Genomic DNA, 144,179 nt, shown 5'->3' on the forward strand with positions numbered 1-144,179 from the left:
AAACAAACAAACACATCAGTGCCATAATGATGGCTAAAGACCACGAGAGGGATGAAGATGGAGAGGTTTATCCTATAGGAAGCAAACTCAGTGTTGTCTGATTGTAAGATAGTCTGAAAATTTTAATTTTAGTGTGGAGATTTTAAAATGTATGCAGTCAATTCAAATTTTCTAAACAACATTGGATGGGTCCTTATAAAGACCCTCTAGTTTCTGACTGCTCACTTACATAAAATTAGTGAATAAATGGACTGGGGACAAGCGAGCTTGGGCTTTCTGATCAGAGGCTTCCCTTCTCCCTGTACGTACTCCTTGAACCTGCATTCTTGCTCTTTTGGGACATTCTGTTCCAATTTAGAAAATGTGCATTGAGTATATCACTATGTCATAACAGTTTGCTATGGCATGAAAAATTTTTTAACTACTAGCTCTCACTCCTACATTTGGAGACCAGATAGAGTAGGTTCAGCTATCAGGTCCTATGATAGTGCTTCCCAGTCAGACCGTAGATTAGAATCTGTGAGGTCATATTTTTAAAAAAGGTCTATCTATCTATCTATCTATCTATCTATCTATCATCTATCTATCTATCGAAAATGAGCAGCAGGGACAGAAAGAATTCCAGGCAGACTCTGTGGAGCCTGAAGTGGAGCTCAATCTCATGACCTCCAGATACTGGCCTGAGCTGAAACCAAGAGTCTGAAGCACCACCAATTGCATCATCCAGGCACCCCTATGGATCACATTCTAGATCCAAAAGTGTCAAAATCATCCTTGAAGAGCTCTCTAGGCATGCTCCATTATGGATGCCAATAGACTATCTCTTACCGTGCCAGTTTTCCTTCCAATATCGGGATAGATTCATTGCTCCTTGGACTGGGCACAACTGAAGCAAATGCTTGGCTTTTAGGGTTAAGCAGTTTGAAAATATGTACTCTAGCTTTTAATGCTAGATTCACATCTGGAAAGGGAAATGTTCACACTTTGAGAAACCCCTTCTTACCCCAGAAACTGACACCTTGACAAGGAAGAGAAGATTTATGTTCCTCATCTCAAAATGCTACCTGAGTGGAATGACCACTATTTCATTTTTGCTCTTTTCATTTTTTAGTCATACGATTTAATTCATATAAGTTAAAAATGAGGTATGAGGCATGAGGTATTAGACAACTCCGTCATAAATAATGTGCCTCCATGCACTATTATTTTTTTTGTTGGCGAAATGCTTTTATTTAGGTCAGTGGTTTTCAAAATACAGCCAGGGACTCTTGGAGGTCCCTGAGACATTTTGAAGGTTCATGAAGTCACAAATATTCTTATAGTAATACTTTATTTTTAATATTTTAATATTAAATAGTTAGATGTAATTTTAATTAATAGTTAGATGTAATTTTCTCTTTTTGCCCTCATTCTCACACATGTGTGATTGATGGTATTTAAATTTTTTTTTAGATTTTTAAAAAATGTATTTATTCATGACACACACACACACACACACACACACAGAAGCAGAGACACAGGCAGAAGGAAAAGCAGGCTCCATGCAGGGAACCCGATGTGGGACTCGATCCCGGGTCTCCAGGATCACGCCCTGGGCCAGAGGCAGGCGCTAAACCGCTGCGCCACCCAGGGATCCCCTAAATTTTTTTTTTTTGAGTAGAGTTGACACACAATGTCAAATTAGTGGGATCCCTGGGTGGCGCAGCGGTTTAGCTCCTGCCTTTGGCCCAGGGCGTGATCCTGGAGACCCAGGATCGAGTCCCACATCGGGATCCCAGTGCATGGAGCCTGCTTCTCCCTCTGCTTGTGTCTCTGCCTCTCTCTCTCTCTCTCTCTCTATGTGACTATCATAAATAAATAAAATTAAAAAAAACAATGTCAAATTAGTTTCAGATGTACAACATAGTGATTTGACAAGTTTATACATTATGCTATGTTCACCACAAGTATAGATATCATCTGTCACCATACAAGTTTATTAAAATATCAATGACTATATTCCTATGTTGTGCCTCTTATTCCCATGATTTATGCATTCAGAATCTAAAGGATGAGTTTTCCGGAGTTGTCTTTTTAATCTGATTCGATTTAAATGCGACAATGCCTCTATTTTCAGTGATAAGGTCGGCACTAGTAGTCCACAGCATGATTTGGTAAGAGACATGCAAAATATGGCCATTGGATATTCCTAATCAATATTAATAGAAGGCAAGATTCTAGTTGACCATATATTTGCTACTTTAGATAATTTTAGTTAAACAAGGGAATATAATGAAATGGGCTATTTGTTCCTAACTACACTTCATTAGTAGGAAAAAAAAAGGATGAACCCAAGGTTACAAATTCTTGGGTTGCACTCCAAATGAATGATCTGAAAGCTTCTGTATATATCCTGAAAGAAACCCTAATCTTCTGTAGTCATGGGCCAATATTTCTGATAAGCATACCTAGAGTCTCACCCTGGGAGTGACTGGATTACAACACAAAAGTGATGGTGTTGATTGGAAAGAAACTGGATCCTGAAAACTGACAAGAGGAATCTGAGTAAATCTTGACAGAACAAGGGGTTATCCAACCCTTAAATTCTGCTGAGTCATCTTTGCCAGTGGAAGCAGCTTTCTGTCTCTGCCTGAAGAACTTAGTCCTCCTTTGCCTGAAGAACTTGTAATGGCCTCCCCTGAGGCACTTGCTTGAAAGACTATGATGATTCTTTTCTGGACTTGCCTCCACCACTCATAGCTTCTGGACCTGTAACTAAAGTCAAGCAGGCCCTGAAAGGTGAAATACAAAGTATAATCCATGGGGAGGTGTACTATACTCCAGAAGAACTGCATGATTTAAAAAATTCATACAGGCAGAAATCTGCAGAATTTCTGTGGAAATGGATATTAAGGGTGTGAGAGCATGGTGTAAGGAATATAGCATTAGATCAGGTGAAATCTATTGAGATGGGCCCACTAAACAGAAATTCCAGATTTGGTGTTCAGCTCCAGGGGTTACAAAGGACTCTAACGGTACGACTTGTGGTCTGAAACCAAAGGTGGTCTACATGAAAGAAGTTGAGAAGGCAACACTACCTTGGTATACGGTAGAGGAAAGTATCCAAAGGCTTAGAGAGATTGGAATGTTGAAGTGGATTTATCATGTAAGGCCTGATCACTCATTTTAGGAAGATCCAAAGACATACCTCTTACTTCATCTGTGAGAAAGAAATTTGTGAAAGGGAGCTCTGGCATCCTTGAAGAGCTCTATGGTTGCTTTTCTATGAAGGTCAGAATTCACAATGGGAACTGCTAACCATTGAATTGGGGTCCTTAAATGTTAATGGGAATAATGGGACTGTAGGAAGGGGTTGAGTGGCTGCACTTAACTGCCACAGACAAGGTGAGTATGATGACTGTAATGGAGAGCAGAGTGAGAGTAGTAACCAGAATAGTTTGACTCCAAGAAACTTCTGGCATTGACCAGTTGATCAAAAGAAATAGACGGGCTGTGTACTATATTCTCACATATATAAATGGAAAACTTCTAGGTTTAGTCAACAGAAGTCTATTTTGAATCACAACACAGATAGTCTTGGTCCTTCAATCAATTTCCAAACTTGAAATAGTTTACAGACCCAGGACCACTTAAAAGAAGGGGAAGCTGGGTCCCCTTGAGACTTCCTCAAGTATTATACTGTTAATCTTTTGGTCTTCCACCAAAAGACTTAAGGCCATTTATCAGAGTGACTGTGCATTGAAGAAAGGGAAATAATCAGACTTTCAGGGAATACTGGAGGCTATTTCTGCACTGACACTGACTTCTAAAGACCCAAAATATCACTTCGGTTTATCAGTAAAAATAGGAGCATATGGAGGTCAGGCGAATGATGGAGTTTTAGCTCGGGTCCATTGAGTGGTGAGCCCAATAAATTCTCAAATCCATCCTGTGGCTATTTCCCCAGTTCTGCAATGCATAATCGCAATAGACATACTCAGCAACTGGCAGGATCCTCATGTTGGATCCCTACCCTGTGGAGTGAGAGATTTTTGGATGAGAGATCAGGAGAGGGATGTGGGGTATTGGAGGGGATGTTGAGGGGAATGTGTGGAGGGGGAACTGGGATGTGATCAAAGACCTCAGAGAAGAAGAAACTGCAGGAACTGGAAAAAGATGAGAAAGGCTTTGTTGGAAGGTGATGGGACTTAAAGTTGGAGTGCTTCAAGAACTAGCCTAAGATATTTGGACTTTACTTTGTGACCATTAGGGTCACATTGCTGACCTTGAATAACAGTGTGGAGTGAAGTAAAATTCTGTGCAGGTGAAGGAGTGGATAATGGGCAGGGAGTTACAGATGAATGAAAAGATTTCTGATAGTAAGCAGTTTACAGTGATTTTTGTCAAAAAATGTAATATTTTAGACTCATACATTATATACATAGAAGAGAATCATGTGATCTACCGTTCAAACCAGGATATTTTCGACAGTGAAAGGAAGCATTATTGAAATAGGCAGTAGGAGAAAAGGTGAAAAACAGGATTGTCCTGAACAACGTCATTATTGAGCACTTTACCATCAGCTAAATTTGTAAAATATAATCTCAAAATCCCAATAACCATCTCACCAAGTGGGTTATTATCCCAGTTAACAGAGATGATCAGTGTAGTGAATTAAATTGCAGCCTTCCAAAAGCCATACCCAAATCCTAACCTGTGAATGTGACTTTATTTGGAAAAAAGGTCTTTACAGATTTAGGATAGTTAAGTGAAGGATTTTGAGATGAGATCACCCCGATGAGTGTGGGTCCTCAGTCTGGGATGACGAGTGTCTTTATCAGAGGAGAGAAGAGAAGAAGAGACGGAGGAAGGCTGAGACAATGAGTGGAGTGATGCTGCCACCAGCCAGCGGATGCTGGGAGCCACTGGGAGCCACTAGGAGTAAGAGGAAGCAAGGAGAGCTTGTTCCCTGCCCTGGCCCCCTCCTGGAGCTTTTGGAAGGAGCTTGGCCCTGCAGACACCTCAACTTCAGACTTCTGGCTGCAAGAATTGAGAAAATAAATATTTGTTGTTTTAAGTCACTAAGTCTGTGGTCATTTGTAAGGCAGTCCTAGGAAGCTAGCGGAGTAAGTGAAGGGAATCTTAACTGCATGAAAGGAAACCTAAGGATCCTACTTGGGTTTAATTGAAAGAACCTCAAGGGCTGCAGGAGGGGGAGAGGTGATGTGAGTGCAGGGAACATTGGGATCACCCACCCTTTCACTCCTTCCCTCCCTCACCCTCATCATCTGCAAAGGTGCACCTATCTTGGCTCTTCTGCATTTTAGGCAAGAAAAAGAGGGAGAGCTTTTGCACTTGCACCAACTCGCCTTCTGATCTCTGTGCAGAGCTTTGTTGTTAACAAAGGAGTTTCAGACTCACACCACATCTGACTGCAAAAGGAATCCATTTTACTGATGAGAAAGCTCAGACTTTTAGTTTTCCATGCTGCAGTGAACCTAAGACCACAAATTCCTGGTTATTACCATTCTACCTTTCTAGTGTGGAACAATAATTCTTCCACAATAGTGAAAAAAAAAAAAAAACCAGCAAACCAAAACCAGTTCATGGAGTTCGGTCATGAGCATCAGAAATTACTAGGGATTGTGGGCACCCAGCACCTGTGTCTGGCTGGGTAGAAAAAACCATCCTTATAACTGAGTGGCCTGCACTGGGTGTCTGTTGGGTAAACTTTGGTACAATCATTTAGCTTTCCTCAGTCACCTTCCTTTGAGGAAAGATAAGGACAGTAAGAATTTTGTCCGAAGTGTTAAATGATTCAATATAATCTTTGAGGTTTTATGCTGAATGTGTTTGTTTTCAGCAAGGACTTTGGACAGATTTTGGCAATTGCGTCCTCCTTCTTTTTGTAAACTGGCAGAGAGAGGCACAGAGCAACCAAAGCCCTGAAACGTCTTCATCCCATGACTTGGTTCTTATGACCAAGTCATAATTATTTTCTTTCCTGGCGGCTGCGGAGGTTTGTGATACACACCTGGCAAGAGTGTGCGGAGCACAAACATTTACATTCTTTGCCCTGGGGCTTCTCTCCTCCTTCCTGCGCCCCATTTCCTCCACACCCTGGGCATGGGCAGCTTTCTACGTAGTGTTTGCTCTCAACACTGCTTCAATTCATTCTGCTGGCCCTCCCAGTTTTTCCAGCTTGAAATAGCACCCGAAGGAGAGCCGCGTGTGTGAGATTTTGCTCTCATTCTGTAATGGGTTTGGAAGCTCTGGGCAGCCTGTTTCCAGCTCCTAGGGTCCCGACATCCCTTCTTAGGTTCATTCTAGGACAGAGCAGGTCTCCCAGAGACACGAACTGCAGCGAAGCAAATAGCCAGAGAGGGTTTTGCCCTTCATCTTCTAGGAAGAGCTGGCAAGGCTGCAGGGCCGGGGGTGGGGCGGGGCGGGGCGCGGGGTGCCCGGCGGGTGCGGGGAGCGGTGCTGCACGCCCGGGAGGAGCGCGGCGCCGGTGGAGCCTGGAGCCCGCCCGGCATCTCCCGGCAGCTTCTGTGCGCGCAGGGTGTTGGGTGGACGGCAGGGCGACCGTGGCTGGAATCTTTCCCCAGGACGAGAGCGGGTCGCAGCCGGAGGACTCCGGTGCAGGTGCGGTAGGCGCTGGAGCCCCTGGAGACCGCCCGAGCCGACCGCGTGAGGGGAGGCGTGGGGGACCCGGGAGCGGCGCCGACGGCAGCTCGGCCTTTCCCTCTGCCTGAAAGCCCCTCTGAAGAGGCTGCTTGGCAGCCCCACAAACGCGACCTTCTCAAACGTCCCGGATGCGTCAACAGTTCGCTTTGGGGGTGCGAACATTTTGCAGAAAGCGCTGCTTCCCGCAGGACCTCGGTTGGGCGAGCTGGGGAGGCGGGGCCCGGGGAGGCAGGGCCGGCGCGGCCGGGGCGCGGGCAGGGCGCATCCAGCCTGCGCGCCCCGGGTTGGGTGGCGGGGGACGGGGGGCAAGGGCCAGCGCAGGAAGCAGCGCGGAGACTGGGCGCCGGGTCCGCCCGCGGCGGGTGTGCGGTGTGCGGGGCGGTGAGTCAGCCGTTGGGTCGTCGCGGTCGCCACCCAGAGGAAGTCAGGCACCGGGGTGGGGCGCGTCCCCGGCCGCGGTGTCACCCCAGCTGCGGGCGCGCCTAGGTCTGCGCCCGCTGCGGGGTTTGGCGAGGCTTGGGCTCCGGCGGCGAAGGAGTTAACCGGCCGGGCCGGGAGGAGCCCGAAGGGGAGGGAAGGAAGGAAATTGCCACCGTCCCGAAAGCTTTTTCCTCCCTCCCTTCTTTCCCTGCAGAGGCGAGTGGCCGGCGGCGGCGGCGCGGACTCCCCGGAGCCCGGCTCCGCGCCTCTGCTCCGGAGCTGCTGCCCGACCGGCTGCGGGGGCAGGGACAGCTGTCGCGCCCGGACCCCGCCCGCGGACCCCCCCACCCCCACCCCCACCCCACCCACCCAGAGGCTGCGCCCAGCCATGGAGGGCGCGGAGCTGGCCGGGAAGATCCTTTCCACCTGGCTGACGCTGGTGCTCGGCCTCATCCTCCTGCCCTCGGCCTTCGGGGTGTCTTTGGGCATCTCCGAGATCTACATGAAGATCTTGGTGAAAACTTTAGAGGTGAGTGCCCGGTGGGATGCGGCGCCCCAGCACCTTTGAGGGCTTTAGGGAGAGAGAACCCAGCGCGGTGGTGGGTGGTGGCGGCGAGTGGAACTGTTGAGAGCCGAGTGGAGGCGAGGGGACCAGCTTGGAAGGTCAGCGCTCTCCAAGGGGGTGCGTTTCAGTTCATCCCCCGCTGCGGCGCGGAGACTGCCTCTTGGCTACTCCCGCAGGTGGAGAGATCCGGGCTGAGACCGAGGGACCTTGTGGTTCCTCTACTTGAATGCAGAGCCACCCCCACCCACAGCTTTATTATTATTATTATTATTATTATTATTATTATTATTAATCATCATCATTATTATTACTGATTAGAACAACACATACGTCTTTTATATTATAGATTTCTTTTTTTATTTTTTATTATTTTTTTATATAGATTTCTTTATATCCATCATGTAGTGCAGCTGTCCCTTCACTCTCCTTAGTTTTTTTATAGCCGCAGGTTTCAGAGGTCCTTTCGTGTACTAAGGCATGCTGTCCAGAAAGGCATCATGTTCTACTTTATGCTCAAGATAAGAAACCCAATTGCTGGGCGGTAGACAGAAATCCGATTATATTTTAATGGAGTCATGGAAATTTTATCTAGTCCAAAGCACTTGAAATGTCATTGAAATGTATATTCTTTGACCTCTGTTCTCCCTACACTCCTGCTTCCAAATTCTACAAAGAAAGGCGTTAGATGGAAGTGAGCCTGGTGGGGCACAACAGCAGCTCACTCTTCTGCAAAGCCTAATTAAATTACAGAGGGCTTTCCCTTTTGCTCCTTCAGCAGATGCTCCCTCCCCAAAGCCTGAGAAGGTAAGGGAGGGCCAGCCTTATCCTCGTGTGCCAGGCAAGGATACAGAGACTTGGAGAAGATCAGTGGTTTGCGGTTTGCTTGAGTTAAATGGAGACAGGAGTCTTACTTGAGGAGAGGACTAGGGCTAAGACTAGGAGTACAGAGTCTGGATACAGATGTGCTTCGATTTGGTTCTGAAATCAGCTCTGCTTCTCACTGTGTGAGCTTAGGGAAGTCACCTACTTCTTCTTCTTCTTCTTTTTTTTTTTTTTTTTTTAAGTCTCCTACTTCTTATGCTTCATTTTCCTCACTTTATAAAATAGGAATAACAATATAACACCAGTTCCCATAGGGTTGTTTACATGAGTTAACATCTCAAGCATTTTAAAAGGGTGCCTGTAGGTGGTAGGTGCTATATCAGTGTTTGCGGCTATTAATTAAATGAATAATATTATTATTACTTAGACTCTAGCACCCAGGTTTCTCTAACTTCGTATAGGATCTTCTAGTATGGGTTCACATTTTTCTGCCCTTATCTTTGGTCTACCCCTGGGACTTGGATTTCTTCTCCCTCAGGGAGGGGGGTGGCTCCCAGATACACATCTCAAACTCCTAATCTTCCACGTGGAGATTACCTGCTAATCTCTCACCTACTGACCTCTTGCAACTCTCTTCTATTTGCTAATCTCCTGTTTTGCCCCAGATTTTTGTTGCACTTTCTTTTTGTGGCTATTTTTCTGTCTAGTTTTTGAAGTTATATTTGTTTCTTCATCTTCAGCTGTCATGTTTTCAAAGTTATGTTGTTTCTGCCCGGAGATACTGTACAGTTTTGAACTTTTTGGGTTGACTTCACACGGTGAACTTGGCCATTCCGTGCTGTGGATATTTTAGGCTGCTTCTTACGGCTAGGTCTTCTTCAAATACTCTCCCCATAGCAGATGATCCTCTTTGGCTGGGGTTCAGAACTCTTTCTCAGAATTCTGAAACGATTGAGTTGTTCTCCTGGACGGCTGTGTCTTTTGGAATTTATACCCTATGTGAGATTGGAGTGAAGGTAGTTTGTACACACTGACTTCCAGTGGCTGGCTCTCGTCTTGCTTCAATAATTCAAGGTGCAACCAAAGAGATGTTAAGGAGAGAGACCAGCTTGTTGCGGTCAGCCTGGCAAATAATCACCATACTTGGAAGGTATATATCCAGTTCAGGATCTGGTCTTCAATTAGATAGGGCCTGAAGTATTCATTTTTGTCCCGCTAGCGTTGCAGAGACTTTCAGAGATGCGCTGCCTGTTAGTGGGAGACAGGCCTCTTAGCCTGGCAACCCGGTAGATGGCAGCCTGAGTAAGGAACTACCCTCTTAGCTTAGAGTAAGTAATGGGGTCAGAGTGATGCTTGGCATATATGCAATTAAAATTGGGATTCATTTTGTGGGCTAACTCTTACTTGTAGTTTGGGAGCAGCTGGGCTCTTCAGGAGGGAGCTGTGATCCCATAGTGATGTCTGCTTTAGGCACAGGAGAGGGAAATGATGACCTTGGGTTTCTTATCCTTCAGCTAGAAGAGCTTTAGATGTTTCACAGATATTTCTGTTAGGCGGTGGGTAGTAGAGTGGATTGCTTTTTCTGACTATAGGGACAATTCCCTTAAAAATCGTGCTGTTTGTTTAGTGTTAGGACATCTTTAGTTCTGGACAAATATCCTGCCTTTTTGTCGATTCTATGCAAGGCCCAGTTCTTCTGTTACTCATCATTCTTTCGCACTTAGTTCTCAATGGATTTGGTTGTTTCTTTCTCTAAACTGGTGATTTTCCAGGGGGTATCATCATTTCTGAGGAGTATATACAGCATTATTACAACTTTATATTGGGAAAGTTTTAGGAATTCAAAGTATGAAAAGTAACTAACACTCTGGGGTGGGGATAAGTAGAGGATACTGTGTTTGGGTATTGGAGTATATGTATCGGAATCTCTGGGAGGGGGTGTGTACATTTGAATTTTTCATGTTAATCAAATAGGAGCATGGATTTAAGATTTTAAAATGCCGTTTTCAACCGCGCAGAAGTTGATGGGGGTGAGGGTGGTGAAGGATTGCTATGTGTTGGCCTAAGGCTCATGATTAGAGACAAGGAGATGAAGAATGGGAAGAGAATATAGGGTTGGTGGAGAAGGTATGGCAGTGGTACGTAAATTATCTAACCTAACCAGATAATAAAGGCAATGGACAGATCATGAATGTTAATGGACTAATTTTTCCCTTAGCTCTCGAGAAATAAGCTGGGAGCATGAACAGTTTCCTCTGAATTTCTAGCCCTGTGACCTTGGGCAGGTCACTTAAGTTTTGACATGGGTATAGAGGAGTATGCCTCAGAGACTTATTGCACAGGTCAATGAGAAGTCAATGAAAGCACTAATACATAGGAGGTGCTCCTGTCTCAGTGGAGCTCGAATTGGAACACTCTTTGGTCTTGTTTTTTGTTGTTTTGCTTTTGCTCCTATGTGGCTATGATTTAACCTACCTTCAGATCTTTAATGAGTTAGCCATACATACACACATACTCAGAGCAGACAGTTCTTGTCTTTAATTTAATTTATTAAAGATTTTTATTTATTTATTTGAGAGAGAGAGGGAGAGTGCAAGCATGGGGAGGGCAGAGGAAGAGAAGCAGGCTCCCCACTGAGCAGGGAGCCTGACTTGGGGACGTGATCCCAGGACCCCGGATCACGACCTGAGCTGAAGGCAGATGCTTAACAGACTGAACCACCCAGGCACCCGATCTTGTCTTTTATTTCAACTATTATTATTTCCCTTTGCACTTTTCTCCATCCACCAATTAGTTTTTCATCTTTTTTAAAAGGCACATCACTAAGTGTCATATTATAACCAGTGGTTATAACATCTCTGTTAAGATAGTCTTCAGGTATTATTTCTGGTATTGGAAATACAATAAACGTGCTAGAAGGCCATGGCTGTTTATAACAGAAAGTAATAATAAAGAGAAGCTACCCAGGGAGAGTGCTTAATTGCACAACTCTCTGACAGAGGCTATCTATTCCCACTGGTGGGTTGGGGAATGGAGATTGAGAGAGGTAATCTGCCTAGATAGTGACTTACAGCTGTTAGTGGTAAAATTGGGATTTTTAATTTGAATCTAGAACCTGAGGACTTCTTATTCTGCCAACATGACAGGTCTGTCAAGAAACTGTTTTATTATGCTACTGATGGTGGCCTGCTTTTATTTGGATGAATCTAATATTTGAATTTTTATATAATTTTATACTTTTTCATCCTTTCCTTTTCTCTTTTTAGTTAATTTTTAAATGTCTTTTTAGCATAAAACTGAATGTTGTAATTGTCTAGGTGACCGTGTCAATTTTTGTAAGCTTTTGATCTAAACTTTAAAACTCAGACTGAGGGACACCTAGGTGGCTCAGTTAGTTAATAAGCCTTTGAATCTTGATCCCAGCTCAGGTCTTGATCTCAGCTCGGGTCTTGATCTCAGGGTCATGATTTCAAGCCACGATTTGGGCTCCACACTGGGTGTGCAGCCCATTTAAAGAATAAATAAATGAATAAAAGGAAGATACTTGAAACTCAGACTTAACCCCTTTTTTTGTGAATTAGAAACAGCTGCTTTTTGCTTCTCAAGAGGATTTTTAAAATAGAGTGAGAACCTGATGGGAAGTATCTTTCAACTTTTCTTTGTAGGGGAAGTGAGATGAGAGTAACAATGGGGATTGTTAGAAGCCACTGTCCTACTTCAAGATCATCTTGTGGACAGAACTGCATTTTTTGTGGTTCCTGGAGGCAGATGTTTTCTGAGATAACCTCTAGAAGAGGTTTAGAACTTCTGAAGAGATATTCCCCATCTCTGTCTTGGGGGTTCCCTAATCCGCTGGTGTGGTAGAAGAGAAATAGCTATGTATTGGAAGTTTCACTGGTGGCCTGGAAAAAAGTGATCATTTTGGAAGCTAAATAAATAGTGGGGTGTGAGGGAGGAGGAAGCCAATATTTTCTACTTTGTAACCTATTGTGTGGCAGTCATTGGATAGATTATCTTCTTTAATCTTTTATCTTGGTATTGTCCTTGGTTTAGCGATGATGAAACTCTGATCCCAAGGGGTGAAGCATCCTTTGTCTCAGATGAGCTCAGCCAGAAGTGAGGAGCTGCAATTCATATGCATATGAATCAGGCTTCAAAGCACAGGTGCTTTTCACTTTCCCTGGAAAGAAGAAACCACAGAAGAAAATGGTTTCCTAGTTCAAATTTCCTTTGGCAGGCATTAAATGACTTCTCCTCCAACCTGAAACTTTGCTAGTCTTGAGCACTGTCACTGTATTTTGTAGGACAGATCTCTGGAGTTACCATTTCAGGAGGTTATGCATTCTGACACTCGTCTGGTGACAGAACATGGAGCTCTTTGTAGCATATCGTGCCATATGAGCATGCCCTTGTGTTAGCTTGGTAGGGCTGCCATAACAAAATGCCACAGACTGGGTGGCTTAGACAACAGAAATTTATTTTCTCACAGCTCTGGAGGTGAGAAGTCTCAAATGAAAAATGTTGGCAGGTTTGGTTTCTTCTGAGGCCTCTCTCCTTGGCTTGCAGATGGCTGCTTCCTTGTCGTGTCCTCATCTGGTTTTTCCTCTTTGTGCAAATACCTGGTGTTTCTGTGTGTTAAATTTCCTCTTCTTAGAAGTCATATTGGATTAGAGCCCACTCTAAAAGCCTCATTTTAACTTTGTCACCCTTTAAAAAAAGGCCCTATCTCCAAATACGGTCATATTATGAAATACTGGGGAGCTAGAGCTTCAACATATGAATTTTGGGGGAAACCCAATTCAGCCCATAGCAGCCTCAAAATATCAGTATTTTCCATCGTATGAGCATGGGATAATTGTCCTAATCTCAGGTAATTGCCATTTATATAAAATATAAGGTCACATGGCCACAAGAAAAGAAGTGAACTCTAAGATAGCAAATGTTCAGTTATTTACAAAATTTTATCTTAATTATATCTTTGGTCTAATGATAATAGGTACTAATGCTTTAAAGAGAAAAACTATGTAAATAAGCCTTGACTTCTATTGAGAAGAGATGAGAGGTATGTCTAGAGTTTGAGAATTCCTGCATTAAATCAGTAAGGAAGGAAAAAGCCTCAATCAGATTAAGATTGAATCTTATTATCATTTGTGACTTGCCTCTTGGAGCCAGGAAGATTAAGTCTCTATTTATAGGCTGTTCTCTAAGCACAAACAGCATGTTCCTACTTGGCTCTTTGGGATGTTGTGCAGGGATCCTGATGTAGTCAGATCATGTCCTGATCCTTGACCTTCAGGTATAGGATCATTTATCCTTCATTGTCTTACTTATTTGAATTTTTAAAAATTGTTTTAATTCCTTGTGAGCCTAGCAATACCTGTTTTTGGCCACTACATTTTCGATAAATTTTTTTGTTTCTTCAAGGGTGCTTAAATCATAATTATAATAATCACAATGCCTTTTTCCTCTAGTATCTCACTTCTCCAATCAGTTTATTTTATTTTATTTTTTTTAAGATTTTATTTATTTATTCATGAGAGACACAGAGAGAGAGAGGCAGAGACACAGGCAGAGGGAGAAGCAGGCTCCATGCAGGGAGCCTGATGTGGGACTCGATCCTGGGACTTGAGGATCACGCCCTGGGCCGAAGACAGGCACTAAACCCCTGAGCCACCCAAGGATCCCCAATCAGTCAGTTTAGACAATGTTAGCTTCTGGGATTGTAATCATATAAATAATATTTTCATTTTTCCTTTTCTAAACTGGAAAAATAGTCATTGGGATTTTTCCGGGGTGCTGTCAACAAAGTTCACTTGTGGTTTTTTGAACTCCGATTTTTAATGGTAAATAATTTTGGAAATGCATGAAGAAAACATAAAGAAGAAAATAACAAATTACATCTTGGTATATTTCTTTATGCTCCTATGTCCTTTATAAACAAGAATGGGAATTGATTTTTCCTGTTCTTAAATTCTCGCAAACCTGTGGTTTCTCATAATCATAGTATTTTCCCTCTGCATCTCAATAGAGGCAAGTGACCAGGTGGCCAGTGGTTTCCTTAGGTAGCGATTTCAACAGTGTAGACTGCCTCCTTCTGCAAGCCTATTTCTGATGCAGGCAATTAGGTCTTCTTGAGTGTATCTGGCCCCTGAATGCCTAATCTGTTATGAAAACAATAGTTATTCTTCGGGTTCTGTGTTTAGGTCTTTATATATGTTGATCTCATTTAATCCTCATAGTGACCCTAGGGGACAGGAACTATTATCCTCATTTTACAGATAAGGAAACTGAGGCCTGGAAGGGTTAAGTAAGTGACTCAGTCTTGATGTCATAACCTGTGCTTTTGCGTGACCTGCTTCATGACCTTTTCAAGGAGTCTTTTATGGGGCTACCAGGTGAACATGAGGGGTTTAAAAAAGGTGAATGCTCTCTTGTCCTCATTTATTAGGGCACGATAAGTGACTAATGTTAAGAGTGTATTTGAGCCTTGGAATGAATACTGCTATCTCAAAGATTTACTAGGGGCATCTCTTTAATTTGAAGAATGCCAGGGTTTAATGTTTAATTTCACTTTCGTATAAGTAAGGTTTGAGTATTTTTACATCGTGTCTGTGGAACAGTTTACTTTAACAACACTACTTGTTTTTGAACAGTGGGCCACAATACGAATTGAAAAAGGAGTCCCAAAGGAGTCGGTTCTTAAAAACTCCGCTTCTGTTGGTAAGTCTTCTTTTTCATTTATGATGGTTAAGATACCCAAATTGGATAAATCTACATCTACCCAGTTTGAACTTGAAATATGCAGAAGCAGTGCATTCTATAGGCATTGGATCATTCATAATTTTGTTCTTTATGCAAAATAGCAGCTGCCTGAGTTTTGAATGAGTTTTCACTGGAGAGGTGGTAGTAATAACGCTAGCTCATCCATGCGTTCTTACAGGGTGTTTCCAAAGGCATACATTTAAAAGTGGTTGCCTCTAGTTTTAAAGATGTAGTTAATGGCTTAAGAAAATAATGCTAATTGGACTACCTTGGAGTTAAACCTATTTTTGAGATTTTATTAGTACCTTATTCTAATTTGCAGGTCTGAAAGATGTTCCTCAAAGTAACCCTTTCCTACTAAAGGCTGATTGGTAATACATGAAATAAGTAATAACTCCTGTATGAAAGAGCTTGGGAATCATCACATGCCACACCTTGCTTTTGGAAAGTAGTATTATACAGTAACAAAGGCTCAGAAAAATTGTGCAGTAAAGATGCCTGTTAATTTTTGTTAGAAGTGAGTTAAGTCAACTGAGCTCACTAGTGCCTGTGTCTGTTAGTGCTTTACTGTTCCAATAAACTCTTTGACTTGGGGTAAGAATTTTAAGAATTGTTTAAGATGCTGGCTTCATAGGAGAGTAGAATTCTATAGAATTCTATGGAATTTACTCCCTATGAAATTAGGGAGTTAATAAGTCGCTTGACTTAATGAAAAGACTAAGCCATTGTGTGTTTTTTTAAAAAATAATGTACAATTTTGTGCTTATCGAATTTAAGATTAAAAATAATCAAAATGTCAAGCATTTCACTAAGAGGAATTAATCTTCTGGAGGCTTGTGGAAGAGGAATTATAGAGATTGTATCCCACGGTGCATTCTGGAAATAAAGTATTTGAGTGAAAACATCTGCTCATTTTGTGTAGTTGGATTGTTACATCCAAAAGATTGAAACAATACGTAGATCTTTATGGTATATCCTTAAACATCAAGTGTTATCACCAGTAACATTTTACCAAGATTGGAGATTTCTGGCTATCCACAATCCTATTTTTATTGTCAGATACCTTCTCTTCGACAGAGCAGCATCTACTGTTTTTTAATTTTCTGGGTACATCTTAAAATGTGTATCCTTATGATATAAGGAGACAACAAACTTTATTCCTGGTTTTCTGTTGTACTTAGACTTTGGGACTGTCACTGATTTTGAGTAAAATTCTATGGAGCCTTGTAGTTTGGGGTGGTGGCAGTGCATGTCTTGGGACACAAAATGTTTCAATTTGGTAGGTTAGGGATTAAGAATCACTATGTGAGGGTGTCCTTAGCACTAGTTTAGATTTTTTTAGTCTATACTGAAGTGAATATTGTCACTTGTTGGTTGTGTGTTTTTTTTGGCCATGCATTTGTCTTTTCCATGGTACCTCCGGGAAAGAGTGGAAATGAACAAGAGGAGAAAAATATAAATCATGATGGTTTAGAATAAGGCTAAAGCCTACCAAGTTTGTCTTCTTTCATTCAGAGTAGCTGTCTTTCTATTTATTTATTTATTTATTTATTTATTTATTTATTTATTTATTTATGATTTTATTTATTCACGAGAGACACACAGAGAGAGGCAGAGACGTAGACAGAGGGAGAAGCAGGCTCCTTGCGGGGAGCCCGATGCAGGACTCGATCCCAGGACGCCAGGATCACGACCTGAGCCAAAGGCAGGTGCTCAACCACTGAGACATCCAGATATCCCACTGTCTTTCCTTTTAGCCATGAGATTGGCAATGACTGTTGCAATTACTGAGCATTTGCTACCTGTAAAGTTGTTGAGGGATCCAGGGAAGATTAAGATATGGTTCCTGTGAGGCGACAGGTATTGGACAGGTCACTGTGATAAATGCTAGACTAGGTGCATAAGCAAAGGACAGCGTGAGATCTAATTTAGTATCTGATATATGCTGCTTTCACCTCTGTTAATCCCACAACTGTGTGTGGTATGCACCTCCACTCCCATCCTGATTTCCATCCTTCTTGGGTAGCCCTGGGATGGGGTGTGTTCCCTGTTGGTACTATCCTGGTGTTTGGAGTCAGCGGAGAAGGAGGATCTTCCTCCTACACAGACTGGCCAAGGGTGACGAGACACCGAAACACACTGAGGGTATGTGCGCAGCCACTGCAGTCATCTGCCTCCAGAACCTCAGGTCTCTATGCCACAGCCAACAACGGCTCCAGTTAGCATTGAGCCCATCAAAGTTGAGGCAAGGGTCACAGGCAGGCCAAGGGCCCTGGGGGTACGGGTGTGATCTGGGTATGCCTGAGTGGTATAGCGCTGATGATAGGTTCAGGAAATGGACAGGGAGAGATTGGCTAAACAGGGGAAATAGTTATGTCTATTTTCCGCACCAAAAATTTCTTCTGCTGCTTTTCCTTGATGAAGCATATTTTTGGAAACACTTTTGATTCTCTCTTTTGCCAGTTCAATCCCTCTTGCATTATATTTCTCCTGTGCTTTCATTAATAAGCCAAATGAAAGCTGAACCTAGGGAGATATTATCTTTGTGGTTAAATCGTTCTCTCCTGTCTTTAATAAACCATCTCATTTATTGACTGAGCTTCAGATATGATCACAAACAAGATCTCTCTCTCTCTCTCTCTTTAAGGTTTTATTTATTTATTTCATGATAAACACACTAAGAGAGAGGCAGAGACATAGGTAAAGGGGCTCCCTGAGGGGAGCTTGATGTGGGACTATCTCAGGACCTTGGGATCATGACCTGAGCCAAAGGCGGATGCTCAAACACTGAGCCACTCAGGTGCCCCAAGCAAGATCTCTTTAAGAAGCTCTGTTATTTCACCTTCTTCCAATTTTTGAGGACGTTTCCTCATTGTCACTAAATCATTGAAGACAAATCTTTCTCCCCTTCTTCAAGTAACTATGTTATTATACTCAACATTCAACGTAGTTACTCTCTTTCCTAGTTTTTGTTTCCTGAAGGCTGATGGGTTCACCACTCCAGCCATTGGACAAGTGCACCTCCAGACCCAGGAACATGGTCTGATTAAGATTTTATCAACTTTTATCTTACTCTGTTGTCAACAGTGCAAGGGACCATTAAGAGCCGTGAACCTCTTCCTTGGGTACCTGACTGATTTTGAGGATTTATTGTGCGATAAACTTCAGTTAGTTTGTAATTAGGATTGTATTCATAATGAATATAATTCATTATGCCATTTTCATAACTTGAGATTAATTCCACTAGAAATTGCATTATATTACTAGGACATTGTGAATGATTACCAATCAAAAGTCGACAGGCAGGAAGAAAGGCCCAACTTTGCCCTTGTTCTGGAGGTGTCACAAACAATACAAATAAATAGAAACCATGGCTCAGTCATTTTGGCACTGTCCTCTAGAATGTGCTGCTTGCCTGACACAGCATTATCTGCATGGGCAATGCATACCACCTCCTCAGGTCCTCCCCTTTGCCACACTTCAGTAGGCACTGCACATAGGGATTTGGGGTCATGTGGCCTATGGCTAATTAAGTGCCCCCCACCTCTCCCCTGCTAAACTTCTCTTCTGCACTGTATGTGTTACCCCTAGCCCCCAGCTCTTCCTCCACCCAAACTCGCACAAAGGATAAAATACTACAGTGAAACTTCTGATGTCATACCTATTCAGAGAGAATTTAGGCTGCTTAACATTTCCTTCTGATTTTACTTTTGAAATTCATTGTGAGACTTGAGTGACCATGTTGATACTGGTACAACATTGGTTGCATCAATATTAAATCTCTTGCATTTATATAAAATGTGGGATAGTATTTTGTGACAGAAGTTTGCATATCATTTTCTATACTTGTTTTGTTTGAGGCAGGCTGGTTTTTTTAAAAAAAGATTTTTATTTATTTATTTATTTGAGAAAGAAAGAAAGCAAGGGGAGAGGCAGAGGGAGAAGCAGACTCCCCACTGAGCAGGAGCCCAATGCAGGGCATCATGATCTGAGCTTCAGGCAGCCATAAGGCAGATCCTTAAGGGACTGAGGCACCCAGGCACCCCACTGGGCAGGCCAGGGTTGGGGAGAGGTTGTTTGATAGTCTGCCTAAATCAACTAAGATGATTTATTGTCTTGGTGTAAACTCCCTGAATACAAGTCAGTATCGCTATCCACTTGGATATGGAGTATAATGAATCTAATGGGGTTATCTTGCTGATAAAATGTTGGAACTTGTCTAGCTGCTTGCAGAGAGAAAAATAATACAGTTATGGGATATGGAAGGATTATAGAGTGAGAGTTTCCTTATCATTGCCAAATGTCTACTTGCTTTTATTAGTCTGCTTCTGATTATAAATCTTGTGCTTGATGGTGGTGATGATGATGATGACAATTTTCAAACATACACAAAGTAGAGAAGTAGTATAATGAGCCTGATATGGGCGATATTTGTCAAGATTTTGCCACACTTGATTCATCTGTGCCTTCTTATTTTTTGCTGAAATAGTTGATGCAATATAAGATTTCATATCTTTTCATGCATTTTTTAAAGAAAAGGATTTTAAAAAAATAACCACAGTACTATACTCAAACTTAATTTTTTTTAATATCATCTAATATATAGTCCATATGTAAATTCCCCTAACAGTTTAAAAAGGTTTTGTAATTGATTTGTTTGAATCAAGATTCAGTCATGGCTCACAGATATGTTTATTTACTTTTTGATACTGCTTTATTGGACATATGGAGTACTGGTTTTGTTCCTGGAACAAAAATTGCTTAAATGGCAGGTGATTCTGAAAATTCACTAGTGTACCATACATTTTTATCTTCACAGTTTAATATAGCTCTGTGCCAGACAAAATTTTGATTATTTTGCTTTTGTTTGTTTTTAAACCATAAGATTAGTAATCTGTATTTCTAATATTATGATATTTATTACATGAACTTTTCATATTATATAAAATTTAGTCCATAGCCCCTCAATTCCACTTCTAAGTAAGATATCAAACCTACCAACCAAACTCTCAGCATGTATGTATTAGGAGACACGCTACAAGTGGATAAATAGTGAAAATGTGCAGACAATGCAGTCACTCGTCAGGAGGAAAATAAATATGTGAACTGGTTCAAATGAATTAACTGGATTTACATGAAGAGAACAAAGTACACAAATCTTAATGTTGAGTGAAAAGGAAATGTATCGTATAACAACATTTATTTAAAATTACTACTAAGGGATCCCTGGTTAGCTCAGCAGTTTAGTGCCTGCCTTCAGCCCAGGGCGTGATCCTGGAGTCCCAGGATTGAGTCCCACATCGGGCTCCTTGCATGGAGCCTGCTTCTCCCTCTGCCTGTGTCTCTGCCTCTCTCTCTCTCTTTCTCTCGTGTCTCTCATGAATAAATAAATAAGATCTTAAAAAAATTACTACTATAAACAGAACTATATAATTATGTAGATAAGCATAAAATATATGTGGAAATGATATATACCACAGGTTAGTGGTTATCTTCTAGGAAGGAGGAGAAAGGATGGGAAGATGGCCTTTAACTGTATCTCTAATTTTTTTCTCTCTTTTTTAAGATTTTATTTATTTATTCATGAGAGATACACAGAGAGAGGCAGAAACATAGGCAGAGGGAGAGGCATGCTCCCTGTGGGGAGCCTGATTCAGGACTCGATCCCAGGACGTTGGGATCACAACCTGAACCAAAGGTGTCTAGACACTCAACCACTGAACCACCTAGGTGTTCCTCTAATTTTTTCTTTAAAGAGTATCTATAGTAAATATGACAATGGTTATCTTTTTTCTTTGTTGAACTCATTTTTTGGGTTAAACGTGTATTTTAAGCATAAAAAAAGAACCCTCCAACTAAGTAAAATATAAAGAATTGCCCAGCTAGAGTCTTTAGTCTGATGCATAGAACTTGTTTTATATGAATAGAAAATACGTACTTGTCTCAGGAGTGTGATTGATGGTTACCTGCTCCAAAACACATCTCTGTTGAGTCTGACCAGTGCCTGGAATTGAAACTTAAATTTATGGAACAAAAGAGTTATTAATCTAAGTCTATTACCTCTTAGAGGCAGGATTCTCAATTTCAGTGCTACTGACATTTTGGGTTGAATAATCTTTTTTTGTCATGGAGAGTGGTCCTATATGTTGTAAGATGTTTAGCAATATCCCACTAGATGATAGTAGCACACTCTTAATATGACAACCAATGGTGTCTCCACACATTGCCAAATGTTCCCTGGGGGCAAAATTTTTTCTCTTCTCCTCACTTCTGTCCACTCCTTTGTGAACCACCACTCTTAGAGAATAACATGTTAACCTTTGGTACCCAATATTGTTAGCATAATTTTTTGTAGTTTTCTAATAAATAGGCCCTTGGAAGAGTAGAATTTGATTTTCAGTCTTTGGTGCTGGTGTGGGGAAGGATGGAATATGAGGTGAGGCTTGTGAACAACAGTTAGTAGACAACTCTGTATGGTAGGAGAGAAGGCATGTTCTTTAAGAAAAGGAGGAGTGAGACAAGGGAATCTTCCTTCAAACTTTGCCTCATAATCTGAGGAAAATATACTGTTTTGGAGGGAGCTTTACTTAAGACTGGACTGGAGACTCGTGTATAACTATGTACTCTAACCTCTGAAAGGAGATGACTCAGTATTTAATTCCGGCCAGCAATGAGTAAGCAGGAAGGAGTGGTTCTGGCAGGGAAGAAGGTAAAAGGTCAGATCAGACTAATGGTATTTGCTGCGTTGTGAAGTGATTGTAGAAGGAGAGTGATGTAAGTCCTAAATCACAGAAAGGAAGGCTCCCATCTTAAAAAAGCAGTTAGGGGGCTCATAAAGCATACTGTTATCTTTCAGATCATTTTTCTTGTCACATAGCAGCAACAAAATAGGTGACATGACTTGTCCCTTATCCCCATTTCCCAAGAAATTCATTTTGCTTTCAAATGTAAGTGATAAAAGCAGGTTTTAGATCATTCTGTCCCCAGTACTATGTAGTTGTTGGAGATCTTGATGGTGCTTTAGCTCTCTTAGTCTTAAACTCCTCAGCACATTAGGAGAGTACTGGCATCACAGAATTGTGGAGGTTGAAAAAGCCAGATGAGAACAGAGACTCAGGGATTCTTTGAGAGTGAGAAGATAACTGGATCAGGTGATAGGATAGTCAACTTGAGAATACATTCTCTTTTAGAAAAGTGTTCTGTACCCGCCATTGGGAGGAATAGACCTTTCAGCAGATACCCATCAAATCCAAAATCCATCTTGTCATTCATTTTTTAAAAAGATTTTATTTATTTATTTGATATAGAGAGAGCGAGAAAGAGAGAACAAACAGGGGGAGCAGCAGAGGGAGAGGGAGAAGCAGACTCCCTGAGGAACCAGGGAATCTGATGCAGGGCTCCATCCCAGGAGCTGAAGGCAGGCGCTTAACTGACTGAGCCACCCAGGTTCCCTACTTTGTAATTTTAGAAGTGTTCCCCAAACCAGTCTCCTCACCTAACACACCCCTCTAGCTATTCTACCCCTCAGAGAAAACCCCAGTCAAAAGTACAAAGCTTCTCCATTTTGTTTCTACCTTATAGACAAAAACCTATCAATAATAACAATAATCACTGCCACCTGTTAAACAATGGCTCCCTTGTGCAAAATTTATTTACATGAGGAAGGTCTTGTGAATTCTCACATAACTGATGAGAAAACTATAGGTGAAGGAGGTCAGGTAACTTGCTTCAGATTCAATATGAAGTGGAAGGCAGACTGAAAAGAAATCCCAATCCAATTTGTCTTTCCTATTCCAAATCCCTTTGTTGCCACCCCCTTCCTATACTATACCTTACCTGCTCCTATGGTCAATCTGTGCCTTCTCAATTCTCCCTTTGAAGGTTGAGGTAACTCTTCCACAAATGGAAACTCCTCTGCTGAATGTTGGCTTTGTCACATACTAGGGAACTTGTAACATCTCTATCTCAAATCATCAATGCAACTTTTCAAGAAATGAATCTACTGAGAATATTTAATATTTAGGATGATACTAAAAGATATTAAATATCAATGCCAAACATTAAGGTTGACATTTATAGTTAATTTGAGGCTTCTCTGTTGTGGGGTTTCTTGTTTAATCAAATTAGGCATGTCTGGTTCAACAAAGTTAATGTGGGCTGTCAGCCAAGAAATGGGTCCACAGTGTGGCGAATGGGATGTTAAAATGACATGCTGCCTGTTAATTCCAAATGCCTATTAGTTTCTCTGCAGTGTTGACTGACAACTGATGACACTGTCCATACTTCTGCTCCGTTTATGCTTCAAAATAGGTATAAACACATGGTTAATTTTATGATTAGTATTCATATCCGGGGTTAAAATCTTCCTCTTCTATAATCAGCATTGCTTATTTTGTAAGTTTTGGGGGAATATTTAATGATTAAAGGGGGAGTTGATTTTCTCATCTGCTTTTCTCAGGAGAACAAGTGCACCTCCAGGGCTGCTAGTTCAGTACTTCTAGTCTTGATAACTGAGAGACACTAACAGAAAATTACTCAAAATTTAAAAAGGGGCAAATTACTCTATTACAGGTATATTAACCATATAGAAAACAGGAAAATAGAATGTAGCTTTATTTCAGTAAGGCTTGACTGTATCCTATTCCAAATAGCAGGTGGACAAGTGTCCACTCTGTTACCCCTCCCACAACCCTGGCAGCCATCACTGGTTGATGAGTCCTTGCCACCCAACCACAATGTAGCATCCTTAACACAAACCTGCAGACAGCTTCTCACTACTGCTTTGAAATCTTGTCACCACTCTTGATCAGGAGAATAGAATTTCTCACACTGTGTGCCAAAGGATCACTAACTAAAACGAGGAGAATCTTTTGAGTAATTGGATTTTGGCATAGATTTGGTTGTATTGTTTGAGATTGTACTGATGACTGATGCAATTGGAAGTGCAGTATCACTGAATGAATGGTCTTAGCTGGGTTTTTAATAACCTGGGAATTGGAATAGAATTTAAGGTAATCTTGATTGTTTTGATGAATGAACCATCAGAGAGAGAAGTGACATTCGAGATCCTTTACTCAAGGAGGATGCTCTGAAATGGATAGAAAAGCCAGCCTTGGTTACGTGGTAGGAAAAGGCTTGCCACCTCAGAAGGCAGAGTTTTAGGCCATCAGGCGGGGAAAGCCAGGGAAAACACAGAACCTAAAATGATGCCGCAGTTTGTGGCAGAACCAGCATGTTTAACTACACAGTGACAAGCTGCTCTGCATCACTAACCCTGATCTCTGCGAGAATGACACTTACCAAGCATTTTCTGTGTACCTAGGTTATATTCTGAACTATGCCCCCAGGCAACCCTTAGCCTACTTTAGGAGATATCACCAATCTCTGCATATCTATATGACAATCAGAAGCCAGCTAGTGCTGATGGTATTGAACTTCACAAAAATAAATATAATTAACTTGAGCAGGAAAATTCATAACCATAACACAAAAAGAGATTATTTTGGATGGGGGACGTCAAAGAGGGTGTTTTGGTGGACGTGTTATTGTTGAACCAGTCATGTAGAGGTGGTTTGGGATTAACTGAGGTGACAGGGCTTTCTAAACTCGAGGAATGAGGGAATAGCTTGGATAGCAGTGGGAGTGAGCTTAGTTCATAGAAGGCAACAGACATAGAAGTATGATTGGCTAAGAGGGTAAGGTTGTGAAGGACTCGAATGCAAAGTGGTTTAGATGTGATGTAAAGACAGAGGATCTCAGGTTTCCTGTTTATATTAGGGATTATAAGAGGAAATTCTGAAGCCCTCAAAAAGGATGACTATGGTGGCCACCCAGACCTGTGGAGGTTGATGATTGAATTTGAAAAAAAAAAAAAAAAAGTGCAAGATGATTCATATGACAGTTGGTTAATTATTAGAAGGAAGAAGCCATCTCTCTTTCCCTCTGGATCTCTACAAGATGGAACAAAAAGGCTGGCTTAAAGTGTTGCATGTAAGAAAGAGCTTCTTAGCAAAAAATGATTGTAAACCTGGACCAGACTACTAGGTAGATTACACAGAGAAGTTTTAGAAATGGAGGACAGTTGAGAATCTGGGGAAAGGTCCGAATTATATAACACAGCTTTTTTTTTTTTTCAGTTTTTAGCAGGGCCTTGTTATCTTGGTTGTAATAAATTCCGTATAAGTTTTAGATTAAAAATTTTTTAATGTCTTCATGTAATATTTGTCTCTGTAATATTGGTATCTGTTTGTGGGTCATTGGCTCCATAAGCAGAGAAAGCAAAAAAGCTCTTCATCACTTTTTTATTCTGTCAGCAAGTAGCAGCAACCCTTGAAGCCCTCTTCACCTTTTCTCCTCTCTAGGAGGTTTTATAATGGCATTTCCCAATTTTCTCTGTTTTCTTACTGAAGCTCCTGGGGCAGCATAAGTTTGTGAATGAAGAAAAGGTGAGGGGCCAGGGTGCCAAAGCATGCTTGGTGCCAAGACCCCTGGGGAGATGAGGAGCAGATAGTGGTGGTTCTGTGTTTGTTGAGGATTAGCTCTTGGGGCTCAGGGAAGGGAGACAGCCTGTTGGACTTGTGATTAGAAAGAGTCCTTTTCTTGGATTGGAGTAGGAGGAAACTATTGATGTTTGGATGCCCTGGGGATGCACAAAACTCTTAGGGACCTTCTCTTTGAGTGCCAGCGTCAGTGTTTTGTTTTGTTATAAAGATTTTATTTATTCGTTAATGAGAGACACATGGAGAGAGGGAGAGACACATGGAGAGAGGCAGAGACATAGGCAAACTTGATCCCAGGATGCCAGAGTCACGACCTGAGCCAAAGGCAAATGCTCAACCACTGAGCCACCCAGGTGCCCCAACCTCAAGTGTTTTGAAAGGTCTTCCCTGCATCTCCTTCACTGACTTTTCTAGGTCAGATGCCTGGTTTTCCTGCATCACTTCCTCAGAGTGCTGTTTCTCTCAAAGCTCAGGCTGGCTAGGGAAGGACATTCATTCCCTGGAGTCCTATTTCGTTTTTTGAATGTTCCTTAGAGAGTAAAACCCACAGAGCCCTTACGTCTCCTATAACTTCTGGGGACCCTGGGTGGAACAAAGGAAAAGAGTGGGGCATGATCTGCTTTTCTGTTAGGGTCCCAGAGCCTTCACCCTGTCTTGCCTCACTGTTTCTGGAATTGATGGGCTTGTCTCTGTGCTTCTCTGGTGTTGCGTACTGGGTAGCCTGCACTTGCTCATTTCACCTGGGAAATGGAGTGGACCTAAAAGCCCAAGCAGGTAGGAGAGACACCATGGACACACATTGTGGGTAGGATAATTTGCCCTTTTACCTTTGAATATCTGGAAAAATGCACTGTATACAGAGGACAGTGACTTGAAGGAACATTGACTTTGGCCTTCACAAAAAGCTAAAAGTACTTAGGAGACTGTGCATATACACACCAAGGGACACTCTTCTTCACGTTATTAGAGAAAACAGCATTGTGATTTCTGGTATTCCTTTGTAAATTCTCTTGGCTCACACAGAGAGGAAATTGATAATGAATTCCAGAGGCCATTTCTTTAGAAAAAAAAATAAGAAAAAAGGAGATTAAGACTGGACAGGGAGTATGAGTTTTGGCTATGAGTAGGTGATAACATTCTCAAACACCTGCTTGGTAGACGAGGTAGTGGATGTAAAGTCTTTGCAAAGAGTAAGTGTATATTCCTTTTTCCCAAGCGTGTAAGCTTTTTGTTTAAGTTGGTATCTGTTAGTGTATATCACATATATGTCACTTCCTCTTCTGCCTCTGCAATGACGTTGATACAAATCTACTCAGATAAATGAACATCCTCATTTTCAATGACTCATATGTTCATGTCGGTGACTTTACTTGCCAGTCACTGGCTAATGCATGTGACCTATTTGCAACAGATCTCAAGTATGTGATGCCAGCAGGTGTTATGAAATCCCAGTGTGTGATGGTGTTCAGCCTTTGGTGCTCATCTGACATTCTATACAACGAGCACATGCCTAAGATTGCTAGTCAGTAGAGAAGCTTGCGTACTGGGGTATATATGCAAGGAGAGAGAAAGACAGTCATTTTGTAATCAGCAAAAAGAACTAACATCCTTTTTTTTCTTAAGAGAAGCCATGTCTTGCCATTGTACCCTTACTCCCATGCCTTATGTCCTTTAGTACAAATTTGTTTTAGAAATTTAGAAATAACGTTTCATCAGTTTGATGTAACTTGGGTCTTTTTTGGGTCTTTGCTTATAATCAGTTAACACAATGTCTGCATCATGTAACGGATGGAGTTGGTGGTTCATGGGCTCAAAGAAAACAAAAACATGGAGAAAATTGGGTTCTGCTGATGTGAAGAGTTTTGAATGATTTTAGGAATAGGGGTATTAGGTGGAAGAAATTGTAAGCGAAAGCAGGAAGGTAAGAGAGGAAACATTAGGGGCCCAAGGACCAATTTAGTTTGGCTGGAGCTAGAATGGGTGAAAATTAGTTGGAAGTAGAGTTAAGATTGGATAAATATTTAGGTTTAAGTCCTAAAAGGCCTTAACTGCTAGGCTAAGACATTACTTCCTTAGATGAGAGGATCTCAAAGTTTTGGAAAGATGAATCTGGTAGCTTTGCAAAAGTGGGATTAGATGGGAAGAGGGAGAGGAAAATGGAGAAAGGAGAGATAGTAGATGGCAAGCCCTCCTAGAAAGTAATAGGACTGTGATTGCAAATATTGAACTACCCTTGCATCCCAGGCATAAATCCTACTTGATCCTGGTGAATGATTTTTTTAAAAATGTATTATTGGATTCGGTTTGCTACTGTTTTGTTGAGGATTTTTGTATCTATGTTCATCAGAGATACTGGCCTGTAGTTCTCTATTTTTGTGGTGACTTTCTCTGGTTTTGGTAACAGGCTGATGTTGGCCTCATAGAATGAATTCAGTATTTTTTCTTCCTCTTCTATGTTTTGGAATAGTGTGAGAAGAATAGGTATTAACTCTTCTTTAAATGTTTGGTAGAATTCACCTATGAAGCTGTCTGGTCCTCAACTTCTATTTATTGGGAGATTTTTGAATACTGGTTCAATTTCATTGTTGGTAATCTGTTCAAGCTTTCTATTTCTTCCTGTTTCACTTTTAGTAGTTTATATGTTTCTAGGAATTTATCTATTTCTTCTAGGTTGTCCTATTTGTTGACATATAATTCTTCATAATATTGTCTTGCCATCTTTTGTATTTTCTGTGGTGTTGGTTTTATTTTTCCTCTTTCATTTGTGACTTTAAGTCTTTTTTTTTTTTGAATGAATTTGGCTAGAAGTTTATCAATTTTTAAAAACACTTATTTATTTATTTTTGAGTAGAGAGAGAAAGAGCAAGCATGATTGAGGCCGGGGCAAAGGGAGAGGAAGAGAGAGAATCTTAAGCACGCTCCACATCTAGTGCAGATCATGACCTGAGCCGAAATCAAGAATTGGACACTTAACCTACTCAGCCACACAGGCGCCCCTAGACACTTATCAATTTTGTTGATCCTTTGAAAGAAACAGCTCCTGGTTTCATTAATCTGTTCTACTGTTTGTTTTTTTTTTTTTTTTTAAGTTTCCCTTTCATTTTGTTTAAATGAAAATAATCTTTATTATTTTCTTCCTTCTGCTGGTTTTGGGTTTTGTTTGTTCTTTTTCTAGCTCCTTTAGGTACAAGGTTAGATTGTTTGAGATTTTTCTTGCTTCTTGAGGTAGGCTCTTATTGCTTTATACTTCCCTCTTAGAACCACTTTGCTGTATTCTAAAGGTTTTGAACCATTGTGTTTTCATTTTCATTTGTTTCCATGTACTTTTTTATTTCCTTTTTAAATTTCCTGTTGACCCATTAATTGTTTAGTAGCATGTTATTTAACCTCCATGTATTTGTGGTCTTTCCAGATTTTTTTCTTGTGGTTGACTCCTGGTTTCATAGCTTTGTGGTCAGAAAGGATGCATCATATGACTTTGATCTTTTTATATTTATTGAGGCTTGTTTTATGGCATAATATGTGATGTATTCTGGAGAATGTTCCAAGTACACTTGAAAAGAATATGCATTCTGCTGTATTAGGATGGAATGTTCTGAATATATCTGTTAAATCCATCCAAATGTGTCATTCAAAGCCACTTTATTCCTTGTTGATTTTCTATTTGGATGATCTGACCATTGACATAAGTGGAGTATTAAAGTACCCTACTATTATTGTATAACTGATTAGTTCTTTTTTTGTTTTTTTTTTTTATATTAACTGTTTTATGTATTTGGGTGCTTCCATGTTGAGTGCATAAATATTCACAATTCTTCATCTTCTTGTTGGATTGTCTCATTTATTATCCTGTAGTGTCCTTCTTTGTCTCTTGTTACAGCCTTTCTTTTAAAATCTATTTCATCTGATATAAATATTGCTATCTATGCTTTGTTTTGACATCCATTTGCTTGATAAATCTTTCTCCAGGTCATGGGGCCTTGAACCAGAGCAGTGGGTTGGTGGAGAAATGGAATGTCTTGGCAACCATATAGTGTGAGCCTTGGGGAAGAAATCAGGCTATAGGTTCACGTTTGGGAGTTATTTAGAGAGGGCAAAAGCTGAAATGGTGGACTTAGTGAACTTACAGAGTGAAAAACATTTGCAAATTCTAGAGAAAAATTTATAGAAAAGGGATAAGTAAACATAAATGAATGAAACAGGATCAACCAGGGAAGAAGAGAGCAGAGGAATGGAAACTAAGTGAATGGTGAATTCTAACTTTATATTTTCTCTCTCCTTGTTCCTTTGCCCACTGATACTCCTTTGTGCTATATTTTTCTCCTAAGAATAATAGATGTTCACCAACGCCTTTTCAGAAATAAAACCTTTTGATGCTTTACCTATAAACTGTGCTTTTCCATGAGTGTATACACATGTGAGGTCAGGGATTATCAGGAACTTCTAAAGCCAGCATAGAAATGAAGTCTTTTTAGGTAAGTTTTGAAATGTAAGGGTGACACTGGTTATTTGGAAAGTGGTCATAGTCAAGTTTCACTTTATCTGTACAATTTGGAGGACATGCTGAGCCATCAGGCTGATGTGATTCTGAGATAGTTAGCAGATGAACACACGGGATATGTGTATGCAAGTTCTTGTGTGAATGTTTTGAATTTGGATTTATACATCTTTTAAAAACATTTTTATTTTTTGTGTAATACACTCACATGGTACAAAAATCATAGTTATTTAAAAATATGTGCTTTGGTAAGTAGAGCCCAAGCACTTAAGCATCTGTCTGCGGCTCAGGTCATGATCCCAGAGATGGAGTCCCACCTGGGTCAAGCCTCTAGTCAGTTCTGACGCTTAACTGATTGAGCCACCCATGAGCCCCATGTTTCTCCTAGATTTCTGTTTCACTTTGACTTCTAGGACCCTCTCATATATTTAAGGTGATAAACTTTTGTCTGTGAGGAGATGAAAATATTTCTTTCAGTTTGTGATTGTATTTTTTTCTTTGCTTATCATACTTTTTACTATGCAGATATTTTTCATTTTTATGTCATCAAATTTATGAATATTTTCTTTTTATAGTGTCTGGATTTTGAGGTTTTTAATAGTTAGATTCTTCTTCTGCCAAGTTTTAGGGAATTCTCCAATGTTCTCTTTGATTAGTTTTATGTTTTAAAAAAATATTTAAATCTTTGTTTCTTTTATTCTCGTGTCTTTGTCCAGATGACTATCCAGCTGTGGAAAAACTGAGTTAAAAAGTTCAGCTCTATGTAACTGATTTGTAGTGCATCCTTAATTTCCTGTGTTTGTTTGGATCTGTTTCTGTACTTTCAATTTTGGGCTCTTTCCATAGTTTGGCAATTGTTGATAATGCTGCTATAAACATTGGGGTGCGTGTACCCATTCGAATCTGTATTTTTATATCCTTTGGGTAAATATCTAGATCATAGGGTAGATCTATTTTTAACTTTTTGAGGAAACTCCATACTGTTTTCCGGAGTAGTTGTACAGTTTGCATTCCCACCAAGTGCAAAACGGTTCCCCTTTCTCCATATGCTCACCAACATTTGTTGTTTGTTGTGTTGTTAACTTTAGCCATTCTGATAGGGGTGAGGTGATATCTCATTGTGGTTTTGATTTGTATTTGCCTGATGATGAGTGATGTTGAGCATCTTTTCATGTGTCTGTTGGCCATCTGGATGTCTTTGGAAAAATATTTATGTCTTCTGCCCATTTTTTAACTGGATTATTTTGTTTTTTGATAAGTTTTGTATAGATTTTGGAGATTAATCCTTTACCAGATATGTCATTTGCAAATATCTTCTCCCATTCCTGAGGCTACCTTTTAGTTTTGTTGATTGTTTCTTTTGCTGTGCAGAAGCTTTTTATCTTGATGAAGTCTCAATAGTTCATTTTTGTATTTCTGTGGTATCTGTTGTTATTTCTCTCTCTTGTTTGTGGTTTTATTTATTTAGATCTTTTCTCTTTTCTGTTTGATTAGTCTGGCTAGGGGTTTATCAATTTTATTAATTTTTTCAAAGAACCAGCTCCTGGTTTCATCGATCTGTTCTATTGCTTTTTATGCTTTAATCTTTATTACTTCCCTACTTCTGTTGGCTTTAGACTTCATTTGTTGTTCTTTTTCTAGCTCCTATATGTGTAAGGTAAGGTTGTGTATTTGAGATTTTTCTTGCTTCTTGAGGAATGCCTGAATTGCTATATACTTCCCTCTTAGGACCGCCCTTGCTGCATCCCAATGGTTCTGAACTGTCATGTTTTCATTTTCATTTGCTTCCATGAATTTTTAATTTCTTCTTTAATTTTCTGGTTGACGCATTCATTCTTTAGTAGGATGTTCTTTAACCTCCATGTATTTAGGGTCTTTCCAAATTTTTTCTTGCATTGACTTCTAGTTTCATAGTGCTGTGGTTAGAAAATATGCAAGGTATGATCTCAGTCTTTTGGTACTTGTTGAGACCTGATTTGTGACCCGGTATGTGATTGTTCTGGAGAATGTTCCATGTGCATTTGATTTTTTTAAAAAATTTTTATTTATTTATGATAGTCACACACACACACACACACACACACACACACACAGAGGCAGAGACACAGGCAGAGGGAGAAGCAGGCTCCATGCACCGGGAGCCCGACGTGGGATTCGATCCCGGGTCTCCAGGATCGCACCCTGGGCCAAAGGCAGGCGCCAAACCGCGCCACCCAGGAATCCCTCCATGTGCATTTGAAAAGAATGTGTATTCTGCTGATTTAAGATGAAATGTTCTATGTCTGTTAAGACCATCTGGTCCAGTGTGTTATTCAGTGCTGGAGAGTTTTTGATTTTAGTAGGGACAAAGGTTATAAAAGTAAGAATTTTCACAGTGTATGTAGGTTTTCAGATTTCTTATTTCTTTTTTTTCCCCCCCAGGGAAGTAATTATTTTAACTTCAAATATTGATGGTTTAATAATTTCTTAGCCAACTTTATGTTTTATTTCTTTTCCAGTTTATACTTTATTTCTTTCACTTGTCTAATTGTGTTGGCTGCTACTCTGGTCCAGTGCAGAATAGCAGTGATGCTAGTTGCCATTCTGGTTGGCGACAGGCTGTAGTGCCTTCAGTGTCTTTCCAGTAAACACCATGCTGGTTTTGATCCGGCTCTCCATCTTAGGTTAAGTACTTGTTGATTCTTGTTACTTTAAATCAAGAATGAAAGTAGAAATTTTCATGCTGCTTTCTGCAGCATCTTTGGTGATGAATATATTTTTTCTCCTTAGGTGTGTTATGGTGAATTTCATTAATAGCTTCATATTTGAGTCACCTTTGCATTTATGCACTAAACATTACCTGGTCATAATGTGGTGCTGAAAACTGCCAAAGTTGAGGTTAGGCTTCTTGCAATTGATCCTTGAGATCAGTGTATTAGCTACCTACTTACTTCCTCCTTCCCTTCCTCCCTTCCTCCCTTCCTTCTTAGATTTAAATATTTGGTAGAATTTCTAGTAAAACAGTATGGGTCTGGTGCTTATTGGGGGGGTAGGTAAAGTTTTTTTTACTCCCCACACATTATTTCATTTGTACAAATGATTCTTTTTAGAGCATTCATCTCTTGGTGTATTAGCAAGGGTTTGGGTTTTGTTGTTGTTGTTATTGTTTAGAAAACTATTCATTTTGCCCAGGTTTTTATTAAAGTCATTTGTGTAGAACTTTGTGCAAAGTTGTTTCTTATGATTTTTTTTGTTTCTTATGATTTTTATAATTTTCTGTTTATGTTATTCTCCTTTGTAAATTATTATTTTATATTACATGTGGGTTTCTCCTCTGCCCCTATTTTACTTTTCTTAATTGGATTAATTGGTGGGATATATAGGTGCTTAAAATAAACTTTATCCTTTTTATGAAAAAAATTAAAATGAAATAAAAAGTTGAATGTCACTCTTAAATGTGCCAACTGGGGAAACATTACCAGGGGAGAGCATGAGTAGTTTCATAACGAATGCTTTTTTTCGAAATGAGGCCATCATGATGGAGTACCTCTTAGGAAACCAAAGGAAATGCTAAGACAGCATTTATTTTGAGCACATTTCAGATATGCTCAGGTCATGATAGATGTGCTAATATTGCTCCCTTTTCTTTGTCTGGACCTGTTACATGGCATCTAATAATCTAAAGTTTTTCTAAAACAGTTTTGCTGCTACAGGGACACATAAGAAATTTTTATGTAGTGAGGTATTTTTATTTTTTTCATTTTGCTTGTATTCGCATTTTTTTGGTTCGTTTTTCTCTTCAATGTCTCCACTTTCAAAATAAGAGAAACTTCAGACCTTAAAACAACAACCAAATGACGACCTAGCCAACAGCAACCCCTCTAAGAAGTATATTGCTGATTTGATCATCATATAGATAATATGTTATCAATAATAGGTGGAAGTATGCAGAAAGGTGTTAATGTGTGTCTGAATTCTCGATGTTCTAATATTTATTAGTAATAACTGAGTTCTCTCATCTTAAGTATTTCTCCTTCTAAATCAATTTACTTGGCAAGGTGAATGGTTTACCACAGATCTTGCTGCTTGTAGCAACAAAATGACAATACGACTAAGAGGTCAGGGCACAGGCAAGTTTCGTGGGCACCTGAAGCTTATACAATTTGGAGATCCTCTTTAGGTAATACCTAAAGAATGTACAAAATTGGGTGTGGGACCTTAAAAAGAGCCGTGCAGGTGAGGAGATTGAAGATGAACCTTATTGGCTTCTTGGTCAATCTATCTTTGGCTCAGCGACCTTGAAGTCAAACCTAGAGTCATGGGTGAGGGTATAACTGGCTATTGGGACTGTTAGAGAGTTATAGAAGTCACAGAGTCATAATCGGATAGGACAGGCTCCTCCAACAACTTGGACCTGGCTGAACTACAGAACTGGGGGAAGAGCATCAAGTGGGCCACTGCCCAGGGGCTGTTTTTTGTTTGGCTTATCATGGGAAGGCACAGAGACCTCATCAGATGTGTTCCTGGCTCTGAAAGAGTCCTACCCTAGTTTTTTTTTTTTTTAAAGGTGGCTTGCTTTACAATTATCTGGGAAGGATGAATAAGTGTGAGTCAATTAGCGACAACTGCATATCCAGATTAATGGAGGCCTGCATCAAAATTCCATTCCTTCCCTCAAAGGCAGGAGAGACACTAGTAAGGATTGTTACTCAGGGCTTTCTACTTAGCAAGGTGAACTGGGGGTGACATGGAGTCGATGGGAAAGGTCTTACATATTTGGGGCTTGTCAAAAAAGCAGGTGTTGGACAGAGGATGTGCAAATTGAAGCTTTAGGATCTGAGGAAGCAATTAGTTTTGGAGTCACAGAGTTGGCTTCAAATCCTGGTTCTCTTCCTTGTTGTCTTGTGGCCCCAGGCAAGTACCTCACCCTCACCAAGCCTTGGTTTCATCATCTGTAAAATATGGGTGATAAACATCATAGGATTATGGGGATTGTGTAAGTGTAGGTGTCAAAGGTTCAGCCATAGTCTGCCATCAGAAAACATTCAATAAATGTCTGTTGTCTTCTAGTTTAGAATGGGAAATTTAAAAATATTTATGGAAAAAGGTATGATTTCCTAGAGCCTCTAACTGGGATTATAGCTACAAATTGTGGAAACTCTTACATTTTTAAACAACGGAGGCACAATTAACATATATTAAAAGGCACAAATATCAAGTGTTCCGCTAGATGAAGTTTTGGGTATTTATAGACCTATCGAAGAACCTGTGATAGTCCCTCTATAAAGCATACCCCACATCTCAAAAGCTCTCTCAAGCCCCTGCCCGTATGTAGTGCTTACCCCTCAATCCCTATTGTAACCTCTTTTCTGATTTCTGTCATCCATTAATTTTTCCTATTTTTGAAACTCACATGAATGGAATCATATAGTATGTGCTCTTTTGTACCTATTTTTCTACAAAGTATTGTATTTATGAGATTTTTCCATGTTGTTGCATGACTCAGTGAATTTTTTTAATTGCTTAATTGCTTTGGAATTTCCTTATTCAAATACATAATTTGTTTATTCACAGTTATGTTTTTTAAATGATTTTATTTATTTATTCATGAGAGACACAGAGAGAAAGGCAGAGACATAGGCAGAGGGAGAAGCAGGCTCCTGTGAGGAACCCAATGCAGGACTTGATCCCAGGACCCTGGGATCACTACCTGAGCCAAAGGCAGATGCTTAACCACTGAGCCACCCAGGAGTCCTTATTTGTTATTATGTTGATTGACATTTGGGTTGTTTTCAGTTTTAGCCATTAGGAATAAAGCTGCTTTGAACATTTTTGTGAACCTATTTGCTTATTTTGCTAGAGTACATACCTCAAGAGGAATTGAAAGTCATAGGGTAAGTGAGTGTCTACTTACCTGTGTTAGAAACTGCTGACTGGTATTCCAGGATGGTTGTACACTCAGCGTGATGTGTGAGTTCCATCCAGCTGCTCCATAGTTTCTTCAACATTTGGCATTTTGGGCCTTTCCCATTATGGTCATTTTGGTGGATATGTAGTAGTATCTCATTTCGGTTTTTAAAAAATGGCACCTTAAGTGCTTTTCTTTCACTATGTAAAATAATACATGTACTTGACTGAAAAATTAGACATTCTACATGTATAAATAAGAACATTAAAACTCACCCCATGAAATCTTGTTACACAGAAAAGACCTATTTTTTTTTTCTGAGTGTCTTTAGGTTAAAAGTGTTTTTGAAATTACGTGTATAACTACAGGGAAAAAGCATTGTGCTTATCTTCTTGAAACTACTCTATGCTTAAGAACTAATATTTTGATGTATTTCCTTATAGTTTTTTTATCCATTCGTGTATATTTTTAAAAATGTAGTTGACATTTTAGCTTAGTGGGTCTGGGATTGGACCCTGACATCTGTATTTTTGTAGGTTCCAAAGATACTTTTGATGTGCAGCCGTGCTTAAGAGCTGTTGAGTCAGTTTAGCTCCTTTTCCTTTTCCTTTATATTTAGTGTCTGGCCCTCTCTCTATAGTGGCTGACTGACCCACTAAATGAATGAATATTTTTGATTTAGATGAGGAAATTGACTTCCAGTTAAATCAACTTTTTTTTTTTAAAGATTTTATTTGTTTGAGAGAGAGAAAGAAAATGAGTGAGTGAGAGCACAAGAGCAGGGGGAGGGAGAAGCAGACTCCTCACTAAGCAAGGAGCCCAAGGTGGGGCTTGATCCCCAGGACCTTGGGATCATGACCTAAGTTGAAGGCAGATGCTTAACTGATTGAGTCACCCAGGTGCCCTTAAATTTACTTTTCTTTTTTTAAAAAAATTATTTATTCATGAGACACACAGAAAGAGAAGCAGAAACATAGGCAGAGGGAGAAGCAGGATCCTCTAGGGGAGCCTGATGTGGGACTCAATCCCCAGACTCTGGGACTTCCCCCTGAGCCGACAGCAGATGCTCAACCACTGAGCTACCCAGGCATCCCTACTTTTCAAATAAGTTTCTAAAATAGATTTTTTAAAAATACAGCATTCATTTTAAAGATGTAAATAGTACAATTAATCTCTTTATACCCTTCACCCAAATTCAACAAGAATTTACATCATCTCTTTTTCTTTTTCCGTTTTTCCTTTGTGGAAGTAGTTTTGTTTTGTTTTGTTTTTTTAAAGATTTTATTTATTTACTCATGAGAGACACACAGAGAGAGAGGCAGAAACACAGGCAGAGGGAGAAGCAGGATCCACGCAGGGAGCCCAACGCGGGACCCTATCCGGGGTCTCCAGGATCACACTCTGGATCAAAGGCAGCCCCAAACTGCTGAGCCACCCGGGCTGCCCTGTGGAAGTAGTTTCTAATTAACATTTTAATTACAGATGGAGTATGTGAGCAATGTAGTAAATGAGAGATTAGAGATGAGTGATCAGAAACACCATATTCTCACCTTAATGTGTGTCTTTTTACAGAAGCTTTGAAAGACTAATCCTTGATAGTATGCCATTTTACCATCAAGTGCCTCAGTGTATACATCTCAAAAAATTGACTTTTTAAAAAACATAACCCTGACATCATTGTTACATTTAACTAATAACAATAAATTGGATTTTTAAAAAGTACTTAGGAAGGAAAGTAGTGTTAATCAGGAACACACACAGAAAACCTCTGTGAAATAAGCATAGTCAGATCAGCTAATTTATGTGCTAGAAATTATGACTTGACTAATGGCCCAGGAATTTTTTTTCACATAGTATATCTAGAGCTTAGCCTTGTGGTGTTACAGCTAAATTTTTGTGAAAAAAGGTGATAAACTGAGGACTGGAAGCCTGTGCAGTTAAGTGACTGTGTAGTTGATGCGTTGTTGAAAAAAAGGTGATAAAAAGAGGACTGGAAGCCTGTGCAGTTAGGTGACTGTGTATTAATATGTGTGATGATTGATGGAGAAGAATGAGGACAGAGTCTGGTGGTCTGAGGGATCTGCCCTATGCCCTTAGTTGTGAGAACAGTAAAGACTTTTCAGTCTTTAATTACATCTAAGTGATTGCTTGAATATGGGTCTTGTTTCCCACAAACTTGACATGAATATTTCTGTTCTTTAAAACCAGCATCAGTGGTTCACCCCACTCCCACCTCAACCAAGTGCAGTTAATATTTACAATTACTTGGCCTTGGCCTCTTTAATCACATTGATGGGCCAAGAAGGATATTGGGGCATGGTAGGGGTAGAATGTAGGCCTGGCTTTTTTGCCAAGGACGAGAGCCCCTCAGAGGAGCTCCTCATACCAGGAAAAGAACTTCGCTTCCAGTGGTTGGTGCCCAGACAGGTAAACTCCTCCCAGCCCACTTGTTTAAGGGGATATGAACTTTCTTTTTTTTTGATAATGAAGGTAGGATTAATTTAATCTTGTAGTGGATTAATCACTGAAACTGGATTCACAGATACTGCCTCTGGTTCTTTTTTTTTTTTTTTTTTAAATTGTGGTAAGAACACTGAACATGAGATTTATCCTTTTAACAAATTTTTAAGTGGTTAATACAATGTTAACTATAAACAATGTTGGACAACAGATCACAAGTAAATTTTTTAAAAAATTGAAATGTAACACACACAGGCAAGAGCGTAAAATTAAAAATGTACAACTTAATGATTTTCCCGAAGTGAACTTAACTAATGTATCTCTCATTTAGATCAAGAAATAGAATGTTACCAGTACCCCCTGAAAATTCCTGTATCTCCTCTAAGTCACTACAGGGCAAAGGAGTGTATATTTGTTAATTCCAAACCAGATTTAATTTAAAAATTTCTGGTAGAAACAGTGCTAATGGAGATTTCTATTTCATGTGCTACTACTGTATGATCACCTATGTTTTTGGGTTAGTTGGGCTTATGACTGGATAGGATTCTAGCTGAAACAGAAAATTCTAAAAGAATTATCACCCAGAGTTTCCAAGAGAGAGTGTGTTTGAACTCTGAGCTTCTAACTTTTGGATTATAGCCCATTGGCAGATTAAGGATCAGCTCCTCTTTATAAAGCCTATTGTATACGCTTTGGTCTGTAGTGGACTCTTAATTTTCCCTAACTGCTGACCTAGAAAACATGCTTTACATCTGGAGGATGGCAAAACTACTGTGATTTATAAATGGGCAGTCATTCCAAGAGTTCACTTAGCTAATTTAGAGTTAATTATAATTGAAATGGTTTTAACTTCAGGTCCATTTCTTTTAACAGGCTTTTCATAGCTGGTATTATTTATGTACCATGCCTTGCTAACGGCATAGGGCACAGGGCAGCTTGTGCAATTAATCTCTCATATTAGAAAGAGATAGTTTTTCTCATTTTATCTTCATCCAAGCATCGGCCTTGTCAGGTTTGCCAGAGCATTTGGTGTGAGGACAAAGTTCAAATGTTTATGGCTTTACTATTTTGAAGCTGACTTATGAAACAAAAGGAAGTCAGGGTTTTATCAATTTAAGAAATGTAGGTTGCTCTAAAGGAACAGTACTGACTTGTTAGTTATAAAACTAGGTTTCCATAATGACAATAAAAACTAATATCAAAATTGTGTCTGTGCTAGTTAAATCTGATATGTCTATATCTAGATTTGGAAGACTTTAGTCTACTTATGAACATTTCTTGGTGCCAAAAGAAGTATTTCCTCTTTTTCCTTCTAATCTGTACTTTGATGCCTGTTACATAGTGTGCCCTGTATGTAGACTGAATTAAATTTGTCTTTCTTTTAGAAGGTATGCTTAGGGTAAATTGAATCAGTAATTCTGACCCTCAATAGTCAGTATAATTTAGGAAGGAAGTAATATGTTAAATTCAGTACTTCTTTTGACATCTAATTTTATAATAATACCCATATTTAGATTTTGTTTGCCTTATTAAAGAGCTTCTAAGCTGGTACTTGCTCTTTTACAATATAGATTTTCATCTTAGGAACAATTGTTAGTTCCATGTAACTTTTTTGTTGCTGTTGTTATAGCACATGTGTAGCTACTACTTAGTTTAATAAATAAAACTTTATAGAAACAGTCAAATTCTACTGTGTATGCCTTCCTGATCCCATTACCCTGTCAACCCCTGATACTACTACTTTGATTTTCATGTTTATTATTTTTATGCATATTTTCATACTCTCCCTATACATATGTATATTTTTAAACAATACATGGTATTTACTGTTTTGCATTATTTAAACTCTATAAAAATATCACCTTCCACCTATCATTCTGAGTTGTTTGTTCATGTTGATGTTTTAAATTATCTAAGTTGGTAATTAATTCTTTTAATTGATGATTTCTTTTAGCTCTTATACAGTATACACTGTATGTACCCACCTTTTTTTATATGAGCTTCCTTTTATTATTTTATTATTTTATATGAGTTTTCCTCTATTATTTGTTTTACTGATATAATTAATACAAAATATTAGTTTTAAGTTTACAACATAAAGCTTTGATATTTGTATATATTGCTATATATCCATCTATCTAATGCTTATTTATTTATTTATTTATTTATTTATTTATTTATTTATTTAAAAAAAGATTTTATGGGCAGCCCGGGTGGCTCAGTGGTTTAGCGCCACCTTCAGCCCAGGGCCTTATCCTGGAGACATGGGATCAAGTCCTATGTCAGGCTCCCTGCATGGAGCCTGCTTCTTCCTCTGCCTGTGTTTCTGCTTCTCTCTCTCTCTGTCTGTCTCTCATGAATAAATAAATAAATAAAATCTTTAAAAAAATTTTATTTATTTATTTTTGACAGAAGGATAGAGAGAACCAAAGAACACAAGAGAGAGCAGCAGAGAGAGAGGGAGAAACAGGCTCCCCACTGAGCAGGGAGCCCAACGCAGGGCTCAATCCCAGGGCCCTGAGATCATGACTTGAGCCAAAGGCAAGCTCTCCACCAACTGAGCCACCCAGGAGCCCTCTAATGTACCTCTAGATTGCTATTGCAAACAATGTGGCAAAATGTTTTTATATATGTCTACTTCTGCACAATTTTATAGGAATCTGTAGAGTATAATTGAAAAGTTCTTTTTTTTTTTAAGGTGAAATGGAAATAATAAATGTGGAAGAAGTGAGAAAATACCATTTTAAAAGATACATAGTGAGGGGCCTGGCTGGCTCAGTCAGTTAAGTGTCTGCTTTCGGCTCAGGTCATGATCTGGGGATCCTGGGATCCAGCCCCACATCCAATTCTCTGCTGAGTGGGGAGCCTGCTTCTTCCTCTGCCTCTGCTGCTCTCCCTTGCTCCTACTCTCTCTATCTCAAATAAATAAATAAATACATACATACATACATACATAAAATCTTAAAGAAAAAAAAGACACATACTGCCTATTTATTCAGGCAAGAACCATCAAAGCTGTTAATACCGGGCAGCCCGGGTGGCTCAGTGGTTTAGCACCGCCTTAGGCTCGGGGCCTGATCCTGGAGACCGGAGATCAAGTCCCACGTCGGGTTCCCTGCATGGAGCCTGCTTCTCCCTCTGCCTGTGTCTCTGCCTCTCTCTGTCTGTCATGAATAAATAAATAAAATCTTAAAAAAAAAAAAGCTGTTAATACCACTGGGTGAAGGTTTGAGGAGCAGGATATTTCTGTAGTTTCAAAGTATCTCTCCTTTATAGATACTTATAGATAATAATTCTCCACTTACTAATCAAAAAGAGAAAAAAAGTAACTTTGCAGTATAAATTTGGTAATAACTGACTACCCTAAACCAAGCGATCAAAGTTAAATGTCACCAATCATGGAACAAACAGATCACATGTTCCCAATGTGATGCACCGAAAAGGATACATCATTTACGTATTATTCCTGCCCAAAGTGTACAACCTGCATCTAATCATGAGGAGACATCAGATTAACCCAAATTAAGAGCCATCCTATAAAATAGATGGCTTGTACTCTTAAAAAATGCCAATGTCGGGATCCCTGGGTGGCGCAGCGGTTTAGCGCCTGCCTTTGGCCCAGGGCGCGATCCTGGAGACCTGGGATCGAATCCCACGTCGGGCTCCCGGTGCATGGAGCCTGCTTCTCCCTCTGCCTGTGTCTGCCTCTCTCTCTCTCTCTCTCTCTCTCTCTGTGACTATCATAAATAAATAAAAATTTAAAAAATGACAATGTCTTAAAAAACAAAGAAAGGCTGAGAAACTTTTTCATATAATAAGGGGATTATAGAGATGACATATAAATATAATGATCCTTGGTTGGATCCTGGGCCAGAAAAAAAGGATGTGAAGCAAAAAATGATATGAAGAATGATTGTGAAAATTTGAATAAGGTCTGTACATTCGATACTAGTTTTGCAGTAAGGTCCACTTTCATGATTTTGACAATTTTATTGTTATTTAATAAATAAAACTTCGTGTCTTGAGGAAATCAATGCTGAAATATTTAGAGGTAAAGGGCATGATGTCTGCAATTTATTCTCAAGTGGTTCAGAAAAAAAGTACATTTCATACATGTAGGGATAGAACAATAAAGCAAATGTGACAAAGTGTTGGCAATTCATGAATCTGGGTAAAGTGAACTATCATTGTGACTTTTCTGCATATTTGAAATTATTAAACGAAAGTCTTCCTGAGTTATACCTGGAAGTAGAATTGCTGGGTCTCTGGCTATGAATATCTTTAAATTTACTAGTTGGTACCGAATTGTTTCCCAGTATGGTTATACTAATTACATTCCAATTGTCCAAATTTTCACCAACACTTGATTCTACTCGATTTATTATTATTTTTATTTTTTTTATTCTACTCGATTTAAAATTTGCATCAGTCTTTATGTGTATAAGACAGTATTTCATTGTTTTTCTTTGTGTTTTTCTGCTTATGGTGAAGTTGAACATCTTTTAAAATGTGTAATCATTAAAGCTTACTCTTTTTATGAATTGTTTACCATATATATGTATTTATATATATATATTTATATTTACCTTTTCTTCTTGTCTTTTTTGTATGTCTTAATATATTCTGGAAATTAATCCTTTGTCAATTAGGTGTATTGCAGTCACCCACATATCTTTGAAAGAGGCTTAACAAAAATATAAAATTGAATTTTTTTTAGGTGAGTTACACAGAATTAAGTAGGTCAGGGAGCATAGAGAATATTGCACATCAAGTGGGTAGGGGCTGAGGCCTGGCCCCTGTTTACAGATCTCTTCTCTTTGGCTCAGTTAAATAATGAGGCAACTTGAACTTGCATTCTTATCTCTTACCCCTCCGCAAAAGGTTATTTTTAGAAGGGCTATCCTCTGTCTCAAATGTGTTTCATTCTGAGATTGGCTGAATAACTTGTTCTTCCCTCCCCTTCTAGACTTAAAAAACCCCACAAAACCCTACACATTGCTAAATAATGAAACTCTTGCACTGCTGAGTATTGGCAAGTACTTGGATTGAGTAACCTGCTCTGAGATATTGCAGCATCCACAGAGCAAGAGGGTAATTCAGTAGTGACACTGTCTTGGTTCATCCTCTCATAGGAATCAAATACTTTTCAGAGAGGGTGAGAAAAGGTTAAACCACTTAGACTTGATGATGGGAAAAGATAATCTAATCACCCAGGAGCTTATTTTACTGCTCTAATTCTTAAGGTGATAAGATATTGGATTTGCATGTTGGTAAAAACAAACAAACAAAAACTACCCACAAAACCCAAAAGTAAAATCATGAAACTTTAGCCTGATAAAAAAACTAAAACTTTTTTCACCTCCTATTTCATAAAGGAGGACACCAAGTTAGGTGACTTATCTAGTGGTAAGTGATAGAGCTGGCGTTTATCCTTTTTTTTTTTTTTTTAAGATTTTATTTATTTATTTATTTTGAGAGAAAGGGAACATAAGTGAGGGGAGATGGAGAAGCAGACTTGCTGAGCATAGAGCCCAATGTGGGGCTTGGAAGGCAGACAATTAACCGACTGAGCCACCCTGGAGCCCCACAGCTGGTGGTTTTCCTAAGCAGAACTTGACTTTGAATTCCAGGTCCTCTTTACTTTCTACTCCAGTGCATTCATTATGCTGCCATTCCTTTTTAAAGCTTCTATGGATGCACGTACATGTATGTTCTCCAGAGGATGGGTAACATAGCCCTCTCCATTCTCATTGATTTCCAAGTAAACTGGCAAGTGAAAAATCAAAGGGGATCTTCTTTTAGGGAATTTAATATCTTAATCTCCCAAAAGAAAAGACTTTTCTAATTTAGGAAGTAAATTCCTTTGCGACACACCCCAGGGGGACAATTGGATAGTTATGTCATTGTGTATGCAGCTACTCTTTATTTGAAGATCTTCTCATCTGTGATCCTTATTTAGTAGTCAGAACTGGGTGGCAGTGGCCATTTTTTTCAATTTATAAAATTTATGCTATGTTAAAAATCCTTGAATTATTTTCTTTATAGGAAAGAAGTAACAGCATAAAGAGGAACATCTAATTGTATTGCCCAGAGATAACCACTTAATGTGGCCTTCTTGACATTTTTTCTATGTATATATATTTCATAAAGTTAAAACTAGTTTTAAATCCTGCCTTTTTTCACTTAACAGTAAGGTATTTATTAATTACAGTATCTATTAGATGCATTGTATCTTGTTATCTGGATTCATTATAATGGGAAATGCTACAGTGAACACTCTTGCCTACATTTCTGATTATTTTCTTATGATAGTTTCCTAAAATTGGAATTATTGAATCATCAGCAAACCGATTCTTAGCCTCTTCATGCCAAAGGGATTTTGACAAACTTTGACTACTAGTTTTAGTTCCACACTCATACACATTGAGTATGAAAATAACTTATTTCTGTCATTGAACTTTATCATTAAAAATGTTGCTGATTTGATGATGTAAACTGGCCAATCTTTGTCTAATTCACATTTCTTTGATTACTAGTGAAAGGTTTTGGTATATTAACTATTAGTGTTTCTATGAATTCAGTTCATGACCTTGAGACTGATTTTCTCATTAAATCATTTTTACATATTAAAAATATCAGCCTTTTGCCATTTGCAGTAAATACCTTTTGCCATTTTGCTTGCTTTTGGCTTTATGGTTTTTGTCAGGGAAAAACAAAAGGTTTTATTTTCACACAATCTAGATCTATACTTGCAGAGAGTTTGTTCTGTAACTTCTTTTTCACTAATGGTGTGAAGAGAGGAAATGCAACAAGAAAAGGGTCAGGACCGCATTTCTTTCTAATGAATTAAAGTCATTGGATAGAAGCCATTTTATGCAGACTGAGTGATTTCACCTCTTTTCCCACTGCAATTGTTTGTCTTTTATTTTTGAAGTCGGCTTCATATAACCCATTAAATTTGTTGACTTGTCTTCTGCACAAAATTGCCCCATTGGTCAGTTCTTGTGTCCTATAGCATTTTCTCATGTCCTGATGCTTTCTTTTAAGGTATTATCCAAAGAGATGAGTCACCCATGGAGAAAGGGCTCTCTGGTCTGCGAGGAAGGGACTTTGAGCTCTCTGATGTGTTTTATTTCTCCAAGAAGGGCTTGGAAGCCATTGTAGAAGATGAAGTGACCCAGAGGTTCTCCTCAGAGGAGCTAGTGTCATGGAATCTCCTCACAAGAACCAATATAAATTTCCAGTACATCAGTCTGCGGCTCACCATGGTGTGGGTACTGGGCGTCATAGTACGCTACTGTGTCCTTCTGCCCCTGAGGTATGTCTCCTGCCTAGTAATTGATGGTATAATTGGTTCAGCTTTCTTTTTAAGTCATGTATGTAATGTTCTCATGAGAGTATTATGGCACTAGTCTCACTCTTTCCAACCACCTGCAAAATACCACCAAATGTGACCTCCACAGGAACATGTGAAGTATCTATTCTTCTTTCATATTTTCCCCAAATGAAGATGTGTATTAAGAGTCTAATATATATCAATCTGGATCCATGTTGTTCTTTCAGTCATAAATAATTTAGGGATAAGGGCACCTGTGTGGCTTAGTCATTTGGGCACCTGCCTTCCACTCAGGTCCTGGGATCGAGCTCTGCATTAGATTCCCTGCCTAGTCGGTGCTTCTCCCTCTCCCCCTGCCCATGCTCGCTTGCTCTGTATCAAATAAATAAATAACATCTTTAAAAAAGATAATTTGAGGATAGTAGAAAAGGTAAGTTAGGAAAAAGAAGAGAGGATTTATAGTTTTGCATTCACCAAAGTGTCAGCCAAGCTGTAACTGCCATTCTTTGCTGGTCTGTAGCAGTTCATAGTTGCACAGGAGAGAAAAAATTCCTGAGAATGGTTACCACATGGCAGGGAGCCATTCACGGGACTGAATTTGTTCCATCTAGTTCCATTATGATGAACTTTTCTTATTTAAAGTTTGCCATCTGTGTCCTCTTCTGATTCTGCCTAATGAGGAGGTACTTTCAAGTCCAGTTTATTAGAAACATAGTGGGGAACATAAGAGTAGCAGAGGTGACGCTGGGCAATGGGATGAAGCATGAGGGAGCAAGGTGTGCCTAGCATGGTAATAGCAGGTAGTAGGCATGTGTATCAGTCACAATATTGCCATTGATTATCTTGTTTATTTCCCTTGGCAGAACCTTGGCATCCCCTCAGTAGAGCTTTCTGGGCAGTTGCTATCAGCCACCTTAAATTGGCACATGACTTGAAACCGCTCAACCATCCCTAGGGTGACCTATACTTGCCTCATTTAGGTTTATTACAAGTGAAGAGATTGCTTAAGTAGAGGCAAAGGCACATTTCTAAACTGTGTGTGTGTGTGTGTGTGTGTGTGTTTTGACCCATATTGCTGATTTGCCAGTTGGGGCATGGGATGTCTTTTGGGAATCATTTCAACTGTGCTATCAAAGTGAAATTCAGTGTTTCGCATATAATTTTGCTTGAACCCTAAACCAGTGTTCTCAACTGGGGGTTCATGTACTCTGAGCATGTGCAAAAGTATCCACTAGTATGCACGAAGGAAATATTTGAGCTTTTATTTATTAGACATGTCTAGTCTCTTTATTTTTTTTGTCTATTTATAATTAGGGCTTCCATTTATTCTATTTTTATTCTTAAAAAGAAATGAACCTTCAATAAGATTGACTATAGAGATTATACACGTGCACTTGTCCACGAGTCAGGCACTGTATTCAAAGCCACCTCAAACTAGAGTATTTTGCAGGTCCAGGTATTTGAGATGCCCTCATTTGTTGGTTAGCTTTCTTCCACTGTGGGGGCCAGTAAATGGTGTTAGGATTCCATTATCTACTTAGACTAAACTAATGCTCACAGACTCAAGAAGTAACAGAAGATTCTTACAAAGAAACCACAGATGTAGGATAATCCAGTAGCGTAAGCACCCAAGAAGAATAAGGAAATGTCAGAATTGAGACTCCTATACTTAGTACATCCTCTTCACTGTGAAAGAATTACTGTGTAAATGCTTTAGAAGATGAGCTGTTGCTCCAAAGTGAACACTCAAAAAGCAGATCATGCTAAAATCAATGGTATTGATGGTAGCACAACTCTGTGAATATGCAGAAAACCATTGACTACTTTATAAATGGGTAAATTGCATGATAGGTAAATTGTATCTCAGTAAAACTCTTAAAAAACACAGATTGTGGCTGAAAACTTGTGACATCTATGAAAATTCTCATGTTGTCTCACTAAACTGGAAACCAGAATTTTTTGCCTATTAATCTTGTAAATAAAACCTTTCAAGAATTTTGAACCTAGTTGTTAAACATGTTCAAATGTAACCCCTTCTGGTTTCATGTGTAGGAACAAATGATTCCCAGTAGGGCAAGATAGCAAAATGTTATTTTAAAACTTTTGCATAACTGATGATTTATCTATCGCATCAGTGGTTGGTATGAAAATATGGCACCGAAAGAAAACTAAATCTAGCCTTCAATTGTTCTGTCCAAAGGTCTTATACCAAGACTTCAACAAGTTTTTTTTAAGGACTTTAATGAGGTTTAACACCTTAACAATGCATTTAGAAGGAAGCCCCATTTATTCTGAAAGACTTTAAATCTCAATTTTATCTTATTGTGTGATTCTACTTACATTTCTGAAAATGACTATATTCTTTTTGAAGTGATTAGAAAGAATGTTATAAGCACCTTTCAAAAATGAGAAAGTGTCTATGTGGAGATTAAAGGTATTGTCAGTGACCTTGTTACTAACTTGTGAGTTACTGTGAATATACTAAGGGGACAACAGATTTGCATGTAGAAAGGATTTCTATATGGTGGTATAACTTGGTGTTCTTATTATGCAAGAGCCTTTCTTGCTATTTGCTATAAATTTTAAATTCCTTTGAGAAAAGTTTGAATTGTACCTCTCTCCCATCATTAAAAAACTCAGAAAAACAAGTAATTTTTAGACCTTTGGAAGATATTTACAATCATACAATGCCCACCAATGTATACTGAAGAAAATAAGATATTTTCAACCTGACATGACTCCTTTATAGAACATAAAGGAGTTTCTTATATTATACAAGAAGCTAATATGAGTATATTTAATATATACTCATTAAAAATAATTCAAAAGAGCAAAAGGGCAAGACTTTTGATTTATTCTTTTCACTAGCTCGCTTAATCCTTTGACAATTACATAGATTGAATTTGGTAGTTTCGTGAATAAATTCCCAGACCTTCTTTAAGCATCTATAAACTAGTTATATGCTTGATGTTCAACTAATATATGCTTACTGTTATTTTGAAAATGGTATCATACTCTACATATTATTTTGAAACTTATTTTGCTTTTTTTCTCACAAAATACCAAAGACCATTCTTCTGTGTCAGAATCTATAGATTTACCTAATTCTTTTAATGGCAGCACCATATTCCATATTTAGACATTCCATGACTTACTTATAGTTTGATTATTTCTGAACTTTTAGATGATATATCTTGCCTTTTACTATGCAATTAACTTTTGCATTACGTTTTCTTTTCTTTTTCAGGGTTACTTTGGCTTTCATTGGGATCAGTTTGTTGGTTATAGGAACTACACTGGTCGGACAGCTGCCAGATGGCAGGTGGGAAATGTTTCCTTCTACTCAGCCAAAAATAGGATTGTCCCTTTCCTTAGCTGTGTCTACAAGAAGAATATTTGATTCAAATTTATGGCCTCCACACACTTGTTAACATTTTGCTTACTTTGTATTCATAGTCTTTATTTGATTTGCCATCACACTTTGATATAAATGGTGAGAAATCGTTTTTCAAAGAGGAAATGAAGAGGAGAAAGGAAATGGACTGAGGGACTCATGGAAAACAACAGTCTTACCATATGGTCAAGCTTACCAGGCTGAGACCAAAAAAGCTCCAGCTTATCTTGGTCAGGGATTTATCATGACAGTCTTGTAGGGTGAGATCTATTTTTCATGAAAGTTTTGTCCTAAATGCCTCAATGAGACTTTAAGAGTTGAAACTGTGCTTGTGTTTCAGAACACAGTATGCTGCTGTGAAGGAGCACATGGAAGCTCTTACTGTATTGTTTCTTAGGAGTGCCCAGAACCGCACCATGAAATGTTTTCTCTTTCTTGCAGCCTCAAAAACTGGCTGAGTGAACTGGTCCACCTGACATGCTGTCGGATCTGTGTGCGAGCCCTCTCTGGCACCATTCATTATCATAACAAGTGAGTGTCCACTGGCTTCCACCTGGCTTTCTGTGCATAAATCCAGGCTCTAACTGACAGTAGTGGGTGGAGAAAGCAGGTGAAGTCAGAGTACTGCCAGTATGTTCATCCCTGCTGCTTAGAATGGTTTTGTATGAAAAACTTGCAAAAAGCCATCCACTTGCAGAAGGAATGTAAAAATAGTGTAATGACACTTAGTAATTGAGCATTTATGGTGTGCAGGCCACGTCATATATGCTTCTTATAGGTCATCCTACGAGAAAGGTGTCATTGTCCTGTTTTACAGGTGAAGAGGGGAATCTCTGGGATTTGTCTAGGGTCCCGTAGATAGTTTGTGGCAGAGCCTGATGTGGGACTTGATCCCGGGACCCCGGGACCCTGGGATCATGACCTGAGCCAAAGGCAGATGCTCAATCACTGAGCCACCCAGGCGCCCTGAGGTCTGGTTTCTAATCTCAGTCCTGCCGTTTCGAAGTTTCATAACTGACCCTTCAGACAGAACACACTTTGCTTCCCTCCCTGCAACCATAGAGGATAATGGTACCTAACTGAAGTTATTAGCTGATAGAAGTAATTTTGATTACTTTTGAATTACTTTTCTTTTAACTCAATTTTATTATTATTGTTTTTTTTACATTTAACTTCATTGATTTAAAAGTTCTAGAAAGCCTCTCTTTTTTGTTGACTGGATCTTTCTGTCTCATTTGTTGAAGGGAGACATTATCTCCTGTGGCTTTACCATGTGTTACCAACATAAAATGCCCCTTAAGTTTCTAAAATTAGGGATACCTGGGTGGCTCACTAGTTGAGCATCTGCCTTCAGCTTGGGGTGTGATCCTGGGGTTCTAGGATCGAGTCCTGCATCTGGCTCTCTGCTTCTCCCTCTGCCTGTATTTCTGCCTCTCTCTTTGTGTCTCTCATAAATAAATAAATAAAATCTTGGGATGCCTGGATGGCTCAGTGGTTTGGCGCGTGCCTTTGGCCCAGGGCGTGACACTGGGGTCTCAGGATCGAGTCCCATGTCAGGCTCTCTGCATGGAGCTTGCCCTCTTCCTCTGCCTGTGTCTTTGCCTCTCTCTCTCTCTCTCTCTCTCTGTGTGTCTCTCATGAATAAATAAATAAATAAATAAATAAATAAATAAATAAATAAAATCTTAAAAAAAGTTTCTAAAATTACAAGATTTTGTCTTTGAGCTGTGAGTTTTGGGATGAGGAGTAGAAGAAATGCTTTGGTAGAACTGTGATCAGAAGAAATACTATCTACAGAAAAGGTGCTTTAATTACATAGAGAGTTCACAACCTAGTATATATAGAATTGCTTCTAATTTTAAGGAACGCATGCTAAAGTTGCTATGCATTTGGTTCTTCTTCTCTGTATTGGGCCAATGAAAACTACTTTGTTTCATTAGTTTCAAATACTGGTTGAACTCTAGGAAAAGGTTGGCAAACTAAATTATGGGTCTAGAGGCCAAATACAGCCTGCCATCTTTTTTTTGTAAATAAAGTTTTATTAGAACACAGCCATGCTCATGCATTTATGTTTTGTCTGTGACTGCCTTTGTGACAAAATAGCAGAGTCCAGTAGTTTTGATAGGAATTGGCTGGCTTGCAAAATCTAAAATATTTATTTTCTGGCCCTCAATAGGAAAAGTTTGCCAACCTCTGCTTTAAGGGGATAAAAGGCAGGAAACTATAGTAAATTTACTCTGTGGTCACTGTGAAACTACTAAAAAGGGATGCTTATGAAGATTGAAATAATAGGAAAATAGTTAAGTGAAATTTGAATATTATAATATTAAAGTTATGGAATCTTTGTAACTCAGTCTAAGATTTTTAAATTTCCTTTTTCATTATAAAAGGAAAATATGACCATTACCAAAAAACAATGTAAATAGATATAAAGGGCAAGTTATTGGCCCCTTCCCCTATACTCTTACCCTACTTCTATCATACTGCCTACCTTTTTAAAATGGGACCAGATATTTTGAAACTCGATTTTTAAATGTACTTTTTAGAGCAAAATAGGGTGAATACATGCTGTTCTGCAAATTAGTAACAATTTTCCAGGTTTACTATTTACCATTGTTTGTGATTGCAGGCAGTACAGACCCCAGAAGGGAGGCATTTGTGTTGCCAATCATACTTCCCCAATAGATGTTTTGATCTTGACAACGGATGGATGCTATGCTATGGTAAGAGCAGCTCAGTGACAGTTCAAGTAAATGCATGTTTTATGGATTATTCAATAAACTTTTAATTTATTTTGGCACAAATTAGAGAGTTTTATATTAGAAAATGAAGGGGTTTTACTACTGTAGCTATATAAATGAACACTACTACATAGTGCAAGAAAAAGAAAGAAAATAGCTATTATATTTAAGGTTGTAAAAAATTGTAAGCTCCTGCCTGGCTGAGTCAGTGGAACATGTAACTCTTGATCTTGGCATTGTGAGTTTGAGCCCCATGTTGGGGGTAGAGGTGACTTAAAAAAAAATCTTCAAAAAAGTAAAAATAAATTAATGGATCAATCTTTTCTTTAAAAAGGTAGTAAAAATGTTAACTCACTGAAACGTAGACATACTTGAGCTTGATAGGACTTTACAAGGTTGATTCTGTCTTGCTTCTAAAATCCCTGCAGTGTTTAATAACACTTTGAGATGTTAAAGTCTTCCTCCTTAGAACTGTGCAAATCCCTTACCAGCCAATTAGTTGTGTCTTCCTTCAGGGAGCCATATACAATTAAAAAAAAATCAGACTTTTTAATGAAGATCAAGCAAGAAAGACAAACATATATGCCACATTGGAATAGAGGGGAAGGGAGAAGAAATGGGTAGGAAATATTAGAAAGGGAGACAGAACATGGAAGACTCCTAACTCTGGGAAACGAACTAGGGGTGGTGGAAGGGGAGGAGGGCGGGGGGGGGGGTGACTGGGTGGTGGGCTCTGAGGAAGACACTTGATGGGATGAGCACTGGGTGTTATTCTGCTGTATGTTGGCAAATTGAACACCAATAAAAAATAAATTTATTATTTAAAAAAATCATTGAGGGGGTTGAAGGCCTTTGTAAAAACTCCTAATTTATTGCCAGATATTTAATCTGTCTAAAATATGAGTTCAGATATATATAACTCTTGGGCAACCACATTTTACTACTTTATTTTGTCTAAGTCATGGAGCCCATTTGGAATCCAGGGAAGCTTTAACTATTTCTAGGAGAAGACTTATGGGAATTGCTAGTTCTTCACCTTGTTTAGGTTAGGCATCAGTTAATAGTTATGCAGCCTTTCTTAAGAAAAACAGGACAGGGCACTTGGGTGCCTCAGTGGTTGAGCCATCTACCCTTGGCTCAGGTTGTGATCCCAGGGTCCTGGGATCAAGTCCCACATCAAGCCTGCTTCTCCCTCTGCCTCTCTCTCTGTGTCTCTCATAAAAAAATAAAAATAAAAATAAAATAAATAAATAAATAAATAAAATCTTAAAAAAAAAGAAAAAAAGAAAAACAATGACATACATATGCATCATGCAAGCATGTCATGATTTTGTTTAAAAGCCCACTCAAGGACCCTTCTGTTAACAATCCTGGGTAGGCCCCAGCACCATTCTGGTCGTAGTAATAATTCTTTGCATTATGTGGACAAGCACTTTCACATCCATTGTATGTGAACTCACAGTAATACAGTGAGATTCAGGCTGATATTTTATTATAGAAGAGAAAGCGAAGGTTTGAGCATTTTAACCAACTTGGCTAATCACGATTTTGTGTCTCTGGGACCATATTCATTCTGTGTCCTGGTCAACAAAAAGTTAAATTGGTGACTGAGTCGTCAGAATTTTGTTGGAATGTTTTATGCTTTTTGATTATGGGTGACTGCAATTATAATATTAGCCACATTTTAGAAAAGCAGAGCTACTGCTAAGTTTCCAGTGGGATAGACATTGGACGCCAATTGGATTTAAGTCAGAGGCAGTAGAGGGCAGAAATGGGAGGAAACTTTATTGCTGACCTCCAAAGGTCACATGTGGCCTCTTCTGGCTAAACATAAACTATATATATATGTGAAGAATATTCAAGAACCCGTCTCAGTGGCTTTTCAAAGTCTTTTTCCCCTCCTAAACAAAGACTTGAACTTTTAAAAAAATTTTAGAAATATTTTCGAGTCATAGAGAGATTGCAATAATAAATATCCATATACCCTTTATTCATATTTACCTGTTAGTAGCATTTTGCTCCATTTGTTTTATCATTTGCATTCTGTGTGCTGTCTTTCTATCTACATAAAAATGTGTGTAAATTATTTATATGTTAATATGTTGATATTTAATATTTATTTCTAATATTAATATAATATTCAAAATTTGGGTCTGTACCAATTCATGCAGTTCATAGGGTTTTTCTTTTTTTCATTTGTATTTAGGTATTTTTATTAATTTGATGCCTCATAGTTTACTGTTTTTAGAAAATATGGAAGTCATTTGTTTTTAAATTTTTAAAAATTAAGGTATAATTGAAATTAGTTTTAGGTGTACAAAAATTCAGTATTTGTATACATTGTAAAATCACAGTAAGTCTAGTTAACATCCATCACCACACATAAAATTTTTTTCTTGTGATGAGAACTTTTAAGATCTACTCTCTAGCAACTTTCAAATGTGCAATACAATATTATTAACCATAGTCCATATACTGTATACCGCATTCCCATGATATAACTAGAAGTTTTACCTTTTGACCCCTTTCATTCATTTTGCCCGCTCCTTGGCATCTCCTCTCCCAACCTCACAACTGCCTTCAATGTATGGGTTTTTTGTTGTTTTTTGGTGGTGGTTTTTGTTTGTTTTAGGTTCCACATGTGAGATCATATAGTATTTGTTTTCCCTCTATCTAGCCTATTAGCATAACGTCTCAAGGCCTAACCATATTGTTTGTGATGGCAAGATTCCATTCTTTTTTAATGGCTGATAAAGTGTGTACACACGTATATCATGTTTTCTTTATCCACTCACTCATCAACAGACGCTTAGGTCATTTCCATACTTGGCTATTGTAAATAATGCTGCAGTGGGCATGGGGGTACATACATCTTTTCAGTTAGTGTTTTCTTTTTTCCTTGGATAAATAACTCAAAGATGGAATTGCTGGATCATAGGGTAGTTCTGTTTTTATTATTGGAGAAACATAAGGTTCTTTCTTGCTTTCCCCCAATCCATATTTGCATCTCCCCTTTTTCATAGTGAATACCCTGGCTCCCAACGTATCTACCTATTTTCTCAATCCTATGATACATCTAAAATTGTTTCAGAATTGCCTCACTGTTTTGCTACACAAATGACTGTTGTAAAAAAAAAAAAAATCCAGGTATTTTGCAGTTCTCTTCAAAGAGAGATAGAGGGTGTGTGGTCAAATACCATCTTTGTACATTTGTTAGGGTTTCCCCTCCTTTCTTCAGTGTTGTTCTTTTATTAGCTTGAAATGCAGTTGGGTTTATTTGTTTCCGTTTGCTTTCGGTTTGCTAGTTCCACCCTTGTTGATTTATTATTGGAAGCTTCTAAATATCAAAACTAAACAATAAAGGTAAATTCTTAATAATGTCACTTCCTCTCTTCATTCTGCTCCATTCCTTCCTACATTTTAGTTTTCCAACTTCACTGCTTTGGATTTTTTTTCTTTTTGTAGAAATAGATATATGTATATATTACTCCTTCTATTTTACACAAGGGGTAGCATACTATATTTGCTCTTTTGCAATTTGCCTTGTTACTTAAGATTGCCTGTGTTGTGAGCATAGCTTGATGTATAGGGATGTTCAATTGCTATGTTATACACCTGAAACTAGGGTGACGTTGTGTCAACTATACTAAAAAAAAAAAAAAAAAAAATTTTTAAAGCCCCAAACCAGGAAAAAACCCCACCCCAGGATCTCTGGGAAGTTATTCCTTACAGAGTAGATCAACTTTACTCTTTTCCCAGCTGCCTGGCACTCTACTGTGTGTATGTAGCATAGTTTATTCATTTGATTTCTTGTGTTTGCATTTAGGTAGTTCCAATATCTCGAAATTACAAGTAATATATAATTAAAACCTTGTGCATATGTATTTTTGTTTTGTTGGAGGTATGTCCTCAGGATAAACTCCTAGAAGTGGAATTATTGAGTTGAAGGATAAATGTCTATGTAGTTTTGATAGATGTTGCCAAATTTCCTTCTACAGGTGTTATAACCTCCCCCTTCCCAAGCAATGTCAGAGTGCCATTTTCTTTCTTCCTAACTTTTTTTTTTTTTTGGAGAGAGATAGAGTGTCAGCAGGGTGGGGGAGCTGGGCAGAGAGAGGGGGAGAGAGAGAATCTTAAGCAGGCTCCCCATCCAGCTCCATCCCATGACCCTGAGATCGTGACCTGAGCCGAAATCAAGAGTCAGACGCTTAACCTATAAAGGTACCGAGGAACCCCTGAGTGCTGTTTTCTTCAGCCTTGGCTCAGAGTGCATTGTTAAGCTTTTGAGTCTTTTCAGTCTGATGAGTGAGAAATTTCAGTGTAGTTTTAATTTGCATTTCTCTTATCTTGACTAAATTGACATACTTTTTAGAGTATAACTAGTGTAGCAATATTTTCAGCTTAAAATCCAAAGATGCTACTAAAGAACACTTTTTCTTATATTTGGCCATTCATGTCCTTTGATTAGACAAAGAACTTAAATCAGTAGAAGGCCGATCTATTCTCTTGTTGGGGAAAAGGAACTTACTGGTTCCTTAAAATAAATAAATAAATAAATAAATAAATAAATAAATAAATAAATAAAAGCTCTCTTTGCCTAGCTGTGCCTTTACATTTTTCCTTTTTTTCTCATGATACTTTAGGTTGGCCAGGTTCATGGTGGGTTGATGGGAATTATTCAGAGAGCTATGGTCAAGGCTTGTCCACATGTCTGGTTTGAACGCTCAGAAATGAAGGATCGACACTTGGTCACTAAGAGGTAAGCAGTGACATTACCCAGTGTCCTTTGGAGTAGCATAAAATCTACTAGTAGCATAAATCTTGGCCCTCCTGCCAAAGAGGGCAGAGCAGTACTCAGGATTAAACCTAAAATATATGGAGCTTTATTTGTGGTTAGCCTTTTCTGCTGAATCACTTGTCTTAGGTACATCTTTTTAAAAAATTTAATTTTGTAGTCATAGTGGGATATATGATGAATTTAGAAGGCCCATGTGTTTGTATTGTTGTGGCCTAGGGATAGTCCAGTCACTGAGTTTTCAGAATTAAAAATTACTACCTTGAAAGTTAAATAAGGGGATCCCTGGGTGGCTCAGCGTTTTGGCCCCTGCCTTTGGCCCAGGACGCAATCCTGGAGTCCCGGTATCGAGTCCCATGTCGGGCTCCCGGCATGGAGCCTGCTTCTCCCTCTGCCTGTGTCTCTGACTCTGTCTCTCTCTATGTCTATCATAAATAAATAAATAAATAAATAAATAAATAAATAAATAAATCTTTTTAAAAAAAGAAAGTTAAATAATTGGTAACTATTTGCTGAGTCAATAGATAGCTGATTGTTTGCTGGGTGTCCATTATCACTTAAATCCATCTAGAGACAGATAGAGCTAATGTTCTTCATGGAACAGAAGGAACCCTTGGGGCTTGGGTTAGAGATGTGCTACCAGAAGCCTTTGTTGGGAAACAGCTTTTTGCCCGAGCCCTTTAACTGAAGGCCCTCTGTTGGTTATTGCTTTTAGAAACATGAAGGCGGGCCATGCTTTTAGTAGTAAAATGAAAAGTGCTTGTTGAAATCTGTTTAAAGTTAGTAAAACTGTGCCCCAGTTTGAGATTATTTAGCATTAGGACACTGGCTGCTGTGAGGTCTCTATCTGAGCCTTACCAGCTTCTGGTAAGCAGTTGGAAATACAGCGCGGGCTGCAGGGAAGGCGGAACCTAAGCCCAGAAGAACTTCTGTCATTCTCAGCTTTATGGTGTCTGTGTCACAGGACAGCTGAACCCTACTCATTTAAGGAGTTTTTTTATACTTAACAGCCGTGAGGCAGACGGGTCCAGTAGTCAGTATTCCCATTTTTCAGATGACAAAATAATAGGGCCGTGGAGAAGGGCACAGACCTGAGGTGAGGGCATCAGAGCCTTGTCTCATGACTACATAGCATTCTTTCTTTCTTTTTTAGAAAATTTATTTATTTGAGAGAGGGAGAGAGAGAGAGAGAGAGAAAGAGAGCACAAGCGGCATCAGGGGCAAAGGGAGAAGCGACTCCCTGCTGAGGAGAGAGCCCAATGCGGGGCTCCATCCTAGGACCTGGCATCATGACTTGAGCCGGAGGCAGACGCCCAACCGACTGAGCCACCCAGCCGCCCCTAGCATTCTTTCTTCAGAGTAGGCTGAAATCGCTTGCTTTGAAATGAGAGAAATTGAACTAGTACAGATAACTGTATGCTTTTTAGAAAAGACCCAACCTGAGTGTATTTCCTTTACTTATTTTCCCCTCCTTATTGCTGTACCATTATATTTGTGCTAGTAGAGTGTCAGGAAGACCAAGGAGGATTCCCACCTCTACCTTTATAAAGGTAGCATTTTGACCTTTTATTTTACTTTACAGACTAAAAGAACACATTGCTGATAAGAAAAAACTACCCATACTAATCTTTCCTGAAGGTAAGAAGGGTGACTGCCTACCAAGCCTTCGTGGATAACAAGTGTGTGAGGCATTGGATTGTTCTAGAATTGGCATTCGTAGTCCAGATCTCTGCTGTTCTGTAGGAAAGAGATGTTCTTCTTTAAGCCAGTAATCCCTTGCTTTTGACATTTGATGGAAGTCGTGATGCCTTTTTCTTCCTTTTTTTTTTTTTTTTGGGAGTCATGGTGACTTTTGATCTTAAATGTCATTTCTGGGTAATGAACTTGGACAAGTATTGTTCATAAATTTTTAAAGGTCGTTATTTTAAAATATTGAAATTGTCACCTGTTGTGCTCAAGTTATATTTTCTAGAGTATTTAGTAACAAAGTTAAAGTTTGTTATCAAACTTGCTTAGAGCTCTTGAATTACTTACTTAAGCAGGGATGGAACTGTTTCCCAAAATGATATTCAGCTATAATTTTGCTATGATTTGAATATTTTATATCAAAATAATTCCTTTTAAAATTTTTGTTTAAAAAAAGACTGCCTTCATAAATATTCACCACCTCTTTTCCACCCCGTTTCAGGGACTTGCATCAACAACACTTCAGTCATGATGTTTAAAAAGGGAAGCTTTGAAATTGGAGGGACCATACATCCAGTTGCAATTAAGGTAAAACAAATGATCTCCTGGCCCCCCAAAAGGGCAATGACTTGGTAACTTTGTTTTGATATAACTTCGACCTTAAAATCTCTTAAGAATACAACAAGCACTGTGTACGCTTCCCCTTGCTCCAGATTTATTGCAATATAATTGACATATATCAGGTAAATTTAACTTATACCATATGTTGACTTGATATACTTACATATTGCAAAATGATTACTACTGTAGTTTTATTTTTTTTTAAATATTTATTTATTTATTTATGATAGTCACAGAGAGAGAGGGAGAGGCAGAGACACAGGCAGAGGGAGAAGCAGGCTCCATGCATCGGGAGCCCGATGTGGGATTCGATCCCGGGTCTCCAGGATCGCGCCCCGGGCCAAAGGCAGGCGCCAAACCGCTGCGCCACCCAGGGATCCCACTACTGTAGTTTTAGCAAACACCTCCATCACATCACACAATTCCTATTTCATTTTTATGATGAGAACATTTCAGATCTATTCTTTTAGCAGCTTTCAAGTATATAATACAGTATTACTATCTATAGTCACCATGCTGTGCATTAGGTCCCCAGAACTTATTTATCTCAGAACTGAAAGTTTGTAGTCTTTGACCAGCATCTCCCCAATTCCTCCACTGTGCCCTCTCTCCTCCTCAGCCCCTGGAAACCATAATCCTAGTCTCTGTTTCTATCAGTTCAGCTTTTTTTAGATTCTGTGTATAAGTAATACTATCTAGTACTTATCTTTCTCTGTCTGACTTACGCTACTTAGCAAAGTGCTTTCAAGGTCCATCTATATTGTCACAGGTGTTAGGATTCCTTCTTTCTCACGGCTGAATAATATTCCACTCTCAATATATACCACATCTCTTTTTGCTTGTTCATCTGTTGAGAGACACTTAGATTGTTTCCAAATCTTGGCTCTTGTGAATAATATGCTGCAATGAACTTGAGGGTACAGTTATCTATTTAAGATCTTGTTTTCATTTCCATTGGGTATATTCCTGAAAGCGGGATTGCTGGATCATAGGGTAGTTCCATTTTTTATTTTTTTGAAGACTCTCTCATACTATTTTCTTTTTTTAATTTTTTTTAAGGTATTTATTTATTTATTTGTGATAGTCACAGAGAGAGAGAGAGGCAGAGACACAGGCAGAGGGAGAAGCAGGCTCCATGCACTGGGAGCCCGACGTGGGATTCGATCCCAGGTCTCCAGGATCGCGCCCTGGGCCAAAGGCAGGCGCCAAACCGCTGCGCCATCCAGGGATCCCCTCATACTATTTTCTCTAGTAACTGTATTGATATATATCCGTACCAATAGTGCATCAGGGCATATGTTTTTTTCCTTTTTAAAATCTGTTCTACATACTGGGATTCTGCATTAGATGTGACTTAAAGAAAATGATTTGTAATTTGTTGCTAAACCAGAATGTTTAGAAACCACAACTTTAGTTAAACTTGCTCAGTTTGTAAACTGAATCTTGGAGATGTTATGTAATTTGCCTTATAGTCACACAGTTAGTTGGTGGAAAAATTGTGATGTCATTATATTAAAGTTATTTAGCCAACCAACATATTCAAGAGACCTATTGTGTAATAGGATCTTCCTCAAGGCATTTGTGTACTCTTTACTCAGATTCACCGACTGTTTACATTTTTGCCCTATTTGCTTGATCATTCTCTCTCTCTGGATATGTTTACAGATAGGAACCAGGGGACTGTCTGCCAGGCATTGTATTAAGTGCCAAGGACACAGTAATAGGCAAAATAGTTACTGTGACTACTTTCACTCACCTTCAAGGGAGACAGATATTTAAGACCCATGTGGATAACTCTCTAACTATAGCACTCTGGGACTCAGGTCAGAGAAGTTAGTGGGCCTGGTTTACTTTATTATTTTTTTTTTTAACTCATCTCTATCAAGCAAAGTCGTTTCTCTTTCTCTTGGGGTCTGATAAAGATGTTTAGCTTGTCACTTTGGAAACACTGACATGGATAAAAGAAGCCACCACTTAGTTCATAACTGGGATGTATTTTCTTTTCTTTTTCTCAGTATAATCCTCAGTTTGGGGATGCATTTTGGAACAGTAGTAAATACAACATGGTGAGCTACCTGCTTCGAATGATGACCAGCTGGGCAATCGTCTGTGACGTGTGGTACATGCCCCCCATGAGCAGAGAGGTATTCATAGATAACAACTAGTCTTTGGTGCTTTATCCAGTCAGATCAAGGCAAGGAAACTTTTACCTGAAATCCTGGGTGCCTTCCTTCTTCACATTAGCTAGAGCTGGACTTGCTTTCTTAGCAAATGAGTCATTAAAAAAAAGTATTTAACTTTTTAAAATCAGGCTATTTTATATTCAGGGACTCTTTTCCATAATAGTTTTTATAATTGCTATTGGTTTAGTGAATCTACAGATATTACGGAATGTGATGTGTTGGATAAGACTAATAAAGATCATAAATATATACACAAGATACAAAATCAAACAATACAGCACTTCATTTTCTTGATAGAACAAATGATATTTGCTATGATTGAGAATAGAACTGAGCTAAAATATGAATCTTATTTTCTTTTTTTAAGAGAGAGACAGAAAGAGCAAGAAGGCATGCACATGTTGTGGGGAGCAAAGGGAGAGGGAGAGAGAATCGTAAGCAGGCTTCACACCCAGTGCAGAGCCCCACGTATGGCTCAATCTCAAAGCCCTGAGATCTTGACCTGAGCTGAAATCAAGATTTGGATGCTTAACCGACTGAGTCACCCAGGCGCCCCGAATCTTACATTCTAAAGCAAATCTAAATGACTCTGAGAGCTTTTTTTTTTTTTTTTTTTTGACTCTGAGAGCTTTTAAGAGTTATTTGAAAGCTCTGTTCTCAGGAAGTACTTGTAATTTCCTTTTTCCCCAGGAAGGAGAAGATGCCGTCCAGTTTGCCAACAGGGTTAAGTCTGCTATTGCTGTGCAAGGAGGATTGACTGAGCTTCCCTGGTAAGGCAGTTTGCAGAAGTACTATCTTTTTTTTTTTTTTTTTTTTAGTGAAAAAAATCTATTTTAATAATGTCATTGATTGTGGTAGTCAACCAGAGGTGTAGCTGAAAACGACAGTGGTTTACATAGAATAACAACAGCTTAAATCTGGTCGAAGTTTAGCCTTCTTCCTTAAACGTGGGTGGTGAAGGCTGGTATAACAGGTCATTCCATATGCTTCCATCCTCAGTGTGCTTCCACTCGAGGGTTCAGGACGGTGGCTTCAGTGCTGCTCCACACCTATAGAAAATGGCCAGCAGGAAAGAATTAAAACAAGGACACACCTTTGTGTGTGAGCACAAGGTAGAAGTTGGGCATGCCACTTCCATGTCTACCCACCAGCTAGACCTCAAGTTATACGATAACAGCTGCACAGAAGGCTGGCGAATGCTGTCTTTGCTCTGGATAGCCATATATCTAGCTAAAACTCAGATACTAAAGAAGAAAATGAGAAAAGATTTGGTGGTGGGGAATGGAGCCTAGGAGCAAGGGGCAACTTATAGGCTTGTTCATGTTTTATGCTAGCTGTAACTATATGTATATATACATATAGTTACAGCTAGCATATATATATATATATATATATATATATATATATATATATATAAGATTTTATTTATTTATTTATGAGAGACACACAGCAGAGAGAGGCAGAGACAAAGGCACAGGGAGAAGCAGGCTCCCTGCAGGGGGTCCGATGCAAGACTCTATCCCAGAATCCTGGGATCACCATCTGAGCTGGAAGGCAGATGCTCAACCACTGGGCCACCCAGGTGCCCCTAGCTGTAAATATATTAAAGGAAACTTAAAAAAAAAAAAAAGGAAATAAGTGAGATATTTTAGTGATGGAAACTTTGGATTTAATTTTTTGTTTGTTTGAGGGTGGTGGAATGTAGGGGAGTGTCTTAGTCTGCTTGGGCTACCATAACAAACTACCATAGATTGGGTGGCTTGTACAACGGAAATCCGCTCATGGTTCTGAAGCCTGGAAGTCTGAGATCAGGGTACCAGCAAGGTCGGTTTCTGGTCAGAGCTCTCTATCCCTTTTGGCTGGCAAATGGCCACCTTCTTGCCTTTGTGTGAGCATGGAGAGAGAGGGAGAGAAGAGAGCAGGCTCACAGGTGTCTCTTCTTTTAGGGGCACTAATTCTACCTTGAGGATTAGTGACCACCCTTATGACCTCATCGAAACCTAATTACTTCCTAAGGTCCCATCACCAGATACCATCATATTGGGGGTTAGGGCTTTAATATATGAATTTGAGGAGGAGATGCACAAACATTTAGCCTTTATCAGTGAGGGTAAACTGTACCTACATTATCATGGGAGATTAAGTTTTCACACACACAGACATTATGCTAGCAAGTTTACATAAAACAGTTCATACTTCAAATCCTTTAAGTTAATAAAGTCCCTCTGTTTATCTTTTTTTGGTGTTTGAAAATGCTTTGCATGACAATTATAACAGTGTTCTAGGAGGAGGATTTGGCTGAGTCAGGCTGTCAGCCCGTTAAACCAAGAACTTTTGAACCTGCAGTGGGACCTTGGACCTCTCAGCAATGAAGCCTCTGGAATAAGGACTGGTTGGCTTTTTATACTCCTTTATGCAAGGGTGGAGAATGGAGAATGCCTCTAGAATATGTTATCCATCCATATATCTTTTTTTTTAAAAAAGATTTTATTTATTTGAGAGAGAGAGAGAGACAGCAAGAACACAAGCAGGTTGAGGAGCAAAGGGAGAAGCAGATTCCCCACAGAGCAGGGAGCCCAATGCAGGACTCGATTCCAGGACCCCGGGAGCATGACCTGAGCCAAAGACAGACACTTAACTGACTGAGCCACCCAGGCGCCCCTATCCATTCATATATCTTGAGTACAACCAATTTCACCCAAGAAAGTTTTCTGGCATCTGTTATGCTAATTAGGAAGCCACTAATTTCTCTAGTGAAAACCCATTTCTAAAATTAATTATATGAGTTAGCAAAGTTTGGGAAGTTGATGGAAGGCAGACACAGCTGAAGCCTTAGAGTGTCACCTTTAGATGGTGGCCTTCTAATTAAATGCCTGGCTGACCATCCCTGGAGTATGAGTTCTTGACTTAGGGCCACTTGACTGGCCCTTAGGTCAGGAGTAAGGTCAGGATAGGTTAAAACTAACATTTGTATGACACTTCCTAACTTGAAATATGTGAAGCTAAATTATAGACATCATAGCATCGTGATATGACAGGTATACACGAGTCCCAGTTTATAAATGCTCTAGTGATCCAAGTTCATTCTGGATCTGGCTCCTGCTTTCTTGCTCATTGTTTTAATTTCTTTACCTTGCTTTCTCTCACCTGATATCTCAGCTCTGCTCCTGAGCCAAAGCCATATGAAAATCTTGGAGCTTTGGATCAGTAGCCTCAGACACCAAAGAAAGGAAGAAATCCTTGAAAGATAACAGAGAAGTCAGCCACAGGACAGATCCCAATCATGATTGGCTTAAACAGAATCTCAGAAATGATCCTTAGGGGGCAGCTGGGTGGCTCAGTCGGTTGAGCAGTTGAGTGCCTCCCATTAGCTCAGATCATGATCCCAGAGTCCTGCCACTGGGCTCCCTGCTCTGCAGGAACTCTGCTTCCCCTTAGCTCTCCCCTCACCCCCTGCCTCTGCCTGCTTGTGCTCTTTTCTCTCTCTCAAATAAATAAATAAATAAATAAATAAATAAAGTCCTTTAAAAAAAAGAAATGATCCTCAGAATTTTTCAATTCCCTTTTATAGGGCCATAAGCAATTTTTTAAATAAACGATTAGTTTTAATTACCCAGCCTCTTCTAAAAAAAAAAAAGGACTCACTGTCTTCTTTCCAGGTCTAGCTGTCATTCACACACTGGGTATGAATGAACTGGTTTTTTCCTAGATTAAATGGGAACTCAATTGTATCATAAACAGGCTTTTATATATGGCTGCTGGCCTCCTTAGGAACTCAGATCTCTGCCATTGCAAAGGGGAATTGGTTAAAACTTTAAAGTCTCTAGAGGGGACAAATCACAGTTGGGGTGCTCAGAGCAGTCCGAGAGTTTTCTGAGTGCTTAGGAGAGCTGCATCAAAATAATGTCAGGATGCTCAAGGGCAAATGTCGCTAACTTTTTTTGTCAGTTTTGCCCTGCACCTTAGGAAAGAATGGCCTTTCTTCTGCCTCTCCCTCCCCCACTTAGTTCTTATTAATCAGAATTCACACAAATGCTGTGAAGAGTTAGTGGCAGCTCATTTGGATAAAGGAGGCTTTGGGGGACACTGCTGGGGAGCTAACAACAATTTATAGCCTTGTTTCAAGGAAATTTCCTACAGCTGAGCCTCTGGAAGACGTGTGGACCACAGGCTATTTTAAGTTGAGGGCTTACTGATGGGCTCTGTCTTGGACTTGCCTCCAGAGGCCAGAACTTTGCAGTGGTTCAGACAGGCGTCTGTTTGTAGGTCAAGTTCTGTCTGCCTTCATGGCATTGAGTTCACGGGCTAACCTATGATCCATTCATCATCATCAGAGAGCACTTGGTAAACATGTGTGCTTCACTGGGTTAAAATTAAACAGGCACAGTATAAAGTAAGCAAGTTCACTGTTCATGCTCTCCCAGGAGTTAAAATAAAAAACGATAGATTAGGAAAGAAATTGTGGCTCCTTAGAATCTAGTCTCCTCCCAGAGCTTCCAATTTGTTATTTCTTCATGTTGTCCAAAGAAGGAAAGGCATGAAGAGTCTTTATAGCCCAGGCAGCTCTGTGTTTTCACCACCCTGGAGAGAGTTCAAAGATTCCCAGGCTCTGAATGAAGGAATGCTGCTGACATAGGCACTAACTACTGGTTAATTGCAATTTACGATTTTGTTGTTTGTTTTAATTCTGAGTCTGTTTTGGGATATGGAAGATTATAATTACTTGAAATATATAGTGCTTTGAATGAAAATACAACTTAGTGGACATAGGATTAAATTTGAATAATGATTACCCATACGTGTACAGTACCCTCAGCATTACTTGTGTGTATGTATTTTAAATGTTCTGGATTGTTTCCTAGTAAGACATAGGTTGATTAGATGAAAGAAAATAATACCTTGCTTTCCCTGGGGAAAAGGATAGGCAAACAATTCTAGTTTTAATATAAAGTCCATTGAATATTGAACATTGAATATAGTAATCCTAACTTCTAAAAAGAAACTGAGTGGAAGGAGATATTATGCTATATTTTATTTTATTAACTAATTAATTAATTTAACTTTTTTTTTTTTTTTTTTTTTTTGAGAGAGAAAGAGAGCATGAGCCGAGGGGTGGGGGTAGGGGCAGAGTGAGAGAGATAATCTCAAGCAGACTCCATGCCCAGTGCAGAGCTTGAAGCCGGGTTCGATCATGACCTGAGCCAAAATAGAGTCACTTGCTTAACCAACTGAGCCACCCAGATGCCCCTGATTTTTTTATTCCATATTTTAATCAGAGATCAGAGAGATTGTTCCTTCCCCAAAGTAATACACATTTGGTGAGTGGTAGAACAGAGACGGAAATCTTGGTCTTTCTGCATTTATTTATTTATTTATTTATTTATTTATTTATTTATTTTTAATTTATTTTTTATTGGTGTTCAATTTACTAACATACAGGTCTTTCTGCTTTTAAATGCAATGTTTGCCCAGTTGCTGACCAGCCACTTGAGTGTTGTGGCACCCCTGCAGGTGTGTTAACAGCAAATGCTTTTAAATCCTTGTTGGGAAAATCTTTTATTTATTTGCCTTCTTATTCCCAGGGATGGAGGGCTGAAGAGAGCAAAGGTGAAGGATACCTTTAAAGAAGAGCAGCAGAAGAATTACAGCAAGATGATTGTAGGCAATGGATCTCTTTGAATTGGACTGAAAGCTACCCTGGTGATAAAATCTGGCTTCCTGGAACTAGCCCCTAGAAATGGAATGTGTTGGGGTTTTTTGGTGGGGGAGTAGACTATTGTTTTGTAAACTGTTTTGTTGTTGTCGTTGTTGTTGATCTTTTCTACAGGATGGATCTCTCTACGTCTTTATGCCAGAGGCAGAACCCATCACAGGCCTTTTTTTGGCTTTTGTTGTTATAGCCTTAGCTTCCTGAATTGTAAGGTAGTTTACTGAGTTTAAACAGATTCTGCCTTTTGTAAAATGATGATGTCATTGTTGATTGAATGAAATACTTATGAGGGGGTGGAAAGTTCTTCTACAACACATTTGGAACTCACTGTGTTTAGGACTTTGTTGATATGGTAATTCTCAAAAAAACCCCAAGCTCTTTTCATGATTAACTTTCTCACTGCTCCCTCTCCCCCTTCAATCACTTAAACAGCAGGATTAAACATCTGTTCAAGGTTACCACTGCACTTATGTTCTACTGCAAGGTTGGGGGGGGAAAAACATGAAGGATGGTATTTAGGAGAAAAGAAGGAATTTGTGGCCACTTGATCTGAAAGTTGAAAGCAAGTAAAAATATATATTTTTTTACGAGTGTGTTAGAAGAGAACTACTATTTGGTAAGCTTTACCAAAGAAAAGTGAGTGCAGGTTTCTGTGTGTGTGCACTTTTATGTAGGCGAATTTTGAATGAACACTCTAGCTGGCAATTGGTGATAAAGTTTTAAGTTTTCCTTGTTTGTACACTAAAGATTTATATCCAGTGCCTCTCCTATCTACTGATTTGATTTTGTACTGAAACGTATTTTCAAACAGGAGAGCCTTTAACAACAACAACAAAAAATCACAGTGTCTTCAGCGGGAGTATGAATGAGCCAGGTGTGTGTGCTGCCCCTCACCCTCCACCCCTTTGAGGTTTATTTCAGAATGTTCCGTTTTTAAACAGAAAAATAAGTGGTAAAATTACCTTTTGGAAACTGAGCCTTAAATTTTTTAAAGGGAGAAATAAGTGTTTCCCAACTCACACAGCATAAGTAATGTTTGATAGCAATATAATGCCATGTTAAACTCTGAGAGTGTTATATCTCTTCTGGTAACCATGTACAAAATGTGAAACTGTCTTACCGTGAATATAAATAAATTCTATATTTCTAAATATGTGTTACATTATTTCCCCTCTCCTCTCCCCTGTTCTAGTTTGGGATAAGTTAAATTCGTTCTTTTTATAAACAAGGATTGTTTGTTTTTCATATCAATGGCATAGTTAGATTTTATTGGACTGGAATGTGTGGGAAATGAGAACATGAACGGCTAGTTTTGTTTTTTGTTTTTTGTTTTTTTTCTCTTTTTTTCAGCCTAATTATCTATCTGGACTCTGACCCTGGGACTCTACCCTGAGCAAGTCATAGACTTCACTTAATTTGTAGGTGAACTCAAGCAACTATCTTTTAATTGACTATGGTATGTCCAGCATAGCGCTATCAGTTATATTCTTATCGAACTGGATGGGTTTGGTTCCAAAGGAACATTTGCAAACAGGTTACCCTAATAGTCAGCTACTCTTCTGTTCTTATCCTCCCCCCATCCTTTTTCCCTTTGTTCTTACCATTTGAGTCTTTACTTTGATTTTTTTTTTTTAAGATTTTATTTTTAAGTAATTTCTACACTCAAGGCGGGTGAACCTACCACCCTGAGATCAAGAATCACATGCTCTACTGACAGGCAGCCTGGGGGCCCTGATTTTTCCCTTTGATCTTGACTGAAAATCACCTAATCCATATATGTATGTTGGGGTGACTCTTTGTCTTGTTTTTTTTTTTTCTCAGAGCAGTCCTTTTTCCCTTTTACTTTCCATGTCCAATATAATTTAAATTAATGAAGCCATTCTATTAATTAGCCCAGCTCTCAAAAAACCTGATAGAACAATTAACAGCTGTTTTGTTTGGACACCAATAAGATGTATCTTTCTAAGAGCACTGTTAAAACAATAATGCTACCACGTATTCATTAGAAAATCTAATTCTATCTCAATAAGAACTTTTGTAGGTCTTTGATTTATACAACTAGCTTTTAAGTTGTTTGGGGAATTGCCATGCTGCGGCAAACTTGTTTTTAGAAAGCAAATATTGCTCAGATTTAGCATATGTTCCCTAGAATTCCTGTTTTTGCATTTGCCTTCCCTAATATTGTTTTAATTCTTTTATTGTTATTTTTTAAAGATTTGATTTATTTATTCATGAGAGACACAGAAAAAGAGAGGCAGACATAGGCAGAGTGAGAAGCAGGCTATCTGCAGAGAGCCCAATGTGGGACTCGATCCCAGGACCCCGGGGTCATGACCTGAGTCAAAAGCATACCCTTAACCACTGTGTTGTGCCCAAGATCACGAATCCGAGAAACCACCGAGGAGCCACACCGATGCAAACACACGAGGGTGTATTTACAAGCCCGAGCTTGGGTCCAAGTATACCCGACACAGCGGAGCAGGGACTTGGACCCCGAGACTAAGAAGCACAGCAGTGTTATAGGGGCCAGTGGCCAATGAGATTGTAACATACGCAGAAAGTTGCACAATCGTGTTGGTCCACACGCAGGTGGCCAATTGAATTACGATTCACCTTATAGTGACCATTTGAACTAGCCCATTATTCTGGTTAGAATTGGCGTGCAGGTTGGGCGGGCAAAAGAGGCGTTTTCATTCCTTGGCGGTTAAAGGTCAGAGGTCCCGCATTCCTATGTGTGCTGGTTTCTGATAAGGGTGTGCTTCATAGCTCAACTAGGGTGAGGGAGAGCCTTAAACAATAGGCAGGTCGTGTGGGGGGTTTTACATGAGATGGTGGGTGTAGCACAAAATGGAGCTACAAGCTCTGCTTGTCCAGGGGTAGAGGATTTTTGTTAGATTTCCTGGGTCCCACACACTGAACCACCCGGTGTCCCCCTAATATTGTTTTACAATGACTTTAGAAATACTCTGTCCAGAGTTTAGTCTTCTAAACTTCTGAGTCTTCTGTAATTATAATGGGATACCAAGGATTGGCAGAATTTTGGTAGAAAAATCCCTTTAGATAAGACCTTTCATCTAGCCCTTGCACAGATTCATTCATTGAGCCTCAAGGTTGCCTTTCTAAATTCCAACTCTTCCTGGCCATATTTACAGACACAGGGTTCTAGGAATGCCAAGATTTTCTGAAATGTCCTGGCACATCTTAGGATTGGATGAGCAACTGTGGTAAGAAGCAGTAAATATACTCAAAGCATGGGAAGTAGTCCTGGATCATAGTCCGGTGCAAAAAACAGCTTGCTTATGTTGCACTTTGGGCATTCTGTTGCTAACTTAAGAGCTCTTCATTTGTCATGACTACAGTTAATGTTCTGTGGGCACGAGGACTGCCTTTTGGCCAGAGTTGCTCTCAGCTGTTGTCTCTGAGATGTGGCTTTCTGCCAGGCCCGAGGAGGATGTGATGGGAGGTGGGCTGAAGCTGCCATTTTGGGTTGGTACGAAAAACTAGGGCCTGCTAAAAATCTTGACAAAAGTTGTGGGCTTGCTTTATTTAATACTAGTTTCTAATGGATTAATGCTAGTAGTATTTGATGTTATTTTTTGGAATACTGGTTAAGATTGATGAGATAGAGAGTCACAAAGATGTTTTCTAATTGTGGCTCTAGCACTCACAGGCTTTATATTTATAGCCTTTGACAATTCTCTGATTCTCAGTTATCTTCTTCTTCTTCTTTTTTTTTTTTAATTTATTTATTCATGAGAGACACAGAGAAAGAGAGAGAGGCAGAGACACAGGCAGAGGGAGAAGCAGGCTCCATGCAGGGAGCCCGATGTGGGACTCAATCCTGGGACTCCAGGATCACGCCCTGGGCCTAAGGCAGATGCTCAACCGCTGAGCCAAAAGGCATCCCGACTTTTAAATTTTTTAAAAAAAGATTTTATTTATTTATTTGAGACAGAAAAAGTAAAATGGGTGAGAGACAGAGCATGAGCTGGGGGGAGAGGCAGAGGGAGAAGCAGATTCCCTGCTGAGCAGGGATCCTGATGCAGGACTCCATCCCAGGACCCTAAGATCATGACCTGAGTGGAAGGCAGAAACTTAACTGTTGTGCCCAAAATTATGTATCCGAGAAACCACCAAGGAGCCGACACCGATGCAAACACAGGAGGGTTTATTTACAAGCTTGAGCTTGGGTCCAAGTATACCTGACATAGCGGATCAGGGACTTGGACCCCGAGGTGGGTTCCAGCTTAGTTTTATGGGCTGGTCTAGGGGACCTCCAGAAGGGGTGGAGGAATTTCTCAAGTTCTGTTCTCTTTCTGATATGGGACTTTCTGCAGCTTGCTTGAGCTCTGTTCTCATTCTAATATGGGGCTTTCTAGGGCGTTAAGCTGTAAACTGTTTTTTTTCCTGTAACTGAAGCAAGGTAAATTTCCGCTCTTATTCGCAGGGGCCTGGGATGGCTGTACTTGTGCTAATGCTGAACTTAAAGTGGAATGGCCTTAATTTTCTCGGCCTCCGCATAACCAACTGAACCACCCAAGTGCTTGTTTTTTTTATTTTAATTTTTAAATTTCTCATTTCTATGAGTTATATTTGGCTTTTTCAAATGTACTTACTCTTGAATAACTTTTAAAGCATCTGATGCTTATTGATTTTATATTTTTTCCAATAATTCCAAAATCTTACATCTTTTGAGGGTATAAGGTCCCCCCACCCCCGTTGCTTCTCATTAATGGAGCTTTATTTCTTTGTGTGTTTAGAGATATTTCACGATGATCTGTCATTTTCTATGGATTTTTTTTATCTTCCATTAGGCCTTTAGAACAGGAATCAGCCAATTGTAGCCTATAGGCTAAATCCTGCCCTCTGCCTGTTTTTGTAAATAAGATTTTATTGTAAGCCAGCCACACCTATTTATTTATACATTGTCTGTGTTTGTTTCTGCATTATAACAGCAGGGTCAAGTAGTCGCAATAGTGATTGAAAGGCCCACAAAGCTTAAAATATTTGCTCTCTGGTCCTTCACCCAAAATAGTTTGCCTACCCCTGCTCTAGGGTATTATCAATCTGGGACCACTTTAAACTAAATTATTGGCTTGAGGTTTATTGAACCATGTAAACAGTCAGAATTTAGCCTGTAAACCCAAATGAGAACCATTTTGTGGTTTTTGAATTCTCTGTATAATGTTTTTGAAACATCTATATTGTTGTGTTTATAAGCAGTTCATTCCTGTTAATTGCCAAGTCGTTTAAAATCCTTTAGGGAAAATTATTTTTCCCTTTCACTTAGCACTAAGGATTGACAAAGACAGTCTCCCTGGCTGGCATCTGGAAGTGGGGGATGGGTGATTTCTACTTTCTTCTTCCTTAAAGGATGTACCCCTTTGAGATCAAGCTTCAAGGGAAGGGTCTCTGGTTGGAGGTTAGTGGTCTCACCTTGAGCAGGCCTTCAATTTTGTCTCGTTCCTTAGGCCCCTGATGCTATGGAAACCACTGCTCCAGTTTGTTTGTTTTAGCCAATGCCCGCAATGTGAAAGCCAGCAGGGGCCTCTGTGCTCTGCTGCTGTCTCTGGTTAACTCATCTGCTCTCTGTCTTTGGCCTGAGTAGTCATAACCTTCTTGCTAGTTTCAGAAAGCATTCAAAGTAATTTTCTTTTATCAGATAAAAAGAGGGTGGGTTATATGCTCATAGACATAAAAACTTAAGAAAGCAACAACTCTAAAAAAAGTTTCTCTGAGCCATTATTTTATTTTTTAAAGATTTTATTTATTTGAGAGAGAGTGAGAGAGAGCACGAATAGGGGGAGGGGCAGAGGGAGAAGCAGACTCGCTGCTGAGCAGAGAGCCCTTTGTGGGGCTTGATCCCAGGACCCTGGGATCATAACCTGAGCCAAAGGCACAGGTTACGACTGAGCCACCCAGGCACCCCTGAGCCATTATTTTAATATAAAGAGCTAAACTTTTTCTTCAGAATTATAACTTTTAATTTGTAAATTAAATACTATGATGAAGGTACACAGGAAGATACTGACCAACACTGGAAAAGCTGTTCAATTTTTGGTGTCTGGAGAGAGTAAGTAACCTAATGGCATGCAAGCAGCTGAAAGCAGCTGTAGGCTCAGGGGCATTCTCTGCTTTGTGATAAGTGGCAAATTCTCTTGATGCCCAGGTTATACCCTGGGTGGAGGTCCTGTCAAGGCCTTTTATGGCACATCATGGGGGTCAAACATCCCTGTGATGGGTGCTCCTTTGCTGTTAATAGGAAGCATAGAGCAATTTTGGCTACTTGTTGGCCTCTTGGCTCTATATCTGGAAAAGATGCCCAGGATAGCTTTGAAAATAGAGCATGTATCCTATCTTGGTGAACTAACATATTTTAGATCCCTTTGAGACCCCCACACTATGATTAAAGAGTGAGAGGTGTCAGGAAGAGTGGGACCAAAGAGTCAGTCTCCTCTCAAGGTTGAATATGATATGTATTTCTTTTGAAAATAAATGAATTTAATTTTTTTTGGAAAAGCTTTGAAAATCCTGTCCTTGACTTGGTTAAGATACATCCTTGCCAGTTACAAAAATCAACTGGGAATCAGGTTAGAGTTGGGAAAGCTCTCAATTACCGTTTCTCTGGCTTTATAAAGTAAAATGCAGATATTTGGTGCCTGCAGGGTCCATCACTGTTCTGGGCCAGGGGACACAGCAATGACAGAGAAAGACAAATCGCTGGGTTCATAGAAATCTACTGAAGCAGATGGAAAATTTTAAAAAATCAAGAAACAAACGATGGACGAAACCATCACAATGAATTCATAGTGGCCTTTACTTTTTTTCAGATGAGCCTGGGATAGTAAATGCCTAAACATTCCTTAGAGTTTACAGAAAGTACACTACAGTTACACAGTGTCGATGGAATCATGCTCTGTGATTGGAAGAAGGTAGTGAACCTAAGCTCTGTGGAACACATACCTACAATGCTTATGGCTGAATCGACTGAGCATTTGACCTTGGTTAAGGCTTGTTTATCACAGCCACCTTTTGATGCAGCAGGCCTGACGTCTAGCTGTTGCTAAATCAGGCACAAGTGAAAGAGTACCAAGTTACCTAACTGGAAGGAATTTTCATTGCTAGTTGTTTATGAGGCGGGTTCTCAAACTTCCTGAAGAGCCAGAATTTTGTTCAGGATGAGGCAGGGGAATGGCTTCGAAACCCTGTTTTATCCAGTAGGTTCTACAGTAATTTAGTTCACCAAAGGAGTGACAAATGAGATACCATAGCTTCAGCTGATACATTCCTTGGTTTAATACCTCTTTTTGGAAAATGCTTCTAATAGTGATTTTGCATAGATATTTGACACATATTTGATGAAATGCAAACAATGGCGGATTCTGTTAGTCCTGAGGCTCTACACTGTCCAAGACAGGAATCTGCATTACAGAAGCTTAGAACCCTGAAGTAGAGACAGGACCACTAAGCAAAAGAGGAAGCACAAGGCCTATGGGGTTTGTTTTGCTTTGTCTTTTTGTCTGTCCCAGGAGGAATGTGCTGTGGGAGTCTGGAGAAGTGATTGATGCTGGGGATGGAGATGTGTGGGAGGGAAGACATTGAGCAAGCTGTGGAGGATGAATAAGTGCTTTCTGGGGAAATTAGGGAAAACACAGGTGAATGGATTCCTTGGTCTGTACCTAGACCACACCTCCCCCGTCCTGGCCCAAACAAAACAAAAGCCCGAATAGGAGAGGGATGCTTATAATCACAGAACTGTTTGCCTCTAAAATGTCCCCCTTTTGTATTTGCAGAGCCATTTATTTGCTCTTTTTCTACCTCTACTACGCGAACCCAAGCCAACATTGTCCCTCACCTGGGCCACAGTAAGAATCTTGCAACTGATCTCCCTGCCTCTGTTCTTGGCTCCAAAATTGTCTCTTTGGTCAAAAGCCACTAGTGTGAGCATTTTAAGTTGTAACTGAATCATGTCACTCCCACATTCAAAACTCTCTGATGGTTTCCCATCACACTGAGAATAAAATCTAGAATCCTCTTCTGACCTCCAAGGCCTTGCTATGGAAGATCTGGTCACTGGTCACCCCCTCAGCCCGATTTCTGACATTCTTTCCTTTGTTCAACTTCTTCCCACACTCTGGCCTTTTTGTTCTTTTTTGAAGCCAACAAGAATATTCATGCCTCAGGGTCTGGACACTTCTTATTTAAGCTTAGGATGTTCTTCTCCCAGAAGCCTGCAAATCTCCTTTCTATTTCATTTATCTGCTCAACTATCCCCTCCCAGCATGGCCATCCTACTGGGTGTGTAGCAGCCCTTACCACTCCCCATCCTCTGACCCTGCTTTTCTTTCTTTCTTTTTTTCCTTTCCATTAGCACTTATTTCCAAACATTATGTATTCATTTTATGCATTCTCCACTACACAGAAAGTCTAATATTTGCTAAAAGAGTGGGTAAATCAGTGATCATTTCTCAATCTCTCCCTGACTTTCATGACCTTGGCGACTTTGAAAACTACAGGTTGGTTATTTTTAGTATATCCTCTAATGTGGGTGGGTTTTTCATGACTAGATCCATGTTATGCATCTTTGGCAGGAGTAACAAGAAGTGATATGCTGTAGCCTTTTCGTGGCATCCTATCAGGTCGTTCACTCACTGCTCTGCATCACCCTGCATGGACTCTGACACCTGCTCTGGTCCACCCTGGCTTTCCGACTACCTTGCTGAGGCCCACCTGATAGCTTCTAGCTTTAGGCCTGAATTGTTCAGGAGAAAAAGAGAAAGGAGAAGGGTGTTTACTTGTTTGTTTTGATTCATGGTTGCAGAGTGTATCTTTTTCCAACCCTTGTTTTCAGTCTTACATGTTTCTTTACACATAGACAAGTATTTAAGACAGTTTTAAGACATTGACTCTTCTAGTAACGAGGTCACTTTCCTGGATGGATTTTAATTTGGCTTTAATAAACAAAGAATATGAAAATGCTTTAGGCTTGTGCTTTCAAGTTTCATTTTGAAAGCTGAGGTGTGATATTACTGTTGTAGGATTTCTCTGCCTCCAAAGGCCATGGTTCTTGTCATAACACTTTGAAGAATGAAGGGGTAGGCCAAAGAGTGGTGGGCAAAGTTTATTGAGTGATAGTATAAAGCTGCCAGAGAGGGAGGGGCCCCAAGAAGGTTGCCCTCAGAGTTCCTAAGTTTAGTGGTTTTTGTGAGCTCTTTTGTGGAACGGTCTTCTCCAACTAGGGTGGGCTGAGTCACGTTAGTCAGGACTTCAGTAGCTGTCTACCTATTAGGTTAATGTCAACATGCTGATGGTCTTTTTCCTGACATCTGGGGGCTTATGTCTTAACTGCCCCTTGCCTGTGATAGTGACAAAAGCTTTGTGGTTATTTGCCTTGTTTTGGGACTTTTTACAGAAGTCATTTCTGCAAAGGCTGAGAAGCAAAATGCTAGTGCAGTCTTATCTAAGCTGCAAAGCAGTATATTAGTGTGGTTTTATTTTATCTGTCTTGACTCCGTATTTTCTTGTTGGGGACCCTGGTCATGATTACCTGATTGTCCAACTAACTCCTAACATTACTATGAACCCAATTGAAGTCTGGTATTACTTGGATGCAGTGGGTAAATGTTATCCTTCTCTTTCCCATAGTCTTCCCTGCCACTTTCCCTGCCACGGAAGTTGGCATGTGCCCCCCAGGCTGGTGAGTTAGAGGATTTCTTCTGGTCTGAGGGTGGACGTATGACACAAGAGTGTCAAGCAGACACTTTTTGAAAGAGAGACAGGTTCTTTTCTTCTGAGATTGTAGGTGGAAAGAACTACCCAGATCTAGAGATCCTGAGGGTCATCTTTGCTGTCACATGGAAAGTATCTCCCGAGAATGAAGTCGACACAGAGGAAGGCAGACAGAAAAAGAGAGATCCATTCAGATGATATAGTTTGATACCTTTCATCTAACAATGCCTGAAGTTAGAAAACTGATTTTCCAGATACAAAAGTTGATAAGATCTCCTCCTCCGTTTAAGCTAGAGTAGGTTCGCATTTAGTCACTTAAGTTTATAGCTTTAGTGTGTTGCAAATGAAACAACTCTAAAACAAATGGTTTTATAAATAGACACATGTAATACATATCTGTATACATACACATGTGTATACACACGCGCGCATCACACACACACGCACTTTTCCTTTTTTAGCTAAGGAATCCCCCTTTGAATTCTAAAATATAGTCCATAAAACATAATATTGAATCAGGGATGGGTTTCCAAAGACCAGAGCCTCATTCACTTGGTTGCCCTTTGCCTTCATCAATGCTTTCCACCCCATGAAACCCTAAGGCTCTCCTGGACAAAAATTAAAGCACAGCTATAATGCGACGAACATGCAATTTTAAGGAATTTTCTTCCCTCAATTGTGGACCTAATTTTAATGATTTAAAAACAAAATATGTACAAGAGACCTTGTTGAACATTTACAGCATCTAAATGTCTCCCTCAGAGTAGTTTTTCAGACAGCATCAATTACTAAACTAAATTAAATATTAACGTAATTAAACTTGAGTCTAACTGAGACGGGTCATTGTGCGTAGGGGTTTCTGGAAGCTTCCTGCTCAGTGCAGAATTCCCATCTGAGGCAGAGAAGCCGGTGTGGGCTGTTTCTGCAGACAATGGAGCTTGCAGAGTTACAGATTCTTCCAGCAGCTGTAGAGCACAGAATCTCTGCTCAGTGCTAGGGCAAATAGCCAGGCAGTCTGAAGCAAGGCCCAGTTACTGCAAACTCCTAGGAACTGGAGGAATAGTTTCCAGAAGTCTCCGTCCACCATTTTAGTGTGAGATGGGGGAAAAAAGCATTTGAAGTCCTGAGTATTTCTCATTGTTAATCTATACCTGATTCTACTCTCTGTAGTCAGAGAGAAGTCCCCACATTCAAAACTAGACACTTCTTTGTGTCAAGAGTTGTAGGGCGGTAAATTTCAGCAGCCAACACACCACTCCAACAGCTGAACATAAAAGGGATAATTTAACAGACTCTCCAAGGGATTTATCAATATTGGGAATTCGAGGTCCTACAATGCTTTCTTCTACTTTTAGGGGGAGCATGAGAAGGCAGGTCACCGTGTGTTTTTCTGAAGACACACACCTACTGTAGGAGAGAAAACTGCTTTACAGAAAAACAACTCTCACAATCTCCGAATGTATAAACCATGGCAGCATTTGAAAAAAAAAAAAATCAATATAAGAAGTAACCCATCTTCTCATCATGGCTGGGAACCTTAGCATTTTGGTTGTTTCTTTGACCTGTTTTCTATCTTCTCTTTTCTTCTATTTATAGTGTGACTCCTTTAGCACTTGTCTGGCTTTGGTTGCCTATGCTCGGTTCATTTTTGGTTTGCTATTTTTAATATGCTGTTGAGGTAGTTTTGGATCAAAATCATGTATCTTGGCAGCACAAATCATTCAGCTAACAAAGGCATAGTAATCACTGAAGTGATGACCAAATCAGGTTTTTTTTTTTTTTTTATGTGTCCAATTTTTTTTAAAGCATTTCCAAGTGGATATATGAATTTGTATGAGATTTGCTTCGGAGAAAAAAGCATATATTTCCTAGTACTGACCTCATTTCCTTCTAAAGTGGTCTCATCAAATAATTGCTTACATCATTAGAAGAAAATTCATAGACATAAGCCAAAGTCTGAGGCCAGAAGTTTAACTTCATCTTCTATTAAGAAAGTAAATAATGTCATATTAGCAGTCTTTTTTTCTTTTTTTTTCATAATGGGAAATTGCTACATGGCCATAGGTTTTAAATTTCTTCCTTTTCTCTACTTTTCCTAATAAATTCCAATTCAGGGGATTTTGTTCTGCTATTGTCATGTCATATTTATGGATGAAATTAAGAAAGTGGTTCTTCTGGCAACAGTTCAAAATCCTTTGAAAATGAATCATTTGTACAGTAGCTCAACTTTCTGAGCAAAAACTTTAGGGACGTTCATTCATTCATTCATTCATTCTTCCATTCATTCCATGGTCACTGAAGTAGAATCTTTCCTGACATCCCTCTGACTGGGCAAGAATGTTATCTTTCCATGTTGGGTGACTCACCTGGCTGGTTGTCTGTTTCTGTGACCCTGGGGCAAGAGCTAAGGTTGTCTGCAGATCTTTTGGGTCTCTGGCTCCGTGTCTCCAGGCTCTTGAGGTGGGAGGGTCCATGACAGGTGGGAAGAGTCCTGACAGTGAGTCCGGCTTTTGAGCCCTGACTCCTGAGATTGCTACAGGTATCCCTCATAGAGGGACTGCATGTGGTCCCTGCTGTGTGGGCAGATCTGTAGCTGCCCTGCCCAGTGGTTGGTGTTTTAAGAATTCTGATTTCAAATAAGGGTGAGGGGGATTGTGGTTCTCTGGATATTCCCCAGTGTTGGGATTTTTACACATAATTGAATTGTTCCTTTAAAATATCTCTCTTAATTCTTCTTTGTCATCATCATTCAAGCAGCATTCAGACCTTTTCAATCTCTTGCTAGATTACAGAAGTTTTAGAACTAAACTTCTCCAAGTCTGAAGCCACCCTCACATTGAGCTTCCTCCCAGCTCCCTTTCATCATGCCATAGTTCCTTTTTAGATACCAAATGAAGTCCAAATCTTAAGCCTGAAATTCTAGGCTCTCCACAATCTAATTCCAAGTTGCTAAAACTCTTATTTATTCCCTTTCCTCTAGGCATGTGTGCATACTTGATGTTTCCAAAACACCCTGTGAAAAAACAAACAAACAAACAAAAAAAACAAAACACCCTGTGGCAGAGACTATTTATTATCTCCAAATTCATTCTCTTCCTTATTCTTAGTCATGAACCCCACTTTTATTTAAGATATCAGCATATCCAGTGGAAAACTGTGTTCTCTACGCTCTGTTGCAACCATGCATAGCTATGGGACTAGTTTCTTGTCAGAAGAACATGAATCCAAGTACTTCTGGGAGGTATCTGTACAAAATATTTTTTCTTTCTAGCTGGTTGGTTTGGGGTGCAATGAGTGAAGCTCCGGTAGCCATTTTGGACCTTGAGGACAATGACCATACTCCAGGCAGGCAGATCAGAGATCTGAAAGGAGTCTAGGTCCCAGTGACTTTGTGGATCTATCTCATCAGCTCTACCTCCAATGTTATTTGAGTCATTATTTTGTTCTCTTAGTACATGAAGCTGAAACTAATCCCAACTGATACACATACTTCATGGAGGAGGTTATATCGAGGTGGTCCTTGAGGGAAGAATAGGATTTAGACAGGCAAGAAACATCACAGGCAAGAGAAACATAACATAAATGCCTATTAAATTCACATTGTACTTTACAGCTTATAAAGTGCATTCATATCCACTATTTTGTGTTCATCATAACAATTGGGTATGTTATAGGCAAATATTATCCCCATTTTACAGATAAAACTATGGAATCAAAAGTTGAACAAATGATTAAATGGAAAGAACATTGGATATGTAATCAGAAAATCTGGGTTTAAGTTTCTTTTTGTGATGGACAGACTTTAGGGTGGACCCACGATTCTTTTCCTGGTGTTTCTGTTTTTGTAATTTCCTCCTTTTGGGTGTACGTGGACTTGTGACTTCCTTCTAACGAGTAGAATGTAACAAAGATGATGAGATGTTACATCCCATTACATTATATATCACTTGGTCTTGCTGGCTTACTCACTCTGGAGTCTTTCTCTCTTTACTGCTGACCTTGAAGTAGGAAGTTGTCATGAATCCTATAGCTACAAGGGACCACATGCTGCCAAGACCCATGTGAGTGGGAAAGAGGATCCTTCTCTAGTTAAGCCTCCAGATGAGACCTCAGCCTAGGCTCATACCTTGACTGCACAGCCTGGTAAGACTGTAGTAGCTTGCGAGGTCAGCTAACCCACGTCCAGACTCCTGACTCATAGTAACTGTCAGAAAACAAACTGTGTTGCTTTAAACTGCTGAGTTTATGGTAGTGTGTCATGCAGAAATAGATAGCTAATATACTTATCTACTAGTTGTGCAGCCTTCAGGTGATTATGTAACCACTCAGTCATGGCAGAGATGATTAACTGTTCATTGTTAAGTTATACTTTCTCTTCCACAGAATAACACTGTCACTGAGAAGTGGCTGGTCAGTAGGGACTACATTTCTCAGGCCCCCTTGCATATAGGTAGAACCAAAAACTGGTTCTCACCAATACAATGCAAATGGAAGTCATTGATCACTGCCAGGCTGAGGTTGTTAGAAGTGGATGTGCTTTCTCCACTCTTTCTTTGCCTGCCAGCTGGAGGCAAACAACTGTGAGGCCCTAGGGCTTGGTGAAGCCACAGTCAGAAGGAGCCTGGGCTCTTCAATCACCTCAGGCAAGAAAGTTACTCAGTGGCCAGGAATACCTGCATCACCTTGTTATGTGAATGCAAAATAAACCTTACTGTGTTAAGCCACTGACTTTTCCCAATTTATTTATTGTAGCACTACTTTCCCCCAAGTACAGTTTCAATGTTCTTCTCTGTAAAATGGAGATACAGTTGTGACTGAATGAAATAATCTATTTGAAACACTTACTAAATTGTAAAATATATTTTTAAAAGATTTTATTTATTTATTTGAGAGAGAGAGAGGATGTGTGTGTGTTTGAGAGAGAGAGAGAGCAGGAGCAGGGGAGAGATGTAGAGGGAGAAGCAGACTCCCCCCTGAGCAGGGGACCTGATGTGGGACTCGATCCCAGGACCCCAGGATCATGACCTGAGCCAAAGGCAGATGCTTAACTGAGCCACCCTGGCCCCCTAAACTGTAAAATATTATGTTAACACAAGGTGTTCATAGTATCTTTACAAAAGCCCTAATATGTAAATAAGGAGGGAATTAGTTCCTTATTTATTTTAGAGGGGATAAAATGAAAATGTGGCAACAGGACCTGTTTGAGGTCACTCTGTGAATTAGTGATGGGGTGGAGGGTGAGGACTAGAACTTTCAATCTTCTGTCTAAAAGTCTTCTGTAACTTCACATCAAGTGTTCAGAGGTTTGGAAGGTGTGCAAATCCGGGGAGGTTGCAGGAAGACATATTTCTTTAAACATGAGCAGAGTAAGTGCAGTGATTTCAAGGCTGTCCCTGTGGGGTTGAATCCAATGCAATCCCCTCTGCAGAGGTTGCATATTTGGGTGTCAGTACCTTGAAAAGAAACATAGCTATACCTTACGTATGTTTTAGTTAAATTAAAATATTAATGTGTATTTATTTTGAGGTGATGGTTGAAATACCTTCCTTGTGTGTAATGGAATTTTCATCTTTTGGCAACGGTGAAGACAGCTCATTTAGCTACATATGTTGTCAGTGAAATTTCCCACATGCTTACACGAAACATTTGTCTTCTCCAGATGGCCTGTGTAAAGCCCAGTTGTTCTTTCAAATAAATTTATAGTTATGACAAATGTGTTATCTTTCTAGACTCGATGAGAGTTCTTTCTTGGAAGATGAAATAACCTCCTACCATTCAAAAGGGAAGGGTGAGCACCGAACTGTTCTCAGGCTGAAATATGGTGGGATCTGAGTTTAAAGAAGTCAGTAGGTCAGATATGTGCTTTTGCTCCCCTCCCCCTATAGAATCTGTGTGGCCTCAGGTTCCCCACTCACTAAACACACTAAAGAACCCCAAACACAAAAGTTCCTCTGAAGAGAGTCCACATAGTTCTAATCTCTTTTCAGCCTTTTTTTTTTTTTTTCCAGTAACACCTTACTTTCTTTGGTTAAAAATCTAAACATTGGGGGATCCCTGGGTGGCACAGCGGTTTAGCACCTGCCTTTGGCCCAGGGCGCGATCCTGGAGACCTGGGATCGAGTCCCACGTCGGGCTCCCAGTTCATGGAGCCTGCTTCTCCTTCTGCCTGGGTCTCTGCTCTCTCTCTGTGTCTCTCATGAATAAATAAATAAAATCTTTAAATAAAAAAATCTAAACATTTATTATTCAGTATTTGGTATATAAAAATGAATGTCTGTACCACATGCATATGTTAAGAAGCACGTCATAAATGGAATACCTGTGGAACCACTGACTGACTTCAGAGTCAGAACATGACCAGTGCTATGGTATTGACCTGTGGTTCCTTTCTTTTCCCATCCTTCCCCTCCATCACTGAACCAATGTTGTGCCTTACTTTTTTAGACTTTTCATGAACAGATTACAATTGCTTATAAAAATGCTCAGAAACCTTTGTGGGAGAATATACAATGGGACTTCAGCTGGGTGTTTACAATCATTCTTAACCTTTTGCTGAGGGCTTTCAGGTCTATGATGTTTGAAATTTACAGTAGTCCTGTGAGCTGGCCAGGATGGACATCTTATACTTGTACAGATAGAAAACAGAGGCCAGCACGTGACTTACACTTGACGCACAGGCAGCAGAGTTGAGACTAGAACCAAAGTTTTCAGACCCTAAGTCCTTGATCTTGGCATATTGCCTGTGAGTGGGTAGCTGCTATTGAGTAGATTTCAATGGAGAGATCCTAGTTTCTAACCCGACAGAAATATTACTGCAGGCTCGAGCAGCAGAGAAATGGTAGCATGTATCATCATGATCAGATGCAGCACCTCGGGGCCTGGTGTTGTATCTTATTTTCTTGTGTGTTCTCAGCCCTCAGCACGGTGTGTGACGCACAGTAGGCCTAGGTTAGGAGCCTGAACTCTAGCATTGGACATCATGGGATTGAAAACTGGCCCTTTGTTTAGTAGCATTATGACATTTGGCAAGGTAATTAACCTCCTTAAGCCCCAGTTACTCCTTTGTAAAATGAGCCTAATCACAGCAATGCTGGGGGCTGCTGGGAGGAGTAAATGAGACAGTGATGGTGACGGCAGCGTGCTTGGCACAGAGCATGCACCCACTAGATGGTAGCTAAAAATAAAAAATGTCTTTGGGTGAGTCATGGAGTTCCACCTGTTTGTCCTCCAGAAAGCTCCAGTGCCTCATCTTTGAAGTGAGAGGGGGTAGACAAAAATGACTTCTCCAAGTCTTTCTGACTCTAACTTTCAATGATGCTAGATTTAGTTCTCAAGATTTCTGTTGGCTTAGTTTAACTCAGAAAATCATGTCTGAGTACCTTTATTGTTCATTTCCAAGTCCTCACATAACACACAGACTAGTGTGGCAAGATAAAATTGCAAATGCTTTTCTTCCTGCAAATTTCTTGTTGTCCCCTTGGCCTTCTGCCTATTGGCAGCATTCATTGCTTTGGCCCTGAAAAATGTAAAAAATGAGCTTCTGAATTGATTAAAAAACACTGCAGCATTCACTATTATATTGGGAACCAGGATTCCCTTTGAAGAGTAAGATTTTTGAGAAAGCAAAGGAATCCTTAAGCACTGACTTCATTTTCGAACTGTAGTCTAGAGATGGATCTAGATTTAATGCCTGTTGGATTGGATGGATATTCTCCATCCAACAGGCATTAAAGCCTAAGTGACTAATGGGAAGCCAATTTTCAGAGGGAATATGACTGAGGCTTTGAGGCTGGTTAATGCTCCTATACTGAGCCATGTGAAGGAGGTGGAGGATCAGAAGGTGAGACACTTCCAATAAGTTTGGAATATATCAGGGTATCGAGCACCTACCTCTCATTTCCCAGAGGAGGTCTGGAAGCAGCAGGCCTTGAAGAGAAGTCCTTCTGTCCCAACCCTCCTGCTAACATGGCCCAGCTTAAGAAGAGCAGAATCAGTGGTGTGGGATGTGTGGAAAGAATCTCTCCCTGTTTACCCACATGCACACATGAGATCGTACAGAACAGGTACCCGTGGGGGGATAAAATTGATTGGGAGCCAACAAGGAACTTGCAGAGGCCTTGGTGTGAAGATGAGAAGGACCTAGGATGACTTTCATGGGCATAGTGGCCAGAAGGAAGGGGAGAGACACTTCTGTATGCAGAGGGGACCAAGGTCTTTGAAGCAAAGAAAGAGAACGAATTGTATAAGCAACAAAACCAGAGGGTGGCAAGACGGATCAAAAGGGCCGGCCAACTGCACACCTGCAGATACTAGGACAATAGATGCTGCTGTTTAGTCTGGGAGACAGGCAGACATGATCACTATGAATGCCACCTGTTACGCACTGTGCTAACTTATGTCCAAGGTGCCGTAGCTATGGGAACATGATAGGATAGCTCCAAAGACAGGGTGATGTGAACTGGGCTGTGAAGAATGTGTAGGTGCTCATGATGTGGAAGAGAGTATGTCAGGCATTCAGAGGAGAGAGAACAACATGTGCAGAGTCTTAGAGAAGTAGTGATCGTGAAATGTCTGGGAGATAGCGAGAAGACCAGGTGTCCACATATATCTGTGGGAGAAAGGCAGGACAATGGCAGGGCAGGGATATTTAATGCCACATTGTACAGGACTTTGTGTGTGACAGGCTAATTTCTCTTAACCCTAGATCACTCTGTAAGGTTTCCCAGAGTTTTCTTTATGAAAGAAATCTGATCATGTCATTTGGCTTAAAGTCTTATATTGGCTCCCCTTAGAAGAGGGATGATTAACTTTTATTATGCCACGGAATCATATGTCTGATAAAGCTCAGAAAAATACTTTTCAATGCTTAAGAAAAATAAGTAGGATAACAAAGGAAACCAATCGGCAGCCCCGGTGGCGCAGCGGTTTGGCACCGCCTGCAGCCTGGGGTGTGATCCTGGGGACCCGGGATCGAGTCCCACATCAGTCTCCCTGCATGGAGCCTGCTTCTCCCTCTGCCTGTGTTTCTGCCTCTCTCTCTCTCTCTCTCTGTGTCTATGAATAAATAAATAAAAATAAAACCTTTAAAAAAACAAAGGAAACCAATCATATTGAAATATAGTTATTACAATGGCTTAAAATTCATAACGTATGTACATCTTCAGTAGGTCTGTAAGTAGGTCTAACGACTACTGTAACTTGAAAGTAACAATGTAATAATTCAAGTAACAAGTAATAATTCATGATATCTGCAACAACTGTAAAGTGTGCAAATAGTTGTGATATTGATTGGTTAAGTCACGGACACTGCTAATACTACATGGTTTGTTGTTCATATCTTTAACCAAAGGAAATACTAAATCTAGTTAGAGGTTAGTAAATAGAGATGCCAAGTGTGTGACAGACATGCTTCTGGATGGGTGGGAGGTAGCCCTCTAAGAGTCCTGAAAACAAGGCTTGGTCCTTTGCCCTTTTCTGCCCAGGCAATGACCTACATGCGTGAGTCTGCTCACTTTCCCTCAGGTAAGCTTTGGAGATCAAGGTGAGGCTGAGAAAGTCTGTCAGACTCTCAGGACAGGCATTGTTCTCCAACCCAGCCTTTATGAACAGAGTCGGTAAGTTGCTTCTCTGCATGCTGACTCATTTATCTCACTCCTGGCTCGGGTCAGGCAGAGGAGAGGGGTGCTGCTTACAAGACTTCCTTAATGGTTCAGCAATGGCAAGGAAACTCATTGGGAGGCTAGTCTTCCAACATCTGAGCAAAGTGTAACATATTAAATGTAGCTTCCTCCTGGGATTTGGGTTACCAGGCTCTTTGTTCCATGATCAACTCCCTGCCCCAACCTGGTAGTCATCAGGCTGCTGGATTCGAGGAAGCAGGAGTGGAAAGAGGGGAGAGGGCCATGACAGGGGCAGGGGGGCAGTCCAGAAGTAATACTTAGCAATAAAACAATAAATATTGTTTATTTATTATTTCTCATGCCTTTAAATTCAGAAAAATCAGGAACATATTCCTAGCCCCCAAAATGATACCTGACAAATATTAGGAATCAAACCAGCATTTATTTGAATGAATAAATAAAGGGATGTCTCTGAAGTGTTTGACTTACAAAAATAAGCAAAAATGCTCTCTATGCATGTAGCAACTTACTAAGCCCCTTTACATATAAATATTAATTGAGTTAGGCTGTTAAAGATCAAAAAGAAGAGACTCAGATTTCTAGATTGAAGCTCTTTCCACTACCATTCTAAGCAGGAATATATAGTGCCTAGAGATGGGTCTGTGTGTGTGTGTGTGTGTGTGTGTGTGTGTGTGTGTGTACTGGGAGAAAGGCAGATCTTATCCTGACAAATAATTGCATCTGTTTTATAGTAACTCTCTGTATTCAGAAGTTGGCTTAGAATTGTGATGCTCTCATTTGTTTATTCATTCAATAAATATTTATTAAGTGCCAGTCATTGTTATAGGTGCTGAGTACAGAGTAGTACAAAACAGTTCCTCCACTCATGGAGATAGTAACTGTAGAGAAAGGGAGGAAAATATTAAGCAAACAGTTAAATTGAAGTGTATAATTACAAATTGGGCCAAATGCTAAAAAGAAAAATCATAGGTTATGATCCGGACAGTGTTTTACTATCAAAGGAGGGGCAGCAGAGAAGGGCTTTTCCCCATAAAGAGAGTTCACACACACTTATTCTGGTGGTGGGGATCTTTGTTGTGTTTTTTTCCAAGAGGCTTTGCCCTTCCATTTTAACGAACCCACATTAAAACATCATCCAAAGATATAATCTCTAAGCTCTAGTATATTTTTGTGTTGACCCTATGTGTGTAGGTTGTGGAGGCAAATTCTAAGAAGACGTTTTGGACCAGTTCGTAGACACTAAATCTGGTTTATAAACAGGGACATACGCTGGTGACTGAGTTTTCAACAGGAAACAGTTTAAAAATAATCCATGTGTGGCCACAAAAAGGGACAGATAATCAGGCTAATGTCACGGGTGTGTAGTAAGGGCTTGGTGATTTCGGCTATCATACTACAGCATGGTCATATGACTAAATTTTCTGAACACATCACAGGTAGACCTATTATCCTGAGAGAAATGACCAAAACTTACCTTTTTACATTTGTTCTCCATTTTGGTGATTTGACTGTCTGCTGAAGACCATTAAGTGCAAGATGCCTGTGAGGCGCGTTAACTACCAGAATGCATATGGAATCCTCTAGAATGGAACAATATTGGAACCTAATAGGATCTATGTGGGGCATAAATAAGACATGACAATTTGGCCATCATCCCGTGTCTGGTTAAGCTTTTGAAAGAATGCTTTAGGTGCCATCTTGTGGTCAGCATTATAAATATATTGAATTCAACTCCTCAACTTGCCAGAAAGATTGTATTTAAAAAGTTTATGAGGGGGAGAAAATAAACAAAAAATTTAAAAGGCTTCCAAAATAGAAAAAAAAAAGTTTGTGAAGGCTTTTGGGTGTTTGGGACTTAGAAATCTCCCTATGGAAACCAATGTCATAAAGGAAGTTTCTATTACCAGGCTATGGCAAAACCTTGGTATATTAATCAGATCTCTTTCAGCTTCAGGGGATAGAAATTTATTTCAAACTAGCTTAGGGAAGAAAATGGGTTAGCTTCACAGAACTGAGCTGTTCTGAGCTCACAGAACATCAGGAGTTGCTGTAGGAACCAAGGTCTTGGAGGCTAGATCCAGGACCCAAGGTCATCAGGACCTGACCCCTCTGTTTCTTATTTCTGTTTGGTTCCATTTTCTTCAAAGAAGATTGTTGCCAGATGTGCAGATTTCAAACGGTTTCTGCATTATGACTCAGGAACAAATAGAAGGATCTCAAGGAAGGACTCTGGCCTGATTTGGGTCACATGCCAATCATGCAGTGATGGGAATGAGGCACCATGAACAGCCAGCTTGAGTCTGGAGATCATCCCCTGTGGTGGTGGTGGGGGGCCACGGGGGACAAAGGGGGAGGGATCTTAATGACATGAGCATGTTACCTTAGAGACAGAATATGTAGGAATGCTTCCTGGGAAACTGAACAAACTAAACTTGAAGAATAACACAACCCACTACTACATTCCACTACTTGGACACCAGCGCATATCTGTTCCCTTCCCCCATGCATGCAATTTTAAAAGTGCCAAAATACTTTGTTTCCTGAGAACAATACAACAACAGAAACTCACCTCTTCCTCAGGAGGAGAAAACTCAAAAGATACATTGAGTTGATGAATTGAAGCCAAGTTTAGGATTTCTGGATAACATGTATTCCTCTTAGATCTGGATATGTGGCTTCTCTTGGTCCAACTATCTATTTCCACTGGAAAAAAAAAAAATAAAACACACAACAACTTGACCACGAAGTCAATTCACTTGAATTGATCTACTTTGGGTTCACTTAATATACCTTTAAAAATTTCCAAAGGAGAAAAATCCCATGAAAACCTTATTTTTGAACAAAAAAAAAAAAAAAAAAGGAAACCTTATTTTTGTAAGTCAAACACTTCAGAGACTCCCATTTATTTATTCATTCAAATAAATGCTGATTTGATTCCTAATATTTGTCAGGTATCATTTTGGGGGCTAGGAATACGTCCCTGATTTCTCTGAATTTAAAGACATGAGAAATAATGATAATACTAAGTAACAAAGGGCTACAATTGGAATATGCATTGTGTATATATGTTCTATTTGTAACATTTTCCAGAATCGTATATATTTTACAAGTGGTGCTTATGGAAAATTGAAATTACCAAAATAAAAGAATCTCATTGACATAGAGGATGGGGATAAATAGAACCTCAAAGAGTTAGAGATATTACTAAGATTATTTCAGATTGGAAGACACTTGGCAATGGTTTGCCTAAAACAATGGATGCATTTTCTTCCCCGTTTTAGTTTTCTTAGTCTTTGTTCCAAATAGAGTTTGGTTTGTGCACTTGAGGGATAATTAATCATGAAATGATATTGGAATCAATTTACATTATTTAGTAATTAGTTTCAGAAGAGCTCATTGTCCTGTTAGCATTTCTAATTTAAAGTAAATTGACTTATTTTAAGACATATATTTAGCTTAATGGTACAGGGGAACGATAGGGTAGTGCTTAAAAGCATAGGTTTCGGTGTAAGATTGAACAAAGTTTGAATCCTGGCTCTACTTCTCTATTAGTTGTGTGACCTTCCACAAATTTTCTAACCTGTCCGTATCTCAGTTTCCTGATCTGGGTACAGTGCCTGTCACCTGTCCCATCTGTAGTTTTGCCTTCTGCAGTTTGGGTTACACACCACTAAGAGGAGGAGCAGATGATTCTGACGAATCATCAGAAGGCGGAGAGCAGGCTAACTGCCTCAGGATGTTACATCATTCCTCTCACTTCATCTCATCACATAGGTGTGTTATCATCTCACATCAGCACAAGAAGAAGGGTGAGTCTGAGAAGGTATTTTGAGGGAGACAACACATTCATAACTTTTATTTCAGTATATCGTAATAATTGCTCTACTATTAATTAGTCATTAATCTCTTACTGTGCCTAATTTATAAATGAAACTTTATCATAGGTATGTATTAATAGAAAAAACCATGATATATTTAAGGTTCAGTACTATCTGTGGTTCCAGGCATCCTCTAGGAGTCTTGGAATGTATTTCCTATGGGTAAGGGGAGATACTTTAGTGGAAATAATACCAGGACTAAGTTCCTAAGGTTATTCTGAGGATTAAATAAATATCTGATGGTATTAGCACATCAAGGTACAAAAATGTTAAAAGAAAAATTAGAAAAAAGCAAAGCTTTTCTTAAATGCCTTCTATAGGCAGGCACTACATGGTTAAAATTCATTTATTATTGCCATAGAGACCGTTGATTTAATGATCATCTATTCATAGAATTGATTAATTGGGGCCAATAGCACTTGGAAAGGGAATTGAGAATATAGACATGAAAAGATTTTGTTTTTATTTACTCTATTGAATGGTGTTGTCAGGGAATCACTGGACTAGCAAAATTATGTTAAGGTGTTGCTGACTAGATAGAGTGTTGTTGGTATTGGGGACACTTTTTCCCATCGTTGATGTTTTATTCTATGTGAAGGAAGCTCTCCTAGTGTAGTACTTTGGGTCCCCCCCCCCCTTCTTTGGTTCTTTCTGGAGGGGGAGTCCCTTATCTTTCTTGGTGAATGCAGAAGGAGTAAACATGACAGTATAGCCCAGACTCTCCTCTTTTTCTTTTGGGAGTGAGCCTGTCGGCAGGAAACTTACATTCTACTCTGACTCTCTTTGCCATAAATATACCAGGGACAGGCCCTGTATCTCTGAGGCTTGCCCTCTTTCAGTGGTGCTTGTGACTCAGAAGGTAAGTGTGATTCTTAGGTGGAATATAGTGGAACTCACTTGTCTAAAGATATGGGCCACTTTTGCCAATATTAATGTAATATCCAATTTTCATCTGGCTTACTCTTTGGTCTTATTATTATTATTTTTTAATCGTCTCACAACATTTGTGGAGGAAGATGGATGTTACTTATTGAAGTCCTAAGAGTCCTGTTGACATACTAATTGACATACTAATTGTATATATTCTGCTAGGGACTTTGTAGGCACCTGACTGGAATGCATTTCAGGAGTCTCTACTGAGGGGCAAGGAAGTGCTTGTGTAGGAAACCATTGGTGTGACTAGAACTGTCTACTGAAGTTACCAGGGACTTTCAGTGTGGGTTGAGGGGATTTGGGTGAAGTACCAGCAGTATTGGCGGTAAAGTTGTCCTTGAATCTCCTTTGATTGTGTTAGATGCCCTTATCTATGGTCCCACAACCCCTTATTTCCTCCACTATAAAACTTCTGACATTGTACAGGTTCTTTTTTTCTTCTAGGCTATGTGAGCAGGGACAAGATCTGTGTTGTTCGCTGTGGTATCCTCAAGCCTGGGTGATCAATAAATATTTGTTGGATGAATGTTTTGTTTAGGAATAAATAAATGTTCACAGTGGAAAAGCCAACTGTGATTATTATTAAAGCTAGTTTTGCTGTTTTGTAAGGATTAAATTTACAACATGTGGAATAGTACTGCTGAGCTAAATTAAAATGAAATGCTTGGCTTGAATCCATCTGATACTGGTGTCAAACCTGAAGGAAACTTTTGTCTTTTACAACTTATGGCCCAAGAAAAAAGGTAGAGATGAAATATTTTCCTTTTTATTTATTTAATTTATTTTAAAAATATATATATTTTTTATTTATTTGACAGAGAGAGAGAGAAAGAGAAAGAGAGTGAGCACACAAGCAGGGGGAGCGGCAGGCAGAGAGAGAGGGAGAGGGAGAAGCGGGCTCCTCAACTAGCTGGGAGCCCAGTGCGGGCTTGATCCCAGGACCGGGGGCCATGACCTGAGCTGAAAGCAGATGCTTAACACTTAACTGACTGAGCCACCCAAGTCCCCGATAAATTTTCCTTTTTTTATTTTATTTTTTTTTTATTATTATTATTTTTTTTTAATTTTCCTTTTTTTTTAAAAAAAAACTATATTGTGATCAAGGAGTAGTTTCCATGAAGATAAGTTAGAGTAAGAAGAAATTCATTATACTTGAAGCCTTTCTAATTGGTTCTGTTTGTGAAGTTACTTGTCAAAGTTTCCCAAAGGGAGAAAATCCAGCGTTTTAGATTTCAGAGCCAAAAAAAAAAAAAAAAAAAAAAAAGCATGAAATTCAACAATCATGCCAGTAGGTGGTGCTGTTTCATGTAGCAATTGAGGCTTTTGGACTTGAGACTGATGGAGATCACAGCGTAAATCTCAAAATGAATTAGATTGGTTTCTGAACGCTTGAAAGGATTTTTAACAACAAACAAGCAATAAGGGGAAAAAAACCAGCCACCCCCTATCATAAGCAAAAGAATCAGAGGGAAATACAGTCTTTGCAATTCATATAATGGCAGCCAATTGTACGGGGAAGAAGAAATACAGAAAACCAAGGCTAATTCCAAATTGATTATATGCCCTGGCATGGACGGAATAATTTCAATTTTGAAAAAACCTATCTGGATGGGCATATATGCTTGGAAAAATTCGAGTAGAGTGGCTTGTTTTTGTTCCAGGGTCAAGGGTTGCTTGAATATATGGCTTTAAGATGAACTGGGAAGTACTGAACTTGGCTTAGAGAATAGCCATGTATGAAATATATTTGTGCTTGCAAATTACTACATTTAAAAACAACTCACAAAGTAATTCTTAATACTTTGATACATATTACTTGACAAACTGCTGAGCTGTCTTAATATTTCAATTGAATTTAATAAACACTTATTGGGGGTCTACTATGTACCAGGCAGTCTGCCAAGCACTGGGAATCCACAAATTAATAAAACAGAGCCCGTCCTTCTATGTTAGCCTCGAGCCCAGCTGTTTTCAGGCCTTAAGGAGACCCTGCTTCTTCTCTATCATAGCTCAAGTTCTTGGTCCAAGGGCTGTGGTGCAAGGAAGGAAGTCAATACTCCCTAAATGCATCGTCTTTTCTTCCCTTTAGGATTCCCTAAATCCCAGGTGCCTGCTCACCTCTCTTATGGAGACCTTGTCTCCTATTCTGGAGGCTACAGAGGAATAAGAAATGCTGGGCCTCTGATTATGCCTCTTGTGCTAACACCCTTCAAGCAGAAGAAAGCACTTTTGTCATTTTAGATGTTTTTTAAAATCCAGTGAGAAGCTAAAAAAAATCACTTGTCATACCTGAATTTTATAATCATATTCTTTTTCCAGGATGCTTGCAGAAAGTCCAAAGACACAGTAAAATGGTCAATGTCATACTCAGGAGAAGGCTCTAAAATGATACTTTTTGGGCCAAGGCACAAGCAAGATTGCCCCCAGATTTACCTTCTTTTCATTATCCAGAAAGATTCAAGTTGGTGAAAGTTGCCCCATGCAGTGTCTATTTAAAAACAACTTGCAAGGTAATTCTTAATACCCTGTTATTATGTATAACTTGACCAACTGTTGAGCTGCTCAGTTAACCTTCTGCAAGAGTGGAAGTTTTAGAAGAAATGAGTAGCAAATATTTTGAAGTGGGGTCAGAGAAAAAGGACGCCTTTGGAAACACACGGTCCCGGTTTCGGATCCCAACTTAACCATCTATCAGCTCTGTGATTTGGGGCAATTTATTCAATTACTCTCTAAGGCTTGGTTTTCTCACTCAAAAACAGGAATTATAATTCCTAGTTCATAAGGTTTTGCAATGCTTGAAATAGGATAACATATGGAAAAAGCACCTATTACTCTAGCACCTATACTTGGCATATTAGGCATCCTAGAAAATGTTAAGACTGTCCCTTCCCTCTTTGGAGAGGGTATTGGTAGTCAGTCGCATGGCCACTAAACCACATATAAGGATGTTTGGTATCAAAATTATGTCATCCACATCGACCCATCATCTCCTCTTGGCTTGCTACTAATGCTCCTTATTTTGATAGCAAAGTCAATAGGCAATTTCACAGTAAAGTCAATGAGCAGATCATCTCAAGAGCTAATTCTGAAGGCATTCATAGGCAAATCCAGAGTAGAGAGAGGCCATTTATATTTCTCATATGTTTTCTTGTAACTGGTGGACCAGAAAGCTGGCATCCTGAAAGAAACTGATTAAATGACATATTATGTCCGCGCATCCCCGAGCCTTCTCCTCATTTGCTGTCTGATTCTCAGCCCACTGGCTTAAGTGAAGTGTGGAAGAGTTCCACTTCCCATGCCACGGACAATATGGGAGCACGGCTGCTTTTGTTGCCGATGAAAATATTATGGCCTCAGTTCCCTGTAATCAATTTACTGCTTTATGGACCCAAAGTCCTCCAGAGAATTTAATAAATTCACATAATGTTTCTAAGTGCTGCATTGTGCATTTGGAGCGCTGATTTAGCTGACAAATGTGAAAAATTCGTGTAGCTAGACAACTCCCTAGTGATTAGACATGTGTAGAAGCTAAAGAGAGCACATTGCTCTAGAGAAGGTCAGCATTAACATACAGCAGAGACTTCTCTCGTGATTGGCTTTGTGTCCCTCCAGCTCTGATAGATGATAGCATCTGACCAAACGTGGGGGGCTTTACGCATTTCCAGTGGAGCTGTACTTTTGGTTCTCTACAACGTGCAGTTTCTGACCTGGGCAGAGCAAACAACGACAAAAATATAGGCAATGGTGGAATGTATGATTAGGATGGCACCCACTGGATTCAGATGATGAAATGGCCACTGAGTTATGGACACTGGACCCTGAGAAGGTTACAGGTTTCTGAGGGAGCTTTTTATGGGCTAGGATCACAGGGTCACTTGTTTCAAACTGGTTCCACTGAAGTTGTAGTGAATCTTTCTGCACATACCTTTTTCCATTCTAATTTCCTCTAGACATACACACGTTTGGTTTTTTTTTAAAGATTTTTAAAAATTTATTTATTCATGAGACACACAGACAGAGAGAGAGAGGCAGAGACACAGGCAAAGGGAGAAGCAGGCTCCATGCAGGGAGCCCGATGTGGGACTCAATCCCGGGTCTCCAGGATCACACCCTGAGCCAAAGGCAGGCGCTCAACCGCTGAGCCACCCAGGTGTCCCCATAAACACGTTTTTACCAAAAATAATAAATATTAAACAATTTTTGTTATTCAAAATAATCTGTCTTTACTAATGTCCATATAAGCATTCTCATAGTTATAATCAATCAATCTATTACTTTGTCTAAAAAATACCATTTTATATTCCATTTTTCCTCCTTAATGTTATTTCATACAAGCAGTAATGTTATTTTATATCTATCAAGATGAGCCACAGAGCTGTGGTTTCAAATAGGTTTTTAGTATTGAATTTCTGAAGCTTATCTTCAAATTAAAGTGGACAACTATGCTGCTTCAAAGACCACCATTGTTCAGAATTACTGCAGATTTTATTGTTAAGTTTAGGTTAATTTTGATTTTTAGCTGGAGCTAAGATTTAGGATTCAACCTGAGTTCTCAAATTAGGGGAAATCAGCAATACATATACGAGCCTAGAGATTTCGTGATAGCTAGTTGAGAAAACAAGCCAACACCTGTCCCCCTCCCATTCCCGCCACCCCCCCCCCCCATGTGGCCCAGCTTTTCCTTTTACACTAGCAGGCCGAAGTTACTGAATGACTATTGGTTCTTTCTTGATGGACCCATAAGGTTCAGGGCTGCCTCCATGGCTCTAGATCTGGGTGATACAGACACCTCAATGGCTTGCTGATGCAAAGGGAATACCACCTCTTGTGTTTAGATGCTATACTCAATGTCATCTGACAGGTAAGCTTTCTAGTGCTCCCACAGCAACTGAAGAGTTGAGAACGACAATGTGGTCAAGTATTGACATTTAGGGATAGACTTGGAATGAATAACCCTAATCAGTGAAATTGGTTTTCATAATTATGGTTTCAGGTGTTTATGGTACTTGAGAAATGAGTATTGCTAATTTGGTATCTGGGGTAATGGTTTTTAGCAATGGAGCAGGCAGCTGGTTAAGTCATAACTATTTCCCTTGAAGGGTATTTTTATACTTTCTAATGAACTTCTCTTCACCATCCTCAGTTTTCTGAAGAGATGAAGGCACAGAGAAGACACATAAGTTGCTCAGGCTCCAAAAGCTAGTCAGTGCTTGAGATAGGATAAAAATACAGCTTTTGTTTCCAACTCATACTTTCCCCACTAGACTGGTGGTTTCCAACCTTTTTGAGTATGAGGACACTGTTTTTGTGTTAAAAGGATTAAAACCCATATATGATAGTAGCTACATGTATTTTTCTTCAATATTTTATTTGCAGTAAAATACACATTACATACAATTTGCCATCTTAAGCATTTTTAAGTATACAGTGCAGTGGTATCAAATACATTCATACATTCATAATATTGTGTAAGCATCACCACCGTTCATCTCCAGAACTCTTCTCATCTTGTAAAACAGAAACTGTATACCCATTAAGCAATAACTCCCATTCCTATGTCCCCCCAGACCTTGATAATCAATCACCACTCTCTTTCTTGTCTCTATGAATTTGACTACTCTCTGAAATCATATGGTGTTTGTGTTTTTGTGACTAGTTTATTTCACTTAGCATGTCTTCAAGGTCCATGCATGTTGCAGCATATGTCAGAATTGTTTTTTTTTTTTTTAAGATTTTATTTATTCATGAGAGACACAGAGGGAAGGCAAAGACATAGGCAGAGGGAGAAGCAGGTTCCCCACGGGGAGCCTGATGTATGACTCAATCCCTAGACCCAGAATCACATCCTGAGCAGAAGGCAGATGCTCAACCACTGAGCCACCCAGGCATCCCAGAATTTTTTTTTAACAAATTTAATAATATTCCATTATATATATATATATATATATATATATATATATATATATATATACCACATTTTCCTTATCCATTCATTTGTTGATGGACACTTGGGTTGCTTCCAGTAGCTGTATTTTTAGTATGTATTGATTGGGAAAATCCAAAATAGAGTCATGGACGCTCTGCAGTAACTCTGTAGCCCCTTGGGGGTACACAGGTTGGGAAATATTGCATAATAGATTTTAATTTTAAAAGGCTTTTTAGTGAACTCTGACCTGGATGGCAGCACAATGCAATGATATTATAAACAAGATGTTTAAATGTGAAGCTTCCTACCACCCAATGGATGATGAGAAATGGAAAGATTGGGGGTTTAGTGAAGGTCCCTTTCAAGGGCAGGAGACTTGCTAATGAACATATTTTCAAGGGGTCAACTTTCTGCACAGGGAATGGCACCACACACCAAATTTAACTATATTATATCCCCACCACCCATCCCGAAATGGTAGAAATGTAATGCCTGTCCCAGGCAGACAGGATGCTGCATTATTACTCAAATGATAAACCAATGAGACGAACCTGCTTGTGAGGTTGTGATTTTACTTTTACCACTATTTTGTTGCTGTCATTCCTGATAAGTATGTCTCCATTCTTGTCTGGCTGAATTTACTGTCAATTGGAATACATAAAATGCATATGTCCATATGTATACTTTTTTCATTTTCTAAAAATGAACATCATAAAAAAGACAGAAATGTGACCTCAAAAGACAGGATACAGACTCAAAATATTGTACAGAAGCTTCATCTTTTTATTAGATTTTCTGTGTTTTTTTCCCCCCTAGTTGCTGGATAAAATCCATACAAATGAAATACTGGCTCACTCAGTAAATAATAATGAAAAGGTAAATTCATTTTACAGAGAAGCCAGTACATGTAAGACATCATCTTGAATGACTGTGATTTTCTTGAACTGATCACCAGGCTATTATAGTCTCTCAAAAATAATATCTGGCTTTTAGGCTCTCCAATTGTGCCTGCGACCTCTCCTTAACCCTTTGGCTCTAAAGAAAAATTGATTTTTTTTAAACATGTGCATAGTATGCTGCTAAACTTACACAGGTACAGTTTAGCTCATATTGCATTGGTATTCCAAGAGATGACAGTACATGTTGAGGGTCTGGCTTCTTTCTGCCATCATTTTACCCTTCCAATTGTATCTTCAGTAGTTATGATGTGATCATGAAGTTCTTTAAAAGAAATAGAAAAGAAATATCTTCAGGGCTAAATCCTGTTTGCTTTTAGAATTTATCTTGTAGCTGATTATGTCTCTACACCTAGACTTTTCCCACTGTTTTCTAGCTGTGTAACCTAGGGCAATCTATGTGACCTCTGCAAACATCCATTTTCTTAAGTGTAAACAGGGCCACAATTTCTTCACTGTACTTTGGTTATCAGGGTTAGTGAGCTAATGCAAGCAATTGAGAACAATTCCTGGTACGTAGCTGGTACCTAGTAAATAGTAGCTGTGCATATTATCATTATTAATAATAGGAGAAACATTTCATTCATTCACTACGATGAATAACACTGGGTAGTTCTCTCTCTGCTCAGTTTATGCAATCATTTTTTCCTCCTGAACTAAAACCATCCTTTTATTGATGTGTACTGTAGTTATGCAAACCGTTTTCTAGCTGCTACACAGATTTAAAATGTAAAGTATCCATTTGATAAATTCCTTAGGATTAAAATCTGACCTATGTCAAAAAATGATTGATCCAAGATCTTTGGAACTAAAAAGTTTCTTCCCGGGATTCCTCTGGGATATAGTTTCTTCTTCCCTCCAAGTGCTATCTGCTCTCCTTAGCTGAAAAGCATGGCCGGCTCACTCCACTGGGGAAGAGACACCACGGACAGCTGTCAGCACAGAATGAAGGTGTGATCGACAGTGGGCACAGCCGAAAGGGTCAGCCAATCCTATATACACAAACCCACATCGTCCGGTTTGTTTTGCTTTCCTCCCCATGTGGCACTTCCACTGACTTTCTACACTAGGGAAAGTCATCCTGGAGTTGAGGATTTTTATTTTATTTTTTTTATTTTTATTTTTTTGGAGTTGAGGATTAATCCTCCTCCAGTGCTCTGACATAGCTGAGAGCAGGAAGCAGACACAACTAAAGGGCAGGTTTGTGCTCAAGGAGAAGAAAGACATGCTTGAAGTACTTGCCCTGGGCACCAAAGCAAATTTATGGCTGATCTTCCTTACTGGACAGCTGGAAACTGTATACATACCAGATAGTAAATGAATGCTGAATGCATCCTCCCAGGGGTAAATTTTGCTGCTAAGACAATTCTTTTGGTTTCAAAGGAACTAGGAATTGTTCAGTCTTTTTAAAATTTTAGCTACAGAGTGGGCTGAATTGGACTATTCTCTGCTTAGAAGGTGAATATTTATGCTCTCCAACCCAGAAAACAACATGTTGTAGTTAATGGTGAATCCTATGGACCAGACAAGGCCCATGAGCATTAGCTGTGTTGGTAGCTTGGGTCCAGCCAGCCTGACAGAAATCTATATGTATAAAGAGGACTCACCCCAAGTGAGGTAGGAGCCAGGCTTCAGGAACCCAATCCCTAAATGAGCCCAGAGTAAGGCTTTGGGAGGAACATCATTTGAACATGTCTACCTTAGGCTGAAGAAAGGTGGGGAAAAACTGTTAAGGAAGAAGCTGATAGAGTCATGGTACTAAAATCCTGATATCAGTTTATAAGCAGACTGCTTTGAAAATCCTTTAACAGAGCATCCTTAAGAGGGACAGAACTCCTGAGGCATATACTGTTGAAGCTGCAGAGGTACCCTCTGTTTTGGGCTGAGAATGGCATCTGTAAAGACAGCAGTTTTGACATGTAGCAGCCTTGGAGTTTACAGAATGGATATTGTAGGTTGGATTTCTGGGAAGTGGAGTCTAAATCAGATAGTAAGTAGCATGCAAGGAGTTTATTGGGCAGGCTCTTGGGATTGACACCTGCTGGGGAGGAGCTGGCCGTGATGTGGCTGACCCCATGGAAAGCCCTGCCTCTGTAATTGCCTTTTGGATTTGTCCCCAGTTTGGGCTCTCAGCATGGATTTTTATGTCCCCACATTGACCCTGGGAAGAGGGTAAGACTTTGGTTGTGGCAGTTGCATTCAGCCAGCAGAGGGCAATTTCCAAGAGCTGGGAGCTGACAGTGTTTGGAGGGAGCAGGGCCAGCAGTTGGAAGAATAAATCCCTCAGTTTTGAATTTGGGTAATATAACACAGTCTATTATAAAGGGACTTAACTTTTGAGAGACCAGTGGAATGCACTGAAATACTTCTGATGCTGGGAGATAGAAATTGGTGAGGACTATCAAAACAAATTATAGTAACTCTTGAATTTGGAAATCAGGAGCTGACTTATGTCTTTAAGCTAAACTTTAAAAGAAGTTTAAAGTGAATGAATTCCAATCTGTTTCTGTGGACTTCTTACTCTGAGAAGATACCCTAAGATTTTCTCATAGTTCAGTAAACTGTGAATACTCTGCGTACTTTTAATGTCGTGTGGTGCTAACAGCAGGAATGATAGCAACAACCATATATATATATATATGGTTGTATTATATATAATATAATATATTATATTGAGTGTTAATGCCTGCCAGCCCTCTTCTGAGTGCCCTATTTACAATCTTATGTTTAATTTTTAGAATGAGCCCTGTGATATAGGCAGTTTTATTATGATCACTTTAAGGATGAAAAAACTGAAGCTCAGAGAGTTTATTTTTTTTCTTTTTTAAAGATTTTATTTATTTAGAGCTAGGGGATGAGAAGTGCAGAGAGAGAGGGAGAGAGGATCTCAAGGAGACTCCGTGCTGTGTGAAGAGCCTGACACAGGGCATGACTCCACTACCCTGAGATCATGACCTGAGCTGAAATCAAGACTTGGATGCTTTACCAACAGAGCTCCCCAGGTATCCTTCAAAGAGTTTAAATAACATGCCCAAGGATACATAGCACATAAATAGCAGTGCTGTGTTGCAAACTCAGGCATGAAAAGCGAAAATGAAAAAGTCAGAACCAAATCCTTAAAAGGGACGGTTCCTCATGCCTTGAAAGTTGTTCACATGAGATATCTTGAGCAATGACACTGGCTATCTTGTTTCAAGAAGCAAGTATGTTGTAGAACTGCATCCAGTCTATTGAAAGCTCCGTCTCCTATGTTAGCTCATGGAAGGTGTGGCACCCTGGGAAGCACAACCTCTTTGAGGTGTTCAAAAAAAGATTTATTCAGTGATGGATTGAATGAATGTACTGGAAGGAATATTGTTTTTAGAGTTAAACTGAGTTAAAATCTTAGGCAGTTTACTTACTTTCTTTGCGCCTTAGTTTTTTCATGTCTAGTAAGAAAATGTCTCAGGGGTGATGGGAGGTCTGGAAATAATCATTGATGTAACATATAAGTGGGAATTCTTCTTCTTCTTCTTCTTCTTCTTCTTCTTCTTCTTCTTCTTCTGCTTCATGCTGGAAGGTGGTATTTGATTTAAACATTATGAAAAATAACTAATTGCCTCATTTTCTTAGCTTTGGAAGGCTAGAATGCATTATTTCTGTGTTTTGTCTAAAAATTATGTACAGAATCCTAAAAAGTTACAACATGGGGAATATAGCCAATGGTACTGCAACAGTATTGTATAGAGACAGGTGGTAGCTATACTTTTTTTTATTTTTTAAGATTTTATTTATTTATTCATGAGTGACACAGAGAGAGGCAGAGACATAGGCAGAGGGAGAAGCAGGCTCCATGCAGGGAGACTGATGTGGGACTCGATCCTAGGACTCTAGGACTTTGCCCTGGGCTGAAGGCAGATGCTCAACTGCTGAGCCACCCACGCGTCCCAGCTGGTAGCTATACTTAACATAATATATAGATTTGACCAATTCCTATGTTGTACACCGGAAACTAATGTAACATTGTGTGTCAACTATACTTCAAAAAAACCAAAACAAAACAATCAACGTAAGTATGGAATCCTAGATTTTGATGTTTCTCAGGTGAAGAGTTTTATTGTTTTGTTTTAAGAGAGGGAGGAGGGTAAAGCAGCAGAGGGAGAGAGAGAGAGAATCTTTGATGCGGGGCTCGATCTCATGAACCTGAGATCATGACCTGAGCCAAAATCAAGAATCAGACACTTAACCGACTGAGCCATACAAGTGCCCCTCTCAGGTGAAGAGTTTTTAAACAAAATAACTTGTACTGAAGTAAAAATAGAGTTTCTTGTTTCCAACCTGTCCCAGCCCCCTTCCAATGTTTTCAAGGCACGTCTTGTATTTATTACCCTTACATTAACAGATCCACTTCGAGGAGCTTACCATGACCAGGAAATGGCTGCTGACTAAAATTGGAGGCGGGAGGACCAGGAGACATAAAAGGGATTTTATGTTCTTTTTTAGGAGTCATGAAAGTAGTATAAAAGGAAAAAAGACCTTAAAATACCACACAAAGTAGTGTTTAGATAAGACTCAGAGAATGTTTTCTATAGACAGATGGAAAAAACAGGCTGTCCAGGCTTGCCTGAGGTAATATCTGGGAACAGTTATAGTCAGGAGATCTGTCAGTCAGGGCTCGGGTGGGTATAGAAGAAACCACTTCAGCTATTCGAAGCAGAAAGAGATGTAACATAGGGAGTAAGTGTGCTTACAGAATCGTTTGTTGCAAGGACTGCAGGAACAGGTGCAGGTTGGCTCTTCAGGAGCCGTTTCCCAAACTGGCCTGGCTAAGGAAGAATGACCTCAGCACAGTCAGGAAGCTGGGGAATCAGGAGGCCTGGGTATCCCATGACCTCAGCTGTGAGCCTGGGTCTGGAAACCGTTGCCTGTACTGTTGGTTCAGAAACACACAGCTGGCCCAGCCTGTAGGGGGCAGGAGGCTGACTCCATTATTGTCTCCAGAGCCAGGGTCTTCTGTTAAATGTGTACCAGCAGAACGATAGTCTTCCTCCCTCTTTAGCTCAGGTTTGAATCCGGGTCTTGCCCCAAAAGCTTGTTCAAACGAGTCAGGGAAATGAAATTATCTTTCCGGCTTCTGCAGTTCAGGAAGGCATTCACCTATCTTGATCTTATGACTAATTTCATTGAACTCTAACACAGAATCTGAATTATTTGGAAGCCAGCACTTTGCTAATACCACATAACACTTAGAGAGAAAAGGCAATTTAAATATCGCTGGAAATAGCAGTCCCTGTTCTTAAAAACTGTTTAAAAGGCCCACACCCATTAAAATCTCATTAAGAAATAAATAACATCTTAAAATCTCACACACGGACAAGTATATCTAATAACGATCAATTTAAGGGAGTTGTTTATTTTTCAGTACACTTGGAAAACCATTGCTTCTCCATGGCCATGGTCAAATAAGTGTTCAGATCATTTCTCTTCAGACCCTTTGGTCATTCCTGATGTTTGGATCATAATCAACTCTCTTTTTAACAAGAGCACCCTGAAGCGAGCAGTAGTGCTTAGAGCCTAATTGACGAATATAATGTAATCTGTAATCTCGGTGGTCTCTGTGAGGTCAAGGACCATGTTTTTCAACCTTCTCGTCATTCTCCTCCCACTGCCATTAATGCTATTTCCCTAATACTACAGACACACTAAGTGTACAACAAATATTTATTGACCATGTCTTAACTGAATAATAGAATGCATGAATGAATAATTGCTAGATAGATCACATCTTAATTTTTAATGGTGCCGAAGCACTTGGAAACATAATAAGAATTTTCTCATTTGGAAAGAGTATTTTTGATTTCATTATTAGCCCCCCTACCCTTTTCTTTACAAGAATACTTATGAAAACAGTCATATGTATCATAGACAATATCAGAGATTATCATTTAACCATTCTGAAATTCTTTTTGAGTCCTCGCTTTATGCCACACACTGTTTTGGTTGCTGGAAATATTGCAGAGAACAAAACAGACTAAATCCCTGCCTTCACAGAACTTACATACTAGTAAGGAGACAAACTAAACAAACGTACATCTGTATCATAAATACGATGTCAGGTGGTGGTGATGGGAATGAAGAACAATAAAACAGATTAAAGTGAATGTAATCAGGGCTGACATTTGAACAGATAGAGATGTGAAGGGGAAGAATGTTCCAGCAGGGAACAATAAGTGCAAAGGCCCTTATTGAGCAGGAAAGAGGATGGCCAGATGATGGAAGGAAAGAGGATGAGCAGGAAAGAGGATGGCCAGATGATGGAAGGAAAGAGGATGAGCAGGAAAGAGGATGGCCAGATGATGGAAGGTCTTGTAGGCCATGATAAGGAGTTTGGGTTTTATTTTTTGTGTGAAGGGAAGCCAATGGAGCATGAAGAGCAAAAGATCAACATGATACAATTTATATTTTGAAAAGATCATTCTTCTGCTGTATGGAGAATAGTCTGTAGAGGGGTAAAGGCGATAGTAGGCCAACAATCCAGACTTTTGAGTTATCTAAGTAGTTTGGACTAATGCACTGGGAGTGAAAGTGTTGAGAAGTGGTCACAAAACTGTCTTAAATAAAATTTGAGCTTTTAGTAAGAATGATAGCAACCAAGTTTTCATTCTTACTGTGCTGAGGACATTATAGGAAGAAATGGGCTCAGGTGCAAGTGGAGACTTTAAGAGCAGGAAAGAGTGGATGTGTTGGATGGATATAATGGGGAATATCTTTCTCAAAGATATTGTAGAAAAGGTAAGTATGGAGGATATAAAGAAAGAAGATATTTTGAGTAAAAGTGACCATACATTCTTCAGGGTTGAATAAAATTCTAGCCATAATATGATATGTTTTGCTAAGACACTTTCTCCTTATCTGGGCTCCTTCTTTTCATCTAATTATTAAACACGAGATTAGATTTCTTAAAGTACATGATCAGAACTTTGTCAAGGCCAAGAGGAAGGATAAGTTCACATACACGTCTAAGAAAGTTGGAAAGATAGAAAAAAAGTCTAATTGACTTACTGAAGAATTACATAAGCTTCTGAAATAGAAAAGATTTTAGAGAATGCTGAACCTTTAAGGACAAATACCTGTAGAAAGGTTCATAAAAGTAAGGTCAGAATTACTAAAGCAGGAAATGAGATGCAACTTCCGAAGAAGAAATAGAACATTCATTCTTACCCCACCAGGAGCAAGAAAAGTAAAGCAGAGTGTTGTCCTTTAATTAGATAGGAAAGAAAGAGACTCAGTGATGACATCGGAAGGCCACAGGGCATTTGATATCTTTTTTTAAAAAACCTTTCTGCATGATCAAGTGAATGGGGCTCTGGAAATAGGTAATGCATACGTTTAGGAGAATGAAAAGGTTTGTAAAAGAAGACTTGGAGGAAGATAATTTAAGTAAGTGAGATCTGTATCTCAATGTGCAGGCGCAGGTGATTTGCATCCACGGGTATAAAACAATTGGCTGAAGTGTTGTGGACTATAAATGAATATGAGTCAGAAGTTTGTAATGCTATTATTTAAAAGGAGAACATGATTGAGAGATGTATTACTAGGAGTATGACATGAAAAGGGCAAGGATACATTTGGCATTGACCAATCGTTATTTAAAATATAATTATCAATTTTGAATGCTGTACATTAAGAGAAAGGAGTGGGTTCAAAGAAAGAAGCACAAAATGATAGATGGACTAAGAAAGGTGGGAAAGACCAATGGTGGGAGTAGAGGGCTAAATTCTCTACTCCTACACATCTTGGGTAAGATTGTGGACTTCCAGATCACACTGACTTGGAAAACCCAGGGTTTGCATCTTAAGTCATCTGTCTCTCAGTAGCTGTATCTCCGTTAAAGGAAGTGGGTTGTTTGTTTAGAAAAGAGGCAGCTAGTTAGTGTAGAAGAAGGATTATTTGAATAATCCTTTCCGGCTAATTGTTCTTCATATTTTCCTGAGGAGGTCATGAGGGAGTTGGTATATATCGCTATTGAGAGAGTTAGACTAACATAGAACTAAAATAACAGTGATTAAATACCAAAAGGGAGGGCTTGTTTTCCCACAAATCAGCACAGTAATCCAGAGTCTTTAGGTATATACTGCCTTCCTGTGTTGTCATAGAACCTTCTGTGCCTTAATTCAGCGAAGGAGTGATGTTCTGACAACAGTAAATGATAAACAGAGACCCATTTCAATGGGAATTCTGGTACTGATGCCAAAATTACTAAATTGGCAAGATTAATTTCTTATTCCTCCTAATAACACTTTGTCTCCTTTTTCCATGGACACATCCCAGAATACCTCTTCCCCAGAAGCCCAGGCATTTATGTTGCTTCTCACTGGCAGTTCAGTGCCCCCTGGCCCACTTTGATATTTTCCCTTGAATGGCTTTCTCTGTAATGGCTCTTCATGTCTTGGGATGTCCTCCCTGCCATAACTGTCAAAATGTACCTTTCCTCTGTCCCATTACCTAGGATCTTTTTCTTGGCTTTCCTAATCGACAGTTTATTAATTCTGATAAACTCTTTCTTTTTTTTTTTTTTTTTTTTTAAGATTTTATTTACCTATTCCTGAGACACAGAGAGAGAGAGAGAGAGAAAGAGAGAGAGTCAGAGACATAGGCAGAGGGAGAGGCAGGCTCCCTGCTGGGAACCTGATGTGGAACTTGATCCCAGGACCCTAGGATCACACCCTGAGCCGAAGGCAGATGCTCAACCACTGAGCCATCCAGGCATCCCTGATAAATTCTTTCTAAAGGAGTTAATGATGGTTCTTCATTGTCTCTTGGTGAGCAGCACCACACTAACAGTATGAGGGAGAACATTTTAGGTGGTGTATGAATGTGGCATTACATGACTTGAATCATGTAATCATGTCTGGAAATGATTCCCTTTTCAAATCTGACTCAGTGGAGGAGAAAGTTTCATTTTGGTGCGAGTGTGTTTTTAATCCTTTAACAGCTGTCACTCTCCTTTTTTAACAAAGTAAGTGTAGGCTCAAAGCCTTGGGAGCTAGAATTATTTCCTAGACTTTTTGTATAGAAGTATAGTATATATACAAAAAGAAGCATAAATAAAAATGTACTCTTTGATTAATCATATTAGCTAGAATTATTTTAAAAAATATTCCCATTGCATTTATTTATGCAGTTCTCTTTCGTTTACACCCATGATACTGGTTTTCAAACACAGTGGGGAAAAAAAGCTTAAAAAAATTTTTTAAGTGAAAAAATCAATTGACTTCAAGAAAAAACATATTATTCTATTTCTTAGATTCTAAGTATTCACATTTTCTCCCAATATTTTAATAACTCTAAATTCATGGGTCATCGTGCAATTGGTGCCATTTATGAAGTCCATGGCCTAGTGGTATAAACCTTCAGTTTGACCTTTTACTGTGGTCAAATGAAGGAAGATCAACTCAGAACGTTTTAAATTTAATGAAATATGGTAAATAAACTGTTATACTTTAAGTATTACTCTGATATGGAGAAAGTGGAGATATGATGTGCAAATACCTGAAGTTTGGGAAACAGTAGTTTGGTGATGTATTCTTTCCCTCTGATGCCTTTGTATAAGATGTATTTTTACATTTCTAGAGGTGAAAAGACTTAGTCTCAAAGAATGATAGCAGTGGTAGAAATTTCAGCCTTGTGAGTGGGTTGTAATAGATGTCAGGGAATCCTGAAGATGAGCTTTATTTTATATCTCCTTATTGTTTTATGCTTATCAACCCTGTGTCGCCCCCGGGGCTTGCTTGGCTCTTTGTGTTATCCTTGCTCAGAAATCTCTAGGGACTACATAATTAGGCTGCAGACTTATGAATGATAAAGGATCCAGTTTTCAGATGCAGAATATCGTTATACTAGAAATAGATACTCCTGAACCTCAAGTATCTGCCCTTAGACTTACCCCCAGTGATGACCCAACATGATACCTTCTGCATAGGAGTCTTTAAATAGATATTTGTTAAAAGAATGAAGGAAGGAAGCTTATGCTTGACCTCCCATATGCAGACTCTAAATATGGCCCATATTGTGTAGCCTAAGCAGCTAGGGGCCAGCAGCAGCCCACAGTTGGCTCCCCAGTCTTTTCTGAGTCTCTAGAGGCAATGACTGAGCATTTGTATGGCACACCATTTGCATACTCTAACGAGATGGGCTATAATTGGCCTTCATTGATTTTGTTTTCATTGAGCTAAAATAGAGTCAGAGCTTCTTAGGCTAGAAGAACTGATTGATTTGTGGTAGAATTCAGGACTATTCAGTTGAAGAAATAATTAATTATGTTCTTAGTTAGTAATCATCAGGGTTCAGCCTGTTTTTTAGCAGGAGAATGTGCTCAGTGGAATTGGACTTTTCTAAGGCAGGGATGTTTTCATATAGGTACTTAAGCTGGGCAAATGGATATTACAATAACAACCACCACAACAACATCAACAATAATAATAATTTTTGAAGAAAGCTTTGTGCAGATTGGAGATAATGGTGTATATACATGTATGTAGAGAACAAGAGACATGCATCATATCTTCCTGTTCCTCTTTTTTTTTTTTTTTTAAAGATTTTTATTTATTTATTTATGAGAGAGACAGAGAGAGAGAGAGGAGAGAGGCAGAGACATAGGCAGAGGGAGAAGCAGGCTCCATGCAGGGAGCCCGACATAGGACTCGATCCTGGGACTCCAGGGTCAAGCCCTCGGCTAAAGTTGGCACTAAACCGCTGAGCCACCTGGGCTGCCCCTCATTTTCTTTCTTACATGAGCATATTGTCTATTAGTCTCTCTCTCTCTCCATTTATCCATGCATTTATCTATCCTTTTATCTGTCCACACATCCTTGAATCCATCCACTCATCTTTTGATGTTTTATATATTCCGCATGAGTCCATCCAGTCTAAGTGAAGGATGCTTCCACTTTTATCTTCCACTTCTCAGGCTTGGGAGTTGGTCCAGATAGGCCCCAACCCTAAAGTAACAGACAATAATTTCAGCCTAATTTGATTACTCTAAAGTTTGGGCTGCTCAAGTTAAGTAGAGGTGTTTGACAGGCCATTCTGTGTAGATAGGGTAGCTTAGAATTTTGAACTGATTATGACTAAAATCTTTCTAAATGGTTTAGTCCCATGTCAAACTCTCCTCTTCAAAAATTTCTTTTGAAATTATTGTGTACAATTTTTGGGGATTAGCCCTTATTAGAATAAGTTCTACTCTCTAAATTGAGACCTTAAGTCCTTTGAAGAACAGGGTGTAAATATAAATAAATAACCACCATCTTCTTACATTGACCAGATATTTATTGAGAGGTTCAATATGTAAGATATTATGATAAGTATTGTAAGAGATACAAGGATAAATAAAACACTATACCTGCTTTGAATCATCTTACTAATATAGAAATATTTGTCAGAAATTCTTTTGTAAGTTCCAGTTATTTAGAACTATGTAGATAACATTATATATGGTCCACAGCCTAGACTACAAGAATCTATTAAGGTATTAGGTTGAACCATCTGAAATTACCAATATTTCACCATTTTTACGGTACAAAAACAGGAATTTCTTGTGGTTTAACCTAATATACACATAAAGTAATGTATCTCACTAAGATATAAAACCAGGAGTAACTGCTTACTATGAGTTGTAATGATTATGTGGGGAAAATATGTCTAGGAACCTATCTCCTTCTGTTGAAGGCCTAGAAATGAAACATTCATGAATATTCCCATGAATTTTTTTGGGGGGTAGTTGAAATAGCAGTATGCTTGCTACTTGCCTCGGGTAAGAATCCTAACAAAGTTGGTGAAATTGTGGGAACACTAAAGGGCATAGGGAAGAGGCAAGGAAATTGGTTCAGTGAGGGAGGGTGGGATCTCCTGCAGGTTCAGCTGGTGATAAAGCACAGTAATTGGGTCATCCTTAGTATTATCTCATATACCAGAACAATGTTGTGTCTGCTATGATTCACATGGCAAAATGGTTGCCCATTCCTTTCCTCTTAAGTCCCACAAAGCTAGTGACAAGACCTCTGCTAATACAGCTATGGAAAAGTCAAATCCAATGACACCAGCCCACAATAATGTAAATACATACAACATGATTGGCTGCCATCCTCCACCCAGCCCTATTTGAGAATGAGAGTGGGCTAAAGTCCTCAATTCTCTCTTGGGCAGGTGGGAATGAGAAGAGGGTATGGCCAGGTAGAAAAATCCAGGCAGTTCTATTTTGAGCTGGTGGGAGGATCCCTGAATCTTTAGTGTTCTTCCCAACCCAATCTCTCTGGATGGAGCTAACAAAGATGAATACAAACTAATTGGGAAATTCCCAGAATTGCTGTCACTGTCTTGGAATTATCATTGATATTAAAGATAGAGAAAAAATTGCCACTGTTGAGATCAAGCCTGAGCTTGGACAGAGTCAATTTTAGTTGTGTGACTGGAACCTCAGAACTTCCTGGCTGGTTAGCTGTGTGAGCTTGATCCAGTCATTACATTAATCTCATAATAATAGCAGCCTGAATTTTCTATGATTAAAAATTTTGGATCTATTTTTCACAGTGTAGGGCATTTTGTTGAACCTCCTTGATGTGCATATCTGCAGAAAGAATGGAAATATTAGGAGAGAGCAGTAGCATGGCCTCCATCACGTCCACTCTCCAGAAGAACACGAATTCATTGAATGGGTTAAACCAAAATTGCATCTAGAACTCTAGTTGTTTGTCAACTGTGCTTTTGTAGTTTTTCAGGCTATGTAGTACAGGAAGACATACCAGGAGGAGGGTGGAATGGATATTGGGTGCCTATCCATCATGTCTACCACAGAGCTGTTTCAATTTTATAAAGATTTTTAATCTCAGGAACAAAGAAATAGACGGACAGCACCAACCTCTTATCCATGACTCTGACACTTATCAGTCCTTTCATTGTTCATTTCCAATAAGAAAAGGCAGCAAATATAGGAGCTGATGATGAATTTTCAGATAACATAAAACAACTGAAGATTTATTTACACCTCAGCAAAAAATCTGGATGCAGTGAGTCTCCTAAGCACTTTGTCCCTCCACTTGGGACAAGGTGGTGACTCTGGGAAGTGATATGGGAAAGGGATAGGGACTGCGTATGCAGTCCAGAGCTGGGCAGAGCTAGGGAGACGTCTTGATTTAGATTTTTCCTTTCTCTCTTCTTCCTCTGGCCATACCAATCTGTAGTTAGGCCCACCATGATGTGAGGAGGAGGATTCAGGCTGGGATGAGCCAAAGCTTGTCTCCTATTTGTTACGTAGCACTGGAAAGTCTTGTGTATCTCCTAAGAATAAGAATTATAAACAGAGTAACTATATGATGAGGATGACACTTCAGCCATGCTGTTTTGGCTATGTGGGTTTCTCTATTTTTCTTCTTCATGGCTTGTTTGTTCATTGCACACCTTTGTATCACCTGGCAGACAAATATTTTAATCTTCTTCAGTTTTTGACTATGGTAGCTAATTATTTTAGGAGAATGAAAAAAAAGCTCCTTTATTTTCCCATCGCAATTTCTTGGTAACTATGCCTCATCATGTCTACCTTTCACTAGCTACTTTGGATTATGGAGAAGAACCCAGAATATAATTATAAGCCATTGGTCACTCCTGAGTCCTTTCTTCAACTTGGAGTCATACTGATTTGGAATCTTAACTGATTCTTAGGTCCAAGTTATTCTATAGACCCTTCAGATGAAATATAGCCTATTCACAGAATAGGTAAATTTATAAAAACTGGGAGAATGCAGATGGTGGACAGATGTAGGTTTTGTTCTGTTATGAAAGTTCATAGCTTCTATGAAGCTTCTCCCACCCTCTTCTCCCAGATAGGTTGACCTCCTTTTTCTGCATCCTTGTCCCCATTAAGCCTAGTACATTTTTCTCTTGGGCATCAATTGGACACATTATTGATCTTATTGTCTTCTAAGTCTATCTCCTACTACTATCCTTTGGCTGGCTCAGTGGTTTTATCTTATTATCTTTGTTAGATATGGAATGTCTAACAAAGTTCCTTGCACATAGTAGGTGCTCAGGAATGATTTTTTTGAATGATTGAATACATGATAGCCTTGTTAGGAAGATATTAAACATAATGGATTTATTGTTTTTGTAAAAATGTTTATCAATGAATTCCAGAAAAAATAGAAATATGCAAAACAAAAGCAATAGATAATATGAATTTCATCACCCAGAAGTAATTATTGTTAAAATTGGTGATGTCTACATTTCTAGATTTCAGGAAGAAAGAATTATTGACTTATGTAATAACAATGCCAAGATTAGGTAGTAGTAAATAAAATTATAGGTTTACTACAGACTCAAAAATACTTAGAATATTTAGGCATAATACTGTATAAAACTCTCATATTTCTGTAATATGAAATGTTTATTAAAAAATCAGTGAATGCCTGTGTTCTCCTCTAGGATTTTGATGGAATCTTGTCTCACATTTAGATCTTTCATCCATTTTGAGTTTATCTTTGTGTCTGGTGCAAGAGAGTGGTCTAGTTTCATTCTTCTGCATGTGGATGTCCAATTTTCCCAGCACCATTTATTGAAGAGACTGTCTTTCTTCCAGTAGATACTCTTTCCTCCTTTATCGAATATTAGTTGACCATAAAGTTCAGGGTCCACTTCTGGGTTCTCTATTCTGTTCCATTGATCTATGTGTCTGTTTTTGTGCCAGTACCACACTGTCTTGATCACCACAGCTTTGTAGTACAACCTGAAATCTGGCATTGTGATGCCCCAGCTCTGGTTTTCTTTTTCAATATTCCCCTGGCTATTCGGGGTCTTTTCTGATTCCACACAGCCACAGTAATTTCTTGCAAGATACATCCACGAAGGCAAAAGAAACAAAAGCAAAAATGAACTATTGGGACTTCATCAAGATAAGAAGCTTTTGTACAGCAAAGGATACAGTCAACAAAACTCAAAGACAACCTACAGAATGGGAGAAGATATTTGCAAATGACATATCAGATAAAGGGCTAGTTTCCAAGATCTATGAAGAACTTATTAAACTCAACACCAAAGAAACAAACAATCCAATCATGAAATGGGCAAAAGACATGAACAGAAATCTCACAGAGGAAGACATAGACATGGCCAACATGCACATGAGAAAATGCTCTGCATCACTGGCCATCAGGGAAATACAAATCAAAACTACAATGAGATACCACCTCACACCAGTGAGAATGGGGAAAATTAACAAGGCAGGAAACCACAAATGTTGGAGAGGATGCGGAGAAAAGGGAACCCTCTTACACTGTTGGTGGGAATGTGAACTGGTGCAGCCACTCTGGAAAACTGTGTGGAGGTTCCTCAAAGAGTTCAAAATAGACCTGCCCTACGACCCAGCAATTGCACTGTTGGGGATTTACCCCAAAGATACAGATGCAATGAAATGCCGTGACACCTGCACCCCGATGTTTCTAGCAGCAATGTCCACAATAGCCAAACTGTGGAAGGAGCCTCGGTGTCCATTGAAAGATGAATGGATAAAGAAGATGTGGTCTATGTATACAATGGAATATTCCTCAGCCATTAGAAATGACAAATACCCACCATTTGCTTCAACGTGGATGGAACTGGAGGGTATTATGCTGAGTGAAGTAAGTCAATCGGAGAAGGACAAACATTATATGTTCTCATTCATTTGGGGAATATAAATAATAGTGAAAGGGAATATAAGGGAAGGGAGAAGAACTGTGTGGGAAATATCAGAAAGGGAGACAAAACATAAAGACTCCTAACTCTGGGAAACGAACTAGGGGTGGTGGAAGGGGAGGAGTGCGGGGGTTGAGGGTGAATGGGTGACGGGCACTGAGGGGGACACTTGACCGGTGAGCACTCGGTGTTGTTCTGTATGTTGGCAAATTGAACACCAATAAAAAATAAATTTATTATATATAAAAAAAAGAAACTGTGAATCAAAAATTCATCTACCATATTTTTCTTTAAGTTGCTCCATTAGTTAATTTCAATGAATGTTTAGAGAATCACTGGTTATGCATTTGCTGAACATGAAAATCATCTGATTAATTATAGCATTTTTGGAGTACTATTTGAAATAAAGATTTCAGTATTTAAAAAAAAATCAGTGAATGAACCCAAAATAGGGATAATATATTTTTCTTAAATGTTGGAAGTGTTCATATGTTTATAGTAATTCTGCACTGACAACCATTTGTTTGAGCTCGTTTAGAAGCTGTTTCTTAATATTAAAGAGTTAAAAAAATCAATTTGCCCTTTAAAGAAACATATATATTTTAAAGATTTTATTTATTTATTCATGAGAGAGAGAGAGAAAGAGAGAGAAAGGCAGACACACAGGCAGAGGGAGAAGCAGGCTCCCTGTGGGCAGTGGGAGCTGAAGCAGGACTTGATTCCAGGGTCCTGGGATCACAACCTGAGCTGAAGGTAGATGCTCAGCCACTGAGCTACCCAGTTGTCTTGCCCTTTAAAAATCTTGATCATCTTCCATTCAAGAAGCAATACCAGTAGGGGGTTATAAAGAATGGTAGTTTTGTTTGATTTATTCATTCATGCGAATTCATTCATTCAACTCAACTTATACTAGACATTGCTCTAGGTGATACACTTGCAAATAAATTTTAGACTATTTAAATTATTTTCTCTCATTCTAAGATCTATAGGAAGCCTACATGCTTTTACTTTGGAGTATTTTATTGAGAAGAGAAATTATAAAGCTTATAACACTGACCACCTCTTAACATTGAGGTGACAAGATATCTCAGATTGCCAGGAACAAGACATCACATTGCCACCAGAGGTTGACTCTGACTTGTTATGTTTGTGAAGATGCACTAGACCACATGGAAATTTATGCCTTATAGTTTTGGCCAAGTTTGGCCTAAGATTTCATTTAAGGTCATTATATTCTAATTTAGTAATTTGTCCAGCCATGTTGATAACTATTTCTTGGAACCTTAGAACCCCACCTACCCCCAAGATGAGATGTAGCACAGTGTCAGGGAAAGAGTCTGGTCAGGAATCAGAAGATGTGGTTCCACAAGAGCAGATCCCAGTAAAGTATCATAATATCACATGCCAGGCAAGGAGTTCAGCCCTTCTACATTTACTACTTTTAAAAAATCCTTATGGTAACCCAGCCATGTAGGTTTCATCTTACCATTTTACTGATGGGCTTAGTGGTAAGTGTATGGTTTCTGAGTTGGAATCCCAGTTCTCTCATTTATTATCTGCGTGACTGTGAGGAAGTTTCTTTTTCTTAGTTCCTTGCTTAGACAACAGTATGACCTATCTTACAGGGTTTAGAAGACTAGACAAATTAAGTGCGTGAAAATGCCTAGAGTTGTATCTGATACACGGTAAGCACTCAGTAAATATGAGCTATTTTTATGTGTAAGTAGCTATTTTCAGGTGGTACTTGCTAGCTCTGTGATCTTGGGCAAATTATTAGTCTTTCTGGATCTATGGCATCATATCTAACGAGACTCATATCATTGTTGGAAGACTGAAAGAGATAATCAGTGTGAAATTGGACAGTGATGCATTCATTATATAAGTATATAAGATTAATTCTAAATCATTCATTGTACAGTATATCATTGTAATTAATCCTGTTTCCAGTTTTCTTGAAAATTTTATCCAAACTTCCTAGCAAAGGAGATAAGCATTCAAGGACTCACTAAATTGTTTCTATTTTAAAATCTACTAAATTTCTTTTTGCTAAGGTCTCCAAAAAGTAAAATTTCAGTCTTATTTTTGACCTGTCATACAGGTTATAGATTTTGGTCAAGGAATAGGAAAGCCTTCATGAACAGATAAGATACGCAGTAACTATTTTCTATAACAAATTCAAGTTCAGTAGTTCCTTAGGATGTGTTATAATAACAATCCACATCTGACCGTGAGCGTACTTTTAAAATAGGTTCAATTTCTTTTACGACAGTCTTTCAAGGCATGTTGGGCATGGGTTGTCATCCTCATTTTACAGATAAAAGTGGGGCTTTTAAACTTTGGGAAACTGCCTAATGTTTCATCTGGGAAAATAACTTCAGAATTGTTTTCTTATCTCATAATCCATAACACCACATATATCATTGCTTAGGTTAAGAATCTCAATGTATTGTGCTGACATCCTTGTCACTGGAGAATGCAGTTGAGCAGCTGTTCATAGTTGATCCTAAGCTGGAACCCAAGGCATGCTATAGGCCTACAGGACTACATGTTGCTGTGCTTGGAGCGGCCCCTACCATGCCCAACATGGTTCTTCAGGAGTCAGTTAATAGGCTATATGCTGGCCTTTAATATCTCATGAGATAAAATTTTATGAGATCATTTTTGTCTTTTCTACCTAGAAGAGGGTACTTGAAAGTAAAAACCTCAGTTCTAGAATTTCCCCTAGAATTCTAATACACCAGTTCTTCTGCAGGATACATCCACCCACTGAGCCGTCTATACACACACACACACACACACACACACACACACACACAGAAGAACGCTGGAATTGCAGCCTTTAGCCAAATCATGGGATGTTGGATGTTTAGCCACTCCATGGGCACTTGGAGTGTCTTCCCAGTGCCCCTGTCCCCTACTAGTGATGGTGCCAGTGGGCAGAGGCATTCTTCTACCAGAGGGAGCCTTCCTACTACTTTGTAATATAACTAATTGATAACCAAGGACTATTTCTATCCTGGGTTTTTACTGGTGATAAATGGAGAGTATGTTAAGTTCTTTAAGTCTATTTCTCAAAGTGTACCTTTGAGTGCTCTTTAGAAATTTCCCTTGGGGTCATGGATTTTGGTGATAGCTAAAATAATACTTGCAATACTGCAATGCAGTTCTAATGCTAACCATCAGAGTTAGTGCAGACTCTGGAGGTTAAGGGCACAGTACCCAACAATACTGTACCAACAATACTTTAGGTGGCAGCCACAAGTTTGGGGGTCTCCAGACCACATGCACTTCTGACCAACTGGCTATAATTTGGAGGTTTCCATGACCCCTTCAGCTTTGATAATTCACTATAATGACTCACAAAACTCAGGAAAGTGCTATACTTATGATTATGGTTTTATTATAAAGGATACAGATAGTGTTGGGTCTGTGAGGTTTCCAAAGACAGAACTTTCATATCCTTGACATGTAGAATCAGGACACATCACTCTTTTAGCACACTAATGTGTTCACTAACCAGGAAGTTCACCTAAGCTTTAGTGATCAGATATTTTTATTGGAGGTCATTGATTGAATTATTGGCCCTGTGATTGAACTCAATCTCCAGCCCTACTTTCCTCTGTGGAAGTTGGGCTGATTTTCACTTAGCTCAAAGACCTAAACCTCTAGTCACATGCTTGGTTTTTCTGGCATGACCAGCCCATATCCTAATCATTTCCTTAGTACCAATGCAGGAGTGGCCCAAGAACCCAACATGAATGACGAAGACGTTTATATCATTCAGGAAATTCTGAGGGTTTAAAGAGCTCTCTCCTAGAAACCTGGGACCAAGACTAATTATTTATTATAATAATACTTCTTACATGTCAAGAATTAGTAAATGCTTGATAAATGAAAGCATGGAGGAATAAGTGAGGAAATGAATGAATTTGATGGGATTTCTGAGGGATTTGAATTAAGCCATCTAAGGTCTTTTCTAGGGTAATGAACTTGGGAACCTCTGAAAGTAGTCCATTCCTTGAAGTGTTCTGAATCTACCAGTCCAAATCCACATACTACGGAGGACATACATCTTGGATTCAGAGTCTTAGTGGGCCCGCCAACTGGGTATGGTAGTGATGCAGGCTGTCTGGGTCTGAGGACCCAGAGGCAAGTTCTATAAGACCAGCCAAGAGGGTCCTAGGCTTTGTGCAGGATAGAAAGCAAGTGAGAGGAAGTGAGAGCAGAGTTTATTGAAGACATGGAGAGAGTACAGACACAGAGAGAACTTCCAGGACACTCATAAATGAATAAAGACCTCATCTTTGCTTGAGGTCTGGGGTTTTTATTGAAGATGGTGGTCTGGGGTATGTCCTCTTATGCATTCAGGAACTACTCAAAACAGGTGAATGCTCAGTTGTCCTCCATAAGTCACTTACTTCCTGGAGCCAGGGATGTTGGTGAGTCAGTAGTCTTGGAAAATGTTCATGACAATGCTGTCAGGTCAGTCCTTAGATGTTAATCTGTTGTGCTAGAAGACTCCAAAGAAATCATCAACTCCTTGACCTTTACAAGGAGGACATACATTATCTGTTCTATAAGACTTGGTTAAGGCAGGGATGTAGGTCTTACTTAGCAAGTATAGAAACAGGAAATGGAGCAAAAAAAAAAAAAAGTAGTTTTTCATGGGTTCGCTTTAGTTTCCTTGTCTCAGTGGTGGCAATGGTATTCTTCCAGAGTGTGGCATACCTTGCATGTGCCATACCACACCACAGGATGTTAACCGATTTAACAAATATTTAATGCATTTCTACCATATTCTAGGCTTTGTTCTAGGTGTCGGGGGTTGCAGTGGTGAGCAAAACACAAAGTCCCTGCCTTTTTGGAACTTTCATTCTAGTGTTGAGAGACAGACAGTAAGTAGGCACATAAAGATATGCTAATCAGGTGGTGAGAAATGCTTTGGAAGAAAATAAATTGAATGCTCAGAATCTGTCTCTGCTCCTCTGCAGGCTGGGCAGGTGAGGGCTGGACAGGCATCCAACTATAGGGCAAAGTTTGTAATTTGTTGTTGCTGCCGCATGCCCTCTGGGTTAGAAAAAAATCTGTCCCTGAATGTTTAGCAAGTCTGCTTGGCCTTTTGATTCTGCAGTGATTAAATGCCAGGCTATTGGGAATTAGTTTTATTCTAATTCAAGGTTAAATGTAGAAAAGACCTCCCTCTTCTCCATCTATCAAAACTCAACTATAGATCTCTTAAGGGTGTCAGCCCCTCTTTGAAGCCTCCTCTGACCTCCCACCACCAAATTGCATTTAATACCTCCTTTTTCTTCTCTCATGGCATTTAATTTATAGCTCTGTTGTATCACATTTCATTCTGTCTTATATGGAATTACATGCTTATAGGCTCTGTTTTTCCAATAAAATTTGTAATTTTTTTGAAAGAGAGGAAGTTCTTTTCCCCTCTATTCTTCACTGTATTCATCTCTTTCCTCCATCTCAAGGAACTTTAGAATGCTTGATACCCAGTAGCTGTTCAATTCACTACTGATTAAAAGAAAGAAGCCTTAAAGCATGCTTATCGGTGCTGATCTCTGCTTTGCAAATATGTGCAAATATGTGTTTCTTATCTAATTTCCATTGAGTTTCTGAATGGTTTTCTCTAGTTTCTTAGGACATTAGTTGTCACTGTTTCTCAGGAAAGCAGTTAGAATTATGACTGTCTAGTTACATGCAAAGCAGTGGGAATATAACAGTAAACAAGATAGGCCAACTGCTGCTTTCAGAAATTCACAAGAGAGAGAATTAAACAGAGCATTGTAACTTACACAGTTAATTAATGAATTATAATTTTTATAATTCTTACACATGAAATTGTTAATGCTTACATTTTAGTGTATATTTATCAAATCTATTTATAAAATCAATGTATTCGTAAAATTAAAAGTGAGATAATACTAGGATACTGTTTTCTAACTTACCTTTTTTTAACCTAATATATTCTGTGAATATTTAAGGATTGAACATTATTTTACAATGTTATTTCAAATATCCCCTAATGTCTTTTTTAAACACTTGCTGTATTTAAAAAAATATATTTTATTTATTTATTCATGAGAGACACACACACACAGAGGCAGAGACATAGATAGAGAGAGAAGTAGGCTCCCTGTGGAGAGCCCGATGTGAGGCTCAATCCCGGGACCCTGGGATCATGCCCTGAGCCAAAGGCAGATACTTAACCACTGAGCCACCCAGGCATCCCAACCCCTAATTTTTTAAAAAAAAGATTTTATTTATTTATTTGAGAATAAGAGTGAGAGCGAGAGAGAGACAGAGGAACCACGAGATGGCGTACAGAGGGAGAGGGAGAAGCAGGCTTTCTTCTGAGCAGGGAGCCCCACTTGGGGCTTGATCCCAGGACCCTGAGATCATCACCTGAGAACCAAAGGCAGATGCTTAATCCAAGAGCCACCCAGGCACCCCACCCCTAATTTTTTAAAAATAGTGTTTCAAACTTTCAAGCTGTGAAACATTATTTACTTAGAAGAAATTACTGGAACTGAACTTTTTCTATCAAAGCATCAGCCAAAATCTAAACCTTTTTTTTAAAAAAAAGATTTTATTTATTTATTCATGAGCGACACAGAGAGAGACGCACGGAGACACAGGCAGAGGGAGAAGCAGGCTCCATGTGGGGAGCCTGATTGGAACTCGATCCCAGGTCTCCAGGATCACGCCCTGAGCCAAAGGCAGGCGCTCACCCACTGAGCTACCCAGGGATCCCAAAATCTAAAGATTTTGATGAGTATGACAGTGTTACCTTCTCACTCTGCCTGCCAACTGCCAGTTTATACTCTTAGTAGCAGTGTATGAAAGGACTGGTATCAGCACTTTTTTTTTCATTTAAAAAGGAATTAACCTTGTCTGTGTGTTTTTGTTTGTGAACGTGTGATCATTCCTTGTGCATTGATCGCTGAGATTGGCTCCAAAGCAGATAACGAATGAAATTTGTAATTAGCATTAGGACAGAGAAGCATTTTGCCAAGGTGGATGTCAGGGCTATTGGATAGTTTCAGCCCTTAAACCATAAAGCGGGGGAATGACTAATAGGTCCTATTCTTTATATTTATGTTAATTGATTCTTTAGTTTGGTCATCATCTTGCTGTCACATGGAGAAGTTAAGAAATATCCTGGGCTAGAATGTCAGGAACACAGGGAGAAAGCCAGGGCATATGGTGCCAGTGTCACTAATGAGATTGTGCAAGAGAAGCAGAGCTCATACCCAGGAGAAGGACGGTACAGAGCCAATAGTCAGTAAAGAAAAGCAACCTCTGCCCCCCCACCCTGGGCAGGAAATCCAATGTTCTGGGGGTAGGGGGAGGCAACACTCTCACTTGAAACTTGGAGTGTTGTCTTCTGTGAGGGGACAAGAGAGACGCAGTGGAAAGGTTTTGGCCTCTTTCTGAGAGTATCATTGTGGCACTTGGCTTGTGAAATGCTATGAGATCTTGTCTTCCTATTACTACAATGGTCTAGGCTCTGAAGAGATTCTACTTTTCTTTCTAGCACACGTTATTTTTCAGATCAAACAGTCTCGAATAGGGAGAGTTTTCTGTGACATGGAGGTGAATGCAAGATCAGATGGGAAATGGAGCCGGAATGCCCAGCAGCGAGCTGGTGTTGCAGTCTCGATTCTATTGCCATCTAATTCTACCAGCTTGAGCAAGTCCCTTAACCTCTGTGGCCCCAGCCTCCTCGTGTCTAAAGCACGGGATTTGAGGGGAACAGCTTTAGTGCTTCTTCTGGCTTTAAGGGTTCTCTGATGCTTTGTCACCTTAACCAAAGCTTGTGCATATGTGGAGGCTCCTGTTAGGCCCTCTGCTCAAATGTGTGGGGGGATATGTGATTGCAAGAGTTTTTAGACTATCATCTCTCCTGTGAGCTTTTCTTTGGAATTATGTTAGAAAGAGAGGATTTGGGGATTTGCAGCATCATTTACACCCACAGATAATAATTTCTTCTTCATGTTTCTGTCTTAGTTTTTGTGGTTACCACTGCCGTCTGACTTCAGGTTCATAACAATAATGGAAGAGGAATCCTTTCCATCCCTCATTACTTTTTTTTCCACTCTGCAATTAATTTTCCTAACTTCCTATCTCACCTCATAAAACGATGAACACTTTCCAATTTACTGAGACAGTTGTTCTGTAGAAGACCAACACACTCCAGTGACTCTCAGTATTGTTACATCTTCATCAACCCTGGAAAGAAGAGTGTGCTCGTGTGTGTATGTGTGCGCCTGTGTGCGCGTGCATCCATGCAGAGTTGAGAAACATGGGTTAGGCAGAGGAATGATTAGGTGGTTGGGCTTCAAAGAGAACATTTGTAGATTCTATCTGGAGCGCATTTTATTAAAATTGCAACAAACTTAGTAAAATCAGATGTATGGTTCATTAAGGGAACATTACCTTACAATTATGATTAATTAGATTAAACTTATGAAAATGTGTTATTTGTTCAAATCAAAAGGGTGGGGGAAGATGATGGATGATGAAAGAGTGTGATAAATGAAGAAAGCAGCTGAACTAAATTGAATGTGTATTCATCCGTTTTCACTTCATAACTAATGATAAATTGAGCATGTCACATTTAACAATACATGTCTGGGCTTAAGCACACTGTTTCAGCTCCTGCTTGCTAATGCCTTGTGATAGGTAGTCGAGACCAAAGAATTGAAATTTAACTCCTGGACTTTTGTCTATTTGCATCTCCCCGTGGAAAACACAGCAGATACTTAGTAACTGGATGAAAAGAATTTATGGAATTAATTTTTTTTCATAATAAACAATTGTATTTCCTCAGGTCAGGTAGTTATGGTGTTTAAACCTCAGAGATTTATCTACTTTTCCAAAAATAGGTGTTACCCCATTCTGAGGCCTAATCAGGTGGCAGAGTTGGAAAGCACTCTGAATTATAGAAAAATCTTTCTCCTCGTGCCCTCCCTCAAATAGAAGCCATATTTACCTTTGCAATCAATTGGAAGAAACACCCTGAAAAGCTCATTAGATGATCTGGGAAATTTGAAAGTGAGAAGTAAATATTAAATGGTTTACATCAGTTTCCTGAAATCTCAAATTTTCCAATATTTTAAATTACATTGTAGTCTCTCAAGTAACATCAGATATTTTTGAAGCTGGACTTGGGGTCAGAAAGAAAGTAAGCATGTGGAAAACGTTTCCAGTCAGACTGGAATTAGACAAGTTTGCCACGCAGAGTCAGGAATGGTATTTCAAAAAGAATATGCTTTTGTTAAATAAGTTAAAGACGTTTATGATACAGGATCTGACACATAAGCAATATTTAATTCTCACTGAAATTGGATTAAGACAATATGAAGTGAGTGATGACTTCTGAAAAGGTCCCACAACTTTTTGTTTTGTTTCCTAAAAGGATTTTGCTAAGATTCATTTTTGAGTTGTGGTGAAGGTTTGAGTCGGTTTTTATCTATTCCTCATCTATAAATCCTATGTCCAAATCAACTTTAATATTCCTAGCTTAATATTTTCAGGAATGATTGAAGGGGCTGAATCTCTTTTAGATACAGTTCAGAATATATCATGTGTGGGCTATACGCATAGGTGAGGCTTTTAGACAAGCACCGCCCTATTTCTCAGAGCAGGGAAAGTGTTCCAAAAGATAGAAGGTGAGATAGACAGTGGCCATTTAGAGGTTATGAAGGGAATGAGTGGTGGTGTTGTCATAAGTATTAGTTCTATGGCTAGAAACAAGGTCTAGTTAGGACAAGGTTCTCAAGGGGAAAGAGTAGTCGTAGTCTTGGTGGCAAATTTGTCCCCTGGGGAACATTTGGTAATGTCTGGAGATGGTTTTGGTTGTCACAACTTTAGGAGAGGGGTGCTACTAACATCTAGTGGGTAAAGACTAGGTATGCATTTAAACATCCCACAATGCACAGGACAGCCCATCACAACAAAGAACGATTCCAATTATCTAGTTCAAAATGTCTCTAGAAATAAGGTTGAATGACTCTGTTCCAGGGTAAGGCATGTATTTAAAGAATTGACAAATTAGTGAAATTGGTGAGCCAGTGAAGTTGAGATTCAAGGGGAATTACAGAACTGACACGTAAGAATAAGTCTAAATTATATTCTTAAAGAAAGATAATCAACACATCAGCCAATACTATGCCAAGTAAACTCTAAATTCAATAACTTGACTCTAACACTAATACCTGTAAGTAGGATACAGTGGAAATTGGGTTAGTCTTGGATCCCGGCGAAAGTGATTTAATTCATGAACTACCAAAATAATTTGACTCTGTTTAAATCTTTTTCATAATGTATTCCCTTAGGATTTGATTTCATTAAATTGCAGTGAAGATTTTAGGAGGTGTTTTAATCTCTCCTTTTCCAGAGAGAGGAATTGAATTGGAAGGTTAGGCTGTGGTCTTATGGTTAAATTAGGAACAGAACCAGAACCAGAATTCAGCTTTCCTGAGTGTGTTGCTTGATTTTCCAAGTTAGACCATCCACCTTCTTTTCCTAGGCCACAACGCTGCTCCCATTCTTGTGAGGGAATGGTCTTTATTAACGACAAATTTTCTTGAAAAAGAATATCCTGAAGGTGAGGGAAGGTGGAAAAGCCTTGAATCATGCTAAACTATTCAAAAGAGGAGCTTAGAGGGAGAAAGTGTCACAGTTGCCTGAGTTCTGATGTGAAAATACATTTTGGGGCCAAGACAATTCATCTGTCAGGCTTCCTGTTGGAAGAATATTTACTCAGCTGTGAGAAGAGAACTTCAGTGAACATCCAAGATAATGAAAGTTTGATAATACTCAATATTCTGGAAATAACCCAAATCGAGTAGGTTCTTAATGTCAGGACACAAGATGATAAAGAACCTTGAAAAACTTCCTGGGGAGCAGAAAGCAACAGGATTCACAACAGCGGAATTTTCTGACTAGGAAGGAAGGGTCCTGTGTTTGTCAGAGGAAGAAAGAACTTGCATTTCACTTCTTTTCTTTGTTTCAACTCTTTAAAAAAATGTGGCAAAATATGTATAATGTGAAGTTTACCATGTTAGCCGCCGCCTCCTCCTCCTCCTTCTTCTTCTTCTTCTTCTTCTTCTTCTTCTTCGAGAGAGAGAGAGAGAGAGAGAGAGATAGTGTGCTTGAGGAGGAGGGTGGTTGGGCTTAGTTTGGGGAGGGAGAGGCAGAGGGAGAGAGAGAGAGAGAGAGAGAGAGAATCTTAAGCAGGCTCCATATCCAGCACAGAGCCTGAAGAGGGGCTCAATCTCACCACCCTGAGATCATGACCTGAACAGAAATCAAGAATAGGACGCTTAACCCACTGAGTTACCAGGCACCCCACCATGTTAGCCATTTTTAAGTGTACAATTTAGTGGTATTAAGTATGTTTGCAACATGTGTAACCATCACCAATATCCATTTCCAAAACTTTTTGTCACCTGAAATAGAAGCTATAACTGCTGAGGAGTAACTCCCCATTTTCTCTCTCTTCAGCCCTTGGTAATCTCCTTTCTGCCTTCAGTTGCTATGAGTGCCTATTCTAGATGCCTTTTATAAGTGGAATCATATAAAACTTGTCCTTTTGTGTCTGGCTACAGTTCACTCTTACATTCTTAGTGCCTAGTTAATGCCAGGCACAAGAAAGGCACTTGAAAATAAATATGGAGTATGGAATAAATATATAAGTAAATAAAAATATAAATATGGAATAAACAGAAATGTTAGTAGAGGATGGGAATAGCATACCCCTCCAGGATTTAATGCAATTTTTTTTGGTCAGTAATAATAATGACATGGCTCTGTATTCGAATAGCACTTAATGTGTCTTCAAAGAGCTTTGATACTGTATTTCAGTTAATGCTTGATGATTTGGGGGGATATGCCACTCTTTTAAGATTAGATTTAAGTAAGACGTATATTTGCCATCATGTTAGTATTTTGGTTTTTCTAGCCAACTTGTGCTTAGAAACATTTTAATTTGCTACTCTTGGGAATCACCTATGTGCTAGGCTGTTCTGGGGGCATGAATGAAATGCTCCCTTCATAATCATTTATTGATAAGGTTGAGGCCCACCTCTCTGGGAAGGAAATTGAAGCTTTAAGATATCAAGTGCCTCCTTTCAAGGTCCCATGGGAAATCAGCAGCAGAGCCAGAATTAGAATTCACAGCCTGCAGCAAACACAGCTTCCCCCTCCCTACATCTCCTCCCAGTGGTGCCTACAGAGCGTGAAGCAAAGGGAACCATTCTTCCGTGAATTCTCCCACCATTGCAAGCAGTGCAAATTGTTTTCTTTTGGGGTCAAAGCTTTGCCACCTGCCATTTTGGACTCGGCAGAAGGCTGAAGTACATCATTTGAGGGGTTATACACTTTACCTCACCCGTTACTGACTAGTCCTGCATCTCCGTGGGCCATCAGCCTCCTCTCCTGCCCGCTGTTGCCTCCAGGTGCCTTCTGGAGACTGGAGGGGACATTTTGCTCCACTTACAGATGCAGTGGAAAGGAAAGGTTAAGCAATTAAACTAAATGCCCTCTTCATTGCCAACTATATCTGTCCCTGTTTCTACGATCCCATTGTTTTTTTCTTTTTGTGCAGTCTAGGGTTTGACATAGCCTCATTGCACTTCCCCTCTGATATTGTCTCATAAAACTCCCTGTTGGTAATATAATTGTCCAAAGCAGCTTTCCAGGTTATGTGTTTCTCCCCCACCCCACCCCCCCGCCCCCAAAGCACACCGGTAGAGAAAGCATTTAAGCTTGACACTGTGACTTTCCCGGGCTAAGTTCCGTCCTTTTATCGCAAAAAGGCTTTCAAGTATGCACTACGGTGCACTTACTTTTTTCTTAATATAACTTCCATCCCACTCTCTTCATCTGCTTGCCAAAAGAGGAAAATAGACTTGTCTGCTTGGAATAATCAGATGAGGCTGTGATAGGAAAAATAGGTCAGGGAATAGTAAGTAGCTAATTTACTGGTGACAATATGTTCATTCCAACTCGGATTTTTTTTAATCAACAGGCTTGAAAAAAAAAATTAACAGCCATGGTGATATTTCAGTGACAAGATTTGGGTCTGAGTAGGGACACTGATTTGGAATTAGAGCGGAGAGCAGGAGAAAGGATGGAAGTGTGAGTGAAGGGCAAGTGGTAGGTAGGGCAAGGCATGTTTCTTCTACTATTAGATGTAACTCTTTAGTGTATGTTATTAATGTCTGGGTAATAGTTTAGGGATATCATGTTGGTTGGTTGACTGGCTCCTTTTGTCTTACTTTGGGTCCCAAGAGGCAGCTCCCTTTTTATCTCCTGGGACTCATATAGGAGGATCCTGCATCAGCTATAATCCCATAAAAATCCTGAAAATTCTAATATAGAATTATATCTTTAATCTAGCCTCTTTTTATCCTCCCTACTACCATTTTGTTTGGACTCTTACTAGGTCTCTTTAAAGATCAGTGTTTACCAAATCAGGCTTGCCTTCAGAATTAGTTGGGGAGTAAAACATACACACAGAAACACCGTGCCCCCACTGCCGCCAAAATACATGCACTGATTCCCCAAGTTTATCTTAGTTAATTTTGACTCATTTGGGTGGGGCTTAAGAATCTGTACTTAAAAAACACTTTTCTGGGTTATTCTAACAGTCGACAATATTTAAAATTGTCTTTCTTAGACCGTTTCAACCATTTGTTAAATCAATGTCTTGCCAATGTGTCCCTAGTCCAGCGCATCATCTTCCAGGGTTATTCTAAAAATGATCAAGTCACAGTACTCTGCACAGCTGTTTAAAAATCTGTTTTTCTTCTCTCCTGTTTCGAGGATAAGATTCAGACTTCTTAGTTCAGTACGTTGGGGCTTCTCCAATGCAATGCCTGTCCATCTTTCTAGCTGTCTTTCCTTCATGCACTTTTAATCTGTCCACACTGAACTTCTCACTGGTCCCAGCACCTTTGCGCATTTGAGTTTCCAGCCTTTACAAATGGTTTCCTTTTTCTGGAAGTCCTGCCTTGCTCCTTCTTAACCCTGCCTTCAAAGGGCACCTCCCATATGAAGTCTTCCTTGATTGGGCCAGACACCATTTGTTGCACTGTGATTTTGAAGCACCTTATTCATGCCACTAAAACAACATTAATCAGATTGTATGGTAATTTGTCTTTACTGGATTGTAGGCTACTTTATGTCAAGGACTATTTTAAGCATCCTGTAGTTTTGGAATCTAGCACAGGTTTGGAATTGTGTATGGAATGAATGAATAAAATAGTACCTCTTTTATAGTGTGGTAATTAAGAGGGTGGACTCTGCTCCCAGATTAATTGGGTTTGGTTCTTGACTATGCCACTTATTAGCTGGTGATGTTGGACTTTCTGTGTCTCAATTTCCTCAAGTAGCTGTGCTAGCTATTATTATTATTATTATTATTATTATTATCATTATCATTATCATTATCATTTTTAAATGATTGAGGAAGATCGAAGGGATATTGTTAGAGGGTTTTGGTGGAAAACAAAGCAACAAGCTTTCCTTTGTGAACTTGGGCAAGCAAGTCACATGACTGTTATATAAAATGGTGATTAGAAACCCCGTTTGTATCACAGGAATGTAGTAAGAATCAGAAAAAACAATAGTTACCACATATTAAACTTCTCATGTGCCTGGCTCTCGTCTCAGCACTTATGCACATTACTCATTTAATTCTCATAACATTCACATGAAGTAGATACACACACATACACACACACTTTGGGGGAAGGTCAGCTTTTATTAGGTTTTAGGAAGAAATCGAGGAGGTTGTTTTGAACAAATTTCATCGGAGAAGAACAAGAGTAGCGGTGGGTTTCATTGGCTGTGAGCAGCGGTTAGTGCATTGTTGTTGGGGCAGTGAGGGGTCTTCTTTCTTTTTCTTAAAAGTAGGAGATAAAATTCCTATGTGAAAATTTCTTCCCTTGTCACAATAGTTCTTATTTTCCTTCTTTCTGTTGGTTGCACAGGCTGTGATGAGTTGAGGCAGATATCCTTGTATCTATCTCCCTTTTATCGATGAAGAAGGAAATGGAGTCACTTGCCCATGGTTGCAAAACTAGCAAGTGATAGGGCCAGGACTTGGGCCCAGGACTGTGTAGCTCCAAAATTGTACACAGAGCAATTGCACAAAACTGCAAATAAGAAAAGATAGATAACAGTGCACATGAAGTAATGTATTAATTACATATTGCTCTTGCTTAATACTTGGCTTGGATGTCATATATGGAGAGAGGGAAGGCTTTGATCTGGACATGCTTTGGGAGAGGAAGGAAGAGATGAGAATATTACGGGGGAGCATTAGAGGGTGGAGGTTCAGAGTGGGGTTGCTGATGTGGTGAGGAAATGGAAGTATGTGTGAAGTGCTAGTGCTAAACCTTGTGGTCACATTTTTTTGGTGGAGGGTTAGCACTAACTCTGCCTGCAAACTAGATAGGAAATAGAATCTTTCATTCAAGATGTCTTGTCTTTAGGATGTATGATGAAGGAGCACCTCTTGGCTCTGTCTTCCTATTAATCTGTCTTGGAAAGTCTGAAATAAAGAGGAAGAGGTAGAGGCATGAGTTGGCTTCATGACTTAGAACATGGTCATCTCAATGTTGAGGTTTGCTTCTACAGGCTTGGGAAGGCAGCACCGTCTGTGGATCTGAGAACAACTTTTCACCCTTTCACTTTCCAGAAACTTTTGCTTAATCTGACATGAGAACTCCTTTCCCCCTTTTCACTCCTTCTTTATCCAAGGATGCCAATAACTAGGATTTGGAGAGACAAATGATGTCTGTGCTTTAATTTCTAGGGATTGTATAGGAGCCTCTGATGGCCAGCACTTAAGCTGGGTCTGCATGACACCAAAACCAGCCATCAGTTCAGCATATTCCTTGGCAACTGGCTAACTAACTAAATTAGAAAGTCTTATAATGTTGCTTTGGTGTTGTGTAGTAGAACAGAAAAATGGAAGCGAGGTGATCTCTTGAAGTATCTAATGGAAAAAATAAAAAGTATGGCGTAATAGGAAGCATCCCAGACTGGAATTTAGGAGACAACAGACTGTGTGTTCAGGCTCTACCCTAACGTGTTGTGTGGCAGATGGAACCTCTCTCTGGATCTCAATGCAGAAGTGAGATGCCTTGGTTGCAACCCATTTATAGTTCTGCTTAGTGATTTTTAAGCCAGATGATTTATTAGTGCTTTCTTTAAAAGAAGTGTCAGGATGTATTCAGGTTTTTTTCTGGATTTCTCATTGTTTATGCATTGGTACAGAACCCTCAAGGTATTTTTGTTTTTAAAAGTTATTCTTTTTAATTTTAATTTTATTTTGTTAGACATTTAAAAAAGATTTTACTTATCTACTTGAGAGAGAGATAGAGAGAAAGAGAGAGAGCTGAGGGTGGGCAGAGGGGGAGCTGACATGGGCCTCTATCCTGAGATCAGGACCTGAGCTGAAACCAAGAGTCAGACACTTAACTGACTAAGCCACCCAGGTGCCCCCCACCAAATATTCTTGTTTTAGAGTAGTTTTAGGTTTATAACAGAGTTAGAAGGGAGGCACAGAGGCTTCCCGTATCCTCCTACCCCCATACGCACAGCCTCTCCCATTATCGACACCCCACACTAGAGTGATACATTTGTTAAAATCGATGAACTTGCATGGACACATCACAGTCGCTCAAAGTCCATCCTTTACCTTAGGGTTCATTCTTAGAGTTGCCTATTCTGTGAGTCTGGACAAATGTATAATCTATCATTACAGTATCGTGCTGAGTAATTTTATTGCCCTGAAAATCCCCTGTATGCCACCTATTCATTCCTTCCCCTTAACCCCTGCCAACCATGGATCTTTTCACTATTTCCATAGTTTTGTCTTTCCCAGAACTCACACAGTTGGATTCATACAGCATGTAGTCTTTACTGGTTGGCTTCCTAAATGTGTTTTCAAACAACACCTTACCGCAGATGCAGATAGCATCCAAATTCTCCTTGCTTCTCATAGGGGCACAGAAAAGGAGAAACCCTCTCATTTCGATTCTTCATGGTCTCCAACCCCAGTTGTGTTCCCTGCTGCTGAGAAATCCTTGTATGTTCCTTTAGGCTGCTCTCAACCACCCCTCACCCAGATCCTTTAAACTCTTCTTCCTCTCACTTTTGGGGCAAATCCCTGCATGTTCTCTACATCTTACCCCTATATCTGCTTTGGGGGTATTTAGTCTATTGGTTTTTTTTCCTTTTTGTTCTGAGGTTTTAACCTGTCTTTCTTCATTGGCTCCTTCCTATGAATGTTTCAACATGTTATTTTTAAAAAGTGGGAGTCTCCATAATTAAAAAAATGCTCAACTGGGCACCTCACTTTTAGCATAGATACCATTGCTGTCAGAAAGCATGCTCTGATCCTACAGACCTAGAGTAAGGTGCTTCTCCTATGTGCTTCTTTATCATCCTGCTATTCCTGCTTGTGGATGGCATCGTACAACAGTGTTATTTTGTGTTGTCTTCTTTCTCCACAGGCTGTGAGCTATAGGAGCATAGGGATCTTATCTTCACTTATTCTTTATTGTTTCCCCAGCACCCAAAAGAGTGCCTGCCATATCGCAGGACTTTTAAAGGACTTGTGAATGAATTAATGGATTAAATAAAGAGGAAGAGATGCAGACATTACCTGTAATAATGCTAACATGCTATATCTGGTTGTACTCTGCTATCTTGCCTCCACCTCCTCTCCCAGAGGAATTATCGTTTCATGCTCACCTCATCACTCTGACTGGGAAAAGACATGGTGAGTGCTTTATCAAGTGACATCAGGTCAGGTCATGATCAGGTAGGAGAGGAAGGTACCATTAAGTTTTTTTTTTTTTTTTTTCCAGAAGGAAAATCTCTATTCCAGGTTGCAATTGTCCTTCTATAAAAATCAGTCATTTCTTTAAACATAAAGATCCAAAGAGATGATATTTAGAGCCAATAACTGTCCAGAAGCCTGGTGCCTTATCCAAAACTTGTGAAAGCAGAAATAAGGCCAATTTTCTAGGCAATTTTCTTAGAATTTTCCCAATGTTTCCCACTTCTGGTTCAGTTGGGAATCTTAACGACAACTGTTCACCCAGAAACATTTTACGCTGCTAAGTAGAACCATGTAGAGAAATACTATACAGAAAGTGAGAAATTTTCAGTGTGAAAATCATATGAGATTTTATTTATGCTTCCAAATTTATGATGGCCCATTATTTTGCCCTTGTCATGGGATAAAGGATATTGAAAGAGAGACAGAGCAAATTCTCCTTGTGGCAATATTAATAAGGACAGAAGTAATAGAGTTCAACAGTATTATAGCACTGTTCAGAGCTTTTTACATGCCTTAACCCGTTTAATCACACTGCATTTTGAGGTTGATACTATTGTTACTGAATTTACACATGGAGAATTGAGGCAGAAAAGAACTAAAACTCTCTCCATATCACAACCAGATTTGGACCCTGGTGGTACAGGTCTAGAGCTCTGCTGAAAACCACTGTATTCTACCTACTTTCAGTACGAATAGTGGCCAAAGACACATTAGAATTTTACTATGTAATTTGCCTATCCCCACATATAGATTTAGAAAAACTTAACCCTGGAGTTAAAGAAACTATAAGGAAAACAGTATATTTAAGTGATAAATGGCAACCATAGCTTTCTAATAAGATGTGTTTATTAAAACCAAAAACATTAGGTTTCTATTTTTCCAGATTGGATGCATTTTGAATTTTCGCTGTATTGCTCTATTTTAGACAACTGAGCACCATCTTTGGACAGTTTATTTTATTTATTATTTTTTATTAAGTTTTTAATTTTAATTCCAGTACGGTTAACATATAGTGTTATATTAGTTTCAGCTGTGCAATATAGTGATTCAACAATTCTTTACATTTCTCAGTGCTCATCATGATAAGTGTCCTCTTTAATCCCCTTCACCTATTTCACCCATCCCCCCACCCACCTGCCCTCTGGTGACCATCTGTTTGTTCTCTATAATTAGGAGTCCATTTCTTTGTTGTTTTTTTTTCTCTCTTTTTTTTTCTCCTTTGAGTGTTTGTTTTGTTTCTCAAATTCCACATGAGTGAAATCATATGGTATTTGTCTTTTTCTGATTGACTGAGTTCACTTAGCATTATACTTTCTAGCTCTGCCTATGTTGTTGCAAACGGGTAGATTTCATTCCTCCTTATGGTTGAATAATATTCCATCATACATACCACATCTTCTTTATCCATTCATCTATTGATGGGCATTTGCACTTCTTCCATAGTTTGGCTATTGTATATAATGCTGCCATAAACATAGGGGTGCATATATCCCTTTGAATTAGTGATTTTGTATTTTGGAGGTAAATATTCAGTAGTGCGATGCCTGAATCATAAGGTTATTCTATTTTTAACTTAAAAAAAGTTTATTTATTTATTAGTGATCTCTTCACTCAGTGTGGGTCTTGGATTCACAACTGCGAGATCAAGAATTGCATGCTCTTCCACCTGAGCCAAGTGGGTGCCTCAGCTATTTTTAACTTTTTGAGAAAGCTCCATACTATTTTCCACAGTGGCTGCAAGTGTTACATACTGTATGATTCCATTCTTATAATTATAAAATGAAGGACAAATGAGTAGTTTCCAGGGGATATTACGGTGGTGGTTACACATTAATTTCCTAGTTTTGATGGGTGCTATATTATCTTATGTAAGATGTTAACATTGAGGGACACTTGATGAAGGGTGCACAGGACTTCCTTGTACATTTCTTTGCAATTTCTTGTGGCCCTACAATTATTTGTTTATTTGTTTTAAAGATTTTATTTATGTATTCATGAGAGACACACAGGAAAAGAGAGAAAGGCAGAGACACAGGCAGAGGGAGAAGCAGTCTCCATGCAGGGAGCCTAATGCGGGACTCAATCCTGGGATTCCAGGATCATGCCCTGGGCTGAAGGCAGGTGCTAAACCACTGAGCCACCCAGGGATCCCCCCTACAATTATTTCAAAATAAACCTTAAAAAAATAAACTGCCCGGAAGACATGAACAGACATTTCCCAAAGAAGGCATACAGATGGCCAACATGACAGACACATGAAAAGATGCTCAACGCACTTGCCATCAGGGAAATACAAATCAAAACCACAATGAGATACCACCTCACACCAGTGAGAATGGAGAAAATTAACAAGATGGGAAACACCGAATGTTGGAGAGGATATGGAGAAACGGGAACCTTCTTGCACTGTTGGTGGGAATGTGAACTGGTGCAGCCACTCTGGAAAACTGTGTGGAGGTTCCTCAAAGAGTTAAAAATAGACCTGCCCTATGACCCAGCAATTGCGCTGCTGGGAATTTACCCCAAAGATACAGATGCAGTGAAACGCCGGGACACCTGCACCCCAAAGATCATAGCAGCAATGTCCACAATAGCCAAACTGTGGAAGGAGCCTCAGTGTCCATCGAAAGATGAATGGATAAAGAAGATGTGGTTTATGTATACAATGGAATATTACATATCCATTTGAAATGACAAATACCCACCATTTGCTTCAACATGGATGGAACTGGAGGGTATTATGCTGAGTGAAGTAAGTCAATCGGAGAAGGACAAACATTATATGGTCTCATTCATTTGGGGAATATAAAAAATAGTGAAAGGGAATAAGGGGAAAGGAGAGATAATGAGTGAAAATATCAGAGAGGGTGACAGAACATGAGAGACTCCTAACTCTGGAAAACAAACAAGGGGTGATGGAAGGAGGGGTGCGCAGGGGGATGGAGTGACTGGGGCATGGGCACTGAGGGGTGCACTTGACGGGATGAGCACTGGGTGTTATATTAAATGTTGGCAAATCGAACTGCAATAAAAAAATACAAAAAAAAAAAAAAAAAGAAAAGAAAAGATGCTCAACGTTACTCATCGCCAGAAAAACTGCAAATCAAAACTACAATGAAATATCACCTCACACCTGTCAGAATGGCTAAACATATAAAAAAACACAAGAAACAACAAGTGTTCATGAATATGTGGAGAAACACTGTTGTGGGAATAATTGTAGGAAATAAACATTGGTACAATCCACAGAGCTTATTCTAATTGCACCTCTAATTTTTACATGTACTTGTGTGTGTGTATGTGTGTGTGTATGTGTGTGTGTGTTACTCCATGCAGTGTTCTCACAGGTATAGGTTCATGTAACCACCACCATAATCAGGTAGTTTACCATCACTATTAAGTATGATGTTGGCTGTGAGCTTTTTGGAGATGCTCTTTAGTAGTAATGGTCATGGGGTAAGAGTTGGGTATGGTTTGTTGGAGAGAAGACAAATGACTCAATCTATGTGAAATAGAAAAGGCTTCTCTCTATTCCTAGTGTGCTTATTTAAAAAAATATCATGTATGAGTGTTGAATTTTGTTAAATGCTTTTTCTGTCAATAGATATGATCACATCATTTTTCCTCCTTAACCTATTGATATAGCAAATCACATGGATTGATTTTTGGATTTTAAAAAAAGTTATTTTATTTAAATTCAACTAATTAACATATAGTGTATTATTTGTTCCAGAGGTAGAGTTCAGTATTCATCAGTTGCATATAACACTCTGTGCTCATCACATCACGTGCCCTCCTTAATGTCCATCATCCAGTTACTCCTTCCCCCAACCACTTCCCCTCCAGCAAACCCTGTTTGTTTCCTGTAGTTAAGAGTCTCTTATGATTTGTCTCCCTCTCTGATTTCCTCTTATTTTATTTTTCCCTCCCTTCCCATACGATCCTCTGTTTTGTTTCTTAAAATCCACATATGAGTGAAATCATATATTTGTCTTTCTCTGATTTATTTAACTTAGCATAATACTCTCTAGTTCTACCCATGTTGTTGCGCATGAATAAGATTTCCTTTTTTGATGGCTGAGTAGTATTCCATTGTATATATATACCACATCTTCTTTATCCATTCATCTGTTGATGGCCATCTGGGCTCTTTCCATGGTTTGGCTATTGTGGACATTGCTGCTATAAACATTGGGGAACCAGCCTACATACCTGGAATAATTCCCACTAGGTCATAAATTAAATGAAATCAAATCAAATTATAGGATTTCATTTACTAATATTTTGTTAGGATTTTGGTGTTCAAGTTCATGACAAATATTGGGTTACATATTTCTTTTTTTGAACTATTTTTTAATGTGGTTTAGGTTTCCAGGTAATATTGGTTTCATAAAAGAAGTTGAAGGTATTCTTTCTTTTTCACTTTCCTAAAAGAGATTGTGTTAATTGGAGTTAATTTTTTAAGCATTTGGTAAAATTTGAAGAGAAAACATTGTGACCTAGAGATTTCTCTTTCAGGATTTTTAAAATTTTGAATCCAAGTTCTTTTCAGTGATTATAGGACTATTCTGGTTGCTTATTTCATATTGGCTGATTTTTGGTGGTTTGTGGGTTTTGAGGAATAGGTCCGTTTCTTTCAAGTTGTCAAATTTGTGAGAATAAAGTTGTTCATAGTATCTTAATAATGTTTAGAATACTTTTAATGGTATCCTTTTAATGGCTATAGGATCTTCTGTCAAATCCCGTTTCATATCTGTTTGTTCTCTTCTCATTGAATATTCTTGAGCTGAGCCCTTTGAGCCCTTTTTTAAAATTTTTTGCTTGTTTTGTGTGTGTGTGTTTTTTTTAAATATTTTTTTCTCCAAATAGGCCTTAGTTCGAAGTGGAAACTTGCAATTTTAAATTGGTAAAAGGCAGATGCTGTGATTAAAATAAACTGATGAATGTAGCTGTATTCCAAAAACCAAGTGGCTAGCCTTCAGGCCATAGTCCTGTCCTTCTCCCCAAAAGGGGATTATGTCTTTTTTGGCTTACTATTTGCTATGATTCAGAGCCCAGACTGTGAAACTAATGTTAGCTTCTGAATTTTTTTTCTAGTAGAAATACAAATGGTTTCTATCTTAAGGTTAAGCTTTTATCACCCTGTAGGACACTAACAGGTTTTATACCTAATCTAACAATCTTATTCTGATATTCCCTTTCACGTGGCTACAGATACCCAGCTCCTCCAGTGCTCCCTGAACCAGTTTTCCATCCTGCTGCTCCTCTTACTGATAAACTGAGTAAGTTATTAATGTTTTATGAGAATTGAAAAAAAACTTTTGGAAAATAATACTTTTACAACCTGAGCACAAAGTTCACTCTGTCCCCTCCCTAAGAAGGTGACATTCAACAGAGATCTAGTAAGTTTCATCAGCAATAACTAAGTATTTGAGGAGATGTTACGAAACGGGGAATTATTGCAGAATACATGGGCTCTTAGCATTTGCCTGGTTTCCCTCCCTCCCTTTGCCTTCCTTCTCTCTTTCTCATTTTTTTCCCCCAGAATAGTGACCTTCTCTCTCCACTTCCAGAAATAAATTCTGTCTTTTCTACAAAGTAGCTCAGTTGAACGAGGGCCTATAAACTAACGTGATCTTTCCTTTCTATAGAGCTGCGAACTCTTAATTTTTTTTCTCCTGCTATATAAGGAAATTGCTTTTTGAAATAAATTATTCATTAGGTTGTATATTTTTCATTCTACTCCTTCATAATTGAGGTGTTTCAATGAGCAGGTATTTGGGAGAGGAACAGGTTTTTTGTTTTTTGTTTTTTTCTCTGTAAATTTAATTGTTCTAGCAGTGGTTGAAACAGCTTTTCTCTGTTATTTTTTTCTCTTCTAAAATTTTCTTCAGTATTTTTTGTTTGTTTCTATATCAGTTATACAATGACCTACTCAGCCTCTTTCCTTTTCAATAATCTTACCTATATGATCTGCAGTCAATACGTTATTTAGTGAGAAGGAGTGGTTACCACTTCTGGAATTCTGCTCACTGTGCACATGTGTGAATTCACAAGCATTCAAACTCTACACAGTGAGGCATTTAAACACTGGGTGTGTTTTTTCCCCAAACTTCCAATGACAGTTCTTTAAAAATATGTATTATTCTAGGAACAAGCAATTTCTAAAGTGATATTTTTATGCCATACATTGCTTGAAAGTCCTAGCTGTGCCTGCTTGCGTGGATAGCCACTGTCTAATGAGAACTTTAATATGGTAATACTCTATATTAAAGAGAAGATCTTAATAAGAATAAGCTCTTACTCCATATATTTATTGGGTTCAGCAGTATTTTCAGATCCCTGCTCTGTGTGAAGCATAGTATTAGAGAATGGAGTCAAAGCTGAAGCGGGAGGCAAAGTTGGTAGCCAGAAAATATTCATTGAAAGTTTCTGGATGTTGATTTGGTTCATGAGAGCACTCTATTTTGATCATTATAGGTTTACTTTGTTATCTTCAATTAAGCTTGTGTTTATCAGATATTCTTTTCAATGTTTTTGATGGTAGAAAGGATTAAAAAAAAGACATGGGACCCAGATGTCAACTGTAGTCACCTTGTCTATGAGATTATATAAAATATAGACTTTCCAATATTCTGTGAGAAGCTCGGCACTTTGTCATGATTTTAGCAAATTCCTATAAGTTTATATTATCAAACTCACTTTTGACTATCATCCTGGCCTCTCTGAATGTTCGATTTCATGAATATTAAATCTTCTGCACCTTTTTCTGCCAATGACAAATATGGACCCTGGCCCCTTTTCATGGATTTTTCCTCAAATAACTCTCACGGGGAACTTGTATTGATAGCAGAATGTATTAAAGGTTTTAGAATGTCGGAAGGGGCTTATAGCTCAGAGGCACAAACAGCCTATTTTTTAAAATCCTTTAGATATCCTGGTTAATCAGCTTCTTAGGTAGGCCCCAGACACCTGCCAGTTTGCCCAGCTTCCTTATCTCTCTCCCTTTCTCTTCCCTTTTCTCTTCTTCTTGCTCTACAGGCTTCTCAAATATGCCCTATTTTTTCCAGCTGAGAGAATCTTTTCACTTTCTCCAGCCAATCCTTAATCTCGGGGTCTTATTTTTTACATGTTAGTAGTCAATTCAAAGTGTTTCCTTACATAAAGACATTTTTTTTTTTCCGAAGTAACACCTTGGTGACAAACATTAAAATAATAGTCTTTCTCCTTGCTTTACATAAATCTTGATAAATTGTAACCTGGTTCTCATCTTTTCCTTCTTCTTGAACCCCTATTTCCTTTTCTGTGGTATTTCCAAGGTTCCAAGTTCCTCTGGTGCTTAGAATTCCAATTGTAAGCCAATAGAGCATGGTGGAAACCATGAACGAGAACAAGCAAAGCCTATGAATATTTTTAATACTTCCCTAGGAAAACATACAATGCTCTCTATGATTTTTGGTATAGGTCACCATGTAGATCATTGGCAAGCAAAATGACAATTCCATACCAAAAGTTTAGTCTAAGAAGGATGATTATTTAAATGTTTATGTTATTGTAGCTCTGAACAAAAGATTCCAAGATTGTGAATCAGAGCATAGCAACACAAACTACCTCACCTCATCTTTCCTCTTCCAAAAAGGACTACCTTAACCTCTTGCCACCCTATATGAAACCCTGCTTCCTTACTTGTAAGAATAAGAACATGATGAGATTAATGGATTTTCACCAGGTAGGATTTAGTTTTACTTTAAAAGTTACTATAAAAAGTTAATTTGTAGAAAACTAAAGTTTTAACACATGCAAGAATGCTTAAACAGCTATTACTTTATTAAAAAGAGTAATAAAAGATCAATTAAAATCAATTTAGAAGTTAATTTAACTGTTATTTCCCTATTCAACAGATTTGCATGAAAGTTTGAAAAAACAGGTAGTGATAAGCCTTAGAATTAAAAAAATTATTTACATTCAATTAATTAAGCCTTAGAATTTAATTTAGGGTGAGTCTGCTGGTGATATATTCCCTGTTTTGTTAGTCTGAAAATGTTTTATTTATTTATTTATTTATTTATTTATTTATTTATTTATTTATTTATTTAAAAAATAGCTTTATTGAGATATAACTGACATACAATAAACAGGAAATATTTGAAGTGTACACATTAGGAAGTTTTGTCATATGCATACAGATGTGAAACTATCACAATAAAAAATAGTGGACACATTCATAGCCCCTACTTTCTTCCTGCCCCTTGGTAATCAATCCCTCTATCTTTCTCACTGCCTCAACCACCAATCATCTTTTTGTTACTAGAGATTAATTTGCATGAAAATATTTTTTTTTTCATTTTTGAAGGTCATTTTTGCTGTGTATAGAACTCTAGATTTTGAGTTATTTCTTTTCAGAAATTTGAAATTACTCTCCATGGCCTCCAGGTTTCCATCAAGAGGTCATCCCTCAGTCTATTTATGGCTCTGTAATCTTTTTCCTTTTTCTTTTCAGCTTTATTGAAGTGTAATTGACAAAAATCATATATATTTAAGGTATATCATCTGATGTTTTGAGATATATATATATATATACATATAAAGATTTTTGAAAAAGACTTATTTGAGATAGGGAGAACACAAGAACATTCCCTGCTGAACAGGGGAGCCTGATGCTGGGCTGATCCCAGAACCCTGAGATCATGACCTGAGCTGAAGGCAGATGCTTAACTGGCTTCACCACCCAGGTACCCCAATATACGTTTTTAAATAATCACCACAGTCAAATTCATCATCTTATGTTGTTGACATTTTTTGTGTGTATCCTAAGAATCTTAAGATTTATTTACTCTCACCAAATTTTAAGTATACGACATAGTGTTGTTTAATATAGTCACCATACTGTACATCAGATCTCTAGAATTTATTTATCTTGCATAACTGAAACTTTGTACCCTTTGATCAATATCTAACCCTGGAAACCATCATTTTTCTCTATGCTTCCATGAATTTGATTTTTTTAGGCTCTCTATATAAGTAAGATCATGCAGTGTTTATCTTTCTTTGTGTGGCTTATTTCCGTTAGTGTAGTACCCTCAAGGTCCATCCATATTCTTGCAAATGAAAGAATTTCTTTCTTTTTTTAAGGCAGAATAATACTCCATGGTGTGTGTGTGTGTGTGTGTATATATATATATATATATATATATATATATATATATATTCCTTATCCATTCATCTGCCAACAGACATTTAGGTTGTTTCCATATCTTGGCTATTATTACTAATGTTACAAGGAATATGAGATTGTATAGTACTGATTTATTTATTTATTTATTTGGATAACCCAGAAGTGGGATTGTTGGATCACAGGGAGTTCTGTTTTTAATTTTTTTGAGGAACCTCCATACTGTTTTCCATAATGACTGTACCAGTTTATGTTCCCAAAAATAATGTACAAGGTTTCCCTTTTCTCCATATCCTTACCAACATTTATTATCATTTGTCTTTATGACAATAGCCATTTTAACAGATGTGAAGTGATATCTCATAGTTTCAATTTGCATTTCTATGATAATTAATGATGTTGAGTACCTTATCATTTTCACCTGTTGGCCTTTTATATGTTTTCTTTTGAGAAATGTCTTGAGATCTTTTGCCCATTTTAGAATTGGATTATGTATTTGCTATTGAATTGGTTGAGTTCCTTATATAGTTTGAATATTAATCCCTTATTAGATGTGTGGTTTGCAAATATTTTCTTTCATTTCATAGCTTGCCTTTTCACTGTTGATTATTGCCTTTGCCGTGAAGAAACTTTTTAGTTAGATGCAATCCTATTTATCTATTTTTGCTTTTGTGGCTTGTACTTTTGGGGTCATATCCTAAAAAAACATTGCCCAGCCCAATCTCAAGGAGCTTTTTCCTTATGTTATTTTTTAGTAGTTTTACTGTTTCAGGTCTTACATTTAATCTGGACATTACTTTGGGTAGTGTGGACATCTTAATATTAATTCTTCCAATTCTAACACATGGGCTGTCTTTCCATTTATTTGAGTCTTCTTTTGTTTCCTCCATCAATGCTTTACAATTTTCAGTGTATAAGTTTTTCTTTTTATAATATATTTATATTTTTAAAATATCTTAGTGAACAAGGAAAATACTCCTGTGACTATGAGCCAGTTCAAGAAATATAACTTGGTCAGCCAACTCAGAGACAAGGCTAATGTGTGCTCACTTCAGCAGCACATGTATTAAGATTGGAACGACATAGAGAAGACTAGCATGGCCCCTGCGCAAGGATGACACACAATTCGTGAAGCATTCCATAAAAAAAAGAAAAAGGAAAAAACAAAAAAGAAACAAGCTGACATATTCATTAAGTCCAGTAGGCAAAGTACCTGGACCCACAATTGTTGTAGGGTTCAAGAAAATAATTTCTTTTAAGATATTTTGATTTATTTTAGGGGCTCATGAAGATGCTTTAATTTTTTTTAAGAAAAAAAGGGAAATGTTTTAGCACACAACATTAATATATGAATGTATTTACCTTTATAACAACATAGTCATAAGTTATAACTTATGAAAGTTTTTATGGTAATAGGAAAATGGGAAGGCAAAAAGTTCCTCAGGCCCACTAACATCATATTGTGTTCTTGCTCACAAGCATCCTAATCACTATCTCCTTACTCTCAAAAGTAATCAATATCTTAATTTTTATTATAATCTCTCATTACATTTATTTATTTATTTATTTATTTATTTATTTATCTATCTATCTATCTATCTATCTATTTATTTATTCATTCATTTATTTGAGTTGGGGGGGCTGGAGATAGAATGGGAGAGGGAAAGAGACAGGCAGAGGGAGCATCTGAAGCAGATTCCATGCCCCCAGCACAGATCCTGGCATGGGGCTTGATCTCATGACCCTGAAGTCATGACCTGATCTGAAATCTAGAGTTGGTTACTCAACTGACTGAGCCACCCAGATGCCCCTCATTGTATTTCTTTATATCTTTATTACTCCAGTATGCATCCCTAAATACTAGTTTTATCTGGCATGTAAAAATCTGTTATAAATTTAATTTCTTTACTTGGTAGGTGATTCTTTCATCTCTTATTTTATCCAACGTTGATTTGTTGAAAAATTGAGTCCTGTGACCTATAGTTTTCCACTTTCTGGCTCTTGTTCATTGCATACTCAAGGGTCAGTTTAGTTTTCTTCTGTGTTCTATATTTTCTGTAAATGGTCAGCTGGATCCAGAGGTTTGATCCTAATTTGAGTTTAATCCCTTTGGCAATATTATGTAAGTGGTGTGGTGTTCCTTCAGGAAGCACCTCATGTCAGGTTGCCTTTCCTTTTGTGCTGTTGGAAGCCCACTAGTCCTCAATTATACCAATTCTTATGTTAATGTTTCTCTGCTTATTTTGATTTTCTGAAGCTGACTATCCATTGATTCCTCAGGAGGGATTCATGAGCACACTGTTCTCTGAGTTCCTAATATTGTTAACGTTTTATATGTGCCATTTATACTTGAAAATCATTTTTTTTATATAAAATTTTTAGTTCACATTTTCTTTCCTAAGTGTTGTGATGGTTAATTTTTGTGTCAATTTGACTGGGCCATGATGCCTAGATATATTATCAAGCATTATTCTGGATGTTTCTGTATGGGTGTTTTTGATTTAGATTAACATTTATATCAGTGGAATTTGAGTGAAGCAGATTGCTCTTCATAATGTAAATGGACCTCACCCAATTAGTTGAAGACCTAAATAAAACAAAAGACCGACGTTTTCCAAACAAGAGGGAATTCTGCAGCACTCGAATTGCAATGTTGGCTCTTCTCTAGTCTCTAGCTTGCTGGTCTACCCTGCAGAGTTTAGACTTGCCAGCCTCCATAGTTGCATGAACCAATTCCTTAAAATAAGTTTTCTCTCTCTCTACACTTCTAGAGAACTCTGGCTAATACAAGTGTCTTAAATATATTACTCAGACTTATTTTTGTAATGAGGCTTGATGTTAAAATGTCTGAAAATCTTATTTTCTCTCCCCTGGGTGTCATTTTCTCCTTTTTCCAGATCCCTAAAGGGATTTCTTTTAAGCTTAGGGCTCAAGTTTGTACATGTTCTGATAGATTTATACCTAAGTATTTAATTTTTTTTGGAACTATTGTAAATGTTACTCATTTTAAATTTCATTTTCCAATTGTACATTGCTAATATATAGAAATATGATTAATTTTTGTTTGTTGACCTTGTATGCTATAATCCTACAAAACATTTTAGTTGTAGGGGGTTTATTAAACTAAACTTTTTAGGGTTTTTTTTTTTGGCATATTCTACATAGACAATCATAGTATTTGTGAATAAAGACAGTTTTATTTCTTCTTTTTAAATCTATAAGACTTTTATTTATTTTTCCTTTTATTCACTAGCTAAAACTCTATATGTTGAGTAGGAATGATGAGATTGGACATTGTTGCCTTGCTCCCAATCTTAAG

The 144,179-nt window shown here is 39.0% G+C and overlaps 1 protein-coding gene, 1 long non-coding RNA gene and 1 other non-coding gene across 3 annotated transcripts in view; all 3 read left to right on the forward strand.

The window, feature by feature from the left end:
- Positions 1 to 7,439: 7,439 nt before the first annotated feature.
- On the forward strand, positions 7,440 to 68,196 carry GPAT3 (glycerol-3-phosphate acyltransferase 3). The gene is made up of 12 exons (XM_077882757.1): positions 7,440 to 7,615; positions 15,127 to 15,193; positions 45,627 to 45,897; positions 49,163 to 49,237; positions 49,751 to 49,840; positions 51,939 to 52,032; positions 56,694 to 56,809; positions 58,428 to 58,483; positions 59,034 to 59,119; positions 61,168 to 61,296; positions 62,026 to 62,105; positions 66,918 to 68,196. Exons 1-12 carry the CDS (start codon positions 7,475 to 7,477, stop codon positions 67,012 to 67,014), a joined length of 1,302 nt encoding a protein of 433 aa, XP_077738883.1. The 5' UTR covers positions 7,440 to 7,474; the 3' UTR covers positions 67,015 to 68,196.
- Positions 68,197 to 139,067: 70,871 nt separating this feature from the next.
- Positions 139,068 to 144,179, forward strand: part of LOC144304257 (uncharacterized) — a 79,765-nt gene continuing 74,653 nt past the window's right edge. The window contains exon 1 of the long non-coding RNA XR_013371185.1: positions 139,068 to 139,417. This is a non-coding gene — a long non-coding RNA (uncharacterized LOC144304257). The remainder of the gene's footprint in view (positions 139,418 to 144,179) is intronic.
- LOC144304420 (U6 spliceosomal RNA) lies at positions 141,903 to 142,008 on the forward strand. Its single transcript, XR_013371333.1, has one exon. It is a non-coding gene; the product is annotated as a U6 spliceosomal RNA (small nuclear RNA).

The sequence above is a fragment of the Canis aureus genome, chromosome 33, assembly GCF_053574225.1.
Source record: "Canis aureus isolate CA01 chromosome 33, VMU_Caureus_v.1.0, whole genome shotgun sequence".
NCBI lineage: Eukaryota > Metazoa > Chordata > Mammalia > Carnivora > Canidae > Canis > Canis aureus.

Excerpts from the sequence above, each read along its gene's own strand:
- GPAT3 (XM_077882757.1), top strand. The coding sequence starts at position 7,475 with ATGGAGGGCGCGGAGCTGGCCGGGAAGATCCTTTCCACCTGGCTGACG. Across the intron at positions 59,120-61,167 it reads TACATCCAGTTGCAATTAAG|TATAATCCTCAGTTTGGGGA; the intron begins GTAAAACAAATG and ends TCTTTTTCTCAG. Across the intron at positions 62,106-66,917 it reads GGATTGACTGAGCTTCCCTG|GGATGGAGGGCTGAAGAGAG; the intron begins GTAAGGCAGTTT and ends TCTTATTCCCAG.